At 38.4% G+C, this 144,179-nt stretch overlaps 7 protein-coding genes across 7 annotated transcripts in view; 6 read left to right on the top strand and 1 right to left on the bottom strand.

The window, feature by feature from the left end:
- Positions 1–13,200: 13,200 nt before the first annotated feature.
- Positions 13,201–16,901, bottom strand: tspan13a (tetraspanin 13a). The gene is made up of 6 exons (XM_077207993.1): positions 16,349–16,901; positions 15,922–16,089; positions 15,617–15,697; positions 15,403–15,516; positions 15,186–15,296; positions 13,201–15,014 (listed from the first exon to the last, which is right to left on the bottom strand). Exons 1-6 carry the CDS (start codon positions 16,499–16,501, stop codon positions 14,940–14,942), a joined length of 702 nt encoding a protein of 233 aa, XP_077064108.1. The 5' UTR covers positions 16,502–16,901; the 3' UTR covers positions 13,201–14,939.
- Positions 16,902–17,148: 247 nt separating this feature from the next.
- ankmy2a (ankyrin repeat and MYND domain containing 2a) lies at positions 17,149–25,077 on the top strand. The gene is made up of 11 exons (XM_077207991.1): positions 17,149–17,366; positions 17,877–17,941; positions 18,359–18,497; positions 19,347–19,445; positions 19,870–20,030; positions 20,404–20,469; positions 21,186–21,334; positions 21,728–21,863; positions 21,997–22,125; positions 22,216–22,345; positions 23,754–25,077. Exons 1-11 carry the CDS (start codon positions 17,297–17,299, stop codon positions 23,834–23,836), a joined length of 1,227 nt encoding a protein of 408 aa, XP_077064106.1. The 5' UTR covers positions 17,149–17,296; the 3' UTR covers positions 23,837–25,077.
- A 2,010-nt stretch (positions 25,078–27,087) lies between these two features.
- sostdc1a (sclerostin domain containing 1a) lies at positions 27,088–30,547 on the top strand. Its single transcript, XM_077207994.1, has 2 exons — positions 27,088–27,418; positions 29,251–30,547. The coding sequence occupies exons 1-2, from the start codon at positions 27,223–27,225 to the stop codon at positions 29,643–29,645; spliced, it is 591 nt and encodes a 196-aa protein (XP_077064109.1). The 5' UTR covers positions 27,088–27,222; the 3' UTR covers positions 29,646–30,547.
- A 1,761-nt stretch (positions 30,548–32,308) lies between these two features.
- crppa (CDP-L-ribitol pyrophosphorylase A) lies at positions 32,309–65,933 on the top strand. Its single transcript, XM_077207989.1, is given in 11 exon segments — positions 32,309–32,538; positions 32,541–32,775; positions 33,503–33,776; positions 37,883–38,032; positions 42,016–42,120; positions 42,549–42,594; positions 44,866–44,954; positions 46,793–46,873; positions 47,224–47,316; positions 49,159–49,290; positions 65,502–65,933. Coding segments are annotated over 11 exon segments (1,353 nt in total). The 5' UTR covers positions 32,309–32,495; the 3' UTR covers positions 65,607–65,933.
- A 16,302-nt stretch (positions 65,934–82,235) lies between these two features.
- meox2a (mesenchyme homeobox 2a) lies at positions 82,236–98,198 on the top strand. The gene is made up of 3 exons (XM_077207992.1): positions 82,236–85,689; positions 92,342–92,514; positions 96,777–98,198. Exons 1-3 carry the CDS (start codon positions 85,170–85,172, stop codon positions 96,996–96,998), a joined length of 915 nt encoding a protein of 304 aa, XP_077064107.1. The 5' UTR covers positions 82,236–85,169; the 3' UTR covers positions 96,999–98,198.
- Positions 98,199–105,119: 6,921 nt separating this feature from the next.
- Positions 105,120–128,797, top strand: agmo (alkylglycerol monooxygenase). Its single transcript, XM_077207384.1, has 13 exons — positions 105,120–105,354; positions 107,641–107,771; positions 108,055–108,206; positions 116,746–116,849; positions 116,994–117,089; positions 118,869–118,935; positions 119,169–119,234; positions 119,524–119,603; positions 120,520–120,654; positions 122,395–122,511; positions 124,216–124,298; positions 124,661–124,766; positions 128,295–128,797. The coding sequence occupies exons 1-13, from the start codon at positions 105,232–105,234 to the stop codon at positions 128,373–128,375; spliced, it is 1,341 nt and encodes a 446-aa protein (XP_077063499.1). The 5' UTR covers positions 105,120–105,231; the 3' UTR covers positions 128,376–128,797.
- A 9,965-nt stretch (positions 128,798–138,762) lies between these two features.
- dgkb (diacylglycerol kinase, beta) overlaps positions 138,763–144,179 on the top strand; it is a 67,905-nt gene continuing 62,488 nt past the window's right edge. The window contains 1 exon segment of the mRNA XM_077209052.1: positions 138,763–138,877. Within this exon segment, the coding sequence (XP_077065167.1) occupies positions 138,808–138,877 (70 nt within the window). The 5' untranslated portion in view covers positions 138,763–138,807.

The raw sequence follows: 144,179 nt of genomic DNA on the forward strand, positions 1-144,179 counted from the left end.
GCCAATCAGAGTTCCCTCTTTCACCGACATGTCGAATCGGCCGAAAAAAAGCTGACGAGGACCAATTTCAGCCGACGGTTAAAAAAAGCATTAGAGGTAGATGCTGTGAAATGCTTCAAATTAACAGATTATACATTTGGCGCGAAGAGTAGCAGTTCAACAGGCTCTGATGGCTCTAGCTCCCCCTGACTAGCTGATATGCTGTCTTAATAGTTTTATATTAATAATGTTGTGTGTCTTAATGTTCTTCTGTTTGTTTCCCTTTGGTTTTGCAAATATGACCTAATATATGTTGTGTTACTTAAAATAAATCTTTAAATAGCATTTATTTTTGTATTGTGTTATATTTTTATGCTATAAGTGGTGTTAAGAAATATTCTGCACATTAATGGGCCAATGTGTTATGATTTGGGATGTGGTGGGCTGCTCTTGGCCAGAAAGTCCAGGGCCACTTTTTGGTCCCAGTCCGCCCCTGCTGGACGTTAAATGCGGTGCGTTACCACGGGCGTCTGTTTGGTTTGAAATGTGCTTGGGGACAGAGACGCATTCGGAAGTGCATTTTGAGAAGTGCTGGGCACAAACTTGTCAAACTGCAGCCTCTTTGCTCAACCCGTAAATAAATCCAGCGATCCGCAAATCTGGTTTGAGTTCTTAAATGGTCTAGTAGTAGATATTTTGCCAAGCGTGTCAGAGGTTAAGGGTTCTAATCCGCCCTTGTAGGCCTATAGTTCCCTTTCGAACGGTCACTTCGTATTGCGTAGCTATACGCAGTGGGGGAAACTCCTTTTCCTCGATTTACAGAAGCCTTTATGTAAAGCGCATTTGCAGCTGCACAGCTAGAACATGAGTGTCTGGCTCGCTCATAGGCTGCGCTGCGGCAACTGCACATCCAATGGCGCGGGCGCCTCTGACGTGCGACCAATGAGATCACTCTGCGTCATACACATCAGAGCCCCCCAAGGGGGCGTGACCTCAGTCTATAATAGTCCCCGAATTCGCCATTATAGCAGATTTTACTCCTTCAGCGACAAACTTCACGTCTCTGACCATTTATTGAGCCTTCGCCGTCGAACATGCCTTCAGCCTGAGCAAGCTACAGTTCAGCAGACTACACATCTCAACCGTGTTTCACCTAACGCCGTCTCTCCTGTGGCTATCCGGCGATATCCTTTTCAATATCTGTTTATTATGTGTTTATATCTGTATCAGCGTTGTTCCATATGCCTCGTGTTAAGCGAGGCCTACGAACACGCGAGCTGCATTTCATGCCTGGGACTCTACCACACAGAGAATGCACTCTCTGTCGGCGGATGTGCGGCCTGCGCGTGCATGGCTATCTCCGTGCTGCGAACTCGGCTAACGTTAGCTCTCTCCCGAGACGGCGGCGCCGCGTCACCCACGCTTCCTTCTCCGGCCCTACTTCAGCCGAGGAAGAAGAAGTGCCGCACCCAACGGCAGCCAGAGAGCACGGACGTTTGTGAATGCACGCCGGCCACGTCCCCGCGTGCTTCACTCACTCCAGCTCAGTCATCTCCGGTCCCGTTCGAGGGAGATCAGCGCCTCCCCCCCCCCCCTCCCACGTGGCGGGCCTCGTCTCCTTCGGCGGACCCAGCGAGGCAGGACTAACTCCGACGCTGAAATGCTTCAGATCCTAACACAGGCCGTCGTGGACCTCGAGCTCGAGTGGAACTAACCGTGCTAGCTGGCGCCGACCAGCAAGGCCGGCGAAACAGGCCTCTCAGCCCCGCCCTGCGGCTGATGCAGAACGCTTCCCGCCAAAGCCGTCCTAGCACGCAAAGGAAAGAGAGGGCGCGTGTCCCGCGCTTGCCGGACCACCCTCAAAGAAGCCAGCAAAACTTCCCACAGCCCCCTGTTCAGTTCAGGCGGCTGGGGATTTTATTATTGTAAACAGGCCCGCAGCAGTGAGTGCGTCTTTGCAAACAAACGCCGTTTTCACGGCGACCCGAATAAAGCACACGAGCACAACACATGGGTTCACGGTCCCCCTTCACTAGGCGGCCCCTCCCCTGTTGTAACATTGACTTCCCCACACGCAAATGCTTGTGCAGTTAGTCCAACATTCAATTTGTGTACAAATCACAATATATGGGTTCACGGTCCCCCTTCACTAGGCGGCCCCTCCCCTGTTTTAACACTGACTTCCCCACATGCAAATGCTTGTGCAGTCGGTCCAACATTAAATGTGTGCACAAATCACAATATATGGGTTCATGATCCCCCTTCACTAGGCGGCCCCTCCCCTGTTGTAACACTGACTTCCCCACACGCAAATGCTTGTACAGTCAGTCCAACACTCAATGTGTGCAAAAATCACAATATAAGGGCATCAGGTCCCCCTATGTTAGGCGGCCCGTCCCAATCAGTGTGTCAAGCCCTAGCCACACGGGTTATAGCCTGGCAAGCTATCCCCGATGTGTCGAGTTGGGTCATAAACACTATAAAGCGAGGCTACTCGCTCCAATTTGCTCGCGGACCCCCAAAGTTTCAGGTGGTTCTCGAGACTTCGGTGAGAAGCAACGTGGGTCACATGCTTCGCACCAATGTACAGAATTCATTAGCAAAAGGGGCGATAGAATTAGTCCCCCCTGTGCTAAAGCATACGGGTTTTTACAGCCGCTATTTTCTAATTCCGAAAAATGACGGCGGCCTCAGACCCACTCTATCTGAGACATTTGAACAAAGCTCTCATGAGACGGCCGTTCAAAATGTTAGCTATCAGTTTCACAAGCACAACACATGGGTTCACGGTCCCCCTTCACTAGGCGGCCCCTCCCCTGTTGTAACATTGACTTCCCCACACGCAAATGCTTGTGCAGTCAGTCCAATACTCAAAGTGTGCACAAATCACAATATATGGGTTCACGGTCCCCCTTCACTAGGCGGCCCCTCCCCTGTTGTAACACTGACTTCCCCACACGCAAATGCTTGTGCAGTCAGTCCAACATTCAATGTGTGCACAAATCACAATATATGGGTTCACGGTCCCCCTTCACTAGGCGGCCCCTCCCCTTTTGTAACACTGACTTCCCCACACGCTAATGCTTGTACAGTCAGTCCAATACTCAATGTGTGCACAAATCACAATATAAGGGTATCAGGTCCCCCTTCGTTAGGCGAACAGCCCCAATCACTGTGTCAAGCCCTAGCCACATGGGTTCTAGCCTGGCAAGCTATCCCCGATGTGTCGAGTTGGTTCATAAACACTATAAAGCGAGGTTACTCGCTCCAATTCGCTCGCAGACCCCCGAAATTTTCAGGCGGTTCTCGAGACTTCGGTGAGAAGCAGCGTGGGTCACGTGCTTCGCACTGAAGTACAAAATCTATTAGCAAAGGGGCGATAGAATTCGTCCCCCCCGCGCTAAAAAATATGGGTTTTTACAGCCGCTATTTTCTGATTCCGAAAAAAGACGGCGGTTTCAGACCCGTTCTAGATTTGAGACATTTGAACAAAGCTCTCATGAGACCGTTCAAATTGTTAACTATAAAACATATCCTCGCGCAAGTGCGCCCGGGGGATTGGTTTGTCACAATGGATCTGAAAGATGCTTACTTTCACATCCAAATAAATCCTCGTCACAGGCCATTCTTGAGATTCGCCTTCGAGGGCCGGGCTTATCAATACACCGTTCTGCCGTTCGGTCTATCGTTGGCACCCCGTACATTCACGAAGTGTGTGGATGCAGCGCTTTCTCCTCTGAGATTTCAGGGAGTGCGCGTGTTAAATTATCTCGACGACTGGCTGGTGCGGGCACAGTCGAGAATCGAGCTATCAGCTCACAGGGATTTGATTCTCGGCCATCTAAAATGCCTGGGTTTCACAATCAATGTTTCAAAAAGCAAACTAACCCCCAGCCAGAGCATGATCTTTCTGGGCACAGTTTTAGACTCGAGCTATGACAGCGCGACTCACACAGAGCGCGCGCTCTTGGTGCGAGCGCTTGCAGGCACTTTCAGATTGCGCTCCCCAACCCAGGTGGTGACATTATCAGCCCTCCCTCCTTCTGCAGAGGATGGAGAGGTTAATCTTCTCTGCCCTGTCTGAGTGCTGAGAATCTATCGGGAGCGTTCTGCGTCTTTTAGACAATCAGAACAGCTTTTTGTCTGCTTTGGTGGTAGATCCAAGGGGGATCCAGTCACTAAGCAAAGACTGTCTAGATGGATAGTGGATGCTATTTCTATGGCTTACACCGCAGCCGGTCAAGTTTGCCCTATAGGTATCAAGGCCCATACGACCAGAGGTATGCCTCGTCATGGGCTTGGTCATCTGGCATTCACATTAGTGATATTTGTGATGCGGCCGGCTGGTCCTCGCCTTCCACATTTATGAGTTTCTATAATAGGGAAGTGCCTTCCCTGCAGGCGAAGGTGCTTTCGGTATGATTAAGACCCGTCGGTGGCTGGTCTTGTCATATATTACTGTGCACTATCACATTCACATATATATATAAAACCCGCTGCTGGCCGGTTGTATTCATGCATAAACCCGCTGTTGCCGGTTATATTACATATATATAAAACCAGCTTTTGCCCGGTTATATGACATATATAAAACCCGCTTTTGCCGGTTATATTCCATACATATATAAAACCCGCTTTGGCCGGTTATAATTTCATATATAAACCCACTTGACTGGCTATATGTTCATATACTAATAACCCCGACAGTGTCTGGGTTCATTGGTGTAGTATGTTGGGTTATTTCTAACTGATGTGTACTATTTTAGACCTGACGGTGTCTGGTCTATTTATACATAATTATGCGGTTATGGCTTGTTCTGTATGCTCAGGGGCCTGAGTTGCAGTGGCAGCCAGTTACTCAGTGCGGCGTTTTTCATGGCGTCCCCACTGCGTATAGCTACGCAATACGAAGTGACCGTTCGAAAGGGAACTACTCGGTTACTCACGTAACCTCAGTTCCCTGAGTTAGGAAACGAGTATTGCGTAGCCAGCCGCACTATAGTAACATGGCAAGTTGTCGCTTCAGTCGTTAAACCTGCTATAATTCGGGGACTATTATAGACTGAGGTCACGCCCCCTTGGCGGGCTCTGATGTGTATGACGCAGAGTGATCTTATTGGTCGCACGTCAGAGGCGCCCGCGCCATTGGATGTGCAGTTGCCGCAGCGCAGCCTATGAGCGAGCCAGACGCTCATGTTCTAGCTGTGCAGCTGCAAATGCGCTTTACATAAAGGCTTCAGTAAATCGAGGAAAAGGAGTTTCCCCCACTGCGTATAGCTACGCAATACTCGTTCCCTAACTCAGGGAACTGAGGTTACGCGAGTAACCGAGTAGTTTTTTCTCTCTCATCAAAACTCAATATGTTCATCAGTGGTTACAGTCTATATAGCAAACAGGGACACGTTTATGTGCATTTTATTTTGTGATTTCACCGAATGAGTCTCCACAACGGCGATAGATTGAAGCACGCGTCCGAGTGAAGACTGCGAGCCACAAGAGAACCCTGTATCAAAGCCCGTATAGACCTTATGCGCCAGAGGGCGCCGCCATCTTTGGAATATTGTCTTTGAATTTCCGTTTTTGCGTTCGCTCTGTATATTTCTATGGCATCGCTGTCCAGGAGTAATTAGCTGGTGAAGTTGATTTACTTATTGTAGAGTTAACGAAAGTTATCATGAGCATTGTAATGTTTATCATAAGCATTGTAAAGCATATGTCTTAACAAATGAACCTTGGAAATTTTTTAAACGAGCCGTTCATTCATAACTACGCGAGATCGCTGTGAAAATACGGAAGTCAAAAGACAACGAGCTCAGCGCTGAAAAGGGGCGTGGCTACATAAGGTCTATACGGAAAGCCTGTTCACTCCCTATTAAGCCCAATTGTACCGAATTTTGGTTGTAGTTCCACCAGAGTTCCACTGGGGGGCGATTGCCCTGAGTGCAAATTAAATGGGAGTCTATGCAGCTAGACGGCTAAATTTGTCTCTTTCACCCGACTGCCATTGAGAAATCTCAGATTTGATTGTAGATTTTGCAAGTTCAACATGGGTTATAGGTCGAAAGTTGAATGAACGAGTACTTATGTCCTTTCGATTTCTTACAGGTTGAGTTGTTGTTGCCCATTACACGCTAGCATTCTGCTAATGAACGTTGATTGGTCAGTGAAGGACTGATTTCCTTCATAGCTCCATTGACCTCCATTCATTCTGCACTAGTCCTGTGAGCGCCCTCATATGGAACCAGAGTGGATCTGCAACCATTTCAGAATCCGGAAGATTACTGAGTGAATGTTCTCCCCATATTAGACATTCTCTGACTGTATCCATGACACTGACTACGTTTACATGCAGCCAATTTTCGGGTTGTGGTCGGGTTAAGGTCACTATTCGGGTTTCTGAAACATTAGGAATAACCCGTTTACATGCGTGTGCAGAGAGAGTTACTCCTGTATACATGGAATTGCAATATCCCGATGTAAACGGCGACGCACGGACAACCTTAAGACGCAATATGCGTCATTTCCGATTCTACTTCCTGTATCCAAAGACAACAACAACAGCAGCAGCACGCAGATAATGAATAGGTCGGGGCAGATAGCGATCGCATTTGTTTGCGCTTTGGTGCTGGTACTGACCTCGCTCCAATAGTATGCTGTGCTGCGTTTCGCAATGTTTACTTACGGTAGACTGCACGCGGGTTTTTGTATGCGCCGAGAAGTTCCTCTACTCAAAAGACCAAGATTCCTTGCGATTATGGAGGTGACATTATTGTCACGTTCCACTATTGTATATCTATTTTGGTGAAAGTAACTCAAAACCCAGATAGCAAACACAGTAGATCCGATGCCGGCTGAAAGTTGGCACTGTCGGCTGAGGTCCGTGTTGGCTGAAAAACTTTGTCTCTTGAATTGGCCGACTCCGACATAAGTACTCAGTATTGGCGCTTTTCCACTACACAGTACCAGCTCGGCTCGACTCGACTCGCCTTTGTTTGGTTTTCCACTGTGTAAAAGTTGTACCTGTCTGCTTTCGGGTACTTTTTTTCGTACCACCTCCGGCGAGGTTCTAAGCGAGCTAAGGCAATACTAAAATGTGACGTGAAAACAATGCCGACTGCTGATTGGTCAGAGAGAATCGTCACTATTCACTGCGTCATCATTGCACGCGCCAGATGGAGTATCCAGAATAACCCCGCCTTTTTTAAATAGTTTAGCCAGAGATAGTTACTAAACGTACTACTATTATTATGGCAACTCGGAAGAATACGCCGTGGTCAAACGAGGAGGTGCAGACATTCCTTTGTTTGGTTGCCGAAGAGAGGATCCAGCGAGAGCTTGATGGGGCAACGAGGAACGAAAGTCGTCGCTATGACGACCGGGTACTATTTGTGGCGATACTTTCTGCAATGGAAAACGGAACGAAAAGCGAGCCAAGGCGAGTCGAGTCGAGCTGGTACTGGTAATGGAAAAGCGCCATATGAGTACATTGCATTTTAATTGGCCCGATTACGGTCAAATGTGTCACTGCCCAAAAGAGTTGTAATGTGGCAGACGGATGTAATATAGTGTCTGGCCTGATACTAATGCAACTGACATAAATCTTCTCATCTATTCGCTGGGGTCAAAATAGACAAACGGTACATGACACAGGGGCTCTTCACAGAGATGCTGCATGGCTGGGAACCGGGAGACAATTTTTCATGCGAGTATATTCTTTTGCTTTCTGACTGATGTTTGTGTGTCTGTGTACTGTGATGAATTTCATAGAACACTGTATTCTCATACAGCACCTCAGACCTTCAGGTGGACTCCCCAGCAGTCATCAGAACCAGGTTAGTGATTTCCACTCAACCATTTTTTCCATAGACTAAGACTATGGGCAGATCCTGTGACAATATTAAACATAGTGTTGTGTGTGTGTGTGGATGTACAGTATGTATTCCATTTTTAGATAATAACTTGTTTTTTGTAGCATTGCTCAGGGAGGTCCTTACTAGATGGTGCTCGACCAGCAGAACAACATTCTGCAACTGCTGCAACATCAGCAAACATCGCTGCCAGCAGTTGACATTGAGGAAGGCCTGCTGCCCCTTCAAGACCTTCCTCATCTCCTCAACATGGAGCAGAGGTTGCAGCAGACGGCAGATTTTAAAATTCAAATGGTGAGCATTTTTCTGTTTTTTTTTTTAAAGAAATTAATTGCACTCAATTACTGATCATGCTTCTGAAAGTGATGGTGTTTTTTATTTTCACAAAACTATGTACACAAATCTGAAACACAACATGCAATTTGCAGGTCCCCATGGCAAACACTTTGACTGCAAAAGAAAAGAGCTACGCTCATTGACATGGTAGTGCATGCTCACATTAATGCTGCTTTCTTTTGAGTTTTCTCCTTTACTCTGTTTCAGGTAAACTACTTGGGGATAATTGGTGGGACTGACGTACGTGACTGTACATAGCGGGTCCTTCGGCGGCTATTTGCCAACAATTTGGCAAAGCAGCTCAACTGGAGGGGGGTCAATGGCAAAATGTCGTTGGCCTCCCTTCAGTTGAAGAGATGTTGTCATCTAGCCTGGCAAGCCAGACCTACATCAAGATGTTAGGTCTGGGAACTCACAATTGGCATACCTCAATCCGAGGGGCGGGATAAACTGTTGTCTTTCAAATTCCCTCTGCACGCAATAGGACAGCGCTACAACCAACCAGAGCAACGAACGGCTGTGGCTGAGTGAGTCCCATGCTGCATTTTCCCACCATCGGAGCAAGTTGATGTATTAAACTTTTGCCGTATCCGGTCGTCAAAACTCCGAACACATCTTCATTTTTTAAGAATGACTTAAGTGACGTTCCCTTAACTCCAAGTCATCCAGAGTCGCGGCCAAAGCCAATTCGAAAGACCGCTGTTCGCCAGCAGCATCTTCTTTGTTTTTCAGGTAGCGGGGAAATCACCTATGGAAATCACACGCAACGCTGCCGTCATTATGTTAAGCCCCCCCACCAACTCTATACACGATGTGATTGGCCCGACCAGAGTTTGGTTTTTCCAGTTCGAATGCCAACGGAGAGTTGCTAGACCACACTTTGCTGCAAAATAATTGTTGCTGCCGCTAGGGTGCGTCTAGATTTCTAGGCTAGTTGTCATCGGTAAGAAGATTCTTTTGGATATAATGTATCTCTCAGATTACATGTTTAAATTATGCTTGAGACATCAGATTGACATTATAATATATTAATTTACAATTAAGCTGCTGTTCGGAGAAACCCCTTAACCTCCCATGCTGCTGAAAAAGAGGTAGAAGGGACAATGAAGAGGTGGCTTGTCACAATAATAGTCATACTATAGTGTGTGGACCAGATCTGGGCCAAAAGTCACAATAATAGTCATATTACAGTGTATGGGCCAGATCTGGGCCAGAGCAAATTATTTGTATCAGTTTTCAGTGAGTGGGCCAGTTTTGGGCCGGGGGCCCTGCCAGCAGCGGGCCAGATTTGAAGCAAGGGTATGGCCCAGAGGTGGGCCGCACAAATATTGCTATCTGGGAAGTAGCCTAATACAGGATAATGTAGCTACGCATTGCAATTCTGAGACAGTAATATTGTAAGGAATTACTTTTAAATAACAGTATGCTAACAAGTAATGTATAGGCCTAATGTATTACAGTTTGGAAGTAACTTGCACAACACTGACTACTTTTAAAAAATGCGGGTCGGGTACAATATTTTCTTCTTTTTTTTGCGTTCCGAGTTGCGGGCGGTTAGTTGAAAACGTAAGTCGGGTGCGGGTTGTTTATACATTGGCCCGCGCATCACTGGTAACTATAACTAATTACTTTTTTAAAGTGACGTTCCCAACACTGCATTCTGCTAATGAACGCTGATTGGTCAGTGAAGGACTGATTGTGACCATAGATACCGCTTGATGGCATCATGGCATCCGAAGCAGGACCAGAATGTGTCTGTGTATTTTCGGCGTGGTCTTTTAAAACAACAAAACAAAAACTCTTCTCGCACTTGTACCTGTGTCAGCTGTGTTGTCGATGCCTCGAGAGAAAAGAAAGTGCAGAGTGCGAAAGCACCAAAGTGACTGAAGGATTGCCGTAGAATCTCTGTTGGTACGATGTGTATGACGTCATTGACATTTTAAAATACTTTTTAAAGCAAATAAGTGACTCTAAAAAATCTAACACCCAGCAATGAGTACTTTCTTTACATCTCCTTTCGAATAAAACATTCAAATTACTAGAACAAAAATTTTATCCTGAGAAAAGTGGATTTTGAGGGGTATAGCCAGCCCGTCTAACGGAGAGCCTTGGCACTTCCTATTAGCCCCATCGTATCATCCTGGTTGCAGTTCCATTAGAATTCCACTGGAGGTGATCGCGGGCGAGTGCAGAATGAATGGGAGGCTATGGAGCTAGACGGCTAAATGTATCCCTTTCTCCTGCTTGTCGTTGAACCAACGTAGAATTTATTTTTTGGTTCCGCAAGGTCAATATAGATTATAGTCCAAAAGTCGAATGAACGAGTACTTATGTCCTTTCGATTTCTTACAGGTTAGGTCGTTGTTGCCCGGAACACGCTATTAGTGACGTCATCACATTTTGAACGGATTTTTAGACCAGATAAGTGAACTTAAAAATGCATTTTTCAGCTGAGTGTATTATCTTAGCCCCCCCTTTTGAATTCAACTTTCAAATTACTTGACAAAACTTAAGTCCTGAGAAAAGTGGATTTCTGGGAGTGAAACCACATAGACTCCCATTCATTCTGCACTCGCCTGCGAGCGCCCCCGCATGGACAGAGACGTGTTACTGCAGCCAGTCCAGAAACCGGAAGTAACCAGACAGTGCCAAACTGCCAATTCTCTTCTATTAGAAATTCTCTAATATGATGAACGCTTTACCAGAGCCCGTATACGGAGAGCCTGTTCACTCCCTATTAAGCCCATGATTTAGCCCTATTGTACCGAATTTTGTTTGTAGTTCCACCAGAGTTCCACTGGGGGGTGATCGCCCTGAGTGCAAAACGGTTCAAAATGAATGAGAGTGTATGGAGCTAGAAGGCAAAAATGTCTCTCTTTCACCCGATTGTCATTGAGAAATCTCAGATTTGATTGTAGGTTTTGCGAGTTCAACATGGGTTATAGGTCAGAAGTTGAATGAGCGAGTACTTATGTCCTTTCGATTTCTTACAGGTTGAGTTGTTGTTGCCCATTACACGCTAGCATTCTGTCTGTGTTAGGTTACAACATTATTTTTTTCAGTAATGTGCTAATCTAATTAATTACTTTTCCCGTCGTTACAACGCCGTTAACCTTACTGGACGTTAAATGCGGTGCGTTACCACGTGTGTTTGGTTTGAAATGTGCTTGGGGACAGAGACGCATTCGCATGACAAAAAATTACATCCTGAGAAAAGTGGATTTCTGGGGGTGAAACCCCATAGACTCCCATTCATTCTGCACTCGCCTGCGAGCGCCCCCGCATGGACAGAGACGTGTTACTGCAGCCAGTCCAGAAACCGGAAGTAACCAACAGTGCCAATTCTCTGTATAGCTCCATAGACATCCATTCATTCTGCACTCGTCCTGTGAGCGCCCTCATATGGAACCAGAGTGAAACTGCAACCAGTTCAGAAGCCGGAAGTTTACTGCGAGTGAAAGTTCTCCCCTTATTAGACTAAGGCTGCGTTCCAGTCCAAAATTGACATGCCCTTAACTCGCTAACTTCCCTCCGTCTCGTTCACTCGGATGTGCGTCATTGCTTACGTTGCACGAGTGTCCCCTTCCGGCGGAAACTGCAACGGGCTAAACTGGAACGGCCCAAGCCCTTGATCACTTGGTATCAGCTATGGAGTGATTTATTATTTACAAATTTTTTCCCTTTAAGAATTTGTTCAATGCAGCATCCAAATATATATAGGTGTGTTTGGGTTGTTTTATATAAAAAAAATCTAATTAATATATCATAGAGTGGTGGTGGTGGTGGTGATTAGACGAGATCGGCGGTGACGTCACAATCGTGTTGCATTGTGGTATATGGAACTGCCTGAAGTATACATATGAAGTTGACTCGCTCCCTCGGTCAAAATCGAGGGAACGAGTGTCTGTCCATATAAACTACCCTCGTCCACTTCACGAAGTTGAACGCACTTCAAAATGGCGGCAGGGATTCCCCCGAGGGGAAGTTCTTAGGGAAGTTAGCAAGTGCATGTCTAAAAGTGGACTGGAACGCAGCAATTCTCTGACTTTACTATCTCATGAGGCCACGGCAGAGGATTTATGAATGGCAGTGAAGCAACGTAACTGACGGTAGTAGGTCACATGATCATGACAACGTGGCGAATGCATGGGCGAATGTAGCCTAGTACATCCGGATTACATTCATATAGGCTAAAACACTTTTTTTTAATGGGCACAAAGTAAGTTCTTCTTCAAAATAAGTAGGCTACCTACTCAAAGAGAATATGCGATTTCGGACGCCGATGATTTCAAGTAGGCTTTTATACTTGTGGCAGACACTCACTTTACTCCCATTGGATGGCATTATGCCTATAAATTGAGATTTTTGGTAATTAGTAGCCTACTACATGTAGGCAATATATATACACTGACATGTATATGTAGTGTGTTGTTACAGGAATGTTGTTTAAAAAAAATCTAGCCCTGGTTTCACAGACAGGGTTTAGATTAAGCCAGGATTAGGCTTTAGTTAAATTAGGACATTTAAGTAGCTTTTATAAACGTGCCTTAGAAAGAAACATTATTGGTGTCCATCTTGAGACAAAACAATGAAAGTGACATATTTTAAGATGTATCAGTGCAAATTGCTTTCAGTTAAAACATCTCAAGCATGCATTTTAGTCTGGGACTAGGCTTAAACCTTGTCTGTGAAACCGAGTGCTAATATGCTAATATTTGAGGATTAGTATGGTCAACTAGCATTTCATGTAAGTGCTGTTCCTGTTTTTTCAATTATTTTTTAAAATGTTGTTAAACTTGTTAGTAAAGGGAAATCACGTCATGTTCGTTGTGGTTTCACTATTCAAATGTTAACTAAGAGCCTAAATAATCTTAATGACTAATGTCATCTTTATGGCATTCAGATATGCAGGAGAATGACAGGTGATTGTCAACTCACAGCACAATGCAGCAGCAGAATGTTAAGTGTGTTGTCTTAGAAAATCCATTGTAAACAAGTTAAATGTAAAACTGAATTAAGTGAAATTAAATTAATATTTATGTTTGAAATTCATATGTACCCTTAATTTAAAATAAAACATCTGTTTATACACAATCATAGCAATCATGATGGCTATCATTAGCCACAATATACACAATCATTGGCTATATACATTTCTAATAAACTGAATAGCATGTCATGCATTTTGTCTGTCCTTTCCTCCGTGTTGTCCCAACTAACATCACTGCTCCTCCACCCTATTTTTAGGTCACATACTGGTTAAATGCCATCTAACCTAAGGTATTTAATGGTGCTTTAGTCTAGAATAAAGCAGTGTTGTGTGAATGATAAAAGAATTGATGTAATACACCTGCAAAAAGAGCCACTAAATGTAAATGAATACAAACGAATCAGAAGTCTTATTGATTTCCCCTCTTAGACCTCAAGCTGTTCTACGACAGGCAGTAGTTTGACAATCAAAGTAATTAACTCAGTCAAGCCTAGATTTGTTGTGCAGAGACTTTTGGTCACTCGATTCCCAACGCCTCACCTTTTGGGATCGATTCCTTGCTCTAATGAAAAATATTTGGCATTCTTTGTTCTTTATAAATATTTATATACATGTATAGCCTATATAATTTTTTATTAGTAGCCTATATATACGTAGCTATACAAATATAAGTATTTTATTTTATTCATACATTACAAATGGATTTACTTGTACTAATTAGATAAAAATACAAATTATTTATAAACAGCCTAATTAAAAAAATCCTATTAGGTGTTAGCATGTCTATTTATTCATCAAATGTGTAAATTATAGCTGAAGACAACATTTACACCATACATTTAAAATAAGAAGTTGGTGCAAACATGTTGCTTGTTTGTTTTCCATTTAATAAATTCTATTTTACATGCTTAAAAATTACCTCAAGAACATGCTAAAATGGAATTAAGAAGGTACATTATAGTGTGTAGTATTAGACAATATCTCTATAGATACACAAATAAAATACAAAAATCATAGTCTTTCAGTTAAATAAAAATACAAAGAATTGAATCGCATGTTAATCCTGAGGCAGGTGGTTTAATGTGATCCAAACTGCTGTAAATGTGAATGTGTGGTATTTTTCCCTGCAGCCAGCAGAGGGCAGCACTAGCACATCTCGATCTCAATCAATACATCTGTTCAAAACCGGCTGGACAACCTATGAAAGTGCCACGCCATTGGCTAATATGTGGAATACAAACAGATGATGTACAAGTTCCTGGTCATATCCTGATCAGAATGATGTGGAAGTTGGTTGGGTGTAGTTTGAGTTTTAATGTGCAAGCTTATAACTGAGCGTCTAGAGAGCAAATGAGCTTAGTGCAATGGCATTACTGTTTGATGTATAAAGCAGGAAATGTTTGTTCTTTGATTTATAATCTGAAATGAAATATGCATTTTCATGTCTTTCATTTTTCATTCCAGTCCAACTCTTTATCTTTGTAAGAGTTGTTCAATTGGGATCAAAGTTCAAGCCCATTTAACTTGCATCATCAGTGATAATAAATATTTTTAAATGACGCAAAATCATAATGGCTGTTTCACAAATAAATATTTTAAGAGCGAACATTTAATTTGTTATTATATCCCAAAAATAAAGTAATTGGGTTTGTAAATCAAGACAACAACACATCATAAATGAAAAAGGTTGTTAAGATTCATAAAAGACAAAAAGTCCATTCAAGAACTAACATTCAAAGTCTTGTATATTTGTGTCCAACTGTGCTCTATATGAAAGCACTGGGATTTTGCCGGTGATCTTTCAGGTTCCTGTATCTATATGCAAGCCAGACGCCCAGAATCTGAAACCGTAACAACAAAAAAAACATAAACTTAACAAAAATAATGTATTCAATTTCTCAACCAGACCGAAAAATAAGAAACAAGCACCAAAATTTAAATACACGGACTTAATATTTCCATGTTTCATCTTCCGTGTTTTCAGAACCAAAGGATGTCCAATGTTTGCTCACCTCTGTAAAACTAAAGAACAGGCTGATTCCTCCAACAAAATGCAGAGCGTCGTCAGCATAGGCCTGGATTATATCTGAACACGGAGTACATTTTTGTTCCTTGAAACAGGCCTGAAGTCACAGAGAAGACAGAAGTAGACCATACAATAATCTTTACAACTACAATAAAAACTGTGCATTAGTTAAGCCTCGGATAGAAAAGCAGAATAGTTCTTACAGCATCACATGATTCATTGTAGTTAACTTGAAGGAAGTCACAGCAATCCAATGATCTTTCCAAATCCTTCTGCATTGATTCAGACTTATTCCATCCTATCTCCAGGAGAAGGTTCTGCAGGAGGAAAACAAAAAAATTTATTTGAAACCAACTTGCTTTAGGAATGAGGAAACTGGTATCACCATGTCAAAGTATTAATACAGACTATAATTACCTGCTGTTCTTTACTAATAGCTAAGCAGGCACATGATACTGAAAACTGCAAGATGAATACCAGAAAGAGAACAAGCATGTACTAAAGAACAGTTAAGGTTGTTTCTCCATCATTTAGGGCACATTTAAAAAGCGGCTGACTACAAAGGAAATCATTACAAACAGGTAAGTCAGCAAAACTGGTAAATGTGAGTTTAAGGCCCAAACTACAACACTAACTGAGACTGTTGTGTTGAACAGAGGCAAACCTCATTTAGACAGACACATCATGGGAGAATTTCTTGAATCAGTATATTTGAAGGATACAAAGAACAAGAGGACTTGATGATGCTTCACAGCCCCACACAATCCCACAATGGCCACGATGAAGAGAAAAAATCCAACTGCGATGACAGCAGCCATAACACTGAAACTAGACACTAGTCCAAACCATTTGCCCCATGCTGCAACACCGATCATTAGAAGACTGACCATCTGAAAACAGAAAACAAGACAGGAATTGTTTAGAAAAGGCAGTGCAATACTAAATCATGAATATCAGCTAAAAATTCACATGAACACTAACTTTACAGTTTACAGACAAATTGAATGTACATGTAGGCTATCATGTATGTACAATGCATCATAGTAAAGGATAAAAGGAATATTACCTATGTAAAACGGACTTTTAAATAGAGACCAAAGTGAGTGTTAATATGTATAAGAAAAAGTCTTAGGCTACTGCTTGACTTACCACATAAATAAGGTTCAAGATACAAAGAGAAGTTTTTGAGCAAACAAAACCACCACAAGCCATGATGAAATATCTAGCGTACACCTGTCCCGCAAATGTGACTCTCTGCTCCAACTTGAGGCAAGTTGACTGTAGCTTGAGGTTGTCCAGCATTTGCTCAGATATACACGTTTAACGCCATTGGTCCGTTCTTTATCTTTATGCAAATAAGCAAAGTCCCACTTGCACTGTTAACCCAATGCGAAGCAATTATAAGCTTATATCCGAGTCGTTTTAAAGTGTAGTCACACGAAATGGATATGTCTGCAAACAAAGAGACTGTTTAATATTAAGAGGCAGTTGTAAACCCGAGAACCGGTCGAACCGACTCAGTCCAAAGAATGAACAATTCATCCTTTTTAATCACTTTAAACTAAAGGGTCACACAGGTGGGATTTTCTTTAAATCTATATCTTCAATCAATATTATTTTAATGTATTGCACCCGTAGTTCTAGTAAAAAGCATATGTATGAGAAATATTTTCCATAATATCTCTCTTATTTTGAAAAATAAAATATACCGATGTACAGAATTAAAGTTCCTGGATCGTAACACCACCAATCAGTTTGGGGGGAGGAGGGGTACACACATTGCTTAACATATACAAATGGCATTTCACTACACCTATACCTAGTAAAATCACTAAAATGTGGTATTCTAAAGCGAGTTATACTACTATATATTTTTTTTTTAACTGTCCTAAAAACACAACTGAAGACGACACTTATTAAGCCCCCTGCTTTTTTGATGCAGTTGGTTCAGTCCGTTTGCAGACAGTAACCCGTTAACCCGTCAGTGCCAGTCAGTCTCAGAGTCTGTGGATCAATCACAGTAGAACAAAGCTGTCATATCAGTCACAGTTAACTTATATATTTCTTATCAAGACCAAAAGTGTCACTTTGACTATAATGATGTCTGCACCAAAGAAAGGAGACCTTACTGACACAGAGAAAGAGCTACTTCTGGTTATTGCTGCAGGTAATGATAGCATGACGCTAACAGGCTAACGTTAACTGCAGATTAACACAAATAACGTTACCAGTTCGGAAAATTATAATATCGTTTACAAAAATCTGAAAGCAATGGCTACATACGGAATGATTTCTCTCTGTGCTTTTAAATTACTCTTTGATGTGTTACATTTTATAACTTGTAACTGTTAATTCAGTTAAACTGTATAACGCCGTTAGATTAACAGTTATAATATTCAGAGTACAGTTTACGATAAATACGTATCTGTAACAGTTACCAGTAAAATCACTTTTATTATTTTTTTATTCGAATTATTCAAGCATCATTATTGTATCATTTAGACTTATGTTTTTCTCAATGGAAATATATCATGATGATGATTGAGCATTACATTTACAGTGGCTCTTATGTATAACTGTTGATGTATTGTATATATAGTGATTTATGTATAAATGTGATGTATAAATAATTCTCTAGGCCGGTCACTGTCTGATCACTGTGGTTGACCATTTGTAGGTAATGTGCAAGAAGCCTCCAGACTGCTTGGATCCAAAGATGTCAGGGTAAACTGTCTGGATGAGGTAATGAAGTGTTGTTATACATTATAATAACTATAATAACATTTAAAACATTGTTTTATTCTCTTCTCTATTAGTGGCAGTTCTTTGTCAATACTTTAAACAGTACTTATGACAGTGTAGAGTGACAGATGTTACTGACAATTGTGGGCTTTCAAAGCAGCTGCCCGGAAATGGTTGTTTGGCCCGTCTTTTATTAGCCTATGTGTCCTTCTGTTGGAGCTGGAAACAAACAAACGAGAAAAAAAAGATTATTATGAACCAATTACTTGTTGGATAGCGATTGCACAGGTCAGGACAGGTTAATGTTTTGAATGCTTTTGGAGTTATCAGGGTTTCTCTCTACACACCATAATCAAATATATGTTAACATGCTATATGTGTTTAATGCTGTTTCGATTGTTTGCATTTCTTCTTCAGTATGGCATGACCCCTCTCATGCACGCTGCATATAAGGGCAAGGCAGACATGTGCAAACTGCTGCTACAGCACGGAGCCGACGTCAACTGCAACGAACATGAACATGGATACACCGCACTCATGTTTGCAGGACTCTCAGGTCTGAAACACAATTACTAAATTCTTTTTGTGCTAGTATTGGAAATTTGACCATAAAGGTCCTGATATACGTCAAGCGAAATCGAAGTATGAACTGGTGTGATGTCATTTTGAACAAAATCATGTCAAAACGAAGTTCATTTGGAGTTCGTTATGGGAGTTCGAAACAGCTTGCCAAATAAACTTTCCAGAAAAGTTCAAGTGGTGCTCACTCCAGAGTCAAAGTCCTCTCTGGACGTCTAATGCAGTGGAGGGATAGAGTTATAGGTTGGGTTAGGGTAGTATTAGAGTGTGGTTGGATATTCTAGCTCTACCAATTAGGCCCAAATCACATTCGTTCCCGATGCTGGACATCTAGCGAGGGGGAGCTACAAGTAGGCTCCAACCATTTGCTCCGCAGTGAGCAGCCTAGAAAAAAGTTCACTCCAGCTGGTAAACACCTTCATAGTACCATTGGTCCAAGGTGATTAAGAAATGGGTACTGACAAAAGTGACATGAACACATGAACTACCATTGTAAACACCGACTGGTGCAAACATCAACATAGCTGTTTCCAGATGCTTTCTTAACTGCTGTAATTTTTGTAGTGTTTATTTTGTTATTGAGGAAAAGAGAGCAGCACATATTTACATATTCATTTAAATGTCACTCTCAGCAGTTTGAGTGGTGTCAGATGTTTGCCAACAATATATTGCTGCAAAGGTATTTCAAACCACTTATTACCCCTAAACGAAGAATGAAAAAGAACTTCGCTGTGAGTATATCAGGAACTTATTGTGTCCTGAAATATATTTTATGCCAGTAATAGAGTATGACAATACAGTGTGTCATATCCGTTGTATTGAACAGGAAAGACGGATATCACCTGGATGATGTTGGATGCTGGAGCCGAGACGGATGCAGTGAACTCAGTCGGCAGAACAGCAGCACAAATGGCTGCTTTTGTAGGTATGCCAAAATTATGGCATTATGGGGAAAACAGTGTGCTTCAAATCTTTATGATTATACCAAAGTTGGTAAGATTTTTAAAAATCAAAACTACAGTAATATAGCAATATTGTGAAATATTACAATTTAAAATAACTGTTTTCTATTTTAATATATTTTAAAATGTAATTTTATTCCTGGCAAAAAGCTGTATTTTCAGAATCATTACTCCAGTCTTCAGTGTCACATGATCCTTCAGAAATCATTCTAATATGATGATTTGCTGCTCAAGAAACACTTATCAATGTTGTAATCATTTGTGCTGCCCGCTATCTCCTTGTTCTTAATGGCTCCAATTTTTTTAATGGTAATTTGCCATATTCTGGGAGATTTTTCTTTTTTTCTTCCCAAATATGTAGATTAAATGAGATTACATATTTTTCAGGGCAGCACGACTGTGTGACAGTTATCAATAACTTCTTCTCCCGTGCGAGGTTGGATTACTACACAAAACCACAGGGGCTGGAAAAGGAACCAAAACTCCCTTCTAAACTCGCTGGACCGCTACACAAAATTATCATGAGTACCAACCTCAACCCAGTGAAGGTAGTTTTTTTTGTCTGATTCATATTCTTGTGACATATAGTTCTGCTGCGCCTCAGGTGACCCAAGTTTGAGTCCCAGCTTATGGGCCTTTCCCGGTCTTTTCACCCCCCCCCCCCCCCCCCCCCTCCTCTCCTGTTGTTTTGTCTATTTCTATACTGTCCTATCAAAATAAGGCAGAAAAGCCCAAAAGTCTAACTTGAAAAAATAAATTTTTAAGCTAACATGCTACAATATGGTCATTCTAAACCATGACAATTATGATACCGAAAATAAAAAGCAGTCTCATTTTTTAAAATGATCAAACCAGTGACTATAGCCAAAACATAATTCATCCTGTTAAGACTATATGTTGTTGTGTTTTGTTATGCTGCAGATAGTGATGGTGGTAAAAGAAAACCCTCTGTTGATGGATGTGGAAGCACTTGAGAAGTGTCGCAAGGTCAGTTGCATGTTAATGCATTATGATCAGAGCTGAGTTGAGATTCATTACAATAAACCTGATTGAATTGAAACCTGACCCAACTTCAGCACCATCTTAATATCTTTTCTCACTGCGCTTAACCCCAGGTTATCATTGTTCTTCTAAACCCAAAGGAAACCCAGAGTAAAGGAACGTTTCACACTTGTAATTTAGAAGCAGGGTTAGCACTGCTTTTCACCCTGTGTCAATGAACCCTTTTCCAGAGCAGGGGTTAGTGCCACTTCTGATGCAACAACCAATTGCGTGCCTCATATTCACGTTCTTTCAGTCACGGAAACACCGTGCATTGTATATAAACAGTCGTTTTAACTTTTGAGGGGGAAAAGGTGGAAAAGATATTGTTTAATTTTCACCTTAATAGTCTGAAAAGCAAAAAACTTTACAGTCGACAATGTGTAATATGATTATACGCAATGTTAGAGCTGGTCGTGTGCTGCTTTTGTCCAATCAATGACACTGACACAGAAAATATGCAAATAAGAACGTTAATCCAGGGTTTAGGAATGTACAGTGTGAAACGTCAGTGAAATAGCCAGGATTATTTGTTAACAGCGGGTAAAGTATGAGCAGTGTGAAACTTGAAGCAAGATAACCCAGGATTCTGTTAAACCCGGGGTTTTAATTGACCCAGTGTTAACTATTTCAAGTGTGTAAAGCCCTCTTGTGTCTTCCAGGTTCTAGAGCTGATCTGTGAGAAGTGCATCAAACAGCAGGATATGAACGAAGTGTTGGCCATGAAGATGCACTACCTCAGCTGTGTGCTGCAGAAATGTGGCTCTTTCCTGAAAGATCGTCAGGACAAGCTTGATGGCCTCATCAAGAGGTAGAATATTATATATACATTACTGTTCAAAGGCTTCTGTTAAGTAAGACATTATTACTTTTATTCAGCAAGAATGCGTTAAATTAAACCAACATGACAGTAAAATTATTTCAAATGTTATTTTAAAATTTCTATTCAGAATTCAGATAAAATGTTTTCAACAAAAATATTAGGCAGTATAACTATTTTCAACATTGACAATAAGAAATGTTTCTTGAGCAGCAAATCATCATATTAGAATGATTTCTGAAGGATCATGTGACACTGAAGACTGGAGTAATGATGCTGAAATGTCAACTTCTTGAAAAAACATAAAAAAATCTTAACAACCACAAACTTGTAATTAAAAGGCCCTCTTTTGATCTATAAAGTAACTCCGATATCTCTTCTCAGTCTTGTAAAAGGGCGAGACAGTGACGGCTTCCCGGTATTCCAGGAGAAGTTCCTCCGGGAGTGCATTAGGAAGTTTCCATACTGTGATGCCACATTACTGCAGCAGCTGGTCCGGAGTATCGCTCCAGTGGAAATTGTGAGTTACAGTGACCTCTATTTGCTCATGTCGAAGAAAATGGGATTGAAATAAAATGATGGAAATGTAGCCTCAGCTAGAAAGACTGAGCCATATTCCACTTATGGAAGCCTCACCAGTCCTTTTCCGACAGGGAAGTGACCCCACCGCTCTGTCAGTGCTCACCCAGGCCATCACAGGGCAGGTGGGCTTCATGGACGCAGACTTCTGCACATCCTGTGGTGAGAAAGGGGCAGAGAAAAGATGCTCCATCTGCAAAATGGTAAATATCCGGTTTGACTTATTATTGTTGCACTTTTTTTTGGTTTTTTTTTGTTTTGGTTTGCTTGCTTAAATCTGTGCGTATGTTCAGGTGATCTACTGTGGCCAGGCCTGTCAGAAGCTGCACTGGTTCAGCCATAAGAAGGTCTGTAAGATGTTACAGGGGCAGAGAGAGAAACATGAAGCTGATTCAGCATCACGACTACAGAAACAGGCCAAAGGTATCCACATCAAATTTGTATTGCTCTACTGTGACACTTACGACAAGTACAATGGTATTATTATGTTTTTTGGGCGTCGTACCATGGTAATACCATATTCTTTAGGCATGCAACAATAATTTCCCGCTCTGCCATTATTTAATCTACAGCATTTCAGCATGAAGAAATTAAATTTCAAACAAATTGTGAGCTTGCGGTCTGAATTTAATGTAATGAGATGAAAAGAAATACGAGTCATTCTTTTTAGTAATCAAGCTGTAAGGTTTTGATTCACTAAAAAGAACAAAATTATAAGTCATTCTTTTTAGGAATCAAGCTACACTTTTAACACTCTAAGCCATGGTTTTGATTCACTAAAAGAACTAAATCATAAGAGACATTAGTTTCAAGAATCAAGCTACACTGTTCATGCTGTAAGCTTTTTGATTAACTAAAAAGAACCAAATCATAAGAGTCATTCGTTTCAGGAATCAAGCTACACTTTTAACACTCCCAAGTCAAGGTTTTGATTCACTAAAAAAAAAACAAATCATACAAGTCATTCGTTTCACAAATTAAGCTACACTGTTCACACTGTATGTGTTTGATTCACTAAAAGAATCAAATTAAATTATTTGTTTCGGAAAGCAAGCTGCCCTGTTCACGCTGTATGTTTTTGATTCATTAAAAAGAACTGAAACATAAAAGTCTTTGGCTGTGTCCGAAATCGCCCCCTATACCCTTAAATAGGACACTATTTGAGGGGACATCCATTTGTAGTGGTGTCAGAAACCATAGTGGATGTTATATCGAGTGAACTCATTTAATCCCACAATGCACCTCAATAACGGGTGTACATTCGATATACACTCAGTGGCTAGAGAATGCCCATAATGCACTGTGAGAGTTGCACGCTGAATGAATTCCCGCGTCTTACCAGAAGATGGCGCCCACAACTAAAGCAATTATGATCCATCTATCCATTTTACAAACAGCTAGCTACAGCTTAATATCATGCAGGTATAAATTCCTTTTTAATTGATAATTAAATTGTTTAATTAAGGTTTGTACATTGTGACAGAGTTCAAGATAAATATTTTCATTACTACTGGAGCTGCCAGTTTGCAAATTTCTAAATGATTATGAAACCGCAACAGCTATATTAGTAGTGAATGATCGTATAAGGGGCGATTTTGAACACAGCCTTTGTGTCGTAAATAAAGCTTCACTGTTTGTGCTGTATGTTTTTGAATTACTTTTACATTTTCACTGTTATAAACCATATCAGAGAGCTCTAACGTGGAAACCAGGAGAAACATTGTGCCATGAATGAACAAGTTATAGAAGGCTTTCCAGTTTATTTTTTGTTGTGGTTGAATAATATTGATACAAATGTCAATCAAGCTCTTTTTTTTTTTCTCACGCACAGCTGAGGATGATCAGGCATTGGAGGAGACGACCGGCACTTTGGAGGAGCTCTCCATCAGTCAGAGTGAGACCATCAGCTCTTAAGATAACCAAACCGAGGACATTAACTCTGTGACAGTCTCTGTTACTGCAGACTGAATCACAACGACTCTCCATTTCAACCCAGCAACCATCATTATCATCATTGAAGACCCATCTAAGACAAAAGAGAGCACTTCCGTAACATCAGCCAGAGGTTTCTTCATGGTTCTTGTACAGGATGCTCTTCTGAAGCACATAATGTAGAGTAAAAACCACCAAAAGCTTTGCCACACAAATGCACAGGATGAAAGGTTTACTATTGACTTTTTTTTTTTTAGTAGCCTTTTTACATTTATGTTGGAAAAATATACGTATTTATGTATGTGAAAATCATGCGTGTGTAATGTAGGATTTGCTTTTCGAAAGATTGTAATATATTGTTGCCTATGCCTTAAATTTCTTAGTCTATTGTTATGGAAAAGGATCAAATGATTAGTTGGCAACAGCTCGTGAGAGCCTTCATAAAACTGTAGAATTAAAGTTATTTTTGGAGACATCTGATATTGAAATACCATAATGTTTCACTAAGCAAATAAATATGTTTTCCATCTTTAAGTGATCAACTATTAGCTCACATGTTTTCTGATGAACATATGTCAAATATCAGATGTCACCTACTACATCTGTTTAAGAAACATAACTTAAACGCACACGTTAGTCTTGACAATGTTTAGTGAGATTGAATTGACACCGTGAGAGCTGTTTTTCTTTGATTTAACCCACTTGGGCGTGTCACATGTTTTACCACACGAACAAGAGTGGCGGCAGGGGTCTGGAGATCATCTAAGTTTGACAGTTAGTATGTCAAATATATATATAATATAATATATAATATAATATATATATAATATATAACTATAAAACAATCCTTTTCTTAAAATGCTGGAATTTATTTTCTAGTTATTAGTTCTTTGTTAGATAAGAGCTTTACTTTACGTACTGGGTTTGTGGTTGTCTATCTAATGTTGGAAATGGATGACTAAATATTGTCAGAAATGAAAAAACAATTGTCTCGTCTCAACTAGTGTCCAAATGCATAATGGTGTAATTTGCTTAAAACAGCCATCTATCCATTTTACATAATTTTCAGATATGTTTTGGTGATGTTTTAATATTAGAAGTTTGTTTGTTTATGGATTGCCAACCTTTTCAATCTAAAACTGCACAGATGGTAAATGATTTATTGGTGATATTCAGGATCTGGTGTGAAGGGGTTCAGATAAAAAGCTGAAACATTAATAAAAGATGCATTGTCTGAAAAGTCAATTTTTGCCAGTGCATAGAATCTTCCATCTTCAGCTTATATATTTGTGTTTGGTTGCCATGAAAATAAGGGTTCCAAAAGTTTTTTTTTTTACAATGATGCCAAGAACCATTTTGGGTTTGGCAAAGAAGCTTTCAGTGAACAGTTCTTAAAAGAACCATGGTTTTAATAAGTTATAATAAATAACATTTTAATAATCAAAAAAATGATTTTCCTCTATAGAACAATTTGTGCGGAGACTTCTTCATGGATGATGCCAATAAAGAACCTTTATTTTCAAGAGTCCATGAATGGGATAAGAACTGATCACATGTTTAAAACGTTGATTAGCTCTTACTTTAACATTTAAATATCAAGAAATGTTTATACTGTAATCTTTTTAAGGAAATACAATGGTAGATGCACTTAAGAGAGAGATGGTGGGCTCAGGTTCCCACAGAGAGTGTGGACTGCTCTTGAACATAATCTTATAGTGGATGGGAAATGGAAGAGAAATATAATATGAATAAAATAGCAATTATAATATGTAAACATGTTCGATGTTTTATAAATTATGCTTTTTTTGTCTACATCTCAAGCTATTTATATTTAGGTGGGTAAAATCGGTGTCACGCTTAATCACACATTATGGCAAATGATCTTGATTTTCCCAAAAATCAATTGATGACCAATTATTGCTCAGCAATTCTTCTGAGCGCGCACGCGCAACCCTGACAATATAGGAAACGCGCACGCTGACAGCATCATGGGAACTTTAAAACACAATTTTAGTTGTCTAAGGTGACATTTTCAAATCTTTGGTTGCTGTTCTTGTCTTTGCTTGTCCATGAGGTGGCAGGCCTTTCCTTTAAAACGTTGTTAAGCCTCCATTACTTCCTTTGGGCTGTTATGGCATATAGGCTTTTAGAATAATAGGCTAAGAAAATTCAGGGGCATGTCTTTTCTTAACTCTTAATTATTTAATTATACGGCCAAAAAGTGGAGATAATTTTATTATTATTAGGCCTATTATTATAAAATAGATATATCTATCTATCTATGTATCGTTATCTTTATTAAAGATCAGTGATCAGCTACTACAGTTTTAAATGTTTATCATGAAATAAATGGAAGGCATTTTCTGTCAATTTGAAATAAATCAATTAAATAATAAACATGAAAACTAAAACCATTTCATTATAGAAAACTGTACGCAAAATATGTGACAAAATTGAAAATGAAATTACAGTGACTCATCATCCCTGTCAAATTGAAAAATAAAATGGTTGTTGCTGGACATTTCATTTTCACTAGAGGCAAGACTGCCAGTATTAAAATGAAAAGGCAAACGTGAAAAAGAAACTGCAAACAGTTTTTACAAAGCTTTTTATTAATGCTCACGCAATAATACTGTAGTGGCACAATTCAAATTCAAACGTAAAGTTTAGTTTTCATTTTATTTCACAGTTTTCATTTTCAAAGTCAACCTGTATGCAGATTAAATATCTATGTAAATGTGTGGCCTTAGAAATAGTGTTTACCTAACAACATAGTTCGCATAGCCTTCAGTATTCAATAATTGCTTATCAATCAATCAGTCAAACAATTAATCAGTCAATCAAACGTACCATCTTTGCCACGAAAGTCGTTTTCACATCATTTTCAATAAACAGATCGAATCAACTTGCCAAACAGATTATTGTTGATTAATTGCAGTTTAAATGAGGAAATAATGTTTTCTCAGTCACTTTTCGTAGGCTAATTTCACAGTAGGCCTAACTATTTTGTGGGAAGCTTGCTTGCAACACTCTTTAAAAATCATGCACAGTTCGCTTATATAAAGAGTTGAGTGTTTAACAGCACAAACATCTCTAAGTGAATTAGGGGCTCTCGGGGAGTCCAGTAACCATTCATTTGACTCCAGATGTTGGAGCACCTCACAGGGTTGAGTGTTTGACTGGGTGTGGTTTAGAGGAGAGACGCTTGTTTTATCATTCCGCTCACCTGAGCCTTTGCCAAATCTGGAGGCGGGAGCGTGTATATATAGCCCACTGACTGTATATATAACACAAGACATGATAGTGAGTGAGAATCACTCAGATTCCAGGAGCATCTCTCCACTGGCTGCGGGTTATTTCACATCACCATGTATATCAACGCACCCGAATCGTGCAATTTCATGTTTTTATTTTGCTTCTTCATAAGGAGTGGTCTGACTTTGAAGAACGATGCTACGGAGATTTTCTACTCTCATGTTGTCAGTCCCGTTGAGGATACTCAGAGCAACGCGTCTCTGAACCGCGCGCGCACCGGTGGAAGAGGTTTCACAGCGCACGAGAGAGGTGAGCTCACGCGCCTCGCCACACATCAGGCTACACTTGTTTTTATTAGTGGTTATTCATTTAATGGCAGCTTTTCTTTTTAAGAAATCGCGTTTAAAGAGATTGTTCTGATGTTCCATTTAGAATTAACTTTTACAATAAACCATTTTTAGTGACATTTCTCTATGGAAAGTGACAATTATGGTTGATTTAGAGAAACGCCTTTTAAATCTTCACTTGTTAGCAGCAATATACACTGAAAGAAATTGTAACCTAAAAGCATGTAATTTTTATTCAAAACAAAATTATTGTTTTACGTCATCAACCTAATAGCCTACATTAATTTTAGACCACCACCAAAACTATTTTTTATGCGTTAAATTAGGTAGAAATAGCTCTTCAAGATATACATTTCAGGTTACTATTGCATTTTTGTCCCATTATGAATTTAAACTCAGCTAAACTCAATTTATAAATTTTAAATCCATGTTTCAAACCTTAAAAAAATGGCTATATACAAATATTTAGGCTAACATATATTCAATGTTTTGCACATAGACTGATCTTCTTTTCTGATGTTCCCAGAATTTTTACATTAGCCTACTTTGTCTTTGATCATGTGAACTAAATATTCTCATATCTATTTGCTCATAGTCCTAAAAAATAGAAAGTAAACAGACTTCTTCAGAAGTTTATGACTGAAAGTAAATTTTTGTATAGATGTATACTTTATACCTTGCCCATCTTCCCCCGTTGTCACCCAGGAAAAAAGGATATTTTTGTTAACGCATGCTGACCCAGAGGGGCATGTTGTCACAGCATATTATAGACAACATGTAAACAGTAATGCAATCTATTAATTGTATACAATCTATTGTTTCTATACATTTTAAAGGGGAAAGTTATCCATGCCTTTTAGGGTTATATATGGATTATTACATAGTCTCTTGGCTCACAACCACATGCAGCAGAGATAAAACAATGTGTGCTGAGCGAATCCTGTCAGACTGGGAGAGTGGAGGTGCAGCTCAGTTTTTCAGTTAGTCTCCAGGGGGAACCCTGTTTATTTTGAACGACCGTAACTTGAAGTAGGGAGGAAGAAAATGTCCCTCCGATCCCCATTCATCACGTCTTGTCACGGAGTGAGGGGGGTACATTGTAACCGTGGTGTGTTGCTGCTGTGTGAATGGATTTTGGCTTGGGTTACGCTGACAAGAGGCACTGCTCTGATTTAGCCAGCAGCACCGGCGAAATCTGACAATAAGAGGCTCAGAGTCGTCATTCATCTGTACATTAAGCCATTTCCGCTCAGTTCAGAAATGGGTTGAAATAAAGCAAACAAAGCATTTCATCCATACAACTGTTGTTTATGTCTGCACACAAACCATGAAGGAGCACTTTAGAACAACACCAATCCTACATCCTGAAGTCTTTTTTTATTGATCTTTAAAGATTTAGAGAGTATATTAAATGAAGTCATGAAATCAACTGAAATGTATGAAATTTTATGCAATACTGCAGTATTACAAATGATTTATCATCATTATTTTTTTAAAATTCATGTGCTTTCCTAATCTTTAATCAAAATAACGTCCCCTCCCTATTACAATGACATATTTTCTCTTCTCTGATGACGTGTTTACTGGCGTGAGGGCGGGACAACCTGTCACTCACATGAGATCGACCAATAGCAAACCACAACCATCCAATCAGTTCCCGGTGGACAAAATGAAGTCCCGCCCTACATTTCTTCTTGCTTGAGAAGCTGTTTCACTGGAATATGTCACAATAGGAAAGAAAAGACTTATGTTTCATGCAGAGTTTATGTTCTTTTTTTCCACTTTGTGTTACAGAACGAGTCCCCGTCGGCTGCAGAGAGCTGCGATCCACCAAGTACATCTCAGACGGCCAGTGCACCAGCATTAACCCTGTTAAAGAACTGGTGTGCACAGGACAGTGTCTTCCTGCTCAGATGCTGCCCAACTGGATCGGTGGATACAGTAGGAAGCTCTGGAACCGCCGAAACACTCAGGACTGGCGCTGCGTGAACGACAAGACCCGGACCCAACGGATTCAGCTGCAGTGTCAGGATGGCAGCAGCAGGACCTACAAGATCACAGTGGTGACCTCCTGCAAATGCAAAAGATACACACGGCAGCACAACGAATCGGGAGTCAAGTCTGAGGGATACGTTCATACCCAGTTGAAAAAGCAAAAAAAAAAGGGGGGCACCAGGACGGAAAGTTAAACGAGTCTCTGCTCGGACTGAGCTACTAGATTTTCCCATTTAAATGAACTCAGAACGAGAGAGCTTGTGTCGTCAGCTCACAAGAGCACTGAACTTTCTTTGTGCTGCCTTTGTGAGCAAGTGCAGGGCTCAGAGTTCACTGTGAAACTGTGCAGTCTTTGGAAGCAGGAGAAAAAAAGACTAAATCTCATCACCAACTTAATCACAATTAACATGCAGCCCATGTGACCCAGTGTCGAAAGAGATGGACAATGACAAATGCATATTGCATTACAAAAATTAGAAACATGCCTGTGATTCTAATAGTTTTTGTCATCCCTGACTGATATGTGTGGTAATCACTTGCTGTAGTATACGTAAGGCCTGGTTTCACAGACAGGGTTTAGATTAAGCCAGGATTAGGCCTTAGTTCAAATTAAGTACCTTTTATAAACGTGCCTTAGAAAAAAAAAACATATTCTATGTGCATATTGAGACAAAACAATGGCAGTGACATATATTAAGATATGTCAGAGCAAGTTGCTTTTAGTTAAAACAGTTCAAACATGCATTTTAGTCTGGTACTGGATTTAAGCCTTGTCTGTGAAAACGGGGGTATGTCTTTGTGTTCAGCAACAATAAGAGCATTTCTCAAGCTCGAGAAATGCATAGCTACATGTAAATTAAATGTCTGTACATATACATATGCATTTATTTGTGTAATTAATTGTTTTGCAGGACCTTTTTGTGTTAAAAAATACAATATTGTTACGTACAGCATAAGCTGATGTAATATATTTTGACTCGACTTTGAAACATTTTTAGTTTGTGCAAGCATTATTCAGACAAGATATTGCACTATAGTGACAACACTCATATTGGCTATAATGGTGTAAAAGCATTAAATTGAAAACATCTGAAAATGTCTCAGAATAATAATTTTGATCTCTGGATGAGGTGACACATTATCAACTTCTATTATGCCTATTAACTGAACTATAATAGTCTATTAATTCAATACGTTTGAATTAATGAACCAATGTGCCACCAACATGCTTACTGAGGAAACTGAGGAACAGGTGACAAAAAACATTCAAAAAAGTGAAAATTATAAATAATAGTAATTAAGAATAACATTTCATGTGTCTCTTTCATGTGCAAATAAAGAAAACGCAGGCTGAACAGACTAGCTGCCAATCATTAGCAGTCAATCATCAGACTCTATGACAATTTTTAACCAGCTTTCAAAACAAGTAAGGCTGCGTTCCAGTCCACTTTTAGACACGAACTTGCGAACTTCCCAAAGCACTTCCCCTCAGGGGAATCTCTGCCGCCATTTTGAAGTGCGTTCCACTTCGTGAAGTGGATGAGGGTAGTTTATATGGACAGACCCTCTTTCCCTCTATTTTGGCCGAGGTAGCTCAGGCAGCTCCATATACCACAATGCAACACGATTGTGACGTCTAATTTATTTACCCCACCACAAACAACTCTATGATATATTAATAAAAAAAAAAGTAAACAACTCAAACACACCTATATACATACATATAGAATGCTTAAACAATTTCGTAAGGGTAAAAATTAAATAATAAATCAACCACATAGTGGATTCTTGTACGTGATCAAGGGCTTAGCTTGCAAAGGTTCCCCCAGTAGTGGGCACTCATGCAACGTAAGCAATGGCGTATATCCGAGTTAACGAGATGGAGCGAAGTTAGCGATTGAAGGGCATGACAATTGGACTGGAACGCAGCCTTAGTAGGCCTATCTATTTTTTTTTGTTATGATTGAATTATTAACTCATTTTAGTTAATAGTATTTTGTTACTAGTTATTATTTTTAGTTTAGTTCTTTTTCAATAGTGACCAGAGTAGGCTAGGCTATAAATTCATTAAGTACTACCAGTGTTGGGGGTAACGCATTAACTTCAGAGATGTATAAAGTACTAAGTACTAATTCCATTGATTATGTGGGTTTGGAATGATTCGTAAATTTTTTTTTAATTGTAACAAGTAACCATGCAGCACATCATTTTTTTTTTATCGGAGTAAAAGTATTAAACTCATCGAAAATATGTACTGAACTATAGTGGAAGTAGGAGAAAATAATAATACTAAAAATAAAAAAATAATACGAAGTTCTACTTCGTAACTATACATCTCTGCCTAACTCAAGTTACTTTTTCTAATAAGTAACAAGTTACTTTGTTTTACCATTTATTGAAATTGAAATTTCGTTCAGCCAGAGTCTTTTTCATTTCACATTTGGTGTGAAAGGGCTTTTAAATTTGCCAAAAATAGAACTTTTTAAAATTAAAATACAAACAAGCAAACCCAGCCCAGGTGAGAAAAAGTAATGCAAAAGTAACGTAACGCAGTACTTTCCATAAAAGTAACTGAGTAACGTAATTAGTTGTAACAATATTGTAACGCACTACTTTTTTTAAAAAAAAAAATCCCCCAACACTTAATACCATTTATTCTTTATTTATCTGTAAGTAACTATTCAAATGTAGTTTTCCTAGTATTAATCGAATAGGCACTAGTAAAAAAAAAAAATAGTTACACATTAAGAGTTTTAATTTGAACTAGCCAATATAAAGTCATTCTGACTAACCATAAGATAAAATGTAATTTACACTTTTTGACCAGTTGTGCATGTATTTTGATTCGGAATATAATTTAACAAAGATTGAATGATGTTATACAATGATATCAGTTCACAGCAGTCTCATTATGAGTGAATGAAAGGTTCTCATGTAACGTAGGACCCGCGGGAAAACGGCAACATTACTGCCGCGAAACACTGCTCAAACCCCGGTAACCACCCGCCCATAGAATGCAGAATACCGGTTAACAGGTTCTTTCCATGAACACGGTTGCTGCAAGTGAGGAACTTATTAAAACGCTGGAGAAATGCAGCAGGAGCGCTGTTCTTCCTCCGACAGGCCTATGGATCCCCGCTGTATGCTCACAAGCGACGCCGAGGGGAGCGAGGACCGACTCGGCCGTGCGGCGGTGGATTTTCCGGTAGCCGTAGTTCTGCCCGCCGGAGGCTCCGGAGAGAGAATGGGACTGCCCACACCGAAACAATTCTGCACCATTCTTAACAGACCTCTGATAAGTTACACGATTCAAGCCTTTGAGAGGTGAGACTTACCATTCCGTGAGCACACGAAACTGATTTTAATAACCTACTTGACATGTTTTTTTTGTTATTAGCAGATGAAAACAGCATAACAATAAATCAGTATGCCTGTCACAATTACGTCTATTAGTTTGACAATAGGACTTTTTTCCCTCCCAAGTAAACCGGCAGCAGTCCAAGGACACCTAACGTTACTGCATTGGCCAGAACACAACAGTCTTTTCAATCGTTATTAAAAACATCTGCAGATGCTGCAGAACGGGGAAAGGCTAAAAGCACTTGACATTGACTTGGCATATTTAATAAATTGAACTGTGATGTAAAAGTTAGCTGTGAGTTTCATATTTAAAAAGCTGTCACTTCAATTTTCAAGGACAAAATCAACAACTTATAGCTGCTGTAATTCATTTTTTTGGGGGGAATATTACATCTAAACGTCCAGACTATATGACAGATATCACCTAAATAAGCAGCTTAAGATATTAAATTACAGTTGTCTCTATCTCGCTTTTCTATACCAATACAAAAAAACAGCACGGCAAAAGATTTGCATGTTAGAATGTAGTAGCCTACTAATATATACAAAATACTAAAATAACACTGCTTACAGCAGCATAACATAAAATGTGTTCCCTGTCTTACTCCATTGTCACAGCGATTATGTTGTTTTGTCTTTTTTTAAAACTAGACAAATTAAACCTGTTCTTCTATCTGTATTTTCTTGACAGATTATCATGGATTGGAACTGTTGTCGTTGTGGTTGCTAAGGAGAATCATGACTTGATGCTGAATATTGTCCAGAAATTTAATCACACAAAGGTAAAAGTAGTCCACGGGGGAACCACCAGACACAGGTCTATCTTCAACGGACTTCAGCCCTTCAGTGACACTACTGACTCATTCCCGCCTAAACCAAAAGTGGTCATCATCCATGATGCCGTACGTCCTTTTGTGGAAGAAGATCTTCTGCTGAAAATCACCCTAGCAGCTAAAGAGCAAGGGGTTTGTTTTCTTTTCTTTATCCATATTGTTTTTCAAAACAGGGCATTTTTATGTTCGTTAACATGATGAACAGTGTGGTTGGAGCTTTTTAAAAATTTTTTGGATTATGTCTAACAGTGGTTTGAAAAATGAAAAATAAATAAACCTGTTAATCTTTGCCCAAAATATCATTATGCTTCAATATAAACAACTCCAAAATTGAAGTAAATTATACAAAAGTTAAGATTAAATTCAAATATTATTCTTTTTTTGTGCGTGTCTGCCATATGTAATAATTCATTTTAAAACATTCCCTGAAATGATGAATGGCCCAGTCCCAAATGGCACACTCTGGACTTGTGGACTTCCTCAGAGTCCACACTTTGGTGACGTCATGTAGTGCAGACCTATAACGGTCTTGTTGTTGTTATGGACAGGAGTTGCAAGTTCTGGGAAATATGCTGCCTATTGTTGTTGTTGCTACATATGACTCAGTAAAGCCCTGACATTACAACAACAACAACAACAACAACAACAACCTTTATTTATAAAGCACATTTAACACAATACAAATTGATCCAAAGTGCTGTACATAGTGCATAGCAGAACTACGCTATAAAAACAATTATAAGTTTCCAAAAGCTAAAGAATAAAAATGTGTTTTCAGAGTAGATTTAAAAATATCCAATGAAGGAGCAGACCTCACATGATAAGGAAGATCATTCCAAAGCTTAGGCCCAGCGACAGAAAAAGCCCGATCACCTTTTAATTTGTAGCGACATCGTGACACATTTAAAAGCAAGGGATTTGAACATCTAAGTGCCCTAGCAGGTCAGTATGGCACAATAAGATCACAAATGTACCTTGGTGCACAGCCAGACAACGCCTTATATACAAACATAAGGATCTTAAAATCAACTCTAAACTTAATGGGAAGCCAGTGAAGGGAGGCCAAAACAAGAGAAATATGATCCCTCTTTCTAGACCCAGTCAATAGTCGTGCAGCCGCATTTTGAACAATTTGTAATCGCGATAATGTAGATTGAGGAAGACCACAATAAAGAGAGTTGCAATAGTCTAATCGTGATGTTACAAATGCATGAATTGCAACTTACAAATCTTTGCTTGAAAGAACATTCTTCAACTTTGCAGGTGATCTTAAATGGAAAAAGCTTCCTCTAATAACAGCACTAATTTGTTTGTCGAAAAATAGTGAAGAGTCAAAGATCACTCGAAGGTTTTTGATTTGTTTGCATACTTTTGTTGAAAGAGGACCTAACTGGGCTTTCAGAGCAAGAATGGAATCTGCCGGACAGCCCAGAATTAAAAGAAGCTTCCTCATTTAACTGCAGAAAATTATTTGTCATCCACCTCCCATACAAAAATGTAATATATGGCCATATATGTACTTATATTTTAAATAGCATGACATATATCTATACATATATTTGACTTATCTGAGAACACAATATATGCCTGCAACATATATGAACATTTATGTGTCCAAACATGTGAAGAAAATATTTGAGTTCATCCATATATGATACCATATATCTGCATATATTACAGTATAGTATTGGTTTCTCGCATATATGGACAACATTAAGTATAAATATGTGACATACATATATATGGGAAAATATATGGCACTTACATGAAAACGGCCATTTTTGCTATATTTTGAAATATATGTTTCATATATGTCTGTGTTTTATATATATGAATTTTGCATATATTCTCATATAGGCAGCAGACATACATGGGCACTGACATTATATATGTAATTTAGATATATTGACATATATTACATTTCTGTATGGGCTCTTAATATCAACTACACATCCCAATAACACATCAAATGAAGCAGTGTTGTAAAAGCCTTACTGGAAGGTAAAGCTGAGAATCATCTGCATAGCAGTGATATGAAATGTTATACTTCTGAAAAATGAGGCCCAAGGGGAGCATATAAAGAGAAAACAATAAAGGTCCCAAAATAGATCCCTGGGGACATTTGGTTCTATTTATTTAATGAATCATAATGCGATCGTATTATTCAGCGTGCTATTATTAGCCTATGTTTGAGACATCAACCACTGGTCGATGATCATAATGTTTGTATAAACTTGTATGACCTAGGTAAAAAAAAACGTAATGATACTTAGACTTAAATATTTTCTTCTCAGCCATGTTAACAATTGTCCGTGAGCGAAATCTCCTTGCATCCGTTATCTGATTGGCCTTTCGCAAGGATTCCTGGGTAGTTAAAATGTGTGGAGCCTGCATCCATGCGGGCTTCGCGGAAGACCGCTTCAAGAGTACAATGGGGGCGCTGCTGAGCACTCTTCAGAGCGTTAAAATGATGAATGGGACGGCCTACGGACTCATAGACTCAGCGAGCACACGCAATTTAAGGGGTACTGGGCAGTCCACGAGACTGAAAAGTCCACATGAAGTGCGCCATTTGGGACAGGGCCAATGTCTTCACTATCTGAACACTCCCCTCATAATTTGCTGTACCACGGTCCAAATGCCTGTCAGGCCACAAGTCAGGCCACCTTAAGCTGTTGAAGGAGAATTCCTGATGTGTCTGACTGAGAAGCTGTTATATAATAAATATGAAAAAACTCCATATGCCACAGAACAAGAATCCCCTACCTACAGAATATGTCTCCCTTCCAAGGTAAACATATTAAAACTGGGAACAGAATAACTCGACAGAAGACGGAAATTCTGCTTCCTTTGTGATTTGACTGCATTGCATAAAGCCCTATGAAATCTGTTATTTTTTCCCAAATTTCCTTTTTATTTTTCCATTTAATTTTTTTTTGCACTCATATTTTATGGTTAAATTAAATATTAGTAATCAAAAAGCATGTCTAATTAATTGAAACCGTGAAATGTATATAATTTATTAATTCTTTTTTGTGTTAATTTAAGTTTAACAAAAAAAAAACATTTATCATTTAATAAATTTTTCATCATAAATTGTGGTAAGCAAATGGTGGCATAAAACTACTAAATTATTCAATCTTTTTAAGTGTAATCAAATTAACATTAAACAATTCCTTTCGTTTCTGCTGCACAACAGAGGTTTACTGTTAAAATGTAAACAAATAAAAAAAAAGTTTGATTATTCCTTTAAGTTTTAATAATTGTATTATTATTGTATTATTATTAATATATTACTTTGAGAGGTGCATTCTTTTCAATAGAAATATATTTTTGTCACAATTTCTTCAAAATAAACCAAAGGTTTTTGAGTTTATGTGTGTACAATATATGATGTGATGTGTTAAGTAGCTTTTATAAACGTGCCTTAGAAAGAATCATTGCTTGAGTGTATCTTGAGACAAAGCAATGACAGTGACATATTTTAAGATATGTCAATGTAAGTTACTTTCAGCTAAAACAGCTCAAACATGCATTTTAATCTGGGACTAGGCTTATGCCCTGTCTGTGAAACCAGGGAATTGTGATTTTATTAAGTGTACAGCCTTACAAAAATTGCCAACTTCTATGACGTTTTCTGCATTGCGGAAATCGAAGGGCCCTACATAATATTTCACAATACTACTGCTATATGATAAATATGAAAAATATCCAAAAAGAGTATCTCTTTTAATACCTATAAATCTTAAGATATGTGACAGAACATGAATCCCCTACCCACAGAATATTCCGTCCCTCCAAGGTAAACATATTGAAATCTGTATCAGGAACAGAATAATTCAGCAGAGGACGTGAAATCCTGGTTCATTTGTGGTTTGACTGCATTGCGGGCTGTTCCAATGTCCATAAATCACGTCAGTGTCAAGATAAACATATTGTTGACACCTCTCAGCACTACTCCTTACAGCATGAAACCGGATAAGATGTTTTAGTAATGTTTTTGCTGGCTTTGATACGTGAGGTTCAGGATTTCTGTGATTTTCTTTTAAATCTCCCCTTCCAGGCTATGACAAGGGCTGGAAAGCAAAACCCAGATGTTTATGAAACACTCATAAGAATTTGAGAAGGATAGTGATTCATTGCTGACCCAAATGCACCATTGTTTTGTAACCAATAAACAGATTTTCACAGGGCCTGTTTTTAATTGTCCTATTGTCCACCTTTCTTGCTCTTTTCAGGCCTCGGGCACGATACGTCCTCTGGTGTCCACGGTCATCGCAACAACGTCAGAAGGCTACCTGGACCACTCGCTGGAGAGAGCCAAGTACCGAGCCAGTGAAATGCCTCAAGGATTTCTTTATGACATTATTTTCCAGGCCTACCAGCGGGTATGAGCAACCCAGACACATTTATTGTTTAGCATAAACCTTATTTTCAATGTGCAAAGTACTTTAAGGTTGACTTTCCTCTGATAATAGAAACCTCTGACACCTTGACATCCCCGCAGTGACTTTTATTGTAATATTGGGCATCTCAGTAGTTTGATGTTTTTAAATGCATTTGTAATAAAATATTTTTTTATATATTCATTATTTTTTTATGTATGTACTACTGATGTTTTTCGAGCCCAATTTGTATGAGACTCTTCAATCTTAATATTTGTTTTTACATATTTTTTTTTATAAAATAGATATCTTATAATATCAAATATTTATATAAATAATTATTTTTATTTTATAATTTATTTTAGATTTGTCTACTGCTTGTTGCTTTTTGAATCTCAATATGATATTGTTCCACTTTAATGTTTGTTTATTTATAAATATATATTTATTTAATACATATTTTATAATATAAAATATGTATATTGATATAACTAACTATTTTATATAATTATTATGTTTATTTATATTAGATTTATGGACTGTTCATAAATATCCCATTTTTTAACTTTTTTTTTCTTGGTCATTTTATGTTAATATTCTTGAACATACTTTTTTATTAAATAAATATTTTATTATATACATATATAAATAATTATTTATAATTAATATACATAATAATTGTATTATATTTATGTACTGCTCATTGAGTTTTGATCGCAATATTCTTTGTGACCTTTTTTAATGTAGTATCCAGTGCGTTTGGCGCTTACTACAACAAGTACCTCACTATGACAAAGAAACTCTCAGTGGTCAAATCTTGGAGCAACATGTTAGTTAGTAAGTACTTTATTGTTCAGCCTTAGCCGAAAATTGGTCTTCGGTCTCGCCATACAATCACAAAAACAATTAACAATAGACAACATCCACCGGATACATCTAACAATACACAATATCAAAGATATTCATAAAATATTCACATTTCCTACCTCTTATTCAAAAGACTTATTGCATTTGGTACAAATTTTGTTTATATATTACTTTAATCGCTTTTGGTGTTCTGTACTCACAACGTGATGGTAATAATTCAAAAACATGATTCAAGGGGTGTGTTTGTGTCTCTTGTTATAGTCAAAGCTTTCCTCCGAACAGCAGTTTGATATAATTGAGTGACTGACTTTTGCTTAGATCCTACAATTTTACCTGCTACTCTTGTAATTCTGTCTAATTTCTAATTTTATAAACTTGTCCAAACCCCACATTTATATTATACCCTAAAGCACTCTCAGTTAAACTTATATAAACTCTTTGCAGAACAACCTGACACACAGAAAATTCTCTCAATTTCCTTAGCAAGAATAGCCTTCGATTTCCTTTCTTACAAATAAGATCCACATTATCAGAAAAAATTCAATTTACAGTCAATCATGGTTCCCAAATACTTAAGTCTTCACAAATTCAACAGTTTGATCACATCAAATTATTTCTGTTAGAGGCTCTGAATAATTTAGAATTAACTATTTTGTTTTACTTACATTTAACAATAAAGAACTTGCTTCACACCATTTTTCTAGTTTCAAAACCTGCTCCTCATACTCAAAATGTACAGTCTTTCCATAAAAAGTGCCATATCATCTGCATAATTGTATATTTTATAATTCTATAATATGCCTATATATAATATGCCTCTTTTGTTAATTGTACCTGAGATTTGCATAAATCCACTGTACCTTCTGCTCTAAGGCACTGTGACTTGAGTATTATTATTATTCCCATGGTAGTGTGTTGTGTCAGAAGAATAAATCCTAATGGTTTAGTCTGGCCTAGGTCACGTAGCTGACTGCAGAATTACAGTATTTCCTCTCAAGATCAACTCAAACAATGCTTTAACAGAAATGTTGACTAAAGTTTCTCATGGAAGTGGTGTGTATTTTACCTCGTTTATTGCTGTAGTTCTTTGTAATCTTTGGATTCGATTACGCCTTTGGTCAAACTTTCGATAACAGTAACAGATAGAAGTGTTAAAAAGAAGCAATGAGATTTATGGGGCTGCTGAGAGGACCATTTTTTTGGGTGCCGAATTTTTTGCTCCTGGAAAACTTTGATTTCACAGTCCTGTTGTTTTTGGCTGTGATATCGAACATTGGCATGAGTTTTCTGTGTCAAGTCGCAGCTGTCCGTCCTCAATTAATTCTAAATAAAGATAAAACCATGACATAGAGAAATACAGCGGATGAGGCAATCTGAAGAATGGGTAATATCAAGCCCGCTTGGGTGTCACCTGATACCCCGGCTCTTCTGGGGCTTTTCTTCTCCAACTCCAACACTGAAGGGTCTGCGAAGATTTATATGCTTCTCCTTACTTTTTGAACCCCCTTTTCTATGAGTCTCTGCCACCACGTGACATAAGACAGTCCATACCTCTTTTTTTTTATGTAGTATTCAGCGGGTTTGACGCTTTTTACAATAGAGGTTATTTCAGGTGGGTGTTTTGAGTGAGGGTTTTTTGGATGTAGCCAACGGCCATGTGTCAAAACCCTCTCTGTGGTAGCCTCAAAATGACTGATGCCATTTCAGCATGCCATCTCAGTGAGTCTCAGAGAGCTTGAGCTTCACAAAAGAAGAGACATCCAACCCCGTGAGGGTCTGGCTGTGTGTTGATGAAAAGGGGGAAAAAATGCCAAAGGTTAAATGATTGCAGGACTTTCTCCTTTAATTTGCCTTGAAATCACAGAGCCCTGTAAGCGAAGCTCTCCGCTCCACCCAGGATGAAATATTGCTGTAGATATTGCCCCCCCTAACGTCTCGGGTGGCATGATTTAGGTTGTGTAATCTAACCGCTGTCTTGGAGCGATTCGCTTCAAGGACTCTATTCAGCTTTTTCAATGTGTTACCAGAATTAGGGACATTTATATATATATATATATATATATATATATATATATATATATATATATATACAAAAATCTCACGTGCCTTCATGTATTTCTGTAAGAAACAGTCTTTCCTGAAAAGTTAATTCCTACACACGTGTTTGACTGAAGGTTTGTATTCTTCTGATTTACGTCATTAGTAACTTCACACGGCAAAAATGCTTTTCTTCCCCAGTATTTCTCGTTTTCCAGTTCAAATATCTAAACATTCTCAAATCAAGATACAAATACTTGAGAAGCAACATGACATAAGATAACAATTCTTGTTTTTCAAAAAAATCTATCAAAAATAAATTAATTTCCCTTAAATTGCGTTTATTTTTCTTACCACACTGGCGGAAATGTTTTTCTTTTTTAAGCTTAAAGTCACAAAATCTTTATAAAATTATAGATTGTTGTTAAAACAAGACTTCTCAAGACTAATCTTGCTTCTCAAGTAAATTTATGTTGATTTAAGAATGTTTTGTATCTGTACTGGAAAACAAGACAAAAATCTTTTTATTTTATTATATTAATTTGTTTAATTTTATTTCAAGAAAAATTACCGACCCAATCAAATCAGGTTTTGTTATTATTTTTTATTTTATTTAAAGAAAATTATTGACCTTGCACTGCTTTTTTGTAACAAAATATTTAGTTAAATGCTGCTGTTTGTCAATGTTTTCATCAAACTTCTCAAGTAAATGTAACTTGAGTTAAGAATGTTTAGATATTTGTAATGGGTAACGAGAAAAAAATACTCAGGAAGAAGATCTTTTTCTTTTTTGCAGTGCACCTTTGTTTTGTTTTATTTTATGTTATTTCAAGAATAATTATTCACCTTGCATTGCTTTTTCTTTTTTTAGCAAAATATTTAGTTAAATGCTGCTGTTTGTCAATGTTTTCATCAAGCTTCTCAAGTAAATGTCACTTGCTTTAAGAATGTTTAGATATTTGTAATGGAAAACAAGACAAAAATACTGAGGAAGGAAATAATTTTTGCAGTGCAGCATTTATCAAACTGAATGGCTTCTTGTTTCATTTTGTTCTGTTTTTGTCCTGATTGCTTCTTTGCAGTGCAGTGAATTTGACTTTGAGTTTGGGACGGAGTGCCTACATTTGGCCCTGCAGTACTGCAGCACGAATGCAAAGCTCATAGAGGGACCACCGACTCTGTGGAAAGTAAGGAACAAAAAATTTGACTTTTCCCCTGTCATGCATATAGAATTTATGCCATAAATAGTGGGGTCCAAAAGTATTTTTCCCCCATTTAAACATAGAAAAAAGGTCAGATTCTAGTTTAATAGTCTAATTTATAGTTTAAAAAATTCATTTATATTTTTTGTTTCTACTTGTACTGGTAATCCACTGTAATTAAACAGTTTGTATTCAGTCAGCAAAATGAAAAGTGGAATCATAATCATAGTGTTCTCAGACTTTTCTGACCGCACTGTAAACATATTGGAACAAACCGTAAATCTTTCCTAACAATGTGTATGACCACAAAACTAATATTCAGTCATATTTGGCACATTTCTACCAAGCACAAACAGTTATTTTTGCCCAGTCCTTTAATGTGATGTTTTATAACACTTGTTTATCTTTTGTAGGTAACATACAAGCGAGATCTAGCAGCTGCGGAGGCTATTATTAAAGGTATTGTATTCAAGTTGTGCAATAAAGAAAGAAATATTTCACAGGCCACTGATTTTAGACATTGCTGGGAATACAATATTGCCATTCACTATTGTTATTGCAGAGTTGATCTTGTTTGATTATACATTTGAACTGGGCAAGTCAAAATAGGTTGTTTTCCACAATTAGAGACATCATTGGGCAAAAACAAACTGTTAGTAAATTGTATGTAAATATACAAAAAGAGACTGTGAACCACAGAAGCAAACTGCCATTTCTAGATGTCTACATGCTGTCTTTTTTATATACAAACAATATTTTTAAGAGGAATTGCAAAAGTGACCTATTATGACCTGTAAGATACGAGTTGACCAAGCAGGGGGCAGTTCTCTGGTTTGGACAGAAATCAAAGCATTCTATTTTTCCATTAAATACAGTATGTGGGGGTTCAATTGTATTGGTGGTTCAAACGTTTCCATGCACTCAGGTAATACGATTATGACCCTGTCTATTCAGTCAGTGCATTAAGCTGCTGTTGGCTTGTAACCCATTTCCATAATGTCAACATAAGTGGAATAAAACAACAAATTGCCTAAAAATGTTTCAAACTTGGCTGAGTATTGGGCCACTTTCCGCTTTCTGATGCCTGTCTTTACAATAAAGTATCCCTTTGGCTGTATTTAAAGTTTCCTTTTGCCTAGTCCACTATATCCCTGTTTTTACCTTTGGAGAAAGGTCGGGAAAAAGCCATTTATCTTTGAGTTTGAATGCCAGGATTGTTGCTAAGGCCTCTGATTAACTTCGATAGCTTTCAGTATGATAGAAGCTTATGTATTTGAGTCATGTGCTCTTGAGCTAAAACATTTATTGCACATTGTATTTAATTTTTTTCCCATTACATTAAATAAATCCTGTTCCTTAAGGAATTTACTCACAAAAAAGAACACACAGCATTTGTGACCCAGTCAATTTTTTTTTTTTAATACATTTTTTTTATTCTTTTATTTCAAGAAAATTATTGAACCAAAAAAATGAGTCCAGCCCTTTTACACAGTTTTGTTAGCCTGACAAGCCAGACCCACATCAAGATGTTGGGTCTGGGAACACACCATTGGCAGGGCTCATTCCAAGGGGCGGGATAAACGGTTGCCTTTCAAATTCCCTCTGCACGCAATAGCAGAGTGCTACAACCAACCAGAGCAACGAAGAAGGCAGAGCGACGGACTTCAGTGCAGTTCTTTGTTATTTTCTCAAAGAAAAGCTTAACTCTAAGTCTTCCAGAGTCGCGGCCAAAGCCGATTCGAAAGGCCGCTGTTCGCCAGCAGCAGCTCCAGCATCTTCTTTGTTTTCAAGTAGCAGGGAATTCATGCGGAACCGTCACATCTCTGCCATCATTATGTTAAGTCCGCCCACCGACTCTATACACGATGTGATTGGCCTGACTAGAGTTTGGTTTTTCATGCTCGCAAGCCAATGGAGAGTTGCTAGACGACCCTGGCTGCAAATTACATTTGCTGCCGCTAGGGTGCGTCTAGATTTCTAGGCTACAGTTTTGTAGCAAATTATTGAAATGTCTCTGTTTGTCACTATGTTTTGATCCAGTTATATTTAATTATGATTTTTTTTCTAGTTTTGTTAATTGTCTTTGATTGAAATTTGTTCAAGATTAATGCGGTTGCCTAGAACCTCATTGTTTTTGTTCCAGATAAATACTACTTAAATTGTAAAAGTAAACAATATTATTTTATAGTTGTATTTAAGATATTTAAAAGATAAGACCCCTGTAGACCCATGTAAACTCTCTTTTTAGGGTTTGACTCAAGCTGACCTCTTAAATAGCATCAATATTTTGAACTTGTAGTTTTGCTGACCAACACTCTTACCCCTGGTTTCACAGAAAAGGCTTAAACTAGTCCCAGACTAAAATGCATGTTTAAACTGTTTTAACTGCAAGCAACTTGCACGGATACATCTTAAAATATGTCACTGCCATTGTTTTGTCTTAAGATGGATGCCAGTAATGTTTTTTTCTATGGCACATTTATAAAAGCTACTTAAATTTCATAATTGACCTAAGGACTAATCCTGTCTTAATCTAAATCTTAATCTAAATCCTTGGCTTAAATCTGTCTGTGAAACCCTGTGAAGCCTCAGAGTAGCATTTCCAACACTGGGTTACAAACAAGGTTAACTTACAGTGACTAAGATTAAATCAAATATACTCATTTTGGCAATGCTCTTGTACTTTCTTATCTGTTTAGTCTTGAAACATTATTTTCTTTTTCCCTTAAGAGACTCTTTCGATGTCAGCGTGTATCATCGCAGGAGCTGAAGCAGAAGCCGTCGAGTTGACCAAAACGCTTAAGAAAAATCTGAACATGGTATGTTGAAGATGACATCCCTCTTATTACGGTTTAGTTAACATTTGCTTAGGAATGCATTGAGTATTAAGATGTTTAGATATATCTATCTCCATCCCGACTCCTTTTACCCCAATTTCCTACAAACCAAGCATGAGGAGTCACAGATGGCTTGAGCAATAATCTAGCCGTCCCGTTAGATGTAATTGCTTAAATGGATAAGGTGTCTTTTACAAGTGTGACCACCCTCCCACTTATTCCACTTTGATTTTTGGAGCCGGTCCAGCTTGAGACATGTCCTCACATTGTAGCTCTCGCGGTTGGAGATCCATCTTCCAGTGCACTGACAAAAAGGAAATATGATGTGTTTCATTCGGGCTCCATGCAATGCAAGACCATCCTCCTTTGTAGCCGTTCCAAGTTCTTCATCAAGCACATGTCCTCCTCTTGATAATGTTGCGAACATGAGAGCACCCAGCATCAAGTACGGCTTGATTGGTTCCAGACGTTGCCGCTCCCCCAGGTGCCGGCCGGGGTCAGTTCTCCCGAGCTGTTCCTACGACTCGAGGGAGATGAAAGAAAAGCAGGAGATTTGAATTTGTCCCAGTGCCATTTGGTAAATATAATCCCCATTACAGTGTCTCCATTACAGTGATGTGGAACTCGAGTTGAGCCCGTTCCAGGCATATGCAGGTGGTATGATTGGCCCTGGCTGCGTGTTTTGCTTATAAAGGACAACAGAGAGTGATAAGATGATCCTTTTAGCGAGATGTAATAATTACACCCGTGTATGCTGCAGATAAGAACTGGAACGGGTTGCCGTCTACTTTCATCAAAGGCTCATGTTCACTAGGGGCGAACACTTTTTGCTTGGAAATGGAGGATTAAAGTCTGAATCCGTGTGCCATAAGGTGCAGATCTCGAACGTGACATTTCATATGTGACTGGGAGTGATATTCACATTCCTCAGCTGTGGTAATTCAAGATAATTTAGAGCTGAGAGCATGCAGGTAGTGTATATATCATCTTAAGCCACATAAGTAAATCTCACACGAAAATTTCCACTTTAAATCCATCGGAGACTATAAAATTCCATTGACTAAATGTAATCCTGGCATTTCAGTGATACTGCATAACTCTTGGCTGTAATGTATTCCTACGTCAACCTCGGATTAAAGCACAACATGAGCCAACATGATTCCCAACACGTAACTGCGGTTAAAATTGAACTCCTTGCCCGGTAAAAACACATTTCTCTTTTTGAATAGTTTACAAATCCCTAAGAATGATCAGAAATGTCAATTGATTGGAAATGTTTGGAAATTAAAGCATTACCAGAATTTTTTGCGTGACCTATAACGCCTAATGAGGTGTGTGGCTTGTTGAAACTGATTTTTGGGGTTTTTGGTCATTATGAAGCGCTTATTCTTGGTCTGCCACCATTCAAATAACCTGTGAACAGGATTCGTGTGGGCTCAATGGTTCAGATGTCGTAATGATCTCGTAAATACATAGCTCGGAGCGAACTGGTTTTCGTCTAAAGCCGCGGTTGGTTATCTTTCAAGAGCGAATAATCCCTGCATGTGTTTCCAATAGCCATTTCATATTTCCAAATTTCTCTTCAAGGTCAAGTCCGTGCCAAATCCTTCTGTTTATTTCTGTTCATTTCATCTCTGTACAAGATATTCAACAAGGCCAGGGACAGGAAATGATTTGATATGAGGACTATGGTAGGATTTCATATGTAGAGCATTTGTGGTTGCATTAGATATTAATAAATATTATTTTTTCCCCTCTGTCTACCCTGATTGTGATATTGCTTGTTTTATTGAATTTGGGCTCTTTTCTCTTTTTCACAGATTGAGACAGACATCATATCATGTGCAAAAGAGAGTAACACGGAGTACCTGTCTAAAACCCCAAACTTCATTTACATATCTGTACGTCAACGGTAGACACATGTATTTTCACATTAAACTCAGCATAAATCAAAATTGAATTTCTTATTGCATGTAACTGGATCTTTTGAACAGTAATGTATGTATTATTATGATTCCGTCAATTCCTGATGGATACATTATATTTATTGTTTAATTGTATATAAATAAAATAAATGTTTGGTGTATAACGTTAACCATTCTAATCAAAACTCATAAGAGCTTCTGTTTAATTTGAGTAAGTCTATTATACATGTTCACAGAAGTATTTAAAGACATCATTTAGAAAATATAGCCCTTGAATTTAGTTTAATGTGACTAACATGATTTGTCTTCTTTCTTTTTTTTTTTAGATGAGTGGATCAAACTTCTCAGGGGTCCTAGAAATGGTGAAACGTTTTAAGGACCTTAGCCACGCTCGTTTATACCCAGTAGTTATTGTTTGGGTAAGTTTCCATACACCCCATTAATCTAAACAGCCAAGGGGCCAAGCGCTCGTTGTGTTGGGATTAAATAATTTTTTATGTGTTCCTGTTTTATTTTAACCGTAAGTTAAGGTATTTGTATATGATTAGGCCAAAACATGATCTTGTCCGGGTCACATGCTTTAGGGTAAATTACTTTTAAAAAGTAAAAATCAACAAGAGCATCTGATTTTTTTTTCTTTTCTTTTTTTTCTGAAGCACATTTGCTTGATGGCAGTATTGAGAGTTGGAAAAACCGTTAATGTTTGGGTTCCTGGTTCTTATCCAGCATGTGTACCTCAAAACATCACTCTCACCCTGAATAATTTCTTAAATGTGTTTCGAAAACACAAAATCTCTGCTCCTGCAGTTTTGACGTCTGAATCCAGGGATCCACACCCCACTGTGGGAATCCATATGTGCTTCCTTTACCATTCCCTCTGAATGCCTGTTAGATAACCTCTACTCTCTATCATTATGTTTTCCCTTGTTTTTAGTATTTCACAGATGCTTTGCTCTTATCACCACCACAGATGTGATGATAAGATAACACTTGTGGCAGTGAGAGCGTGTGATTGCGAGTAAAATCTCAAGCCTTGCTTCAAGATTTTTTTATAAAGAGCTGTTCAGAGGTTTGCTTGATTTCTTTACATTTACATTACATTTGTATCCTCTTAACATGCTATTACATTTCCTGTTTGGCTGTCACAGTTACTTTTTTTGTGCTTTTGGAGTTTCATGATAGAGTAAACAGCATTTCCCCCATTTCTCCAGGCTATGACCTAAAATTTTTCTTTAAGCAATTTGCAATATGAGCACATTCTGTTTTATTTGGTGCGTATACACACAAGCCACATCTTCCTGAAATGGTGATGTAAGCGAACGGAAAAATAAACTGTATTAATTTAACGGATCGGTGAATGCTCGGTCAGTTGCAATGGAAACTTTTCGCTCAGAGCTGGTTCTCGCTGTTTCACATGGGAGCCTAACCTGTCTAAATACACAGAGAACTTGTGAGTGTTTTTTTTTTTAAGAGTACTATGGGGTACTTTTAAAATGAATGTGCCTCTTCCACATATATCAAAAGTGTTTTTGAAGAATAGGGAATATTTTATTTAGATAAGTGGCAGGTTAGTATGGGATGATCAATTCCTCAATATGTCTATAGTCAGTAAAGAAAGTTTTTTTTTTAAAATGTATTTCTTAATTCTTGTAGATTACAGATTCCCAAACCTTTTTGTCAGCCAAACTCCTTTGACTTAAAATATTTACTTGAAATATTTTAAGTTAATATTTCAATAATTTAACAACACATTCTGTGTGTTCACATTTCTCTGATGTCAGTTAATGTTTACATGACATGCAGGTAAACATCCTAAATATTTCATCTTTTAAATGTTTTATTTTTTATTTATTCAATTTTAGATTTTAAGTTAATATTGATGCCAGTTAATAGTTATATGACATGTAGGTAAACTACTGTAGGTAAAAAAAATGTTCATCTGTTTTAGTAAATGTTTTATTTTTGTATTTATGTAATTTTAGATTTTAAGTTTGTATTTCAATAACTTGACAACACATTCTCATGTTCACATTTCTTTGTATATATTTGTATATAAAAGTAAATGTTTTAGTTTTATTTATTTACTATCATTTAGTTATTTTAGATTTTAGGAATCTTAGATTTTAGATTTAATTTTACATTTGTATGATTTAATTAATTTCATTTAATTAATTTTCATCAACTCAAGAACCCCCTGCCCCCCCTGTTTGGGAAGCCCTGCTATAAATGAATGGATATGTCTTTTCTTCTTTTTTTGACAGGTACAGCTGAACATGACAAAGCGGTCTGTCGATAGCCAGAAGACAGACGAGTTAACAGCCTTCATGGGTCTGGCCTCCGAAGTCTTACAGGGAAATGTTCTGCTCTATGGAATTGAGATCGATCACTCCAAGGTAATTTTCTGTTAAAGATATAGTTCACCCAAAATGTGAAATTGTTGCTCTGTTTACAAGCTTTATCTGAGCCTGATCTGGCATGAATAAAAGGTCTTCGAGCATCCAGGAGGAACCTTGTTTCAATGCTTGGTCAGGAGGTCTAAAACTTGTCCTTTTGAGAATAATTAAAAATCATTGTCATTGTTAATAGTCATTTTGGGTCCGGAGAAAGAATCTTGCACAGATGTGTCTCACTAGACTCTTTGTAGTGTCAGCACAAGTCTGTGTCATGAAGATCGATGTGTGAATTTGCCCTGTCTGTCTGCGGCCCCCATTAAAAATGCTCAGACAGCAGAGGGAGTGGCTGTAATATGTGTTCGTCATGATAAAGTGCTTATTTTTGTGAGATAGTGGAAGTGCAGATAAAGACCAAGCATAAATCACGTTCATAGGTCCCGTAATAATGAGGATAATTCCTCCCAGATGCGCTTATTCATGCTTCACAAAATAGCTGCCAAGACTCGCTTTGTGAGTTCTGACCCTTCCAACTACCTTCATACATGACATAAGGTTTTTTCAATTAGAGGTCGTGCCTCTTAATTCTGTATTTTATCCAGATTGTTTTTGAGATGCAGTGCATGTCGGTGAAACCGTCAAACGTTTTCTGCTTCTAGTCACGCCTGAGGGTTTTTGGATGAGCCAACGGTTAAGTATATAGACTTTCCATTGCCTAATACTACACTGAATTTATTCCACTGGCATCAGTCATACAGTCAAAATCAAGTTTTGATGATCACCGTTGGGAAAATGTAAAAGGGTTGTATCACAAGCAATTACATTTTTCTTGATCTTTTAAGATGAAATTGATTGATGCTTTATTAAAACATACTATAAATACTGATTTATGCATAAAATGGTCATAAATCTGATCTGAACTTTAACTAAGGCACAACAATAGACAAATGCAGTCTGCTTAAACATGTTTACCAATAATCTCGTTTCACTTATAAAGTTGTGTTTCTTAAAGGCACGGTAAGAAATAATGGACCGGTCTGTTTTTGTACAAAAATTGTAAGGGTTGAAGCGTGTCCGTTATGGTGAGCAGCAGTAGATAATCCAAGAGAGTCGTGTGACAATCAAACTAACTTTTAATGACTACCAAAAATAGGGCTGTGCCGGTAAACTTGACAACTGCATCACCGGCAGTGGTCCGCCAAAACACATTTGTTTGTATGTGAATGCTGTTTTACATGAATAGTATGACAGGAGTGAAGCACAAAGCTTTGTTTACAAAATAAATATTAGGATAGCAATTAAATGTTATATCGCAACCAAATGTTTGGATTCATGACGAATGAGAGAGTTGTGCGTGAGCCCATAAATGTAAGCTTTGTCGGCTTAGTATTCTGTTTTGCGATCTGGTCACCTGATTATCAGCAAATTTAACACTATACCATTAGTTATTCCACTGAAAATGGAATCTCCTGTTTCTTTTCCCAAATCTTCACTCATGTATCCCATTTTCGCGTGGATCGCTTTAAAATAGGTTTATTATATTCGCATTCTTTACTGTGGTAAAGTAGAAAAACGCTGTAGGAAAGATAGCCTACCTTTTTACTTGCACGTCAAATTCTTTTTAACACAGTTTGTGCTTGTCATTAGACTTGGTAAGGCGAGTCAAGTTTATTTGTGCGGGTGATTTTAGTTTCGCTTTCTCTGTCAGCGCAAAATCAAACATAGCCAAAATGTCTTGACACTGAGGAAGATAAAATTAGCTCTTCAGACTTTTTACAACAAGTAGAAAACATGAAGATATACAAAAAAAAGAGCTGGTCTTTCTGATTGTGTCTCACATCCCTGATCCCTCTCAAAGCGCAGAGCGGCAGGCTAGGCTATATCCCTTTGTGTGTATATATATATTGGGGGGTGTTTTTTATATATAACCCCCCCCCCCACCAACCAAAATCTGGTAAAAATCTCCCAAAGTCACAGCCCTAACCAGAAACAACAAAATACTACAGGCTTAAACGTAAAGGTTGCGCCCGAAAGCTTAGGCAGCTGACTCTTTCCCTCGCTGCCCTATCAGGAAATGACTTTGCAGGCAGTGTTTGCGCATGAAGGCACCTCACGAAACTGATTTCGGACAGACCTCTGAGGCAGCGTAACGGTTTAATGATCTACAGCAAAATAGAGAGAGCTTTAGTGAAAACTAAGCAAATATTTAATTACTACAATAGTAATTTTTTGGTAGAAATGACATTAGAATTGGAAAACATTGGTCAGAAACATATATTTACATACAAACTGACCACCAACCACAACCTTCAGATGCCATCTTTATTTTTAGCTCAACTGTCACAAAATGAAAAGCACAGGATTGTGTGATATTAAAGGCAGTGAAGGTACAGATGAAGGCATCTCAGAGACAGGAAGCGAAGCTAACATTGGATTCGGATCTACCTTGGAATGCATTCTCAGAAGGCAGCATTTTTCAGCTTTTGGATGCAGCCAATTTTAACACTCGACAAGGAACTAAGGGAAACTCAGGGCTTAAAGGCATAATATGTAATTTTCGCCGCTAGAGGCTGCTTATTCAAAACAAAGGCATAGCTTGATGACGCCGTGAATGAACATTGAATCATGGGAGTTGTCATTTTCACCTGGTAAAAACATGTTACTTGCAGTAAATGAAGAAAACGAGATTCAAACAAAAAGACTAATCGTGTTGAGCTATATAACAATGATTAGTTTTCTGTTAAAAAATCTATCCTAACAGTTGCTCACCTGTCTAATAAAACACATATTATATATTAAATTGCTTTGGTGTTTCCATGGTTTCTATGAAAATATGATCATTGACAAGTGATGAAATGAACTGACACGGTCTGTGTCCTGATTAAAATGGCTGATTTCTCTGGATTTAAACATTGTTTGAAACGTTTGGGATAATGTAAGTACCAGTACACACATACCATGTACTTGAGTTAAAGTAAAGATACTCAAGGTAAAATATTACTCAAGTAAAAGTAGAAGTGCTGCCTTTAAACATTCACTCGAGTAAAAGTACAAAAGTATTTGCCTTCAAATGTACTTAAGTATCCAAGTACTATGATTTTTTTATGGCTGTAATGTCCTATTATAATTTGTCACAAGACTCTTGCTTAACTCAGTCTACGTGAAGACTAATGTCACTCTTGGCACACCAATCTATTAACAAAATGACATTAATTAGTCAGATATATATATATATTTGAATTGAATAAACTTTTTGTGTGTTTAATTTTGGAGGGAAGGGGACTGTTCCCATAAGGTATAATATATTTAGTCTTTACTTCTATGCGTCTATGGTCATAATTATTAACATCCTAAAGTTATGATACATTCACATAAACCTGCAGAACGCCATTAAATATATATATATATATATTAGTGCTGTCAAACGATTACAATATTTAATCGCGAATAATCGCATTAATGCCATAGTTAACTCGCAATTAATCGCACATTTTTATGAATTCTAAATGTCCCTTGATTTCTATTTTTCCCATTATTTTTTCTTATTTTAATGCTCTTATCAACATGGAAAAGTGGATCGGCAGTAAGTTTGTTCTTAGCTGTGGTATCCATGTGCTTCTGTCTGAAGTCATCCATTGTAGAGCTTAGATTGGGGGCCAAATAATCAAGCCCGACCCTACCCGAGCCCGTGCACATTGTGTCCGAGCCCGGCCCGGCCTGACACATTAACTGTAATTATGAGCCCGAGCCCGATTTAAACCCGACCATTTTTTTAATAAGTGGGTCTAACTGACGTTCTCAACTACTTTCTATGTTACTTTCTCCCGCCCGCAACATTTATGTTTTGTCCCGCTCCCGCCCGCAAATAGACTTTTTTTTGTAGGCTACTTCCAAATACTTTCGCCTACGTGTCGCCACCCCATCAGAATAAATGCTCCTAATAAATTATTTGTTATTAAAGCATTAACACACAAACCACTGCTTACATAAAGCAAGCGGGCTACTGCGTGCATGGTTTGGCATGACTGAATGCGCGCAAAGTGCGCTCCCTTAAAATCTAAAGCTGACATCAGTTCATCGCGATCTCACACATCTCTGTTATTATCAATGAAGCTGACTGCACAATGAATCTTTCATAATATATACACTTTGTTTGTTATAATTAGAGGATTTGTCAGCATGCTGAATTCAGCACTGAACAAAAAGTCAGTTTTGAGCGGTGAGGGAGTCTGTCTAAAATGCTTCTGATTGGCCATTGCGTTCAAGAAATCAACACGTCTGTGTTGGCTACATCGCTCAACGCTGCAAACATCTTATAGGGATCTCCCAGTCACGTGACCCCTAGCCGCGTGTCAGCCATTTTGACGGAATACATCCGTCAGCTACTCAGTGGAAATGGATCTATTATTAGGGGTGGGCCACCCATAATAAAAGATCCATTGCCGTGGGTAATATATATTATTAGTATATTATTATACTAATAATATAATTACATAAAAACGTTTTGACATTGGGCTACAGTGTATTAGGTAAATGCATTTACCAGTAACTACTGACTCTGAAGCTAACTGAGCAGTTTCACGGCTCTCTTCTCTACTCTTTACTACTAGTTTAATACTGTTTCTAGCTAATGTTGGTAGTTTTTTTTTCACTGCTACAAAAAAAACGTCGCAAAATGTGGTCAACCCATACACCGTTAGAACGGTGAAAAAATGCACAATAGTTCTATCATAAAGGGCGACAGCTAAACGTTTGTTTAACAAATGATTTTCTGTTTAAAGCAAAACAAAAAAAATAATATATATCTCGTAAAATTGGGAGCCTGATGTGTCCAGCTATGACAATATTATGTTATGCTGAATGGTAGTGCACACACACATTGCGGATTTCTATGGCAACAGTGGATTTATAACATTTGATCCCAAACTCCGAGAAACCATTCATTAGCCTCCGAGGGGACAACTTACCTGATCCAAAATGAAGACTGCAAAGCTGTGTTGAGTTGGACTGTGTTGAGTTGGAAGCCAAACAGTAACACCGCCATCAGCGTTTTGCCTGTTTATTGCCGCCAACCACTTGTTTCTCCGTTTTGTTTCTTTTGGGATACGGTATAAAGATATTCCTTTTGTATGATCACGTATCTGAATGTTACATATTCGCTTACTGGTAAATTGCCGGAACCAATTTACCGGTATATTTGAAAAGGTCCTGTTCACTCATGATCTGTTACCAGTAATTTTCCAGTAAAGACTGTATGTGTGAAAGGGGCTGATGACTGTATTATTTTTATAAGTAAAAATGAATGCATTTAGAATATAATGTTTTAAAAATGTACTTGTATGCTTGTTGTTTCTTTTGTCTGCACTAAACAAGATCTTTGTTAAGGGTAGTTTAAGATGACATTTGGGGGAGTTTGTCGCTGTAGTCTTTCAGGATTGTTTGATTGGAATCTTTGGGTTTGTTTTTCCTTTGCCAGATGTTTGTGCATGTGGAGCACTTAACTTGTTTGGTGAATTTATTGTTTTGAGAACATTGGAATTTGATAAGGATCAGTAAACCTCTTCTCATAAATACACATTCAGTCTTCATTAAAAACATTTAGTCTTTTTTGCCTTTTCTTTCTTAACATGTCTTACTTGTGTCCAGTTTGGTCAGTGATAGATTACTTTTAGGACAGGATTTGATTTCAGTCTTTCGACACTTTTCTGTGAAGCTAAGACAGAAACCTCCATGAAATGGACCTCCAAGTTGCTTAACTATTTCAAGCTAATCACCCTCCACATAGACAACGGAGAGATGTTTGCGTGATTCATTGTGTGTAAACAATGACAGGCCTCATTAAACAAATAATTTCTTTCAGTCTTTCCACAGTATGTTTGTAATATGCAAAGTTTTCTACATTTATTCCAGGCTGAGGGAAGTGTGACGCTAGCAGCCACACAGCAGCTTTGTGAGAGAGGAGTAAACTAGATAGATGGATAGATAAACAGATAGAGAGATAGATTGACAGATAGAGAGATAGATAGACAGACAGACAGAGATAGACAGACAGACAGACAGACAGACAGACAGAGAGATAGATAGACAGACAGACAGACAGACAGACAGACAGACAGACAGACAGACAGAGAGATAGATAGACAGACAGACAGACAGACAGAGAGATAGACAGACAGACAGAGGGATAGACAGACAGACAGAAAGACAGACGGATAGATAGGTAGACAGACAAACAGAGAGATACACAGAGAGATAGATTGACAGAGAGATAGATAGTTAGACAGACAGATATACTGATAGACAGACAGACAGACAGATAGATAGATAGACAGACAGATATATATATATACAGACAGACAGACAGTACAGACAGAGAGATGGATAGACAGACAGACAGACAGAGAGATAGACAGAGAGATAGATAGACATACAGTACAGACAGAGCGATAGATAGATAGACAGACAGACAGCCAGATAGATAGATAGATAGACAGACAGACAGACAGACAGACAGACAGACAGACAGACAGACAGACAGACAGATAGATAGATAGATAGATAGACAGACGGACAGAGAGATAGACAGACAGAAAGACAGACGGATAGATAGATAGATAGACAGACAGACAGACAGACAGATAGACAGACAGAGAGAGAGATAGATAGATAGACAGACAGATCGATATATAGATAGACATACAGTACAGACAGAGACATAGACAGACAGATAGATAGATAGATAGATAGATAGATAGATAGATAGATAGATAGATAGATAGATAGATAGATAGATAGATAGATAGATAGATATATAGATAGATAGATAGATAGATAGGTAGATAGATAGATATACAGACAGAAAGACAGACGGATAGATAGATAGATAGACAGACAGACAGACAGACAGATAGACAGACAGAGAGAGAGATAGATAGATAGACAGACAGATCGATATATAGATAGACATACAGTACAGACAGAGACATAGACAGACAGATAGATAGATAGATAGATAGATAGATAGATAGATAGATAGATAGATAGATAGATAGATAGATAGATAGATAGATAGATAGATTGATCATTCTCATATGCTGATTTGGTGCAAAAGAAATGTCATATATTTACAACAGTTTTTCTGCTTAGTATTCTTGTGAAAACCCTGATACATTTTTTTCCAGCATACTTTGATAAATAGCAAGTTCAAAAGAACATTATGAGTATTTGAAATAACAGTATTTGACTATAACTGTCTTTATCAATTTAATGCATCATTTCTGAATATAATTTTTCTTTCTTTCAAATAACAAACTGACCAGATAGATGTATAGATAGTCTTTATAACAATTCTTTAACATGTGCCTTAGTGTCAGTAAGGTGATCTAACGGTGTGATAAAGGTCATTTCAAGCCCTATCAGTGCCTGGCCAATGAGTGACAGGAGGTGTCACAGGATCTCCTTCACACACGGGGCCTTGTGGCCTGTCATGCGCTGAAAAGGCTTGTCACAATGATATATGGCTGCTCTAATCCCTCCTGTGAGAGCCCAGCAGTTTACCCACCCCTCACTTCCTACTCCTCAAAGCATCCAGCTGAGGATTCTAAACCTGAGAGGAGATTAGCTGCTCCTTAGAAAAGAGAAAAAAGAGACTCTCTCACCTGCCCATATCCACCCGTTTTTGAAACTGGATGCCTGGTTTAGCCCAAATTTGGACCATCTTGAGTTTTACAATATAGTCTTACGGGCACTGGTGCCTTTTTAGATGCTGTTTTTAGCTCAATCGCCAAATAATCAGTCACATTTTCTGAGAATTAATGATGTTTTGGGTATGTGCAGGTTTCTATAGGAGTCAATACACTACTATGATGAATGCAGGACCACAAAAAGGTATCAGATCCTTTAATCGCTCTAAAATCACCCCTTCTAAAATGATGTCAGGGTGCAGTATACCTCAATGTTTCTTTTTATACTCGTCTGCCTTTGACAGCATAAATGTATTTGGCCATAACCTTCGCTTAGTGTCGGATTTACGTTCCAGTAGTCATTTCTCATTCTCAAAATATTACCCCTTTCTCCATGTCTAATTGTTTTTACGTTTTCCTCATCATTATGGCTGGCACAAATGCACTGTGGGAGGAAAAGTAAAAAAAAGTCTATTTTTCTTGTCTGGGCTTGAAAGATCCCTGCTGACAACTCCAAGCCAGCGCACTTCTCCTTTGATATTGTACCACAGTGTTAAAATAAAAGATCTGTACCGTGGCAGCGTGCGTTGGGTATTCTTGATACTTCGCACTAATGCACCAAAATTTATTGGTCAAACCCCCCCAAAAAACAAACGGAAAATGCAGAAAATCAGCCTTTTTTGCTTACAATAACTACAGTGTCAGTCCTTTTAATGCAATCAAAATGTTTCAATTATATTATAAATTATTACACTAGCATCCTTCAATTGGTGCAACCAAACCCCCCAACCCCACCCACGACCCTCAAAAACAAAAACAAAATTTTTTGATTGATTCAATTTTTTTTGTGGAGTTTAATTGTGCATGTGCCAGTAGCTACAATATGTTTCCAACCAAAGTTGCAAATTTAACGCAAGCGTAAAATTGGAATATCACAGTTTCCATCCCGTGTGTTCAAGATAACAAAATGGTCACTTCCTGGGGAATTGGCACAACATATTTGTAATAAAAATGGAAGTTTCTGCAATCTGGGAAGCAACTGTGGCTCTTTTTTTGGACATCATAAGTTGTGCCTCAGAGCGTGCAGACAAAATGCAATAAACGCTGTCATGTTATCTTGATGAGGGCGGGTGCCTGGTGTTTGGCAACGCAATCGTGTGAGGCAGTTCTGGGAGGTAATTATACCCAAACAGTTTGATGACAGTCTTTGGCTCAGGGATTTCAGAATGACCAAAACAGCATTTGAGATGCTGTGCAATGAAATTAGTCCACTAGTTAGTCCAGTTATCCAATCACATCCTCTGTTGAGGCAAAGTCATGTGAGTTTGTTGTTGCACATTGAGAGATTTATTCAGTGAATGTGTTTCCATCATAGTTTATGAGCATGTCTTCTTATTGGATCAAATCAATTGAGCGCGATCCATCCAGCATTTTTAATGCAATATCCCAAAATTTTTATAAAAATGAAAACACAGCTAGTATTGATTGATGTGATATTGGCTTTAAACAATCTCAATTTCACACAGAGATCTTACATTTTTCACACATATTGTTGTGATAAGCAGAAAACAGAGCACAGTGGCACAACAATAACAGGTTTTTGGATAACACAAGCAGATCTGTACCCATAATGTTGTGGTTTCCAATATAATCATTTTACATCAAATTTTCTGTGCATCATTATATAATGCCTTGAGTGCTCCAGATGCATGCTGGCATGTGTGATCGTACACCGTTACCCACTGAATGGGTTTATTTAGTGTTGATTTGGCAGATTACATGAGCCATTGATACCTTCTGCCCCGCTCAAGATCATGCACACCCTCATAGTGAGACAACTTTCCAACCAAAAACATTCATAAACAAATTAGATCCGAAATTTGAGGCTGATGCTTATACCAGGGGCGGACCAAATGGGTTTGTAAACATTCAATCAGTAAAAGGCCATGGAGGCGTGTTCTGCCCCATGCAGCCTGTCCACGGAAGAACACTTGTTTTAGATTTGAGACGACCACCCACTGTCAGATATTGAATGTCCACTGTGCAGTAATCTTGTTTTGAGCTTGGAGTTTTTTAGGATTTAGCATGAGCTTTGCTGGGTTGAGTAGTTTGAAGTGGTTCACCTCTGACTTGAATCTTTGTAAAAGTCCTGGTTCTTTTCTTGGTGGTAATTCAGGTCGGGCCATAGATGAACGCTAACTTTTGAACAAGCTATATCCTGCACTGGAAACCTTTAACCACACCTTAAATATTAAATATACAGAGTCCAGAAGTTTTAGACCACATAGATCATGTGAGATTTAAACCTGGAATTCAAATCATACCAGATAACTTGTAGAGGTTGTATGAACGGATGTCATTAAAGCAAAACCTAATGTTTCTATTGCATGTGTCACTCAAAAATAAAATAAAAAAATACTGCCCATATACTAATAAAAGAATAACACATGTTGTGCTCTTATCCCAGCATGGATTACTCCTAAATGGCCAGATAATGTATTTCAGTCAAGCAATTAAATGGGGTTTTATCTGGCCATTTAGGAGTAATCCATGTTGGGAAAAAGGCAAAGCATGTTATTTTTTATCAGTATATGGGCAGAGGGGTATTTATGTTTTATCTGTATAAACAGTCCAGGACACCTCCATTGCAGGGTGGATTGTTTTCCTCTATGCTATTTCTCCAATTTCGCAGTCTCACACTCTCACCTTTGCTCATCCGAAAATGACGACTGTTTAGTCTATGTTAATTATTGTTTGGACAGCTCGGTAAAAAATGCCAACAGCCTTTTGTTTGAGGGAGAGGCGGAATATTTACCTGAAAAGGCTTGTTCGTAATGAATCAAGACGAAGTGCGGGCACTTGGCGATGGGTGAGCGTAGAAAAGGAAAATAAGGATGTAGAATCTGAAATGCAGTTTTGTCGCTGAAGGAAATAACATACATGACCCAGGTTGATCTCTTGCTAGACCTTTCTGTGCATGTCACAAGTCTAATGAGGGGAACTCAAGAGGTTTTGTTGTTAACAACGGATGTTTGGGTTCTGCATGTGGGCCTTGGAATATCATGACATATTTCACCATTTTCAACAGATCTGTCAGTGTAGGAAAGCATTGTGGTCTATCATTGTTTAGGAAACATATCTGTCACCAGGTCAAGTACAAACACAGAAATCGCTCCCTCTGACTTGTTGAAATAGAGCAGTATTCACAGGTATGGAAACAAAAGCTTCCTGTATTTTCTTCGCCCCATTCCTGTGAATGTGGTAGGTTACACCCGAGGCTCTTGTACAAAAAAAAAGCAAGAGAGAGATTCAGAAACACAGTTCACTGAGGAAAACCTGTTTAAGACACGAGAAACTATAGATGCCATTCTCCTTGTAACCGCACGACGGAAACCTTCATTATTACTTTCTTTCAGTGTTCCTTGACTTGTTTATCTGAGCAGTTCCTGAATCAATATTGGGTAATGCAGTGCTTCAGTTCAAGAGAAGAGATAATGACGCTCAGATCCTTTTCATACGAGGTGAGACTGAATGAGAATGATGGGGTCATGTCGAGGACGCGTTTTGACGGCACAATCCCACAAATCTGTCCTTTTTAAGTATTTGTTCTGGTGGTACGTTTTGAAAAATCCGTGGGGCGAATCATCTTTCTTAAACTGGCAATGGAAGTTCCTAAAACTATAAACCAATGTAGATTTTCAATCAAAACCATTTTTAATTTCGTCATTAAACTGAGTTCCCACGGGACTTCAGCGCGAGACTACAGCTAGCCATCTAAAACACTATTTAGGTGAATTTAAACAATGGTTGTTGCTAAACGCATATTGTTCACATGTAAGGGCCCTGTTCATGTTGGACAGACATTTTAATTGCATTATGTGTCTGTTCAGAGGCACAAAGACAATCTTTATGTATATGCACCCAATAACTGCCGTTTTAGCTGAGGAGGAGCTCTGGTCATTTGCGGGAACTGCTCCGTGTTGCAATCACCAATCCGGTTCGTTTTTTTTTTTCTATAGACAGTACTCACAAAGGTATAACGATCAAGATTAACTTAAAACTTGCCCGGAGTTCTCCTTTAATGTGCAGGAAATGGCAGAGTTAGTCAATCGCTGGCTTTCTTCTGATGATGTTAATGGCACTTCCCATGAATATGGTGCACTTCGCCATCATTATCTGAACGTTAGGCACCTCTTTTCACTGACTATTTGTTGAAGACTACCTGGCTTTGCTTTGTGCCTTATTTATGGTAAGTACTAGAATTTAAGATGTATAATGCCCCTTTTTTTCTGCTCTAGAATAATCTAAAATTGAATTGATCCATTTATTGAGCCATACATTAGCATGGTTGCTGCTGCTGCTGTCCTATCCAAAAACCGGCCTATCCAGTTCAATTAAAACCTCACAGAGTCCCTCTTGACCTGCGGTTATTCGCTAAGCTGGTCTACTATTAAAAAATGTCCCTTTGGATACAGTTACAGTTGAGGAAGGTGAACCTCAGAGTTCAGCTCCATATCACATCTCTGAAGTTGACAGTAACTTGGGCTCGATGTCTATGTCTAGCTCTTTGCCTCTGGCTACTGTCTATGATTGGCAGTCCGGAGGGACATTCAGGAACTGGTGCTATTATAATTTCTCAAAAGGAATGTACGGTCAGAGTAAGAAATGTAATACCATGTTTTCAGAGGGACCCAGAGTCTGCATGGGTTCTGGTGGCAGAATAAGACTTTTCCTTTAAGATGCATTTTAATGTGTAGTGTTTAATTTGCGCCCCCTCCAGGCCCCCAATCAGCGTTTAGTCAGAACCTTTCACTTTCTGCTTCCCCCTTGTGGCGGACTCACAGATTAACGTGATTTTCTTAATTTCAAAAAACAATTTACTGCCTGAAAACGTTCTTGAAATTCACTTTGGCTAAAAGTGTCGCTAGTAAAACTCCAGCACTTGTCGTATTGATCTGACTTCAGCAGTGTGATTAAGTATTCTTTCCAGTTCAGCTGGCATTAAAGGGTTTTGAAACCTTCACGAAGGTCATTATAGGGAGACGCTGGCAGGCCTGTAGTGGAATAAGACTCACTTGCTGCCTGGAAAGAAAAAGACTGAAGGGTGCAAATTGTCATTGTTAAATTCCTAATTGCTGAGGTCCCGTCTTCAAAGGGCCCGTCTGTGTGAGGCGGGCCATTACGTGCTGCTGGAAAGGCTGTCTGAATCTGCTGAATTTTCAAGGACAGTTAGTGAACCACTCATTGTGTGGTCCGCTGCTGTATAACCTGTCATCTTAGTACTTTACGAGTCAGTTTTCTTTTGAATTGAGAAAAAAGTGTAAGAAATTTGCTTTTGTATATTTGTAGTAACGTGTAATAGACATTGGCACTGTTTTTAAATGCATTGTTCTTGTATATTGGCATTTTCCATGTAATATATAACAAATGATTTCACAAACATCCCAAGGTGTATTAAAGGACATCCAAAAGCCCCAGTCAAGTACCTCTCTCGAGGGAACCCTAGGCCAAGAAGAGAAAATTTCATTAGTTCTGCCAATTTCAGGTTAAAATGAGTTTGAATGGCCTTTTTACATCATTGGAAGTTTTCCACTAATGGGACCATCATTAGAGCCAACGAATGAAAGAAAAGAAGAGGGACTTTACAATGGAAAGAAAGCAACCACACGTCTGGTGTCCATGATTCTGATTTGATCTGTCTGTTCAAAGATTTTCTTCTTTTCTATTAAATTACCGTTGTAGGATTACAACCATTGGGCCTTTTTTCCTCCATTGTTGTTTTTGTACTTTTCTTCTTTCTTAAGGAACAGAGCTTTCTTGGATGTTGTTGTATTGTATTCATTATCATCCGGCACGCATCAGTATTACGATTAGTCCATTTTATACGATACAAATGTTTTTTTTGTTTATTAAAAGAGCTTTGATCTGTTGGCTTGGGAAGAAAGATTCATTTTTTTTTGTAGTGCACAGTTTGTAGTGCAGTAAACAGCATCTAGAACTCATCAACTTCCTTCAAGAGAGGTGAATTGGGCTGGCCTGTACAGGGGCCCCTGTAAATGTTTTATCCATCCCATAAAAGCCTGGAAAAAGATACTGGAACTCTTGGAAAATCCCTACAGGCACAAAAGACGAGACTTCAAGAAATTTAAATTCCAAGTGTCGAATTTCCTGTTCCATGTGTACTTTTAAGTGCTGGCCATGATACAGAGACAGAATAGAGCTCATTAGTAAGCCTTCTGCTGTCAGGAATGGAAAAGTGATGTAATATTCTGACAAATTATAGCGATTAAACATCAGCAAGCTTCAGTTTTCTTCAGATTTAATCACTGAATGTATCTATAGTTAGCATTGTGACTGCAAACATTGTGACAGCTTTTTTTCACAAGTGAATTATAATTAAAAAAAAATGTATTGGCCAACCAACTTCCTAGGACTAGGATATGTAATCATCAAAAGATACATGGCAGATACAGCACATTTTCAAGCATATTTTCAACCACTGTGCCTTTGAATCAGTCACTTAACCCAAGATTACTCCAATGTGACGTCCCCTAGGCTAATCCACTATTTCACCCACAATTATTATTTTTTTTTTATTGATTGAGCTTAGCATTTTTATTCTTTTTTGATGGATTTCTTTTATTTTTATGGACCACACTTCAGAGTAGGATAAATGTTCAATTAGTGTGTTGACTCTAACACAACAGTATTATTATCTTATTTTCCCCCGCATATGTCACTCTGATTTTTCAATATGTCGTGGCGGCTCGAATACAACCTAGCCAAGAAATAAGTTGATCCGCTGTCATATTTTGCTACTCATTGGAAACATGAGACTTATGCAAACTTAAACCTTTGATCCTCGTTGGTGATCTTCTTTTGAGAAAAGAAAAATGCCCATTTATTATTTTCCCAGTAGGACTGTCACGTCAAACCAAAAACAAAACACATGAGAAATGTTGACATTAGCTGTGGACAAGTAGGCAAGCTTTTCTCTCTGCGTTTGTAAATATTCCACAGGCATTGCGCTATTTTCCGTGAACTCGAGTTTTACATGTGGGTGGCAATCAGGTTAAGGCCATTTGTTCTTCATTTCCTGACTAAACAAATACACTGAGGTCATTCTTCATTGGTTTAGACCTTATTACAGAGTGTTATCTGATGATACACTGATATAGGAATTTGTGGCAGAATCTTTCTTGCTATATTTGAATTGTGTGTGAAATCTGTATGTGAAGGAGCTGTCATTAGTTGAAGGGTTGCAGGATTTCAGTTGACCGCTTGCAGATGTTTTGGCTCCTTACTCAGTGTTTTGTACCCATAATTAAGTGAGGGAACAGTGACTGTATTACACAAGGAAAAACAGGGTGCCGCCTCTTAATTTCAGTTCTTTTTTTTTCGTTCTTTTCCTTTTCCAAATTGACTCCAAATGAAGATTAAAAAGCATTGCACATTGTAAGGCTGCTGAAGTTCAGGAGCTGCTGCTGTATTGCCATTAATCATTTTATTTGTATTAATCATTTATCATTTTTCCACAAATTGATTTTTTTAGTCACTAGATTTCAGTTTATTTCATCCTTCTGCTTACAAATTGGAATCCTATGGAGTTAACTGTGGAAAATGCGTGTCATGAGTTTAAGAACCTCTTATCCATGGATTTGAAAACTTGGAAGTGAGAGTGGTAGAAAACAGCTCCTGTGGAAAGTAAGAAAAAATGAACGCATTAAAAAAATGAAAAATGTTTTTTCCTAATCAGCCATGTGTTATTTTCTGTCCACGTTAAGCTAGCAGAGGAGAAAATATAAAATACAAAGATAGCCCCGCCAATTTATTAAAATATTTAATATTTTCTAAATTAATATAATATATCATATTTAAATGAATCTGAAATACTTGAACAGAAGTTGTTAAAGAAAAGCAAGATTTTGGTCCCAGTCCAACCTCGGCTGAAAAGTGCAGGTTTTCTTTGTCTAATGCTACAATGTAGATCTGAACACAGTTCAAACAGATGAGAAGACCAGGAGAGTTGTTCAGCAATTAATCACTGATGTAAACGCATAAAAAGATGCAGAAGCATAAGGACATTAAGAGAAGAGACCCCAAGACATGAAAACAAAACCTGAAACCCTGTGAGCACAATGGGAGGCCTGACATTTTTTTCTTAGGCTGCCAAATATCACGGCCGGTAAGTCGTCAAGGATGTTTTGAGCACATCTGCTTGTCTATTCAAGTGTGTTTAAATATGTGTGTGTGTGTTGTTCAGATAAACCCTACGTTATGGGGACAAAAACATCCCCACAAAGATGGCAATATCCAAAATCCTTCTCCTTGTGGGGACATTTTTGGTCCCCATGAGGAAAACAGATTATAAATCACACTAAGTAAGTGATGTATTTTGAAAATGTAAAAATGCTGAAAGTTTTGTGTGATGGGTAGGGTTAGTGTAAGGGGATATACTATACAGTTTGTACAGTATTAAAAACATTGTCTATGGAAAGTCCCCATAAAACACATGCGTGTGTGTTTCTTCAGGTGTCAGAGCAGTGGGAGAGATCTGTGGAGAGACTCACTCAAATCACTGTCTCCCTCATCAGAGAGCGCAATGCTGCTCTCACTGGACAGATGCTCCATGCCTGAAACTGAGGACGGAGAAGAGGCATTACAGCAGACAACCAGGACTCGCAGAGACAGCAGCACGGAACCTCAAAGGTCAAAGAACGTTTGCAAATGAAGGCATTTCAATTTAAAATAAATTACAGATAGCGAGTGAGTGACAGCCTGGTCAGACAGTCAATGTTTGGATCAGTTGATTCATTTTTCAAGGTAGATTTTAAGATAATTCAAATTCAAATGCAAAATTGGCCTGGTTTGCCTAGGCTGATGTACATCAACACACAAGCACAATTAAAAGAACTTACATATTTTTGTATGTAAAAAAATTAATAAAAAAACGTTGTTGTTGCAGATGACAGTTCACTGTTCTTTTTTAAACTCGTAAACTCCTTTCCATATTTATTCAATTTTATATATACCGTTTAAACAATAAGATATCATTGCTATTTTCAAACTGTTTATCCATAATAAATTAATATATAGTAAATTTAGAGGTACAAAATCGTATGCCTTTCTCACGTGATTGAAAGCACGTTCTGACATTGAGGCCCGCTCTGTATTTAATCCAATGCTGCCATCTTGTGGAGGGGAATGAAAATCAGCTGTTGTGCATCACTGTTGGTAACTATATTGGATTTGACATCATAAACTTAAAATTTTCTGATAATTTACTCACCTCCACATCATCCAAGATATTCATGTCTTTGTTTCTTCAGTCGAAAAGGTTTTTGAGGAAAACGTTCCTGGATTTTTCTCCATATAGTGAACTTCAACGGTTATCAACGGTTTGAAGGTCCAAATTGCAGTTTCAATGCAGCTTTAAAGGGCTCTACACGATCCCAGCCGAGGAATAAGGGTCTTATCTAGCCAAACCATCGGTCATTTTCGAAAAAATCTAAATACTTTTCAACCACAAATGCTTGTCTTTCACACCCAAGACTTCACACATTATGTAATCACATTGGAAAGGTCAGGCGGTCACCTGACGTGGGCGGAAAATGTAGGATAGGGTGAAAAACTCATATCAATTTCTCCTCCAAATTGAATATTGTCCGACATCGTTGTTTTACCTTTTATTTATTAATTGTTTTTGTAAAGGATGTTTGACTTAGTCTTTGCACATTTGTTTTGTAAACACTAGGTACTTCCGCCTACGTCACGTGTGACCTTTCAACGTGATTACGTAATGCGTGGCACATCGTAGTGCTAGTGTAAGACGAGCATTTGTGGTTAGAAAGTATATATATTTTTTAGATTTTTTGTGGTTCCTCGGCTGGGATGGTGTAAAACTCTGCAAAGCCTTGATGACGTGTGATGTCTGCGCGAGCAGGTGCATGGATGTATGAAAATACATGTTGAATGCAATGATAGGATGAACATCATTGGTCTTCCACAGACGATATATGTCCATGTTTTAATATTTATCACTTCTATTATTGATTGCCATCAAGATGTGAAGAGAGTTTCAACCAGTATATATATATATTAAAAAAAAGTGTTTATGAAGCAAATTGCCTACTTCACCTTTAATCAGCACAACTGTTTTCAACATTGATCATAATAATACATGTTTCTTGAGCACAGAATCAGCATATTAGAAAGATTTCTGAAGGATCATGTGACACTGAAGACTGAAGTTTTACAGTATATTTTACTTTTGATCAAATAAATGCAGCCTGGGTGAGTAAAAGAGTAAAACATGACTGAAAAATGTTACTGATCCCAAACTTTTGAATGGTAGTGTAGATTTGACGATTTTTGAAAACAAATCGACACAACCTTTTTTTTCTAAATAATTTGCACCTATTTTCTATATATTTATCTCTTCCTACAAATACCTAACACACTGTTATCATAAACGCACCTTTCTCAGATGCTGTTAAACTTGTGGTTCCTCTATTTACCAGACCCTCTGTTGGCCGGCCTTACACCCGCTCAACTGGAAAAGCCCTGGTGACCACATTTCATAAATGTAGCTGTTTTTATAGCTTGACCCCTGTCTGACAAAAACAGGATCCCGGACTATCCCCCAAATGTGCGTGTACATGTGCTGACCTCGCCAGACTCGTTCTCCTGTGCTCACCGCAGATTGATAATTGATTATGGCCTTGTGCTTCCAGTCCAATGAGCATGCGATAATTGCGGCGGGTTGTTAAAGTCACTTCCTGCGTCGTTTCTGTCTGAGTGTTGGCTCAAAGTGAAGGCCTGCTACAGGCAAACCAATCAGGAGCTTGTTCTTGGCATGGCATGAATGGCCAACACAATTCTTCTTTTTTTTTTTTACTTGATGCTGTTTACTTGATCTTAGCTTGTCTTGATTTTTCTACAATTTTAGTTCTAGCGAAAATATACAACTGCTTTAGTACATCATTCATTCAAACAAACAAAGTTTCTGTCACCTTCTCTTGCATAACTTTTCTGCCTTATCCAAACTCTCGATTTTTTCGCTGTTTAATTTGTTCCACATTTGTGTTATAGGGGCATGTACACGTCTGAAGGTGAGTGCGTTGGGTTTCGGCTGTCAGCGGGACACTGAGAGCATTTCTCTGTGTGAAGTCTGAGGTTTTGACTGAGATGGATTAACCTTTCAGATGTTCTTCAGTAACATGTCATGGGCATTTCTGGAAAGACTTAAGATAGAATAGAGTATTGTAAACCTGATCCTCTCACTCTTGCTCCATTGATTATGATCATACTATATGACTATGATGGACAGGGGGAATTGACCATATCATTATTTATGAACAATGTCCATAGAAAGGCCAATTACAGAAACACATAAACTACCATTCAATATTTAGGGAACAGGATTGTTTGCTTTTGAAAGAAGTCTTTAATGTTCACCAAAGCTGCATTTATTTAATCAAAATACAGTAAGAACAGTAATATTCTGAAATATTATTACAATTTAAAATAACTTTTCTATTTGAATATATTTTAAAATGTAATTTATTTCTGTGATGGTAAAGCTGTATTTTCAGCATCATTACTCCAGTCTTCAGTGTCACATGATCCTACTACATGCACTTTTGTAACATTTTGAATGTATTTGCTTTCATTTTTGACCAATTTTAATGCACCCTTCCTAAGTAAGAAGTATTCATTTATTTTATAAAAGTGATCCCACTAACGTGCACATTTAATAATTTATCAAATGCCTTTATCAAGAGTAATCTTAAAGCAATCAAAAGTGGAAAATATTCCCTATCTTCACTTCTGGTTAGTAATCTCATGCTTACAATATAGACAGGGCATTATTGTAGCCAATATTTTAAAGCTTGTAACTACTGTGGAAGTCTATGAGGGATGTGTCATATAGAAATCATTGCCAAATATAATATTGATTGATTTTATCCCCCTGGATTTTTCTGTGTTTAATTTATCTAGTTTACTCGCACTACACACCAGCATCCTCTGAGGCTGGAGTACAATGGCACGTCTGGATTAGTTTTAGACAATATGATTCATGTTCATTTGCTTGTACAGCTCTGAGAGTTCGTGTGAAACGTTCTGAGAAAACCGCTAACCAGGAACAGCTGTGAAACGGTCAAGTAAGCACTCACCATATTTATGTATGAGAGAGGTTTCACTCATTTTCCTCTGGCGGAGCGGCACAAAATGCATGTGCTGCTGGTGTAGATAAAACTTACGACAGGGCTTTTGCTCCACTCTTGACTCTGCTTCATCAGCTTCTTATGGTTTGCTTGCAGCTTTTCTGGTGAATTCTTCTGGCTTGTCTCATCGAGCTGGACATTGAGGAGTGACAGACCAAGAAGACAAAATGTTCCCTCGTGTTTTGAGGAACGGTTTACTATAACATCTACTATATATATATAATTTATTTATTTAATTATTTCTTTTTTTACACATTCATTTTTTATGGCAAATTATATTATTTAACTGAATTTAAATAGAAAAAATATTGTATTACTATTTTATGTATTATTAGTTTTATTATTTACTGTGTCCCCATTTGGTTTTTTTTATAATAATAATAATTATGTAATAATGCATGTAATAATAGCATGCATTTGAGCATTTACGGGGTCCAGATGGATGTATTTTTTTTATTTTTTTTTATTTGGATAAAGGATAGTTTAAATACACATACTAATGTTCATAGGTTTTGGGAGAATAAAAAAAAGAGAAATGTATACTTTTATTCAGCAAGGATTCATTTAGCTGATCAAAAGTGACAGTAAATACATTAATAATATTTCTATTTCAAATAAATGCTGTACTTTTGAACTTTATATTCATCAAAAAAATCCATATTCAACATTGATAATAACAAGAAATTTTTCTTAATAAGCTCCAGATCATCATATTAGAATGATTTCTGAAGGATCATGTGACACTAAAGACTGGAGTAATGATGCTGAAAACACAGCTTAGCCATCACATGAATAAATATTAAAATATATTTCAAAATATTACTGATTTACTGTATATTTTATAATTAAATGCAGCCTCGGTGAGCATAAGAGACTTGTTTTATAAACATTAAAAACTCAGACATGAAGCAGGCCAGACTTGAACCTGCAGCCCAATTCAACTGTTTACTATTTTTATATTTTACACGATAAAAACATAATGATGACAAGTTTTGGTACACATGCATAAATGACCTAGCCTGGCTCCGCCCTCCTACGCACTTCCGCTCAATTTCATTTTCCTTCAGTACTACGTCTGGGATTGCGCTGTAGACTTTGGTTTTCTCCGATCAATTTTTTACCGGGCCAATCAGCGAACAGAGGGAGTGGCTGAGAACGATGACGTTGATGTCGACTCGTGCGTTATTTTGAGTTGTAGTTCAAAATAAGAAAGATGCGAGCGAAGCCATTCGGTCCGCTGTGGCAACGCTGCCGAATATCAAGAAGTTAAAGCCGGAACAAGAACAATCTTTGCTTAGTTTTGTGTTTATGGCCATCCTCCCACGGGGTTCGGGAAAAGACATATGTCACGACCAAACGTCAGCGATTGGTTATGGCAGATAGAGTGACTCTGGGCAGATCCAATAGTTTTAGACTTCAATAGAATACCCGCCTACAAGGAAGTTAACGCTTGTCAATGGAGCGGTGCCAGACTCTCTGTACAAATGAAATGTACGAGAGTCTGGTAGAACCAGGCTATAAATGACCTTCTTTTGCTTGATGTATCTGAATGAAGTATCAAAGTGAGATGAGGAGAGGTGAACCTTGCGAAGAACCTTGCCTGTGGTCTTTTGCATTGCCTCCTACTGTTCTGCAAAGATGATTAATGACTGAACATCACTCAAATTCAGCACTTCTTCGCTGTGAAATCGGAGAGACCCGTGCTCAGTTCTCTTGAGAACCATCTTGCATGCCCAACACATGTACATTTGTGATTGTGTGAAGCCACAAGCTTGTGTGTGTGTGTTTTGGCCATGTATGATATTTCCCTCTGATTTGTTGTTTCTCAGGCCAAGTTTAAATCTATGAAGAAGGCATCAACATTAATAGTGTATTTCCTCAAATTTTCATCAAAGGTATAGGCTACACTATGTAACCTTTTCTGTTCAAAATAAAAATTAAAAAATGAGTCAATTTATCATCAATACTTTATCCTAATCGTTTCTGTCTTACTCTGATTGATTTACTCGAGAAAGCGTGTTATAGGTGTTTATATTTTAGTCTGTGCGTGCCATATCCGTAAATAGAGAAAAGTTGCTCCGGCTGCTTTGTATGGTGTGTGTGTGTGTGTGTGTGTGTGTGTGTGTGTGTGTGTGTGTGTGTCAGAGGTTGTTAAAAAGAGTGAGAAAGATTGACATGGAGCCGCTAAATCTCAAACCTCCAGGGAATCACCCGCTTTAAACAAACACAGAACAGAGGAGAGTCTGCTGGCAAAAAGAGAACGCGACAGAGCTTCTAATAACTAATCAACATCGGCTTGGCTTTTTGGAGATGGCCAGAACTAGGGATTTGAAATGTTGTAAAATCGATGCGGAGATGGCGTATTTATTTACTCAGATGAATAAGGTATTTTATTGAACAGATAAATTCCCACATGTATCTCTCTAACAGAGCTGATTGTGAAGCATCATCTATTGTGAAGGGTCATTTCATTATGGATGTTGTGAGTTTATTTTTAAAGGGTTAGTTCACCCAAAAATGTAAATGATGTCATTAATGACTCACCCTCATGTCGCTCCAAGCCCGTAAGACCTCCGTTCATCTTCAGAACACAGTTTAAGATATTTTAGATTTAGTCCGAGAGCTTTCTGTACCTCCATTGAAAATGTATTAACGGTATACTGTCTTTGTCCAGAAAGGAAGGGGATCCGCGTTCACGAGTCCGCAGTGAGGCTGCTGACGTAAGACGCTGCTGACGTGTATCTGGTGCGTCCGTGTATTCGGGTTCAAATAAATATGGCTGGGCAAAAAAATGCAAGTCTTCCTCTGTGTGGAAATCCTTAGACATGTTTGTGAAGATTGTTTTGTTTCCAGCGTGCGTCTCCCTCAGACTGTAAACGAAGCTCGGACGCACCAGACACACGTCAGCAGCGTCTTACGTCAGCAGCGTCACTGAACGCGGATCCACAACAGAACCGGAAGACAATACAATGCTGAATAAAGTCGTAGTTTTGGTTATTTTTGGACCAAAATGTATTTCCGATGCTTCAAAACATTCTAACTAACCCACTGAGGTCACATGGACTACTTTGATGATGTCTTTATTTCCTTTCTGGACAAAGACAGTATACCGTTCATACATTTTCAATGGAGGGACAGAAAGCTCTCGGACTAAATCTAAAATATCTTAAACTGTGTTCTGAAGATGAACGGAGGTCTTACGGGCTTGGAGCGACATGAGGGTGAGTCATTAATGACATCATTTTCATTTTTGGGTGAACTAACCCTTTAAGGAAGTATCATTTCTATTAATGGGTAAATTTGCAGTAACATCTTCAGCTAATCAGCTTGACATTCTCTTCATCTAAACTGGTTATATCTCTTATGAGCAGCAGGATAACCATATTTCATCACGCAGAGGCAAAGCACAACCAAAACAATGTTTTTCTGCAAAATGCATGCATTTTTTTTTAACAAAGTGTACCTTTAAATAAACTTTAAAACTGTATTATTTTACCTAAAATGAAAATTCTGTCATCATTTACTCATCCTTATGTCATTCTCGATTCACACAATGAAAGTCAATCGGGTCCAAAATGGCTTATTATATGGACCAAAAAAGAAAGGCATTTATTCATTCTTTGTTTTCAAAACCCTGCCAATGACCTCTCTCCATACTGTTTAGTCCCAGTGTGGCATGAAGCGTCATTTCAGCAAACGTTTTTCACTGGGTTGTAAATCCTAACAAGGGCCTGCGACTTCACAGATGTGATTTTGTCAGCACACGATCTGGTGTAACAAAATCCTGTCTGACAGCCATTTAGGTCATTTCCTCTCTTTAAGACCCCGTATTACAGCTCTCTAAAGGTAAGGACTGCCCAGAGTACAGTCCGACGAGATTGGGAATGTTGGTTAATCTAATTAGAGGGCAGGACGGGGGCCCATGGGGCCACAGACTGTGGTAAAGCAGGGAAACACTCGCCCTAAAACTGCACACCGCAGGCTCGCTGTGGTAATGTCTGAGAGGTTAATTCTTCCTCATGAGGAAAAACAGGACCTTTCCTGGATGGGACAGCCACATCCCTGCTCCGGTGACATAGATGGAGAATGAACTAACCTTTGCGGAGTGAGTCAGTGTATTCTAGATAAGGGATGTCACTTTTTCACTTGTGCACTAAATAACTTTTAATGGGTTAACTCTACCTCACCATTCAGTGAATGGGATGGGATGACTACAAGAATTATGGTTTGGGAAGTATAAAGAATGAATTATAATTAATGGTTAAACTGTATTCATTAAAATGATATTCAAGAACATTTTCTTTTAGAGTACCATTTTGTTAAAATATTTTTTTTGTGAGTAAAAACACAACTTGGCATACAATTTACAATGAAAAGACAGTACTGTTTTTTTTTCAAATATATGTTTCTTTTATGCATGAATACTTATCTTTGTAATTGTGTGGTTGATTTTTATTGCATTTTGTATATTTTGCTCATAGAAAGCCAGTTATGATGACTTTAAATCATTATGTCGTTGTTTTATTTTATGGCTGTTATATAAATACATTTAATGTACAAAGCAGAATTAATTAATTCCTTAATTGAATGTATTCCTATATAAAAAATACATTAAAAAATGTATTCCTGTTTGAAAATACTGTTTTTGTCACCAGATTTTTAATGTCATTTTAACAGGATTTATTTATTTGCAGTGGACATATGCCTATGCTGATAAAAATGTATTATAAAAAAAAAACATCTATTCAACGAGACAGTAAATGTAAATATAATAAAGTGTTGGCGAACAATACAGGTTAGCATATAATTTAAAACTTTTTTTTATTCAAATATAAGTTTCTTCTTCTTTTGATATATACTATGGTATTTTAAGATGTTTTTGACATTATTAGTTTATTATTATGGTTCCATATATAAAGCCATGATGAATTTATGTGTTCTTTTATTTTACCACGTATTATAGCAGTTATATACGTACATTTTAATGTACAAAACAGATTTAAGTAGATACATTAATTCATGCTTAGTTTTTTGTCACTATATTTCTACTGTAATTTTAACAGGATTTTTTTTTTTTACAGTGGACATATACTGGGACAAAAAGAGGATAGGATAGTATAAAAGAAAAGAAAGTGAGCGAGAAATGGAGCACAAATGCAGCGAGAGAGGGTAAGACAGGAGTGATTTATGTCCTGCTATTGAGAAACTAAAATAAATCCAAACTCTGTGAGAGAAACATACAGTACGGACTGTAAAACACAAGACATGCTCGGCCGCTTTCCCTGCCTCAACCTCAGAAGCTTACGTTCCCTCTCCGCAATGTCAAAGCCAATCATTTAGGTTTTTGTCTTTAAGGATATTATCTGAGTTGGAAAGAACCATGTTTTTTTCAGCCCAAGTTTGTTGAGGGAATTGTGTGTTTGATTTGTATAGGTCTGTTTTAAATGATCCGATCAGTAGTCATTATTCTCAGTGTTGTGAGTCTCTTTTCTGTTTTTCTTTTCAGTTGTTCAAAATGTGGAAGCCATGACCTAGTGGTGCACATTCTTCAGCCTTGTGCACTGTACAAAAAAGTTGTTGCCTTAAATTTTAAGTACAATCAACTTGGATGTTTAAGTCGTTTCAACTTAAATGACATTAAACTGACTTGAAATTGAAATTGCTTAACTTATTTTGATGAGTCAAAGCAATGTAAAAACATATGTTGTCATAACTTATTGATCATGTCATTTTTGGTGCTCATTTGGGAGATACGGGTTTGCATCTGGTCGGGTGTTCATCTGCGATGATAAATACTAAACTTTCGCTCAATCTGTGATAAGCACGTTTTATTTTGACAAATCAAAGGGCTTGATAAATGCGATACACTTCATTTAGAGAGAAAAATAGCACAGTGTGGGGCGTTTGATCAACATTATTTACACAATACGCCACAACTGTGGCAAGAGTTTGTGTCTTGGCGGACTTCGATACGCGCGCACACTCAGAGACGCATTCATTATCTGCTTCCGCCCGTCTTTTTAAACTGTTTATTTATGAAGGTGGAAGGATAATGATGTCTTGATTACACAGCAACAGGATTTGCCTTTGTGCGCTCTGTGACTGATGTGAAAGTGTGAGAGTGCTGTAAATAATTCATCCGCTTGATTTGTGACACTGTCAGCACAGTTTGTTGCTCTCTCCGGAACAGAACGCCAGATTGAGATGGGAGAATTCACCAAATTCAGGGCTGGCATTCTGAGAGAAAGAAAAGGAAAGGAGAAAAGAAGGTTGTTTTTTCCCCCCTGTAATGATCATTTGTCACTCTTTTTTTGACTTTTTATATCCAAAATACAATAAATGTGATCAGAATACAGTAAAAACAGTAATATTGTGAAATATTATTACAATTTTAAACTTGTTTTCTATTAGAATATATTTTGAAATGTGATTCTACTGTGTCCCCCAGAAATCATTCTAATATGCTGATTTCAATTTCAAAGTGTATCAATTTACACTGTAAAAATTACAGTGAAACTTTTTGAAAAACGTTTTTACAAGATTTAGTCAGTTTAGTGTAATTTAAGTTGAAATGACTTAAACATTCAAGTTGATTGTACTTCAAAATTTAAGGCAGCAAGTGTTTTACACTGTAGAAAACTGTTGTGCTGCATAATATCTTTTCCTGGAAACCATGATTTTATTTTCAGGATTCTTTGATGAATAGAAAGTACAAAAGAACAGCATTTATTCGAAATTTAAATCCTTTTTGTAATGTTCTTTACTGTCACTTTTGATCATTTTAATGCATCTTTGCTGAATAGAAGTATTCGTTTTAGATGTTATCATGTCTGTGTCTCAACAAATTACACCGACCTGTCCTTGAGGGCTCAAATTCACACCCAATGCTTTCCAGGCATCTCTTTATAGTGTTTTTACACACGCTTTGTGATCCCTAGCATTTCCGCTACATCCACGTGCGGTTGACTTTATTTCCTGAGAAAATGGATTTTTCGTGCTTTGTTCTGCTGTGGAAAGTGGACTAACACATGCTTGGCAAATGTCTGTTTGAATTTCCAAATTCCACAGCAAGTGGGGAATCTTGTTTCATTGTTTCATAATGCAATTCTAATGAAGCGCACTCACATCCCTTCGAGATCGTCCTACGCTTTGCTTTCCGGTGAGAAGTTATTCTACGCCCCCGTCTGTCTGACAAAACTCCCCATTGTTCCTTAAATCGTGAATTGTGTTCAAACTCGGCCAGACAACCTGACAATGAGCGATGTCTCCGTGAAGTGAAGTTCCACTGAATTCTCTGTATGCTACGGTCACCCACATCTGCGATATGCAGGGAAATGACCTATAAAAAGACAGTTACATAAAGACTTTCTCTTTGTCCCCTTAAAAATCCCCCGTCCAGCCAGGCAGATGTTGGGTCAGACAGGAAGTTTCTTCCCCTTGCTCTCTGTCCTTAATGAATCTCTGGAGAGGGTCTGGATAGGGGCTGGACCTGGATCTGTCTCTTCCGTTTAAACCTTACGCTCCATTCTCCCGCCCAGTTTATGTAACCCTCATACGCTCAGTAAAACTCATCTGAGATTCATCAACTCAGGGCCAGACCAAGCGATGGTGTGATCATACTCATACTAATATGAAGCAAAGGGTGCTGAAAAAACACTGAATTTTTAGAAGTTGTGACACACACAAAATCCTCAATGTCATGTTTTTTTTGTATTACAGCTACTTGTAATTGGCATTTTGCACACATTGAGATTCATCTGTATCATTCTGAATATTATGGGGTGCTTAATTTGAATGATAACTCAATGGTATTTACTGATATTTCTCATCGCAGAGATCATGGATGAACGCATCTTATGCTGATCTATGCGAATCTATATGCTAATATGTAAGTCTATAAAATTTCAAAATGGGGATCAGGATAAAATTTGAATTTTTTTTTTTATATATACACACATTAAAGATAAACAATTTAAGGTCCGTCATTTTTAAATGTTTTTTAAATAAATATTTTATGCTCTCCTAGGCTGTATTTATTTTAATAAATATAGAGTAAAACAGTACTATTGTAACATATTATTACAATTTAAAATAACCTTTTTCTGTTTGTATATATTTTAAATTGTCATTTATTCCTGTGACGGTAAAGCTGAATTACTCCAGTTTAAGTGTCACATGATCCTTCAGAAATCATTCTAATATGCTGATTTGATAACCAAGAAACAATTATAATATCAATATTGCCAACACATTTGAAATGTCTTTAATGTAATCAATTTAATGCATCCTTGCTGAAGCAAAGTATTAATTTCTTTCAAAAAACATTTATATAACGTTTAATTTAGCCTTCTAATTGTCTTTCTTGCTTTGAAATTTTAATTGTGGGAAATGCTACAGTATTATTCCAATTCAGTTGAAAATGTGTCTTTCCATCCTAAAACATAACATTATTTATTCATATTTCTCACGCTGTATAAATGGGCCTTTATTCTGTATATGAAAATATGAAGCAGCCTTTATGGGGAGTAATATAATCATATTTAAGGATCTTTGACATCGAAAGGTTTGGAAACCCCTGTATAAGAAGATTCCATACAATGTCTGTGAAGTGAATTAATATTTATGGTAATTTTAAATTTTATAGTTACATTTTAGTTTTTTCTTTTTGTAGCTTTTTTTAAGTGAAACATTTTTTAATTTGTGTTCCAGAAAAAAAATAACAACAGCATACAGGTTTGGAGTAAAAATGACAGTATTCTCATTTTTAAGCAAGCACACATTACGACACACTTTGCAGAACGCAGTCTGAGGCGACACAAGCACTGAGTGATCTGGCAGGAGCTATCGGGACTTTCAAGTGGATGCCGAAGTGTTTTAATATCCTTCTATTGTCCCGAGCCTGCGTCACAACCCTTGTGCATGGATGGAGCTGGCTATTAAACCACAGGCTTGATTAGAGGATGATGGGATTGTCCTGCAGCAAAATGGGGAAATGCTCAAGAGCTCATGCACTTCCCACTATAGGCAAGAACAGCCAAAGAGTAATGCCTCCCTTGAGATCTCCTGTGTGTGTGTGTGTTTGTGTGTTTGTGTGTGTGTGTGACCCCAGTGAGGACAAAATATTCAGGGGTCAGAGAGTTCTGCTGGGCTGGATCACAATCTGACTGACAGCGTAGAGCGGTAAACTTGCTATTTTAGCTTGGCTCTCTCCTGACGGGTGATGCACGTCTGTTTAATGGAAATTATGTTTGCCATACCAAAGAGGCGTTTAGTGGTACCATATCCGCCTCTGTGGACAAACATAATTATGCTGTCAATATATATCATAGTATTTGATTTTTTTGATATTTTGCATATTTTATGGTGCTTAAAAATAAAACAGTTGCTAACAACAGAAGAAATTTACAAAACAGTTATAGTACACAAACGTTTATAATTTATAGTGTTATTAAATCAAAGAAACATCAAATTATTCAACAGAGATTTATTTTTATAAATATTTAAATGGAATATTTATTACACTTCATATACCCACATTTATTTATTTTTTTACTTTTTTATATATATATAATTTAACTATAAACAAGAAAATATATCAATTTTGCACACTACTCAAACTGGATTGAAGGGGGGGGGGGACATGAGTACTTTCTGAGAAGTAAATGTGTATATATATTCATTTAAATTGTACTTTTATCCTATGCACCTACAAATAATTCGGGTGTGAAGCACTATGGTTATTAATTTAATCATAATAAAATATAATTCAATATTTTATATTAATTCAATACATTATATTAAATTCAATTATACTTGTATACTTAAAATCATTTAAATGTGGGTTTATTATTTTAATGCCTTAATTATCATTAAATTATATTAAAAAAAATTGGCTTTATGATATAATTATGTTGAGTTATTTCTTAATATTTTGCACATTGGGGTCTAAAGTCTGAAGCCACTAGTAAAAGTTATTTTGCATCATTTTAAAAATACTTTTTCACAAAACCCCACATAACAGTTTGGGAATAAAGAATTACATAAAATTAGCTAATTATTTAGTTCGTCACTTTATCGACAGCAGCATATTTGCTTCGCGGCCTTTGATTTTATATCATATTTTTTTCTTCATTTTAAATGTCTCAGAATCTCAAAACGTTGTTATTTCCAGGTTAAAATAAAATTCATTGCATTCAGTGTAACCTGGTGAGTTCACACCTCTAACACACACACCAGTAGAGGTCAGCAAGTCCATTTACACGATAAACACAGTCTCCATCACTCCTGAATAATTAATACTAATTGATGAGGAACTAATTGAAGAGCAAAAGCTATTAATTAATATCTATCACACTTCAACCTTGGAATAGCACATAAAGAGAGAACCCAGCCACACGTGGGTTTGTCCTGATGAAGTTCTACCCTCACATTGAGAATCCATTAGTCTGCTATAGGAAGAAATCTCCCAAGCCCACTATTAAGGACAGGGAGTCTCCGGCACTCTGAGATTTGGCCTTCGTCACAGGCACCGACAGCGAGAAGGAAGCCATTAAATCATAAAATGTTGACTTCACTTTTTGAAATGAAAGGATTTATTAAAACAGTATGCTGGACTGGGGGGTACAAAAGACTTTTAGTGATGCATTTGGCTTTTACAGTATTTGAAAGCGTTTGTGGCTGGAGAAGCCGGTGGGCGAGACTAAACTAATTGGACCATGTGACAAACAGCAGACAAAGTCAGGTCTTTACAGTCAAATACTTTTATGATTTATAAGACACAAATTGTACCACCAACACAAAGAATCGCCTGGAGTGTTTTTACTGCAGTCAGCAGTGAATCAGGACAGAGGTGTGTAAAGCACACGTCCAAGATCATCTCTGAGGACACATTCATAACGCTGCAGAATCTGTGCCTTTTGTAAACCACGTCAGTGTGCGTCTGAATAATGCATCAATGGATCTATATTAGACACGCTTCTGCTGCTATTTATTAAGCTCATATGAATTCATTTTTGTTGTGTTAAATTTATATAAAATTAACATTAAAAATGATTAAAATGGGGGGGGGGGGGGTGGGGGGGTGGGGGGGCTGGGGTGGTCGATATTATTCATTCATGTGCCCTGATAATCTTTAATCAAAATAACTTCTCCTGCAATGACTTCTCTTCTCTGATGATGCGTTTACTGGCGTGAGGGCGGGACAACCTGTCACTCACATGAGATCGACCAATAGCAAACCACAACCATCCAATCAGTTCCCGTTGGACAAAATCAAGTCCCATCCAACATTTTTTCTTGTTCGAGAAGCTGTTGCACTCAGATAAACATCACAATAGGGAAGAAAAGACTATCGCAACTTAGGTTTCATGCCGACTAGATAAGCTAGAGGTACAAATGTACCATATTATTATTTTTTCCTTCTGAGCTTTTGTTGAGGACATTTTGAAGAGGCCCAGAATATAATTGAGCATTACATTTATAAATATATGCATGTATTAAATGAATTTAGTTAAAATGAGTTTTATGTTGAATTTTATACCAAGAGAGAACAAATGATTTAAACTGGACAACAACCTACCAAACACTTCACAAATCACTTTGTGATACTTTGAGACAGAATGATTCTTAATGTATTTTATGAAAATCCTGTCAGACTTGCAGTTTGGCAAAACTGCCCAACAGATGTTTTTTTTTATTGTTGAGATTTTCACATCACATCGAATATTGCAGAGCTCAATAGCACTGTGTATCCATAATCAATCCCGCTGGGACGATCGAAGCTATTTGCTTTGTACCGTTATTGAGCTTATTCAGTGGAATTTACAATTGACGACTGTTTGTTAAATATTAATGTTATTATGCTGTTGTTTGCACTGCAGCTTAAGATACACTTGACACGAATCAGTAGTTTAACATTGTATATCAACAGCAAAAGTAACGCTCTTACGGGAGCCAGCTGTTTTTAAACCATTATTTTCAGATTGCACATAAAAGCAGAAACAGAGTATGTTCGAAGCATGCAACAGTACAAGGATTTTGTTAAGAGTTCAAGATTATTTCAAAGTATATGACAATTTATGTACAGAAGTCATGGGTGCAAAAGGAGGTATTTGTGTACGTGAGAAATTTCTGTAGTCTATAAAGTCCATAGTTCAAGCAGACCCGGACTTTGACACCACACAAATGTAGTGCATATGCAATCACACCTATATCCCATATTTAAGGTTAATACATTTTACAACAGAAATAACTCGCAAGCAATAATAAATAATAATCCTTATGAAAAGCCATGGAGTTTAAAACCTAACAAAAATACATACGGATTCTACATTGCAGGGTAAATGATGAAAATACTGAACAATATCTGCATGAAACACTCTAAATAAAATGTATGAATATATGCTCCGTAGTGTCTGGTATTGTTGCAGTGGATCTTTTTGTTGAAAGGGCAAACTTGTGTATTTCAGGGCTGAAATCTATTTCATATCATTCACGCTTAAAAACTGAATGACTGTTTTTCATCTAATACATATACACACACACACACACACACATATATATATATATATATATATATATACATATACATAGGGCCATTTAGTGTCACATGAACTAGTGAATGCAAAAAGTTGATTAAATAGGCGATGAAGATACACTTTCATTCATTCATTTAAATGTAAACCTTTTGAAGATATTAAAATTATGCAGGTCAATTTAATTATTTCTTTATTGCAAATTTAGTTTAAGTTTGGTATTTCCCATGCACTTTGATGCAGAAATATTGAATCTGCGTTTAACTTCATATTGGCTTCTGGGATTTGAAAACTATTTAGCATTGCATTTGTAGTTTTACAATATAACATAATATACAATTTTGTTGTTGAAATTCTAATTTAGGTCAAACGTTTTAAGTTGAATTTTACAAGACAAGAATTTAAAAAGTCTTTAAACTATTTTTTATGAACATTTTGAAATAATAATTATGTATTTGAATCTGTTGTCAGCTCTAATACTTGTAATTTTTGCTTTATAGGTTTAACAAAGCAAAAAAGATCCTGCTGAAGAACTGTATTTTCTCTCAACGTTTGAGCTCAAGATTTAACATGTTGGTAATGTATCGTGCTCGTGCTCCCTCTTTTTTTGTAGTCACCTGATAAGTGAAACCCTCACACATCACTTCTTTTCGAGCTGCTTCATGTGAGATCTGATCAGGGCTCGGTAAATCATGCCACGGGCAAGAGTGCATGACAGATATCGAAAGAGAGAAACCACATTTGAAAACAAACTTTGTATAAACAGCATCCAGTCGTCTCAAAAACTCTCCTGATAATTCGACTAAGCATGACAAACAGAGAACTGGCAGTACTCACCCGAGACTGTGTGACATGGTGCTGTGAGAGATGAGAATGACCGTCTCTCGTCTTCTCCGCTCTCTCTAAATAAGGCCCTGACTCCACACTCTTTTCCCCATCTGCTAAAGCTATTTCCCCCGAAAGGCATCTGATTTCCTCTCCGTCTTTTACCCGTGAGCAGAGAAAGGCCCAGCTCTGTAACTGTCTGTATGGGTGAAACCTTTGGGACGTCTTGAATGGCGACGCTGTTAGTTCTGCTCGAGTAGTGTATGCCGCGATGAGCACTGTTACTCGGATTAAAACAGTGATACACTACCATGACTGTAAAACACAACTATAAAATAATTCCAGAAAGAATCTTTTATTCATTTTAGTGGGCTGGGAAGTTGTTGAAATTATATGGGATATATTGTCAGATAAATGCATTTTTGTATGTGTTTGTGTGTGTGCGTCTGAAAAGGTTACAACATGACTTTCAAAATAGCAAATCAGTAATGAGTTTATTGTTTATACTGTATAACAAAACGTTCTTGGTTTTAACCGTATTTCCTTAAACTAATCAAAAATAAATACACTAACCAAAAAGCAATAAATGCAATATATTTACCAAACCTATTTACAAAGCCAAGTGAGCAAATTGAGAGGGCCGAAATCAGTGTCAGAACACAGGCAAAAGGTAAAATACAACAAACACAAATACAAAACATTTCCAACTCACACAGTCCCTAATACACTTTTAACACATACAAACTCTCTTATTACACACTAAACATATATACGAATACCCTAATACAACTCTCTTAAAACTCTGCACTATACAATCCAACTCTTGCTCAGGACACATAGATGTTGTGATGACATGCCTTTTAAAGTACGGTGCACCAATCCGGACATAGCATCAATCACCCTCCAGGAACCAATCAGAGGACATTCCTCACACACACACTCCCAAAACAACCAAGGTACAACAAAACACATAACCCATATAGGGTCCTAACTATTTATATATATACATCACCTTAATATTTAGTTGGAAACAGTTGGAACCTGCGATTCCTTTTTCAGGATTCATTGATGATAAAAAGTTAAAAAGAACAGCATTTATTCAAAATATATATGTTTTTGCAAAATATAAATCTTTACGATCACTTTTTTTATCAAGTTAACACATCCTTGCTGAATAGCGTTTGTGGTATTAATTTCTTTAGAAAAAAATTGTAGTGTATATTGTTACAAGATTTATATATACTACCTTTAAAAAAAAGATTAATACTTTTTTATTTAACTTCAAAAAGTGTGCATTTAACTAAAAAAGACATTTGAAGAGTTCTGCATTTAACTAAAAAAGACATTTGAAGAGTTCTGCATTTAACTAAAAAAGACATTTGAAGAGTTCTGCATTTAACTAAAAAAGACATTTGAAGAGTTCTGCATTTAACTAAAAAAGACATTTGAAGAGTTCAGATGCAAAAGCCTCTAAGTGCCATCTGAAATTTTCTTCTAAAATGATCATTTTTCTCAAGCTTGTATATTTAAGTTCAGTAATTTCACTTAAATGGCAGTGAAATTACCTATTAGTTGTCATTTAAGTGAAATTACTGAACTTAAATATACAAGCTTGAGAAAAATTATCATTCTAGAAGAAAATTTCAGATGGCACTCAGAGGCTTTTGCATCTGAACTCTTCATTTATAAATTAAATGTATCATGTTTTCCACAAATGAATATGAAGCAGCACAATGGTTTTCAACATTGATAATAATATGTTTCTTGAGCATCAAATCAGCATATTAGAATGATTTCTGAAGGATCGTGTGATCATGTTGAAAAGTTTCAGGTTTGTCGATAGACTACTGAAAAAGAAAAGACTCGATTGTTTGCGCAGTCACTCCACCAATAGAAGAAGATCTACAGCTTGGGGACTTCTAGCACTGAGCCCCTGTCCTCTAAATCATCCTCACAACAGAGGACAACGTGCACAAGATCAACAACCCATTAACACTCTTAACCCCTCTCAGCTGCTTCTACCTCCTCAACAAATCTGCCTTTCGGGGCCGAAGAAAAAGTAACAATTAAAACGGCAAACCATGAAAAAGATTTAAAAGGGCCGAAATGAAAATCTATTTCTGACATGTTTTAGATGTATCGAGCTGTAGGGCTTGGACTGGCTCGATTCAGTGGACAGTTGTGGCGGGGTTCTGTGACCCAGCCTCCCTCTCATGTTACATGTCCCTATTTATAACATCTCCCACCCCTCCTTCAGTCCCAGCCCATTGCCCAAAATCCCGGCCACTGTTAGGAAGCACCTTTCCCTCTCAGCTGGGCGGCAGTCTGCGCTGGACTGTCAACTGAGATTCATCTCTCATCATCATAATCGTCAGCTTTTGCTGCCTGGCAACTTTCGTTTGCGACGTGCATGGGATTATCACACACACACACACACACACATACACTCATGTGTACTGACGCACTTTTTTCCTTTTCCACTTTTTTTTACAAGGAGAGATTGCTTAAAGTGAGAAGCAAAGGAGCGTTTTGTGTTTCTGCTGCTTTTAATTAATCTTTTGGAAGTTTTGCTGTTGTGGCTTGTGTTTTCGTGAGCGACCGGTTTGGTGCATGCGATGGATCACACGCTGTTCGGCTGTTTGCGCAGCCCTCACGCACCTCCACAGGCCCTGCACCCCGCCTTCGCCCTTCACGGGCGCTCTGAGCACCTCTCCACGTACCCTGACCTCTCCACCTCCTCTCCTTCTTCCTGCATCGTGAGCGGTTACCCAGGTGAGGATGGGGGACTGTTTGGGGGGCACGGGCACCAGCGAGGGCCACCCATGTCCCAGCAGCAGCATCATCATCATCACCATCATCATCACCTACCCCAACCGCAGCAGACCGGATGGCACATACCGCAGACGGCCAGCGCCTCGCCGGCCAGCGCCCGTCTGGGACTGGGTATCTCAGCCCCTGATTCGGGCTCTTCAGACATGGGTCCCGGGGGCCCCAGCCTCTGCGCAAGCACCCCGAGCCTCGGCGGAGGGGTGCCCTCAGGGGCCTCTTGTGTTCCCGGAGGAGATTTTGGACGTCACACGATGTCGCCAGCTGAGGCAGAGAAAAGGAATAGCAAACGAAGAAGTGACAGCTCTGGTAAGAAAAAGGCTCATTTTTATTTTAAACCCATCTATACTTAAGTAAAAAGCTAAAGGGTCCGATCTGATCAAGTCATTTTTTGTTTTATATGTAGCCTTCATTTATTTGATCAAAATACAGGAAAACACAGTAATATTGTGAAATATTATTAATAATGGTTTTCTATTTTCATTTACTTTAAAATATAATCCTCAGCCATTACTCTAGTGTTCAGTGTCACAACAAATATATATATATATATATATATATATATACATACACACACAGTCTAATTATTTATTTAATTTCAGTATTTAATATTAGGCTTATTATTTGCAAAATATTCTTATTTTTTAAATCATATATAAAAATAATATATCAAAATTTACCATGTATTATTTATTTGCTATCTGTAAATAATATTAATATTTGTTAAATACAAAATTAATTTACAAATATTATATATTAATTGTTTTACATATTTTTAAATATATTTGTATATTCATATATTATATTTATGAATATATATATATATATATATATATATATGTATGTGTGTGTGTGTGTGGTGTATGTATTGAAAAACTGTAATTTTCTCCTATGCATAATACAAGAGCATATTGCATCGTGTAAATAAATTCTTTGTAATGTATCCAGAATAACATTTTTCTCTATCAATTATACTTTTGTTATTTTAGTCCCCATTAAACACTGTTAAAACATCCAAGTTTGTTTTATTGTAACTGAAAATGTTTTTTTCTTTTTTTTACAAGTTATGGTGCATTTTAACAGCCTTAACAATCAGACTGAGTGCAGTGCTAGTGTTTTTGGAAACGTGGAGTCGTGATTTTGCCTGAGAGAGTTTTGTACTGTAGGTGTTGGCTTACACGCACAGAAGCAATTATTTTGGCTAGCAGAGGGGATATTGCAACTCATGTGTGGGCATTTAACTGCACGCATGATTCACGTTTAGTCTCATCTGTTTCATCTCCTCACTTTTTTGGCAAGCACAAATAAGGCATGTGGTAAAGTCACTAATGCCATGGTCTGAGAAGGAGAACAGGGACGCCTGTGTTGGCATTTAACACAAAAAGCCAAACGTTAGATGACAGGAGTGCTTTCTCTTTGAAGATAATTTGTTTGTACATTGGAATCAGAACGGGAATATACGGTTACTTTATTTTTGGTTTTGCTGATGGGTAAAACGGGCAGGGAGATGAAGTAAACTGAAAGGGTTTCGGTTCACTGCAAAAGTTGTTGTTTAATCTGATGGGCATCTCCAGTTTGTTTTGTCGGGAATAGTTGCCACTCGTGTTAAAAAAAAAATCAATTTAACACTGCATAAAATGAATCATAAAATGTACTTTAACGATCTTGTTACTTCAAAGGGAATTGTAACTACTTTCTGCTCTTTAAAACAAAGTTCAGGTCCACACAAAAGGTACAGCCCTGCAGATGTGGATTTATTCTCATTTGTGCCAACCCGAAATTAACATAACATAAATACACTTGTTCCACGGCTGAAAAGGTCTTAACAGAATTGGAGGACTCAGCACTAGTTCATACATTTTAAACTTTAACAATTTATGGTAGCACTTCATTTTACAGTGTTCTTGTTGCATATGTTGCATGTACTCACTGTAGTGACAACATAACATTTTGCATAAATCACATGCAACTAACCCTGAACCAAACCCTAAACCTAACCCTATAGTAAGTACATGCAGTAAATTATTATTACTCATTACTTAAATTTATAATTACACTGTTACAAGGAAACCTTAAAATAAAGTGTAACAAATGTGTATTTTTATATATATATATATATATATATATATATATATACACATTTTATACAGACAGATATCTTACAAATCTTTGTCGCAATTCATATAAAATATTTTTAAAAACAGGCAGACGTGATTAGAAGTTATTTGCACTGCTAAATATAATCATTATGAATTTACTATACATTTACTATTATATTATATTTGTATTAATATTAATCAATTTTTTATATTATTCTCAATTTTCTGCCTGCAAGTGGGATTTACAATAAACAAAATGATTACCATGTTTTGGTGTGTAATATTGTAAAATTTATTGAATAATATAAAATGTAATTCTCACGGATGTGTTCAGGGACAGTGTTGACCTATTTTAAGCATTATAGATTTTAAAAGGTATTTAAATTATTAAAATGTTTTAATATACTTTCTATTCATTTTCAGAGCAAAGTTTGGCATAACAAAACATTTAATTATAGAAGGCATTTATAATGAGCACCAATCAATGCAACAAGGGCTGATTTAACAGTCAAAATGTCAACATATTTTCTCAATTTATTTTAAGATATATTGTTTGATTTATTCAAAGCATGTGTGGATGTTCTAATAAAACAGCACATGTCTGGTTTGGATAGGAGACAGCAGCCTAGCGTGTATTTTGTCATGTGGGTTTTCATGATATTCATTTTGGTTTCTTGTTTTTTTCACCAATAAAGCTCAGTGTGTAAGTAAAATATTAAAGTAGATGTCTAAATTTTCATTGTAGCTGTATTTTTTAAATCATCTTTGAAAGCTTAAGCTGTCCTGTTTCTTTACTTTCCTTTTTTTAAAGAAGAGATAAAAGTTAAAACGCAGGCCTAATTGCTGTGGTGTAACCGCCGTGTCACCAAGCCGGGAAAAGTTGCCTTAACTTAGACCAACTCTGTTCACAAAACGCTACTCGTGTTGCTTTTCTCACTCTACAGTGGCTGCTTTTGGCCCGCAATAAATGTGCCTTTTTGCTCGTTTTAATCAGACCCACATTCAGCCAACTCTTTAAAATACATCTGGTAAAATTGTTGCTAAAACTGGGTGTAATCAGTTTCATTTTGATGCACTGTCTTTAGAAATGACCTGGGGCCTGATTTATAAACGTTGCATACGCACAAAAGAAGGCGTACGCCGCTCTCTACGCAATAAATGGTATTTATAAAAAGCAAACTTGACGGTAAAATGTGCGGTCCTTCACCCTACAAAAACGGGTGAAATGGCGACACCGTCGGCAGATGGAAGAAACACGTGAAAGTGTGTGAAACTGTAGAACGTTGTGTAAAATAAATGGCAATACTGCCTCCTATAAATAACACGAAGACTTCACAAAGCAAATCTTACAATTAACAGCCTACACGAACACCCGTTTGATCGATCTGCAACAGAAATGCAAATTAACACATTTGCAAAAAGAAAAGTGAAATATGTTCTGCAATAATATTGGCATGTTATACAATTCATCCTCATAAATAAGATGGTAAACAGAACGAAATAATGTACAAAACTGATATTCTCGCCAATGTGACAGACAGACAGACAGACAGACAGACAGACAGACAGACAGACAGACAGACAGATAGATAGACAGATAGATAGATGGATGTATTATTTGTCCACTCGGGAAAGTTGTTTTCATAGTAAAAATGTCTTCATCAGCTACGGAATCATGTTATTCATGCATATGCCTTTAGTTTGTTTTATTTTAGATAAAATAACATATGACGTATGTCTCAACCATTCAGAAAGCTGCTAGAAATTACATTTGCGCTGAACTATTTCCCATTTCCAAGTAGATTATAACCGACATCTTTAGCTTGTCAGATGCAATTAAATGGATGGAAATAAAATTCCCCATCACAATGCGTAATGACGCACAATGGCTGATCTTGCGCTCTTAGAAGATGTGGAAAATGGAAGGATTCGGAGTGAACGCATCTTCAGACAGCAAGAAGACTTGCTGGCAAATGAGGCAAATGTCCGACCATTTCTTTTTTATTTCGGCCACAGTCCGAGGTTGTGAGGCTACAGCATTTATGGCGTCTGCAACCTTTTGCCAATCAAGTGCCTTTTGGGCCTTAGTAGCCTAATGCCCACACTGTGCCCTCCAAACAACATTTTTCTCCTCTTTTCCACCTCGCCAACGATAACTTCTACTTCACATTGAGTGAAGTTACGTTTTTTTGATTTCCTCTCTGTGTTTGCCATGATTTCGCAATCGATGAATATTAACTTGTGGGCGTTTCAGTGACTATTTATGGGCAACTATGGGCGTGATATGAAGCCGCAAAAGCTGCGCTACATTTAGAATTGATTGTGATTTATTAAGGGAAAAATGCGTAGGATGTGCGTGCGCACGGTTTTATAAATCCGAATATTTCTGTGCGTACGCACGTCCTATGTTTCATCCGTACAACACTTCTGACGCAAATCCTAAGCAAAGTTTTATAAATGAGGCCCCAGATGATTATTTGTTCAAAGTCTCTTCATTAGCATGAGTCACCATAGACTGCAACTTCTATACTAAACTACAATATCATCATTACACGAACAATCCTGAGTCTCTGTCCTTGTCAGCTTCTGCAAATCTCAACCTGCAAATTATACTGTTAAATAACACGTTTGGCATTTGTTTATAGCCATCGCGATGTAGCTGACAGCGGCGATTTCACACCTCATCTGAACATCCACCTACAGTGAGACCTTCAAGGCAAACTAAAATAATACTTTGCCATATATTTCAGTGTATCTAAGATACGCTAGACCCGTTTTAAAAACAGTTTGTTTGAGAATCCGACCAGCCTGACACAGCAACAGTGGCTCGACCAATAGCATGAGTTTGGGGGCGGGGACAATCTGACTAAGGGCAGTTGAGGGAAAATATGTTTGAAAACAGTTAAAAATTACAAATCTGATCATTTACATTCTTCTATGTGTTCCTGAAGAGCATGAGCATTTAAAGTGACAGACCAGCACACACTGACGGTGCTTTCACACAGTTTAGTTTAGGTTCACAAGAAAAAGCACTAATGTGAACGCTGTCATGCGGACCCGGGTGCGCACTGGGGTAACGTTACCGAAACCGAGACTTGCACTCGAACCGTGCCGCGGTCCAAGTGAATGTGAAAGCAACACTGACTCGGGTGCTGATTATGATGTATTTAGTTAAATAAAACACATGTAAGGGATGATAGTGTTGATGATTTACCTTGGATACGAGCGAGAGTGAGTCTGCAGTGTATTCGCGCATATCGCATGGAATCAGGGCAACAAATTAATGGAAATCAGCTGTCTCCTCAAAAGAGTCCGTTTGCAAGCAGCAGAAGGCCACCTTATGCGACACACACACACACACAAACGCAGTAAACCTGTGTTGTTCACTCAGCTGTGCATAATAGCACAAAATTAATAAAAAACAATATATTGACCTGCGTTTTGTTTTCTGTAATGCGCTGTGCACGTTTGCGATGATAATGAAGATGCACCAGGGTTCGATAGAATCAAGTTGAGTGTGAAACCAGACCAACGCCGCGGGGGCGCCGGGAACAATCGTGCTCGGGCTCGGACCGCAGCAAACGAGACCAGTGTGAAAGGAGCCTAAAGGTGATGATACACAGGGACACTTTTTCTCATCTGGTTGGCCCGTTGACGGCAACATTGCCCAGCAACATTGCTCAAAAAGTTGCCCATCACCTAATATAGTTATCTTTTAATAGTTATCGTTTTGGGTGTGAACGGACCTTAAATTTTGGATCATTATGAGAGTGAGTAAAATTTCATTTAAGGGTGAACTTTCCCTTAAGATGGGATAGTAGTAGTACACAGCATTTTATCATTGAAAAAACATGAACAATTATGTATTTGAAATATCATGCTGACTTGTGCTGAAATGGCACAGCAGGTCTCGCCACTTGTGGATGGGGTCTCATTAAATGAGACTCTATTTACAGCTGGGTTTTGGATTGCTAGTTGGATTAGCGCTCACTCCACACCCATAGATAAATTAAACTAAAGGCTTTGCAAGTGAGTCAAAGCAACATGAAGCCATGATAAAGGCGCACGTCTTGTGAAAAAAAGGAAGCATAAAATTTCCTTCCTCATGTGTCAAAACAACAGAAGTGCATGTGTCTTCGGTAGGATGGATAGCTAGGCTAATCTGACATTTCCTCAATGACCTTTTGCGTTTCCCATTCAAGAATAGACTAGATGTAATTTTGAGCTCTGGCAATAACCACATGTAATTGTATATATGAGCTTTTATGCGTTCATGTTCTGTCACTCCAAAAAACATCTGAAACTAGGGAAAGCAATTCGCCGTAATTGACAGCGCAAGAGCGAGGGAGGGAATAAGAAACACTCCACTGAAAATTGTTGTGAGCTGGCAGCTCTTGGGCCATGAGTGGAAGACGCCCGTAAAATTTTGAGGTAAATAAACTAAGGAAATATATTTCTACACATCCTCCAGTACTGTTTTGTTCCATATTAAAACTACAAGGATAGCAGATTCCATTAACAGTAAGTCAAATGAAGTCTTTGGAAAGTGTTTTGCTGAGCGCCAACTCATTGTGAGAATCTATAAAGCGGTTAATGAAAACTCACGGCTGGAGCTGACTTTTACAAACAGCTGGCATGCACAATTGCAGCGTCGTAAAATATGACTGGCAGTATTCCTTACTCTCCTCTGCTTTTCTTTATGACATTTCTGGGATTTCAACCCTGCAGTGATTGTATTTAATTGGAACGATTGAATTGAAACGAACTGATTGTGTTTCAAAGCCCATTTTGTTGTGGAACAGCTGATACTGCTTTTCAAAAAGTTTGTGACCATTTCTTTCATTCTTGTTTTTTCTTTTAAGAGTCCCAAGATGGGAATTACAAATCGGATGTGAGCAGCAAGCCAAGGAAGGAGCGGACAGCGTTCACCAAAGAGCAGATTCGAGAACTGGAGGCAGAATTCGCCCATCACAACTATTTGACCAGACTGAGGCGGTACGAAATCGCTGTAAACCTGGATCTCACAGAAAGGCAGGTGAGATGACCGAGTGCGACCTGGTCCCTGTTCATCAATCATTCTGTCAGAAGCTACTGTCGTTTTATTTTTTTCCTGGGTTCAGTGCTTTTCTATCCAGCCATGGAGTGGGACTATTGTATTCCAGATGTTTTTGCAAGCTCTCTTTTTGGCTGTAGTCAAGTAACGGGAGAGGCGAAGGAAGTTCTGTCCGCTAAGGCACTTCCGCCTTTCTGCTCCGTCTTACAAATTGGTCTCTGCGTGGGAAGGCGCTTCCTACAGCCATATGTGAAATAAATAGCACATGACGCTTTATTTGGAGCCAAAGATATATTGGTTGTTGTAACTATTTGATGTTTTAACCAAACAACTATGTAATCTTATTAAACCATTGAAGTTTATTGACTCCTACAGACATAAAGAGATGACATAATGCTTGCTGTTTTTGAAATGACATCATTGGCAGGTCATTCTGGCCTAATTCAAAACACCATTCATAACATTTTTAACTGCTCAATGAACCATGCAAGTACTTTAAATTATAATATGTCCAGAACATCGCAGTATTTTAGATTACACATTTTTCTAGACCTATTGGTTTGTTAAGATTTTTGCAGTTTGCCATGGATCCCACAAGGAAGTGACATCTGTGGCCTTAAATTATGCTACATTCTCTGGGGATACATTCCCAAGGCTTAGAATTAAAAACCTTGCCACACGACAAGTAAGCAAATCCGTCTCCTGCAATGTGATCCCTGTGTGAACCTGCTGGAGTTCTGGACGATAGTGGCAGGAGAAGGACTATGACTGGGGCACACGTAAAATGGTTACTAATCATAATGATATTGCACAGGCTAATTAAAACAAATACCTGTAATTAAATTTATTACAGCACCTGCAAGACAGCACTGTATTGGTCTCCCTTAATGTTTTAGGGGTTTAGAATTAAACTCCTCCAGTTAATTCAGTCTGAACTGATTAACATACAAACTCTGTTTGAACTTTGTCTATTTATTTATTTAGAAACTTTTTTTAACTTTATAATTTGAGAAATTTAAAATTAAAGTGAATCAAAAAATTCGTTTTTTTTCCTCATTTCCCATTTACTTTTTTTGAACAAAAGACTATGTCATGCACATAGTGAATTCTTATTGGCTTTTGCATATTTGTCCATATGGGTGTCTTGTCCTGCAAAGAGGCCCTGATTTCATTTACACAGATCCAGTCCAAAACTTTAAATTTATTTCAATGCTGCCATGCAAGTGCTGGTATTTTTAAGAAATGAGAGAATTGTCTAATGTCATGCACTAACCTGTAACCAGTGAACTTACTGGGACATTTTCAGGCTGAGAGAAGAATTGCAAACGTTGCAGATATATTTTAAGGGTGGCAGTCTAACAGTGCTGACAGTAATGAACGTGGGTGGCCTTAAAATCCAAAGACTATTCCTTGCGGATGCTTGAAACGTAAGCTGAAGGAATGATTGTGTTGAGCATAAAATTAATTTGAATGTAAAATGCGCCTTTGAACATAATCAAGTTTGATAGCCATTTGGGGGAAAAAATACTTCAAATTACATAATTTTGCTGATTTGGGCCTGGTATTCGTCAAGTCTGATTGTGTATGAAGAATTCTGGTCTATTCCATGTGACTATCTAACATCATAACTGAAATAAAAATAATACATTTAAGCATAAGATGGCCCGGTCCCCCAGCAAGCCTTACTTGCACTGCAGTGACCCTTTAAGGAACAGCAAAATCATCATTCTGGGAAACGTAAATAAGGCTCTGAATTAAAGTTACAATATGTAATTTTTTTTCGCCGCAAGGGGTCGCTAACCTCTTACTATAACAAAGGCGTAGGTTGATGACGCAGTGATAAGCTGAATGATGGGACTTGCTGTCAAGCTGATGGATCTAATAATGTTTATGGATGAGTAAAAACATTCATGTTTTTTAACATTACAGTGGTATGAAGCAGGTCGCGATCAGAGGTGGAAACTCCAGGGGGCAGAAAGTAAAAGTCCTGCCATAAGTTTATTCCACCCATGAACTCAGCCAGCTGATCTCACTAATTAGTTCTACCTACTGGCTGAAAAACTGCTAATTAGCAAATCCAGGTGATTGGAACAAACTACTGAGGAGGACTTTTACTTTCTGAAACTGGACTTTCCACCTCTGGTCGCGATTGCTAATAAGAGACAGATATCACACGCGAGTCCCGCGGATATAAAGGAATAAGGACATTTAATTCTACCGAACTACCCGCAAGTGCTGGATTACTAACGTACTCATAGGTCAGTTAATTAGACGAATTAAACTTGTGAGGTAACGCAGCGCTGTTTCACTTGATCTAACGTTACACTATCACACTAAACAGCATTTAAATGTGCGTTGAAAGATATAATGTTATTCTATGTGTTAGTTTGTTTGCTATATGAAACTATCAGTAAGCTAGATCAACATTAGAATAACATACTGATCATATTCTAACATTTCATCATGTTGAGCTATATAACATCGATTTGTTTTATGTAGGCTACATTTGCTCACCTGTCTAATAAAGTATGTGCAAGAGCGGTGTCGCTGTCAAGTCCAAATTAGTCGCGGACGTGGAGCTCTCGGCATCTCGAAAACGCCACGCACATACTGATCCTCATTTTAGTTCTCCTTTTTGTCCCAAAGTCTGCTTGCCATAGTCTATAATGTTTGAACGAAAAAAGAACAGCGTGTCCCGCTAAACGTTACGCACTACGCAGTTGTCCACGTCTGTCGCCATGGTCACGTCATGGCTATGGAAGTACGAGCGGAAACCGAGGATAGCGCGGATATTGCGTCATTGACAGGCGACATTTTTTTCCGGGCCGGCCACTTATTTAAAATTGGAATTTCTGAAATAAAAAATCTTTGGAGACTTATATTATAAGTGCACAACTTCAGGAAATATATCAAACTGTGCAAGTGATTTTTGGGATATTTTATAACAAAATTCTTACATATTGTAGCCTACCTTTAATGCGCAAGAAAAAGACAAAAATGTCTGATGCCCCAGAATAGATCGGCTGAGAATAGCTGCCAAATATGTGCATTGAAGCCATGGTATTTTTCAAGCGTCATCAGAAAAACATAATTCCAAACTTTGTTCCATGCATTAGAATAGCAAGGCAGTCATCTGATCACATGGCACAGTTGCTCCCTATCGAGGGATATTAGCTTACTGGAGTTTGGTGAGTCATGGCCTGATACCTTTCCAGTCGCTCCGCCAACAACCACAGTAAGCAGATCATCTACACCATCGGGTGAACATACAGACTGATGTTTTTTTTGCTGAAGACAAAAAACACTCTCAAAAATAAAGATTCCAAATATTTTGTTGTTGTTGTAGTTTTCACAGCGCTGCCATTAAAGAGTCATTTTTGGTTCCCCATGCAAGGAACCTTACATGGAACACTTTTTAAAGAACCAATTTTTTCGTAGAGTGAAAGACTTTTTAATAATCTAAACAACTATAAAGATTTCCACTATAAAGATCCTTTTGTGCAATGGAAAGTTTCCTTGGATGTTAAAGGTTCTTCATGGAACAAACCTTTATTTTTACGGCTACGCCTACATTAGTCTGGATACATTTGAAAACGCATCTTTTTCTCTATTTTTGCCCATCTGTCCACACTGAGATGGCATTTTTGTCCTGAGAAAACAGATTTTTGAAGATACTGCAAATTCTTTACAGTTTTGCAGTTTGGACTGTGAAATGAAGTATTTAAAAATGGCGGTGTATATCATGGTATAAATATCATGGTTATAATCGCATGTCCTACTTGCATACCGTTGCTAACGATAAAGGTTTTGTACAATCTTCATATTACATTTCTGAAAAGATGACAGAAAATGTACTCACAATTGCTGTTGTGCGTCAAAACATGAGGGCAATTGTGCTTTAGACCATACATGGAATGGCGTTTTTCTATTTTTGAGTGCGATTGGATGCACCAGTAAGTGTTGGGATATTTAGATGAAATGAAATGTTTGTGCCAGAAGAAGTGTGAGTACTTTATTATGTCTGCTCTCTCTGTATCATCTCACTGAGCTTTTATTGTGCATGCGCAGTAAGAGGATTTAAGCATTTTTCGTAGTTTTAGTGTGGACGAGAAACTTTTGGAAAAGCTTGAAAACGCTAATATGGTTGAAGAGCGTTTTGAAACGAACTTAATGTCATGGGCTTAATATAGACGTAGCCTAAGAGTGTAGGATCTGATAACTCATGTGTCTTTCTTTCCCCCTAGGTAAAAGTGTGGTTTCAGAACAGACGGATGAAGTGGAAGCGAGTTAAAGGAGGCCAACAGGGGGCGGTAGCGAGAGAAAAAGAGCTTGTGAATGTCAAAAAGGGAACGTTGCTCCCCTCTGAGTTTTCGGGAATTCCTGGACTCCAACATACACCGGACTCACTTATCAACAATGAGGACAGCCACGACAGCGACCAGAGCTCTGAGCACGCTCACTTATGATGCTTATCCGGGGTCATGTTCAGTTAGGGATTATGTAAAGTACAGACTGAAAGTACACAAAGACTGCATGAAACGTGCCATTGAGGAGCAACCGCACGACGCCTCCCAGGACAGTTCCTGTGACGCCTCAAAGTAGTGACAGTGCTTGCTCAATATGAAAAATGTACACAGGACTGATATATTGTTCTGCATTTGGATGATACAGAATATTTGTGATTCTTTGGCATCAATATTCACAAAGAAAAGGTGCCTTGCTAGTTTGACGGAAATGTTTACACATTTGAAAATGCTCTTAAATGCATTAAAGGTGCTGTAAGCCACTTCAAAATCCTCCCTGTCAGCAAAGCCAAAGTGTTTTACAGAGCCTTGGATATTGATATGTCCTGCATGCTATTCCAAAAAATAATTTCTTACAGTACCTTTAAAGTACCCTTCTACTGCTGTTTTACTTGAAAGATAGAATAGCAGTGTTAAAACTGACTGGTCGAATCTGGCCCAACAACATTCCATTCTGATCTTGCATTGAAAAGGTGTATGTTTAAGTTTGCACTGTCAATTTCTGTGCCTTAATTGATTTCTACTGTATGTTTTTGTACAATTTCAATGTGATCGAAATAATATTCAATCAAGTGTGCAGGAGAGTCAAAAACATTTCAGATAATATTTTGTCATGTAAATATAGTATTCCTATCTTCCAAAAATCTGACAGCTGTATCATGTGCAGACAATGCTTCAACAATAAACTTTTCGTATGTTGCTTGGAATGATTTTCTCATGAATGATTTTTTCTGGGAGGTTAGTTAATAAAAAACAGTGCTTAAATAATTTGAGAAAACTGGCTTTTGACTATAGAACTGACTGCCAGGGCTCAATATGTGAGTGGGGCCAGTTAATAAGAAACTGCCACCCTATTGGGCCTCTGCTATATCCTACCTTTTTTTTATGGATGCATATTTATGTCTTTAAATTTTTTGCTTGTGAAATACTATTTTACATTTTTGTGATAGTAGTATCAGTAAGAACGGGTTGAAAATAATGTCATTTTTGCTATGTAACCAACTGTATGACATCATTTTCTAGCAAATGTGTTTGTGAAAATATTTTTGTCCTGGAGTTTCCTGTATGATTATATTGACTATAATGTCTAAGCAAAAATTTTCTTTGCAAATTATAATATTAAAGGGGGGGGTGAAACACTCAGTTTCAGTCAGTCAATCTCATGTTAATCTTGAGTACCTATAGAGTAGTATTGCATTCTTCATATCTCCAAAAAGTCTTTAGTTTTATTATATTTATAAAAGAAAGATAGGCTGTACCGAGTCTTTCCGGAAAAAAACGAGCGGGTGTGGGCGGAGCTAAATAATCACAAGCGTGTGAAGCTTTTGCGTTGAGAGCGTAGACTGAGAAGCTGTGACTGACATCCCAAAACAAACCATGGCTAACAATCAGATTCAGCCATACATTTTTGATCCCGAATCAGATCCGTGAGATGGGCAGTGAAATGGGGGAAAAATACAAGGTCTCGAGGGTTTTTAAAAGTAGAAATGATTTGAACTTGAGCGTGTGTTTTTAGAACACCATGTCATGCGCGAGTTCTCTTACGAGAGGTTCTTTCGTATTGCGTAAGTTTAGCTTACGCTACGGGAAAGATTCATCTTCTCGAGATATTGAAGCCAAAAAATTATCCTTAATTTTGTATTCATTGTCAACGCAGTGCAGCAGCTAGCAGACCTAGAGCAGGCCATCTTGCGTGCTCATTGGCTGCCCTGCGGGCAACTGCTGCAGCCTACCAGTGAGCCCGGCGTGACGACACGCCCAATGAAGGGCGCCCGCGCCTTCATAGCGTCACAGCCCGCCAGAATGGGCGTGGCTTAGCGTATAAAAGTAGGGGCTTTAGGCTGACTACTAAAAATCAAAGATACAATATATACCACTTGGCCCTCTAGCGGTTAAAAAACAAAAGTGCATGCATTTTGCGTTAGAACATTGGTTTCAATTCGTCTCTACGTGACTGTGCTGATGAATATGATATCTATGTATGGTACAACTCATAAAACACACACTACTAGGCTTGACATGGAAAGGATCTCAAGCTGACTAACTGAAGACCTTACAGCAGATTAACTCATTAATAGACACGGTACTTCCTTGAAAATAAATTCCAGCACAGCGCTACAACAACCATAATAAAATGACCCTTAACAAAGTATAATGCTTTACAATAAACAATATGTAATTGATCTGTTAAATAAAATACCTTACTCAGTCACCCGTCGAGTCATAAAAACGACATCTCCGCTTCGGTCTCAAACGCTTCAGTTCTCGCCATCTCCGAAAAGCCAAGCCGTTGATTTTGTTTTGATTTACGAGCATTGTCTCTGTTCAGTGTTTTTTTTTTACCCAGGAGATTTAGCTACTCCATTAATGTTTCATACAATGTAACATACCCACTCCCAAGGCTCAAAGTAGAAGATCATTTTTTCTCTATTTACGGATAAGACGAGACATGCACGGGCGAGTGAGGCAAATATACATTTTTTTTCTTCTAAAATATATATATTTTTTTAATAGGTTTACCATAGTGAATAAGGGTAAGACAAAAGCACGTTTTAGAAGAGGGATTAATGATGTAGGCCTATTGACTTATTTAAATGTAGTTAATTTTGAACAAAAAAAATAGGCTAGCTACAAAGTATTCCTTTAAATAATGTAAAACTTACAAAAATTAGAAACTCAATGTAAATTAAAATTAATAATTTAAATATTTTAAAAGAGTAGAAATATTATCTACTGGCCCAACTGAGCAAGCAAAAAAAAAAAAAACAGGCTACATCCATTGATTATCTGCTTGTCTCTTATTACTGAAATCATATATGTTCCCTCTATAGCTGCTTATTCCAACACAGTTTTCTCAAACAGGTGCACTTTAAAGGTAGGGTAGGACATTTTCGAGAGGCTATAGCAATGGCGAGCTCGCTCTGAAAGCACAAGATCCCAGCATGCCTCCTTTAAAACACATGAAAGTACACAGCAGAGTCTACAAAGTGTCACGATGGCGTAAAACTACCTCATGTCTTAAAGCACATAACATTACAATAATAATGAACATAAACAACTTTAAGAGCACTGGCTTGTACCACCTCAATGCTGCATTTTCATTACAACATTGATGGTTTTGCCATCGAAACGCATAATTTCGAGTCTCGAACCGCACCGAGTATAACGTCACGGTTATCTCTTCCAGATTAAGGTATAGTTATGGTGTGAACGCAGCATAAGCTCGTTGTTTTGGTTCAGGAGGAACTGTAAAAGGTGGCTGCTGGGTGCTCAATGATGTCTGGCTAACTCATAGCATGAAACGCGCTGCTGATGTGTGATGTCTGCGTGAGCAGGTGTGCAGATGTATGAAAATACATTACGTTGACAGGCATTTAGAACACCGTACCATTGCATTCGGACCGAATTCAATGATTGGACGAACATTTTATGGTCCTACGCATTCCACAGACGACATATATAAGAATAATTACATTTAGAGCACTTAACTTAGTGATTGCTTTTAGGATGTGAAGAGACTTTCAACCAGCATAACAAAAAATGCTTCTGGAACAAATCACCTACCTCGCCTTTACGTGATTATCTTAATTTAATGTGAAGACATCTACTGCCACTAGTAGTGAGTAATAACGAAAGATTTGTTTTAGTTTGAATTAGTTGCATGACTTGGGTCACTTTACTGAGCCATAGGGACCTCCTTACAGAAGCTGAAATTACAGGGCCTTAATTGCAAGCAGTTGGACTGGAGAATATGCACTGATACACAACCATTGTTGTGTGTTCAGCTGCGAGTCTATTTCGTCAAGTACATTTTCTAACCCTCAGCCACTTCAAATGCCTTAAGCTGAATGTTCCTATAGAAATCCATCCAGTGAGGGTCTGCGACTCATCACCATGATTATGAAGCGAATATGCTATAAGGCTGAGCGAGGAGCCTACATGAATAAGTTATTGAGGAAGGGGCAGGGGAATATGCTAAATTCAGTTTTTCCTCCAGGCAGGGTCAGGACTTCTGCCTTAAGTCTGAGAGGTGGGTGAGCAAACGGATCATATTCCATTACAAAATCAGGTCTGAAATATTGTTATGGCCCATTCATGCTGTCGCCACTGAGTGAGCCTGCATTCTAATTTGTAATGAAAGCCAGGAGAATCAAGACCCATTTGCCCACCAGGACCAATGATTCTGAGGGTCCTGCCAATAGAATCTGTTGTAGCTTCAACTGCTTTTGACAGAAGAAACCACAAAAAGATATTTTGTTTAAATGTTTTTGTATCACCAAGGAGATTTCTGGAACTTCCTCCACAATGGAATAGAGAGGTCACACACAAAGTCATGTTACTCTCTGTTTCACATCTAAGTCTTTTATTGCACTTTGACTTCTTAGGTTCTTTTCTGGAGAGGAAAAGCTACATTGTTTTAAATATAGTACAAGCCAAAAACAGCAGTAGACTACAAGCTTTTCCAAAATATTTTTAAATTTACATTTTGTGCACATTGCTGTGACCTTTTCCCTCTACCAATACACCTAAAGGGATTCATATTTTCTTTCTATTTTTATCAGTATAATATAATTTATTTTGCTATCTGCAAATGTCTGACATTATATTGTTTTACCATTATTCAACAATAATTTTACAACTTGAAACTATAATGTAAATATGTGATAACATGTAATTTATTAAGTATTTACTGTGTAAGAAATAATTTCTAAACATGTAAATTATGATTGTCAATCAGTTGAGACATTATTTTAACCAAACCCAGAAATGTTGAACCTAATGAAGGTTAAATTCCATATCCATTAACGTAAATTCTGTTTAAAAATATGCTTTTTAGTAAAAAAAAAAGAAAAAAAAGTAGTAATAAATCATAATAAATCAATCTTGTCCTCCTAAAATAAAAATAAACATTAATTAATTAATATAAATTATTATATTAATAATTCCCATGGCAAATTTATTTATTTTACTTTGTGAAAAAAAGTTTAAACATTGTTATAATATAATATATATTGTAATCGTTGCTGAACCGACCAACCAATCAATCAATCAATCTGTCAATCAATCAATCAATACAACCGCTGGCATATGTGTAAAATGAGTGTTGGTTATGTAGTCACTAAGAAGACATTAGTGAAAAGCATACTTGAGATGAGATATGTGATGATGTGTGAAGAATATTAAAATATTTTTATTGAATATTCTGCATCATTTCAAGTCATGAAGTAATTTTGTTACATTTTTAAAACACTTTTAATAAAAAATTATTGTCACAGTCACCAGCTCAGTCACCAACTCTGTAACCTGTCTGCACTTCACTTCCCAGCATCCCTTCTGGTCCCCACCTGCACTCAGTCAGCCATTACCACACCTGCTGCTCATCATCACCAGATACTGATTGCCTGCAGCTGCACTCCCTCATCAACAGATTCTGGCAGCTGGATTGCATGCCATCGGATTCTATTCACCCCATGTTTCTTACACAATGAGGTTCTAATATTTACAAAACTGATGCAGGCTAGGTGGTGCCGATAGCCTCGTGGGCAGCGCGCTATCATAGAGCACTTTTATGTTTCGGGTGACCTGAGGTCAAGTCTCGGCTCGTGGACTTTTCATGATCCCGTCACCCTATCTCTGTCTCTCTCACTTTGGTTCCTGTCTACATACTGTCCTAACATGATAAAAGCCAAACATGTCAAAAAATAAATCTTTAAACTGATACTGGTTAAGCTCCATCCAAACACAGAATAGAATCAGCATCTTTTGAGTCCCTACATCAAGGCTGGATCCCAAATGGTACACTCCGGCCTTGTGGACCTCCATCGAGTTCACACTTGGTGACGTCAGAAAGTGCAGACCTAAGGGGTGCTGGCCAGAATGAGGTTCTAATATTTACAAAACTGTCACTGGCTTGTTAGGACAGATAGCCTTTGTGGGCAGTGCATTGACATATAGCGTTCTGGTGCTTCTGGCAATCCGAGTACATTTCTACGGCCCCAGGTACGGGGCATCCCGAGGGTCATACTACACTTGGCCTCAAAACACTTCCGGCCCACAGGGAAGAGTGTCGACTCTACCGATTGTCACTCCGCCCCTGATTACTATGCTGCGCTGCAGGGGAGAAGAGAAGAGAAGCCAGGTTACCCCGGTATATTTTTTCTGTTGATATGAAAAATCGGGTAGATTTAGCAATATAGCTGGTGTATAATGTATATTACGATGTTATGATCAACTATACCTTTCTCAACTGACTTTCTGAGTTGTTGATTATTTTTAGAATGCAGCTGCCTGACTCTGAGATGGCGAATGGGAACATGGTTTTTGTAACAACACATTATTAGCTGTTTGATAACATAGTCTGGGCAAAATAAGGCTATTGATATTAATTACAGTTATGTGTCCGATGTTGTAAAGAGCGATTACATTGTGCTGCTTTACCTCAGTAAGTTGGCTGAGGAAATCTGGGTGTGGCCAATTAGCATATTCACGAGTCCGCGTAAATAAAGCAAGGGTGAGGCATTCAAGCTATTTTTTTTAACACAATTTTTTTTTTTTTTTTTGTAATTTTAGTGATCAAAGATGAGTTTTAAGGCATACAATTATTGACAACAGGGGGACTTTAAAGGGACATTGTGTAGGAATTTCTCCCATCTAGCGGTGAAATTGTACTTTGCATTCAGACGAATTGTGCTCTCCAGCGCCTTGCTTTTTCAAATGCGTGTTGCATCTAGCTGTTATGTACCAAAAAGCTATGACAGGATGTCTTCTAATAGCCCTTCATCGAGTTTTATTGTGAAATAAAGTACACAACCAAGCAATGAAAAAAGCATGTAATTAAGACTGTAATTGACTAACTCCTGTCGAGGAGAAAGCAGGCAACTCAGCGTCTCTTTTGAAATCTTTCTCCTGCATTAGCTCTGTCCACCTGGAAAAAGCTATCCCGACATTGACTCTTGTTTTTTGTAATCTCCGGTCACGTTTCCTTTTACGTACAATTTTTTACTTTTTGGTGACGAGGATTTCTTCTCCTGTGGCTCGCATATGTATCAGCCATTAAAAATAACAGTGCAATGCAGCCTTTTAACTTGCTGGGTCAGTGACAAGCGCCTCTCACTGCTCTGCTCCTCCGTTTCTGCTGCTTCCTGGCTCTGAACGAAAACGCATTGTGGAAACGTTGGCCTAGTACTTTTTGACCCTCTCTGCTATTATAGTTTTTCAAGATGGCGGAACTACATGGAAACCTCCGTGGACCTAGGCCTACCCGTCACATGTATAAAGATAATAAATTCTTCAAGAGGATAAGTCAGATAATTGGCAGAGGTATTTGTAGACCATTGAGGACATATTTATGAATAAAAATATTGATTTGATAATAAAATACCTAAAAAACTACACATTGTCCCTTTAAGGGATACAATTATTGACTTTAAAGAAAATCCAGAGCTTCCCACTCCTATACGACGATCTTTACGACATGAATTGAATGCACCATTAGCAATGGACACTATCCACAAATTCAACCCGGTTCAGAAGTGTGCCAAATATGCGTTTAAGGCATCAGTTAAGAAAAAAATGCTATTTAAACTTAATCAAGCTGACGACAAATTCATATTATGCCATACATTTAGATCAATCCTAATTAAACATAGCCTAATTGATGTTAATGTGATGCAATTTGACTAGGCTACATGACATTGATTTGATGTCAATTGAACGTCAACATCGCATTAAATCACTGGAATAAATTGCTTTCCAAAATGAATTTAAAATGATGTTTTACAGAATCTTGATTAAGTCTTGACTAATATTTGACATCAAATTGATATCAAGGTGCCAGGATATATGCTGCCTTCACGTGCCATCGGAAATTTCCTAACACTTGAATAAGTAGTACGAGCTCATCCCATTCAAATTTTGGCTTAAGAATCCGTTCATGACCAATTTTTTAACTAGGAAACAAGTACGATAATTCCGATAGCACGTGAAGGCAGCAACATTGCTTCCTTGTTTTGTGTCATGATTAACTGTTACATAATCTCTTTTCATGACTGCGTTTTCGTGAAGTTCAAAGGTCGCCTGGGTGCTTAAAAACGTTCAACAGTCAACATCTGTGTTTAATCCGTCAGAGGAGCCGCTGATTTATACTATAGTTTCATTTTTACCACTTACAAACACAATGGCGCACGGGGAAGTAAACAATGTGACTGTTTCTCAGGGAGTTCGTATGCTGTTCAGTCTAATGATGCCTAATGAATCATCATTCGCCACTGTACAAGAGGTGCCGACATATGTTAATCAGGTAAATCTGACGTCATTATTTAAAAATTGTGAAAACAAATACGATATTATATAGCCTACTGTATGCTACTAATTATTAGAGCTACACGATGCTTAATAACAACAATAACAACAACACACACTCATTGAGAGAGTTCGACAGAGCAACAGTGCTCAGTGTTGGGAGTTTTAGCTACTTGCTCTGATTTTTTAATCATGCCAAATCAGTATAGTATTGTACAAAACATCTGCCTAATGGTTTCTTCAGTATTGATGATAATGCTTTACCAAACACGTTCAGACACTCTGACATGATGCTCTTTTTGACTTTAATGGAGACTTCACCCATGTTTTCTAACAACAAATCTAAAACTAAGGGTTTAAATTATGCCTTAATTCCACATTGTGTGGTTTCTTGATTTTCATCAATGTGCAAAAACAGTGAGCACCATGCCTGCAACAATTGGAAAATAAGTCTGCCACCTGTTCGGGTTTTTAAGCCCTGCAGCAGGGTGCTCGCTTCTCACATTTTAACAGACCCATATGTGTGTTTTTTGGTTTGGCTGTACTCAAATCAACACATGTTTGTTATTTGAGGTAAAACACTCACATTTTTACAGGCCTCCATAAACACATGAATAGAGAAATTGCAATTAACCACACTGCAGGAATCCTAATTGTTGTAATTCTGTCACAAACACACACTTGTTAAATTGCCTCGCTCGCTATTCCTGCAGAACTTTATTTGAAGTTTCTGTCTCTTGAAGTGTGTGGGTGAGAGAATAGAAAATCTCTGTTTTCTTGTCTCGGTCAATACACGAATTTGTGCTTTTAACATTTTAGGTATTTTCTCCGATCAGTTTGATTAAAAAATGTCATTGCATGTTAGACAATAAATGTGTAGTTGAAACAATAAAATCTCAATAAAAATGTTGTATTAGAAATGTGTATAAAGGCAGTTTAGTTGACATTGCATTCCTTAAAAACAGTTTTGTGATTTGACTGTTTTTGCATTTTTCTGTGTAAAGTCCAGAATATGACCATGAAAGTTAAAGAAAAAACCTAAAATACTAACATCTGCTTCACAAATGTATTTGTTTCCCCTGGTGAGATCTTCCACAATCACAGCTTTATATACAACTATTAACAATTTTTGCAAGCTTAAAAAATGTTACTGCTGGGCTAAATAGCTGTTTTCATTTAGTTTTTTTTAATGCATAGTTAAAAACATGCTAATGACCGTTTTCTAATTACATGTAGGTTGAATTTCATATAGGTTTCATAATAGGTTTGTAGTTTTTGGGAGCTTCATATTCATCGCTAGCAGCTCGAGATTCGCTGCAGTCGGCAGCCAGATGTGTCCAGGTTTGCGTGTGAGAGGGGTTCCCAAGTCGTCTATCCTGCCTCAGTTCACATGTACACACACACACACACACACACACACACACACACACACACACACACACACACACACACACACACACACACACACACACACACACACACACACACACACACACACACACACACACACACACACACACACACACACGTCGAGTTCCACCTGTAGATCTACTCTATACTGTTGAGAATGCCCCCCCCCCTCCCCCACTCAGTTCAGTGTGCGTTTGTTTTCATGTGAGAAAGTGAGTCTAGGGTTACACACTGCGAAGAGTTACCCAGAGTTCTGCCAGCACCACATCTGTTAAGTTTTTAATTAGTCTTTTGTGATTTGCCCTTGGTTTTGATGGGTAATCCAAGTTCAAGAAATCCTGAACCTCAGAACCAAATATTTAAAGTTAAACCTTGCTGGCAAATTATAATTTTGAATAATGTGTCTGGTGTTCAGAAGATGGACATGATGATGGACTTACATTTCCTTATACTCCAATCCAACACACTTTGCATTGAAATTTACATTTACTTGCATTGAATTCAAGGTATACATTTTTAGGAATGCACAATACAGTTTATTATGTCATATTGGTAATTTCACTTGTCGCATTTAATGAATGATTTTTTTAATGTTTTTTTATTTGTATATTTTAGATAAAATAGTTTAGTATATTTATAATACAGTACTTCATATATTACACACACACACACACACACACACACACACACACACACACACACACACACACACACACACACACACACACACACACACACACACACACACACACACACACACAAATAAATACATATTCTTTTCTTTTATCCCATGTTCAATCATCAGTATATAATTATAATGATTGTTATGCTGCCGTTTATTCACTGCTGCATTTATGATTTTTGTGTGTTGTAGGCCACACCGTATTTCATTGGTTTGATAGTATTGGAGATTGTGTTGGGATGGTTAAAGACAGATGGCCCTCGCATCAAGATCAACGATTTCATCACGTCTTTGTCCGCAGGGATGATGTCTCGTCTGCCTCAGTGAGTTGACAAGAACTTCCCAAGTGTCAGATTTACCTCACAGAAATGGCTGTAGTTATGAATCATAGGAAAGTATTGACATGCCTTAGATTTCAAAACTCAATTTTGTTGACAGTCATACTGTTTATCGAATATCACTTGACCATACAACGCGATTGTGCAGTGTTTTGAGCACTGAATGAAAACTAATGTTAATTCTTGTTTCTCTCGTGCAGTAATAGACTATATTACATGTTTATCAGCTGATATGAATAAATACAGCTCTCTGTGTGTCTTTCTCAAGGCTCGTGGTGAGAAGTTTGGAGCTGTCAGCTTATATTTATGTCTGGAACAACTTCCGTTTATTGGAGCTTCCCTGGGATTCAGCTTGGACGTGGTGGCTTGCGTTTTTTGGTGTGGACATGGGATACTACTGGTTCCATCGATTCGCCCATGGTATGTGGATATCCTGCCAAATGCACTGCTATTTTATATCCATCTATCTGCTTTAAAGGAGTTCGCTGAATGTAAAAATGGAAGGTCTTAACATTCCAAAATTTACAGGGTGTGCTGCTTTCTTCTTGTGAATTTTAAAATGATTTAATTATTTAATCTAGCTCTTATAGCGTTTTTACACATTTCAGTTCCAACTGGAACATGAGCCATTACAATAGTCATTTTTAAAATCCTTTCATTCAGTTTATAGTGATATAATGACATAAAAACAAAGAGTGCCATTAAATTGGTCCATATGATTTCTGAAGCCGTATGGTAAGGTTTTGTGAAACCATAATTCACTGAAAATCCTACCAGAATTAAAAACATTAACTGAGTTTTTCATTGCGACGAAACGCTTTTGAACATGTTTAAACTAAAGTACTGTAGGAAGCATTATTTGTTTCTGAAGTCATATGGATGTTAGTTTTATGTTCTTGCCATAATGCCTGGTTTAGTTCCATGATAATGTTGTTTTGACCCCTGTGTCTTCAAGGATTGTATGTCTAGCTACATTTGCAAGTTCATAACTTGGAAAAGCAACTGTTTTTGATTTACCTCAGACTCTATAGGAGTTTTATTTCCATATTTCAGTAAACACATTTATATACAGTATAATCTGTCTTCTATCCAGATGTGGAAAATGCATCTTAGATTAAATGCTTTTCTTTTTTTTTTTGGCCTTGCATATGAAATATCAATCTGTCAAGAAGTCGGCGATTGCAAAAGACACTTATGTTTGCGTAGCATGAGAGTTCAGGCAGAGAGCCGTGAGATGTGCGTCCAAACAGAGGATAACGTTGTCACAGCTGTAATCTTTGAGTGCTGTGGTGTTTTTCTTCTTTCTTCAATAGCAGCCATCACAGAATAGCATTGTCAGTAAATATACTTTGTTACCATACTGTAGGTTGTAAATCTGCAGTAATAGCAGTAACTCTCCAGTAGATCCTAATCCTACTTTTGGTTTACCAAAATACAATGTTATCAGGCTCTTTTTTTCTTTTTCTGAAATGCACATTGCTCAATAATTTGCCCCATGTCCTCTTCTATTCCACAAGTAAACATCCAGTGTGTCAGAGCAGAGGCCAGTGCATTGACATTGACAGTTTCTTCCAAATAAAAAAGGTAAAAGCAGGCCACTGCCCTTCACCTCTGAAGAATGCTTACCATATGCTACACCAATTCCATCCAATTGGGATTTAATGTTGATATGATGGCAGGATGTTTTTTTTTTAATTACATCCCTCCAGACTTCACTTGGACCCCTAAATAAAGTGATGAGGTGCTTGTGGCTGTCATGTTATGTTTTCCATTGTCCCGAGTTCTTGCTCCGAGTCGGAAATGTCATTTATGTCAGAGGCCCAATTTGTTCTTTTTGAAGTCAGAGGAAAGTATTTGTCTAGTTTTCTATTCCATTGCTGTCCAAGATGACTTCTTTTGGATATGGTATGATTATAATTCATAAAAGACCCAGACATAATGGCTTTTCTTTTAAGGATCGTAGTTAGTTTAGCTGCTATACCTTTTCAACCAGAAAATATTACTTCGAGAAGAATCGGAAAAGTGATCGTAGTAGCAATGGGAATCGCAAGGGATTCTGTTTCCAGGGAGTCTTTTGACCACTTCATTATAAAGAACTGACTCAAAAGAGTAATTTGCTGATTAATTTGACTACTCTGGTCATTTTTGTTGAGTGAGGGCAACTCGATAGAACTTTCTTGTTCATGGTTGTTCATGGTAAGGTTTTCATTTCATATAATTTTAATATTATTTTATTGGTGTTAGTTGTAATTATCACATTAAGATGAAATGCAACTATATAGAAAATATATAAGACCAGATATATATAAAGACCAGAAACCTGTGAGCAGCAGCTCTCGGACTAAACCACATGTCCACCTTTGCTCTTTCATATTTCACTTCTGACCACTAACTTGAGAGGTTTACAGCTTGTCTTAAGGTTTAGCTAATGATCTCTGAATATTTTTCATACTCAATTTTGGTTCAGTTGGCACACAAAAGCTTTTATTTAAAGCTCTATTCTTTTGGGACTTGTAAGCTATAAATCTTTATTCTATCGCATGAAAAAACAATTTTATGGGCATAACAGCAGAAATATGACCGCTATAAAACTATACCGACCCTAATTAGTGCCATTGTAAAATGGGACATTTTTTTTTGATCATTTTTATGAAATTCATTTTTCCCTACACCGGTCACAGGTCCTTTTTTGATACTATGAGCATGCTAAGATCTGTTAAAAATGCTGTAATATCTGTAATACCGGTATAATATCTGTATCTTTCAAAGTTCGTATTGTACAGTAGGAACCCAATTTTTGCATAATTTATCACTACTGCCCTGAATGACATTTAAAACTAAATTCAAGCTTACATTTAAGACCGATTTGTAAAGTAGTTGTTTTTCCTTGTCTGAAGTAGCCATTTAATATAGTTAGAAATTCATATCCTCATAAATCAAAGGCTGCGTTTGGCTTTGGTGACTTTTGATGTTGTCCAGGCGTCTGCTTCTGCGTGAGCTATTTGCATGCGTCCATTCTGCTCTCTTCTGTCATTCTCTGTCACATTTTTTCCACATGTTGCCTTATTTTCCAGTTGCCGGCAAACCTTTATTGCGACTCTTAGTGGTGTTGGCCTTTCCTTGTCTTCCTCTATAGCGATGCCACACTTCACTGTAGCGGGGCTGGCTTTCCGACCGCATGGTCGGTTTTGGCAACGTAGGCCAGACGAGGTTTATGGTTTAGCCCGGACTAGGTTAATGGTCTTCTAGATCCTTTTCACGCATAAAGATTTAAAAAAAATCTGTAGACAGAGAAGTGTATTTTAAAATAGCTGTGGTCCCCAATGTGCAATATAGGTAATGCGGTTGTTTGCACTGTCTACATGTGCTTTTGTTTTAAAACAAAATTATATTTGTTGCAATTTGGATCATTGATATTTCATATAGAACTTATAGTTGTATTTACACCATTTACCCAGTGTGTTTTACTAGTGTGTGTTTTACCATCGGTAAACAACATAATCATAGGCACCACACTCATTGGCGTCAGTAGGAGAGAGATTTCATTTGGCCGGCTCGTTGACAGCAGTAGTAGCTCCTCCGCTCTCATACCAACTGTGATTCAGGTCCCCATATGCTACTATTTCCAAAGAGCTCCACCAAAACCTCAGCTTAACCCTCCATTCAGGAACCCTGAAGCAGCCCATGGGCTTTTGACATGAAGGACATGGTGGCTGCTGCTGCATTAGGGCTCTATCAAGTTAGACTTTCTTTTCTCAGTTTCATGAGTCATGAGCAATGACAGATGTATGGTGGGCTCCAGAAGTCTGAGACCAGATTTGGGTTTTACTACTTTCAACTACTATCTACTGTAGTTTAAATATGGAAATACATTTTTTGTACTTTGAAAAACCTAAAACAAAGAAAAGCTGTGAGGTCAAATTAATGAGAACTATGAATAAGATTCTGCACTTTTTCTTGGGTTACTAATCAAGCAAAATACTCTTGCTTCCATTTAAAGCACCAGATACACTTTGTATCCTTCTTAAATTTCATGCTGGAGAACACAATCATCAGGTTTTACAACGAAATGTGTTTGTGCAAAAGGGACAAACCAAATATGACATTCTGAAATTCATGTAAATTGAACTTTTCACATTTTAAATAGTTGAAATCATAACATTTTTACAAGTGGTTTCTAGTGGACCCTGTTGTATATCCTTTTTCAGATTGAACTTTTTTTTTTTTTCAGTAAATATTTCATTGCATCCTCAATTTTGAGAAGATTGATTTTCCTACAGTAATGCTGTCAGGTTGGATTGCTTTTAATGGCAGACTCGCTTAAATAACCTTAGTTTTGGTGATTAGTTTGGCCTAAGGTTGCATTCTGTGTTTCTTACAGTAGATGTGTAGCATGACGTCTTTAGATTAATTACAAGTCCTGCAGGTCTTTGGATCTGGAGTCCTACTTGTAAGCCCAACTTTTGTAAAGCAACATGCATTTCAATTCCCTAATTCCCTCTCCTTTTCATTCACTAAAGTCACATAAAGACATTTGAATAATGATAGTTTAGAAAAACATTTGGTTCGTCCAAGGAGGACATTGTGTGGGTTTCTAAGACATGTTTTTTATCTGGTGTGCAGTCTAGCAGAAGTGTCATATTCATGTCTTTTTACTTTATTTTGAGGTTGAGGCTAGATGCTGTAGGTTTATACAGAGGGTCATAAAGCTGGATAGAAACTATAAACAAATTATGGAAGGCATTACGTAATGTTACATTCTTTATCACCTAACACCGTTCAATGTTTTTCAGTGGGAAAGGTGTTTATTGCACTTGAGCCACTGGGTTTTCCAAAAGTACGCTTTGATCATATTAGAAATGGTATTTTGTGGCTGTCATCGTTGGAAATGTATGGAAGGTTTGACTTTATTTGCACATTTTTTCATTTGTAACTGGAATCAGAAAAGCAACAAAGCAAGCAAAATGTTGCAGTAGCACATATGTTTACATATGCAACCTCCCAATATCATGTTAGGGATACAGTAGTGGCACACGTTTAGCGTTTACGCAGACGCCAACAGTTGTCAAGACAAACAGGTCACGTCAGTGCCGCCACGGGCCGTCCCAAAGGAGGCCGGGACTGGATGTTATTGTTTTCAAAAGGAATCCTCTTGGTGGAAAGCGGCGGGGTTTAACCCCAGGCCACGGGGGCTTCATAAATCTTCTCTTGCCTCTGGAAGTCCCCGGCCGTGCAGGTTGGAGGGCGTACAAAAGAATCGAACCGGCCAGGATGTGGAGCCAGGGCTCAAAACCAGCACCCCTGGGACACTGCAATAATATCAACAATGTCCAGCAAATCAGCCACTTGTGTTTGTAGGCAAGTGTGTGCATATGTAAGTTTTGGACGAAGCCAGACCAAGCCAGTCTGAGGGATGTCTCTTGCTGTGTCAGGGATTTTGTCCTTCAGGACAGGAGTCTTCCTCCACCATATGCCATGAGTAAAGTAGGACTAGGAAAAAATACAGATTTTCCAATTAATTGCTATGTTCTTTTGAACTTGATTTTGACTATTATTCTTAAAGGTAAATCGTGTAGCTTCTGCGACACTAGTGACACTTTGCGGAATTACAAAAATAAAGCAACTGTGCAAATGTGCCTTCTCGCGTTACGCCTCCCCCAACTCAAACATCCCAAAAACAGCTCTTAAGGGTGCAAGGTGTTTCTCAACAGGTAAACGTAGGCTACCTTCAATAAAAGGTCCAAAATGTTAGGAATACTTTTATCTGTGTTGCTAGGTGTCATGATTAAGAAACTAATTAGGCTAATAACACTCTGGACTGGACAGATTTTTTGATGCACTACAACTGTTTGATGTTGTCTTTCTGGACAAGTCAAAGTAAACATTATAAACGGGTACTTTTGTCTTTCTGAATGGGTGCATGATGATGCTGTATTGAAGCGTCCATTGTAGCGCGTTGCATCACAATGCCCATTCGCATGTGACCTGTTAAATCCTGCAGTCCATAATGAATGCATAAAAAATGCAGAGTATTGCAATATTACAGCAAAGACAAAAAACGAACTTCTATTGCGTTATCCCTACAGGCAGAAAGCAATAACATAGTGCAACCAGTGTAGTCTGATTCAAGAACAAATTAATTATTCAAAACCTATTCTTTTAGTGAATCAAAAACATTCAGCACAGCTGTGTGAATCACAAACAAATGACAATATTGTACCTAAAATGTACAGTAAGTTTACTCTGTATTAACATATTGTTTAATTAAAGCATTTTATAAGAGCAAAATCGCTCCTGCATTTGCACAGTTTTTCTTATAAACATCTTATAATTGATGATTCATGTGCCTAATTCAAAATATAACACTGTTTTTTACAAATGTCTTAAGCAGCAGTTTTGACTGTGAGCAAAGACATTGTGAAGTATTGTGGTGACAGACATGGGTTTGTGACTGTTTATGTTGGCGTGTTTTGTTCGCTGACAGCTTGTCCACTCTGCCCAGATGTTCACAGTTCATTGATAACCTGAGTGACGTGGCATGCAGTCTCTCGCCACGCTGAGGTTCAGTGAGGCCCGTGGCATCATGTGGGGCCACGGCACTAGAGCTGAGGAGGTATTCACATGTTAGATGAAAAGTGGAAACTCAATATTTAATGCATGTGAGGAAAAGAACTTGACTGCCAAGTGTTCTTGGTCTCTTATAGTTTTTATTAAAAGGTTGTTTAAATGTGCACATGTGTTGCACATTTAAAAATACATGAACATATTTACATATTTAAATATTTTCCTTTCAAAATGTTTCGGCAGTACATTTTAAAGTGTGCACTGTAATGCACAATGGTATAATCAGTGTATTTTCTTGTTAGTTTAACCCTTCATTTTATGGGGCTTGTTTTAAGGCCTCTCACCCTTATATCTCCTATTACAGCACAGGTATGTACTGTGATGGAAATTGTACACGACTCTGTATGTTTCTGTTCCTGTACTTTGCATCCATACCAGAGTTTATAGATAAGACCCTGTTTAAGTGCAATAGACCCTGAACCTTAAGGTGATGATTTTGTTTTCCATAAAAATGTACATTAATGTCTCAATTTCATTCATTCTTTCTTAGAATTTTATGACATGGTTTGGATATTAATTTGCATAGAGACACTAGTTTGCTTCGGGCAAGTAAGCAGATTTACATTTACATTTAATAATTTAGCAGGCACTTTTATCCAAAGCGACTTACAAATGAGGAGAGTAATAGAAGCAGTTGAACTAACGAAAGGACAACAATATGCAAGTGCTATGAACCTTCCCAGTTTAGTCTAACGCAGTTTTTTTTTAAAAATAGATAGAACAAATTCCCCAGCAAGCACCAAGAGCATCCAAGTAACCCTAGCTGATATCTCTCATTGAATTTGAGAGCAAACTAATGCTTTTCTTTATCCATTTATAGTACATAGCTGCTTTCTGTGCAAATAAATGTTGTTTATCCCTGTATTCTTGAGAAAAGAACAGAATCTCTGTGTCTGAGCGGACCATGGTCTTCAGGCATGATGGGAAAGTCTTTTCTGTGGCATAGGTTCTCATCATTAAAGCTCTTCCCCTCTGAATACTGCCTGCCAAACTATGCGGCTTCCAGCCGAGGCCTGCGCACGAGGACACGGATTGCAATGAGGCCTAGCTGAACATACTTCCTACCGGTGACACCCCACATCAATCTTACACTGCTCTGCCCTAGGAGGTGAAAGCATGGGCTCACACACTCTCAAACACTGACTGGAGCTCTGCGGTTGTGTTTTGAGAAAAAACTCTGATTTCATCTCTTGATTCGAAGCAGAAAGCTCAAAAGAGTGTTTTTTATAACAAAGTTGCAAATTAGCAAATTAGCTCTTGCAACACTTCATTTGAAGTTTGGAATTTAAATCTAATTCTATACTAGCTTGAAGTGCAATGACAAATATAAATAAACTATTGGAAATTTTTTTTGTTGGTTTGAGAATCCTGACATGGCAATAACTGATGTCTGTTTGTTCAATCAATAGCAGAAAGGGGAAATGTTTGGGGGAACCTGTCTGAAAAACAGTTTTCATTTTCATACACACTGAAAGCATCTCTTCGTGGTCCTGTTATCTGGATTAAGTGGACTGGTTGAAGTTGTTATCTCAATGGAGAGCTTTGACTGCTCACTTTGCCACTGGCCTGGTGATTCTAACATCTCAGCAGAGCCCCACTGGCAGGGAGGAAGGTTTTGTTCTTATGCTCTCACCATGATGTGTTTTTTCAGCTGGATCACAGCATTTCACCGAGAACTTCACCAGCACTTAGATTTGATGGACCTCACACTTACACAAGGCCTTCGAAAATCTCTGAGAAAAATCCTAAAGAGATTTGACAGTGTTGGTCATCTCATTAGTGCTGCTAAGTACGGCGGTCCTGTAGACTTCATTGAAGGAGGAAGCCAAGCTGTATCAAAGGACCAGAATATCAAGGAGACTTGAGAGAGGACTTTTTCTTTCTTTCTTTTTTCGTTTTCATTAGAAAATGTAAAAACAAATAAGAAAAGAAATTTCTATTCCAGACTCCACAGAAGCCTACAGTTGCTGTTTGTACAATTTATTTTATTTTATTACATTTTTATTTTAAATTTTATTTAAATCGTATTCATTTACATTATTTGTTTTATTTTAAGAAATGTTAAAGAATATTTCCACAAGGAGTCTCATAGCAATTAGGTTACTTGTTCTTACTCCTGGTGCATATTCAGAAGCATGCAGGGAAATCTTTCTGCCAAAAAAAAATGGCTTTTTTGTAGTTTGCAAACTATTCTTATATCAACAATTTCAAACCATGTCTAAAGCCAAAACATAGAAATTAGTTAAATTCATTGCTGCTTATCATCGATTGAGATTCTGCACATTATTTCAATAATGTCACTCAGCTGTGTCTTTCTCCTTTTTTGTCATTTCAGAGTTAAACTTCCTGTGGGCTGCTCATCAGGTTCACCACAGTTCTGAATACTACAATCTGTCGACAGCACTACGCCAATCTGTCACTCAGCAGTTTTCCTCATGGGTATGAAGTACCTGCATCTCCCTAATTAACCTATGATCATTTTGGCATGATGCATGTGAGATCACATAACAGTTATTAGTTAATGAGCTCTAGCCGTGTAGCTAATGACCTATTATGAAGTGATAATATTTTATGTTTTATCAGCTGTTTTACCTTCCGTTGGCGCTGTTGGTCCCTCCGTCAGTGTTTGCAGTGCACATACAGTTTAACCTGCTGTATCAGTTCTGGATTCATACTGAGGTACTGTGGATTTGTCATTACTAATGGTTAAGCACATTTAAAATTAAATCCTTTACTGGCACATTATAAGATAAAATTAAGCCATTTCTTTGCTCTTAACTGTTTCATGTTACTTTCATATCATGGTAGACTTAGTTTAGCCATTTTCAAAACTCTAATCTTTTGTAGGTTTGCCCGTTCTGTGGTTATGAATACCACACCCAATCATAAGTAATGAGATTTCGAGATTTTATGAAATATTCCAAACAGAAGCTTTACATTTGCCATTTAAATGGGCTTCAGTATCGGCTTTACATTCGGGGATGGTTTGGGAAATGGATTTGGAATCACTTCCATCTTGTAGAGCTCTATTAGTGAAAACAGTCTTCACGTCTCCAATTTTCTGAGGGGTATAATTTATGCTCCCTTTATAGGCTTTTTTTTGATGTCATGTAATTTATTGGCGTCGAATTCCCAGCCCTCATCCAACATTAGAACACGAGTTAAGTCGTGAGCGAGCTCTTTTCTTTTAAGATAAAATTCAGCTGTTGCCAGATCTCTCATTACATGGAAATAATGGCCCACTGAAATACGGTGCTCACTTATGCTGAGCTGTTCCCATTTTGCAGACGTCAAAAAATCAAATTCTTAAGTAAAAAACCTGATGGTCAGCCCTAACACCTGCGGTATATTCTCCATCAAGTTGAAATGGATGTTTATAACCTGGTAAAATAAGGCTTTGAATGTTTATGTGTGCTTTTAACTCACCATAAAGCTTGCACATAGGCACGCACACGTGTATTTATGAGTGTGTGTTAGTAGACTTAATGGCTTCTTTGTTCTTCTTCTAATCCAATGTAATGTTTGTTTTACATCCGATCTATAAATATTGTTCTTTCCATCTGGAAATTTGGCCACCTTTTTCTTTCCGTAGTTAGCAGAGTTTCGACCGAGCTCATCAGATAAGAAAACACTATGTATTAATGATGTCTCCAAGTACATTCGTGAACATCTGAACCAGTCAAGGTTACACAATCCCTGAAGAGCACATTTCTTCAGCATGTAATGCCAAGATAAAGACAAGGCCCTCAATAGGGAAAATTAATCACATGTTGTATGTAAGACTAATATTACGATTCTGTCTGCCTGTCCGTATGAAAAATGTCAAAGGAGGACAATGGACTAACCCATGATCATTTGTCTTTGGGTGTTTTGTCTGTGGTTTACATACTAAATATAGGATCGACCTGTTGCTGTTGCCCTTTTGTGCATTAAAGGAAATAGTTCTTAATGAGGTTAAAGAGAGCGTTCACCAAAAAACGAAAATTCTGTCATCATGTACTTGCCCTAATATCATTCCAAAGCTGTGTGACTTTATTTCTTCTCTGGAACACAAAAAAAGTCATTTTGAATATTGTACTAGTCATTTTTGTCTAAGTAGGTTTTCAAATAATAATAAAAAAAATGACACAAAAGCACCGTAAAAGTGAACCCAAATTAAAGTCCTTATGAATCGATAATCTTCCCCTTCGGTAAGCCGTGAACCATTGAGAATGGGTCTTTGACCAGTGGGTTGAACTTGGGTACCAGATCGGTCAGATTTGTGAACAAATCAATTAAATTGTTTTTTGTGAACCAGATCAACTGATGTCAAGATTGTCAGTTGAATAACATTCAAATGCTATCATATGACTTTGAATGTAGCAAGTCACATATTTTATGGTGCTTTGCTTCATTTTTGAAGCTTGGAAGTCTGTAAGAATATTATCTGTGACCTTGTGCAACTTTTTCTATCACTAGCTGGTCAAAGATCTTGGACCTCTGGAGTGGATCCTAAATACTCCCAGCCACCATAGAGTTCATCATGGTAAGTGTTATTAACTTTGACAGTAGAATTGCATTGCACTGTTCCGATAATGCATTGCTGTTAGTTTATCACTGTGGGTCAAAAGCGAAGCCTATTTTGTCGGATCTTATCATGTGACATAAGTAACACTGTGTTAATACTTCATATGCTTTATTTGAGAAAAAATGGTGATGCTGTAACGACTAGTCATTATCTGTTTAGTGAATCATTAACATTTGTGCATGCATTCGCAGGGCGAAATCCATATTGCATAGATAAGAATTATGCAGGAATTCTGATCATATGGGACAGGATGTTTGGTAAGTTCTGTCTGTAAATGCTTTCAAAATGTCGAGCAATAGGTTGTTGTCTGATTAATGAAAAAAGGCCTGATCTGTGCCCTAGTGGCACATGCATCCATGCATTACATTCATGTAATCTTTCTACTGTCTTTGGGAATAAAAATGGCACAAAGTACAAATTAGAAGGGTAAATTATAACTTAAAAACACAAATGATGATCTGTCACTTTTTGTGAATTGTACTCTAATATTGTGATTTAGGAATGCACATGTAGAAAATGTGATGTTCTCTGCTCTTTTCCATGTAGGTACGTTTACTCCTGAAAGTGATAAAGTTGTCTATGGTCTCACACACCCAATTAACACATTTGAAGTCTGGTCTGTCGAGGTTGGTACACCACAGCTGTGAAAATACTAATGATAAAGATTTATTTAAAGATTATTTAAAATAATATTTTTTCACTTTTTATTTTACAAATGTATTTAAATATTAATAATAGCAATACTAATATTACAGTAATGTTTTAAAATGATTATTTTTTTGTAATACTGATCTCTTTTGCAATATCTAAGATTTAAAGAGTTAATCTTTGCATTATGTCTGTTTTGGGGTTAGTTTCTTTTCTATGGTATCATTGCAACATACATGGTCTTAGTGATCATATTATGTAAGCAAAGTTTACATCATTATAAACAAAATGTTTAGATTAATTTACCCCCTCATTCTATCAAGACCTTTGACTGGTGAAAATATCAACACTGGAGATGAATTGGGTTTCACATAATGGGCTCTAGTGTATCAGACCAATCTAATTTTAGAGATGTAAATATCTGAGCAGAGTCAATGGGAGCCGGCTTCTGCTCACATTACCGGGCTAGTGGAAAAGCCATGCTGTAACCATAACATTATTACTTCACTTTAAACATATGGCTCAGGAGAGGTGAAAGAGTCCTGCAAAACCAAATGGAGGTTGTGTTTGATTATTTTTTCTCCGCTCTCCTGTGGCGGTCCGGAGTAAGAACGGTTTAATGTATGTGACAAAAAGCATTTAGACACGAGGACTAGATGATGATGAATAAAATGAATAAGAAAAATGTTTATCTTTTGGTGAAATATAAACTGTGCACAAAAAAAAACTGATGTGATGAAAAGTCTAAAATACAAATCAAAAGGGTAATATTTCACGTCATAGTTGAGTGAAAAGTTTTTGGGTAATGAAGCATTAAAGAGATTGCTTAGTATAACGGCTGCATGTGCCATGTATGGTTTAAACACTCATTCTTCTTTTCTTTCCCCTCTCCAGTTCCTTTGTTACCCGTACCTGTGGCAGAGGTTCTGGGAGGCTGAAGGAATTTTAAATAAGCTGTCCGTCATTTTTAAAGGGCCAGGCTGGACTCCTGGAAAGCCAAGACTGGGAGACATTGCTGATATACCCCAGGTGGGAAACTTTTAATTTTTTTTAACTCCACTACATCTTACTGTATTCTGATAAAATGGTAGACTTGAATGAATTGAGAATGTACTTTAAATTCTAACCAAATTCCTACATTTCTAGGAAATTTAAAATTGAATGAAATAAATGGTTGTAGTTTAAGGACTCATAGACATTGTTTTTTTTTTTAAAAATTGTATTTAATTCATACACTACCATTCAAAGGTTTGGGGTCAGTTTTTTTTTTAATGAATACTTCTATTCAGCAGTCATGCATGAAAAGACTTTTACATTGTTTCAAACTTTCCACAAAAAATATTAAGCAGCACAAATGTTTTCAACGTTGATGATAATAAATGTTTCTTGAGCAATGATTTCTGAAATATCATGTGACACTGAAGACTGGAGAAATGATGCTGAAAATTCAACTTGAAATTAAAAAGTTCAAAATCATAGGAATAAATGACATTTTAAAATATCTTAAAATAGAAAATAGTTATTTAAAAAAAATATAATGTGCTCAACCAATAGTATGGGTTAGGGACAGGACTATCTGTTTGTCCGACCAATTGAGTTAATACTCAGGAAAACGGTTTGGAAATAATTGTTCGCTGTTCCATTTCTGCTAATGGTGCAGAAAATTTCAGCTTTATCTTTAAATTGGAAACTCTTTTGTTCCTTGCCTTACTTGTCATTTACTACCTGCTATTTCTGTAAAAAGAAAAGAGGTCTCCCAAATGACTCCCTGAGTTCTCACATAAAAACAAACTCACGTTTCAAACAGGCTTTACAAGTGTGCGCTGTTGCCAAATGAATCTTAACCGCCTTTGTGAGCCGAAGCATAATAGGCTCATTTTCACTCGTCTTTAAAAAGCGGGGCTTTTTTGGGCCTGATCAAACAGCAGGCCTGAGACAAGGTTTTAAAGTCTTCTCATCAGGAGAGCGGCGGTTTGCTTTGAAACGCGTCTAACTGCGCCACATACTCATAGATGCAGTTTCACACTCTGAGAAAGCCTCTCTCTCTCTCTCGCTCTCTTTCTTTTTCTGTCGCTCTCACCATCTTACAATTAAAGCCACCTCAAAGTAGGTCCTGGTGATCCTAAACATGTGGGAGAGAAGGAATTTGACAGAAATATCTTGAAAGGCCCTCGGTGATGCAGACCGGGGTGTGCCTGTTGTTTCTCCTGTGGAGTGGAGGAGAGAAGGAGCGAGGGAGACCGGCTCGGATGTGTTGATTTCTGAGGGAAAGCAGAACACCGGGGTTCTGGTGTGAGGGAAACCCGCGCGTGTCTGCAGCTGAGACGGCCTCAGGAATTCTTAGGAAAATCAAATTCTCAGTGATTCATGCCTATACAACTGATGTATGTAGCAGGGTTATTTTAGGTTGGGATCCAAACAGTGATGTAATTTGAGTTAGGTAGTCAATCTGGTTTTTCGAGCATGGTAGTTGGTTTGTTTCTGGTCCAAGGTAGTCTACTAGTGCTAACCAAGTTGACCTTGGTCCTACCAGCTCTAATTTAACCAATTGATGGCTCTAATTAACCAACTTGGAACGGCTAGAAACCATGTAAAACTCTCTACAGTCTAAAAAGCATCTGAAAAATACCAAAGAAAATAAATAAAAATAATAGTTAATAGAATTATCTCACAGATAATGCTATCATTCTGCTGTGGTAGCCAAAAAATTGGAAAATTGTTGTTTATAAACATTATATTTTGGGGTTTCATTGGTTTTTCTCTATTCAGATTACAGGAGAGGAAAAGCCTTACGATCCAGCATGGTCCTCTTCGATGCAAGCCTATGTGTTCATACAGTTCATACTTCTATTGGATGTATATAACAATTTGTTAATGGATCAAACGGTAGGTACCTTTTTTTGCTTTTTGAACCCTTTCACCCTTGACATTGACATCAGATTTTCCCAGAAGTCTACCCGACTGAAATATCAAAGCTATCATCTGTGTGCCATCTTTCATTGTCATCTACAAGATCTTTTAAAGGCTTTTAATTTGCTGTGTGGTTAATGCAACCTCGCAAGGTCTGTTATCAACCTCAGTCTCTCTCTCATTATCCTAAAAATCCTTTAATAATAAGGCATTTTACTAGGCCTTAGTACAGACAGAATACTTTGAAGTAATCTTTGTCTATTATTTTTCGACCCCCCCGTTTAAAAACAGAGATGTTCAGTTGCCCTTGTCCGTTATCCTTGGAAGTCCATGTTCCCCAGGCATATTTTTGGTAAGCCAGAATATGTGACCCCTCCCTGCCTCCCCACTGAAATGAAACGGCCTGTTTTCCTGTGATTCCTACCTCTGCGGTGCTCCTTTAGTTGTTGTTCTCGGTGAAGTATCCCCTGGATCCCTCTCTGGCTCCACCAGCAAATAAAACAGCTGGTCAGCGGTCCAGCAACCAATACAAATCCTCTGACAAATTTCCCAGCCCCCTGGGAACCTTCCTTTTGCATCAATCACCTTTTCCATGGAAAATAGCAAACTGAGGCCTTCTGGCTTAGCAATAAATATTGTGTAACTGTGTATTTGTATCTCTTTGTCCATTTGCATTCACTTCGATTGACAAGTGGGTGGTTTTTGGGGTTATTGACAAGTGGGGGACATTTTTGGGTGGTGGTGATGGCGCAGTGGATAAGACACATGCCTTTGGTGTGAGAGACCCGGATTCGAATCCACTGTGAGACACCAATGTGTCCCTGAGCAAGACACTTAACCCCTAGTTGCTCCAGAGGCGTGCGACCTCTGACATATATAGCAATTGTAAGTCGCTTTGGATAAAAGCTTCAGCTAAATGAATAAATGTAAATGTAAGTGATGCTACAGCTCTGTTTAGTGCCTCTTTAAAAATATGGAAAACATTATTTTTCTTTCTGCAATCTTTCGATTGCATCATCCATGCAGGGCTATCAATCTTGCTGGATGTTTGACTAACTGATCATTATGGAAGGTCTGTGCACTGACCTCTGTTGAAATGCAAATTTTGGAAGATGCCCCTCCCCCTTCCCCCCTCTGCCCTCTTGCTCTGTTATTTTTGAAACTGGATATGGAAAGGTTTTAAAAATTAACTAATCAAAATAGATTTTCCCCCCCCTTTTTGTTAATTGTTGAAAAATGAGCCAGCGCTTCAGGGCTGAGGTCTGGGATCTGGATTCTGTCGTGAGTCACACAGGAAAAAGTCAGTAATTGTTTGCTGGTGTCATATCAAATATGTTATGAGGTCACCCACCTGACTTAACCGCTGCTGAGTAAGGTGGGTTAGCAAGGTCAAGAAAACCCTCATTATCATTGTTACTTGTATTAACAGCAAATTATCACCAGATTATGATTTCAGAGAAAATCCATCTATAGAGGTGTGCCAGGTAATCTGATTTAGATGATACTTCCCTAATGGTTGGCCTTGAGTTCTTGGAGCGTCCTAGTGGTATAACTCAACTGTCCTGACACCTGACCTGTGTTGCATGATGAAATCTTTCTATATTTTGACTGAATTGAGGGAGACATAAGGATATTTTTAACCAAATCATGACCTAATTTATTGTTCCCTCTTACCTAAAGCTGCTTTCTGAGATGACTGTACTTCTCATGACTGCCTACGTATTACTTTCTCTAACCTGTCTGGGATTCCTGATAGATCAGAGGTACGGCTCCTAATTTTATTTAATTTTATTTAATTTTATTTTATTTTATTTTATTTTATTTTATTTTATTTTATTTTACATTTTATTTAATGTATTATCTATTATTAATTTAATTTATTATCTTTTATTTATTTCATTTATTATTTATTTTATTTTATCTTATTTTATTTATATTTTTTTGTGGACTGGACATGATGGCACATGATTTTTCCTATTGGACCGGATTTTGAAAATTAATGTACTGTATATGCAAAGTAAAGTATGGACGCTATATTACTACTACTATATTTACTAAACAGTACAGTAAAAATGTATCAAAAATACATAAGAAAAAATAACAGTTTCTTGTACCTTTCTTTCAGGGCTAATGCAGTTGAATTGGAGATGATGAGATGCGTTTTGATAATGGTGCTTCATTGGTTTGGTTACATTAAACCTCCGGTGCCTGTTTTGGCTTTTCCAACTGAGGTAAGTTTGACTGACACATGCATGGCATTATCACAATCGCTATTACAGATTTCCATCTTCCACAAGATGCTCTTTGGATTATTTTCAAAACATGCTGGATAACATGATCAAGTTTTTTTTTTTTCATGCAGCTTGAGTGCCGCAAAAGAGGGGCAATTCAAATACTGTTGTAGTATTCTGATTTCTCAAACATTTTACTCAAAATGTTATGCTGAAGCAATAGAAATAGATGGTTTCTTACTAGTGGTATCAGACTTGTGTATACGTGTTAACTTCATCCTAAATGAATGTGTGTTCGAGTGCATGTTTTCCGGATCTGGCACTGTGTCTTGCTGCACGGCTCGGTGATGTATGACTCCAGATGCATGGCCCAATTGACCATAAAATTGCTGTGTGTGTGTTTCTGGCACTTGCAGCGTGGGCCGTGCATCTCAGCTGACCTTTCATTAGTGCGCCACCTCTCTCTTCACAGCCCTCCCTCCATCCCTTCTCTTCTCGCCATCCAAGCTTTATGCAAAGGCAGTGTTTCTGGAATCAATTAACCATGTCTGCGGCTCGCCGTGGAAGACTGATTAGATTTACACAAGAGCTGAATTGCTCATTTTACTGTGAGAGCGTGCATCTGTAAGCTCAGGTGCTGAAATTCCCCCCGAACAGTTTTACGCAAAAGTAGCGTCATGTTGGATTTTTGTGTCCACGTGAACTGTATCCATAGACTCAACCTGATGTTTCGGTAATAGACCGCATACCAGGATAAGGGTTTCCTTTACATGAGTCATCATTAATGCCATCATAAGCCTTCAGAAACATTATCAGTTCCTAAAAATTGCACTGTCAGTTCCACACTCATTCAAGAATCTGTTTATTTCAGGTAGGGGATGATATTCTTCCATTCTAGCCTGTTTTTTTTTTTTTTTTCATTCCGTGTTTTTCCACCCATCAAAGCTAATATTTGTCCTCCTCATTTCTCAAGGGTGAAACAAAAATTACACCACTGCAAAGACCCACCCCACTTTTTTGAAGGAAAAGGTTAAGATAATATTATGAAGATCAGCTTCACACAAAAGCTGCAGTCAGCTTATCTTTCCACAGCACCTGACGCCCCAGCACACTGCAGGAGAGGAGCTCTGGAGCTTGAGCCGGCATTAGACTGATAAGAAGAGAGTTAGCAGATATTTCAGGTGATTGGGAACAGTTGTTTCCACTGGTAGTTCTCACCAGTGTTGTCACCAGTGAATTGTTGGTTTGTGGATTGTTTGGGATATCTTGGAAAAGATAGCATTACAGCAGTGCGTAAAGGGAAAGAAAATAATTTTTACAAATATTTTTTTTTATATCTTTTTAGGTGATAGACGTAAAAGTGGATAGAGAGGAAAAGTGACAGGAAATTGTTGGGAGAGAGTGGGAATATTATATTTCAGACTTGAACCTACATTAAAATTAGCCAATTTTTTGTTTGTAAATGTATTTAGCAATTTGACGACTTTTGTAATGTTTAGTATATGTTAATATAGCATCCATATTTACTTTGTACAGTACCATTAATGCTCACTAAGCCTGCACTTACATAATCAAAAATATGTAAAAACAGTATTATTGTGAAATATTATTACAATCTAAAATAATTGTTTTCCATTTGAATATATTTTAAAATGTAATTTATTTCTGTGATGTTAAGCTAAATTATCATTACTCCAGTCTTTAGTGTCACATGATCCTTCTGAAATAATTCTAATACGCTGGTTTGCTGCTTATTGTTTTAAATTATTATTATTATCAATGTTGAAAATAGTTATGCTGCCTAATAGTTTTTTAATTAAATTTTTTTTTTCTGGATTCTTTGAATAGAAGTACAAAAGTCTTTACTGTCACTTTTGATCTATTAAAAGTATTAATTTCTTTAAAACAACAACAACAACAAAAATCATACTGACCTTAGTAAATTTTTTTAACATTTTTTAAATATCCAACCCACTGGAAAATATCACGGTTCTATTATTTTGATATTATTTTAGTATTTTGATTAAAGGCATTCCTGATATATAAATATTATATATTAACCAATTTATTAGATTTAGTCTTGACGTCTGTATTAACAATGACTGGTATAATCAGTAGCGGTATTTCGATCTCCTCTCTTGATTGAAGAAGGCTAATGCTAATATAGAGTATTCTAGATCTTTCTGTGGCTTCAGGTTGCTAAGCAAGCTGCCATGGTGAACAGAACGTTCCTTACAAGCCTCAGGAGACACATCAATCTTGGACCTTGTCTCAGAATCCCATTGAACTGATTTACAGAAAGTCCAGTGAGAGTGACACGAGGCTGCCATGACGCCCTTCACCCCGGCATCAAAGCGTTTGGAGCCGGACTGAACCAGGCTTCGGTCTCTCGGCTTCATTTCAGAGAATCAGCGCTTATTTGACTGCCAAACGCAGGAGGGGGTTTCAGTAATAGGTCAGCACTGCCACCCCAGACGAGAACTGGGACTGTTTGACAGCCTTTTTTTTTCTATGGCTTTGTGTGTGTGTGGAAAGCCAATGCATCCTATAACAGTATCTATTCCAGTAATTTAATTGTAGGTTTCTCTTAGTTCCTAACTTGGAAGCAGTGTTCATTACTGGCATGTGGAGTGTACAGGTTGAACCCCCCCCCACCCCCCTCACTAGTCATACATCACAAAGGTGACAGCAGAGATTTAGTCCTGCACCTATTTGGCCCAAAAGTGCAGATGCCCTGAAAACTTTTTTTTCCCCCAATGAATAAGGGTAAACAACATGCATTGTAAAAATGGCATTGCAATTAGATGTGTGGAATCAGGTAGCAGGAGGTCAGGAAGCACAGAGGAATGCCTTTCCCTTCGTCTCGCTCTCTCTCTCTCTCTCTCTCTCTCTCTCTCTCTCTCTCTCTCTCTCTCTCTCTCTCTTCTCTCAGAGGGAAACAGCTGTGCTGCTCTTGAGGAAACTATCGTTATTTATTTCCCATCGGAGAGGTAGTTCTGATAGACAGAATATGATTTTGGACTCTGTTTAGAGCTCGGATGCAGTTTATGATCTTGAACGCAAGGAAGGAGGGGCAGTTAAGGTTACAGCTTTTTGGAAGAATGTCACTTTTGGCCTTTTTCCACAGTGGCTTCTGTGAACCTCAACTCCAGATGCATCATGGGAGATTCTTTGGCCACATGCTTGACCTTTTGGCGTTAATTCTTTTTTTTAATGTAGTATATTCTCCTGGTATGTGACATTTTAGGGCTCTCACATTCAATTGCAAATAAGATGTTGACCTATGTAATTGATACTCATTGAAGTCCACTGTAAAATTGTATATAATAATGCATTATTGTAATGAATGTCATTTTTAATACATTAATGTATAACTCTTCAAACACATAATTATATTAAAAACTTTGCTAAATTAAATTTGAAATATGTAACCGTTTACAGAAAACTACAACTTTCATAAACTAGAGTTTGCCTATTAATATTAACCTTTTTTCAATTTGAATTGAAATATCTGTTTGTATTCTGCAGGCCTTTGTCTTATTCTCTGCAGTCTACTGGAGTCTACAGTGTGTGAACCAGCTAACTAACAGGATGAAGAAGCAAAACTAGATAAGACACCAACTGACATCACATTGACACATTGCACAACTTTATGAATCTGTCTTCTTACAAACTTGAGACTGGTTTTGGTTTGGCATTGACAAGATGCTATTAAAATGGTCTGAATGAAGATATTAACACACTAAAGAGATGTATTGTAAAGACAATAGGGTTCTAACCAGCTTAAAATTAACTTTTAAACCGTAACCACATATAATGGTTGCAGTTAATTAAACACAGAAGGTACCAACTTATAATAACTGTAGCTTTATCTGGATGCATACCATATTTGAAATGTATTCAAGTTTTTTGTTTTTTGAAGAACTGTGTAAAATTATAAATTTTAGATCAGTTTTATCATACAGAATCTACCTGAACTCTTACTGACAACATGAAATACCTACATGCATTTGTTTTTAGATTTTAACATGTAACATATATATATATATATATATATATATGTTTTATTTGAGGAAAAATCTTATGATTTTTCTTTGTACTACGCAGTCTGATTAAACCAATGGAGGCTGGTAATAAGCTGTGGAGTGATCTCATGTAATTCTACAAATTACCTGCAGGTGGTACTAGCAGGGCCACTAGAATTGTGTCCCCATTTCATTCAGGAGCCTACTTATGTTTATTGATCATTTCATTGCTTTTTGACTGGGACAGTTCCAGTGGAGAACAATTCCTGTAGGACAAGAATAACAGAGCGTGCCTTAGAGCCACTGTCCCTTATGATTAGTTGAAAGAAAGCATTTGTTTTTAATTAATATTATTATTATTAATGATGAAAATAAATGAATAAAATAAGAATACCTTATGGTGTTGTTTTTTTAAACGGAACCACTTCTTGAGTATAATTGGGTATAATAAATAGCCTACATATATTACAGTACATTCTATATAATTTATCACATCAGCGTACAGTCAGCCAGACAAATAATGCAACAAATTAACAAGCTCCCGGCACAATAACAATATTAACTTTAGTAAATGTAGATGGAGAAAAATAGAAAAATGTTTTCTTCGCCAAACATTTGAGCTTGTTTTACATTTGATTTACACATATGCATTGATAGCAGCTTTCTTACAGAATGTGGCTGTCACTATTTCTGCTGTTCAATATCCAGTTTCATAACATCTGGATTTCACACCTGGATTGAAGTGAGGTGGTGTGCTTAAGCAGTGTAAATAATTAATGACAAATTTGTTTGATGTCTGGCTAACAGATTCCCAGAGGAGTGTCTGAATTGAATGCTACTTAAATGTTACTGCTCACTAAAGCAGCGGTAGTTGATGTTAGCAGTGTAGAATATTAACACATTTAGTATTTTCAGTGGCAACATGAAACATCACTAACTGCTTTATATTGCTTTTAAGGAATTATGTAACAGATTTGCATAGAATATATATATATATATATATATATATATATATATATATATATATATATATATGCTTGTATACCTGCTTTGCTTATTTATGGGCAAATGATATTCAACACTATATGTGTGTTGAATAGGAGCTGTAAATAACAATTCCTTAGGGAAGATGGTCCCCATTGACAAACATTTAAAAATATTATTCAAATGGGATCGGTTATTCTGTTCAAAGGGTTTGGAGTCTAAACTACACATGTGTGTTCTGTTATGCTATTGTTTATACAAACTACTTATGTACAGGTATATTCACATGACAGCTTGGCTTGACACTAATCTCTTTTCTGCCATCACCGACTGTTAGTTGCATGCCTGCACATTGAGTTTGAGCTGAAAGCTCACTGATGTGAGGATAACACACATTAGCAATGACCTGAACCTCCTTTGTGCTGATATTTTGTCAGGTTATTACACTATTAAGTGCGGACTGCAAGATCCGCATTACAAGAACAATACAATCAACTGGAAACAATTTTCAGAGACATGATTAGGTAAAACGTATAATGCAGTGAAAATAACAGGCCTGTCCTCCACGAAATGGCAGATGGGTCCTTTTAACCTCACAAATGTGATGTTCTGCTGCCAGAAAAGACCCAAATGACTCATGTTCAGATTATAGCATTACACTGCTTTCATCAACTGGCAGAACTAGAAAGAAACAGGCCGGTCCTTTCTGTCTCCTAGCCTAGAATGAAGCTTTTCCACGGGATGTTGACCACAGTAAAATATACAGCATTATAGGATTTGTGGCCTCATTTAGCCTTGTAACAAGTCTAAATGAGAGATTGTACAAGATTGTTTATAAAATATGTGCCGTTCACATTGCGTTTTCCAACTAGACAATTGGCAGTAATTTGCCTTTGTTAATTGCTTCCAAACAGATATTTATTGAAAAGTTATGTGCTCTGTGCATTCACACATATTATTGGTTAAATTAAAAGGATAGTTCACTGAAACATTTAAATTTACTCATATTGTTCCAAACCTGTCTGACTTTATTTTTCTGTAATGCACAAAAGAAGATATTTTGAAGAATGTTTGAGCAGTTTTGGATACCATTGACTTTCATTGTATCAACAATAAACACTGAGGCATTTTTCGAAATATATTCACAGTAATGATTACAGAATATAATGATTGTAGGATTTGAGTTATATGACAAATGTGGTTGGAGATATTCAGGTAAATAGAGGGAATTCATGCAAAACATCCAGGAGGTTTAGCCATACACAAAGTACACATAATGTGTATTAGTACCTAACATTCAGCCTTTACTGGTAGATAAGCAACAAAGGTGTAGCGTTGAGGATACTGCCCCATTGACAGGCTGTTACGCTGCAAAGTACTTATCTGACATTGTAGATATCAATGCTTTTAATCTGTATGTTTATAGTTTAGGCATACAATTGGACAAATTGGAGTTTCTGAATTCAGTAAAGATTATATATATGCTGATATATATATGCTGGTTTGATTTCTGATTATCAATGTTGAAAACAGTTGTGCTATATACAGTATAGCACAACTGTTTTCAACATTGATAATAATGAGAAATCAAATCAGCATATCAGAATAATTTCCGAACGATCATCAGACTGGAGTGAGGATGAAAATTTGTATTTCTAAAAAAATATTCTGTATATAATTTTTAATTTTATAATGTTATATTTAATATTTATTTTATAATTTTAATATTTAATATGCTGTACATCATTTTATAAATTGTAATAATTTGTGCTACAGATATTTTTGTCAAAACATATTTGAGAAATTTTCAAAAATATATATTTTAAAATATTCTTTATGTTTCTAAGTATGGATAATTTATTTTTGATTTTAGAAATATATCTTTGAAAAATATATATTTTTATAAATACTAATTACAACTAATTTTAGTACTAATTACTAACTAATTATCTGCATATTTGTAAATGTGTTTGAGGTGTTCTTTTTTTGAGGTGAGATTTTATCCCCCCATAAAAAAAATCTAATCTTTGAAAAATATTCAGAAATATTTTAAACATTTCCATAAATATTCTGCATATTTGTAAATGTGGTTAATTTGTTTTACCATTTTTTAGTCCAAAAAGATATAATCTTTTAAAATATTAAACAAATATTAAAAAAAGGTTTTACATATTTCAAAATTTGATTCATTAGTTCCACAGATTTGTATAAAAATATACAGTATATACACTTACCTAAAGGATTATTAGGAACAATGTGTTTGACCCCCTTTCGCCTTCAGAACTTCCTTAATTCTACCTGGCATTGATTCAACAAGGTGCTGAAAGCATTCTTTAGAAATGTTGGCCCATATTGATAGGATAGCATCTTGCAGTTGATGGAGATTTGTGGGATGCACATCCAGGGCACGAAGCTCCCGTTCCACCACATCCCAAAGATGCTCTATTGGGTTGAGATCTGGTGACTGTGGGGGCCATTTCATGTTCAAGAAACCAATTTGAAATGATTCGAGCTTTGTGACATGGTGCATTATCCTTCTGAAAGTAGCCATCAGAGGATGGGTACATGGTGGCCATAAAGGGATGGACATGGTCAGAAACAATGCTCAGGTAGGCCGTGGCATTTAAACGATGCCCAATTGGCACTAAGGGGCCTAAAGTGTGCCAAGAAAACATCACCCACACCATTACACCACCACCACCAGCCTGCAAAGTGGTAACAAGGCATGATGGATCCATGTTCTCATTCTGTTTACGCTAAATTCTGACTCTACCATCTGAAGGTCTCAACAGAAATCGACATTCGTCAGACCAGGCAACATTTTTCCAGTCTTCAACTGTCCAATTTTGGTGAGCTCTTACAAATTGTAGCCTCTTTTTCCTATTTGTAGTGGAGATGAGTGGTACCCGGTGGGGTCTTCTGCTGTTGTAGCCCATCCGCCTCAAGATTGTGCGTGTTGTGGCTTCACAAATGCTTTGCTGCATACCTCGGTTGTAACGAGTGGTTATTTCAGTCAAAGTTGCTCTTCTATCAGCTTGAATCATTCGGCCCATTCTCCTCTGACCTCTAGCATCAACAAGGCATTTTCGTCCACAGGACTGCCGCATACTGGATGTTTTTCCCTTCTCACACCATTCTTTGTAAACCCTAGAAATGTTTGTGCGTGAAAATCCCAGTAACTGAGCAGATTGTGAAATACTCAGACCGGCCCGTCTGGCACCACCAACCATGCCACGCTCAAAATTGCTTAAATCACCTTTCTTTCCCATTCTGACATTCAGTTTAGAGTTCAGGAGATTGTCTTGACCAGGACCACACCCCTAAATGCATTGAAGCAACTGCCATGTGATTGGTTGATTAGATAATTGCATTAATGAGAAATTGAACAGGTGTTCCTAATAATCCTTTAGGTGAGTGTATATTTGGTTAATTAGATTGCTTCTCCCTGTTAGACAACACAGTAGCACAGCAAACCCAAAACATGACCCTAACTATGTTAATACTTTAACTGGAACAGGTCAACACTAGTGTAATTTAATGTTTGTTGATGTTAATTGAAGTTGAGGTTAATATACAATATTATACAACATTTTCATATAGGGAGTCCCCTGGATGAGAGTCTGGCGGGTCTCAACAGTATCATCAGTAAAGGTACACATACTCACCCTCATAAGGCTGCATATTAATGTGCAGCATCCTTCCAATATCGCATCCGAGATCCACTGCCTGCTAAATGGCAAGATGGAGAGATCAAGGGGAAAAAGAGGAGGGGAGGGGGAGTGTGTGATGCGAACAGAGGCACAAGAACTGATTGTTGCAGATGAGTAGATCGCTCTCTCCAGCGCTCCTCTCTCATGCTCAGTGATTCTCGCAGATATAACATTCCTGCTGGATCACTGCTGTTGACTCGGAGATGCATCAGGTGAGTGGAACTCCGCATTGAGCACTTGTGTTTGTGGGAAAGAGGGAATCGTGTTCCATCTGTTATCAGTGACATCATGATGGAGCTCTTGACTGTATTTTCATTGCTTCATTCCAGGGTTGTTGATATGACTAATGGTGCAGGGTTGGATATGCATTATTGTATATAATGTTTTGTATACTTGTGATCTATTAATGCTATTGTAATTTGTCACTTTTGTGAGCCTAGCTTGTGGATATAATGTATTTCAACCATTAAGGTCAAGACGAGGCCAAGATTATCCATTTTTCGTACCCCGAGGTAACGCTGAGAAGAGTTTGTTTTGGTTTCTTGACACGACAGACACTTTTATTCATGAATAAAGACTATCTTTCAGAAAAGACACTTGCTCCAGGCACTTCCTGCTCTTGTCGCAGTAGGTTCGAAGGCATGACAGGATATGGAATTGAGTTGCAGAGTTTTCCTTCAGTTTGAGGAATGCTTCAGGAATGGATGAGTGCATGATCTCATTTTATTTAAACTTCTTTTTCTTGTGACAATAGTCATCTCTTATGAACGTATAAATGTTCTTGCACAGTAGGGCTAAATACTTAAATGTGTTCTCTTGTTGCAAAACGATTATAATAGCAGGTAATACTGGTTATGTCAGGGCACATGAGGTTTCTAAAACTATAATATTTGTTTTGATCAATACTGTTTTGTTTATCATTTATTTGGAGAAAATAATATCGAATTTTTCTTTTGAACATTCTATTCATTCTATAACCCTAAAAGAAAATACATCACAATTTCCAAAAAAATATTAAGCAGCACCACTATTTTCAACATTGATAATAATAAGAAGAATAAATGTTTCTTGATCATCAAATCGTCAAATTTGAATGATTTCTGAAGGATCATGTGACACTGAGGTGTAATGATGCTGAAAATTCAGCTTTGATATATTATATATTGAGGGTGACACATTATGCCCCTTTTTTTACAAGATGTAATATAAATCTTTGGTGTCCCCAGAATGTGTCTGTGACATTTCAGCTTAAAATACCCCCCAGATAATTTATTATAACTTGTCAAAGTTGCCCCTTTTTGTGTGTGAGCAAAAACGCTCCGTTTTTGTGTGTGTCCCTTTAAATGCAAATAAGCTGCTGCTCCCCGCCTCCAGAAGAAGGCTTCGGATACTCCGTCAATGACAAAACAAGTGAATTTCAGTCAAATTTCAAACATAAGTAGAGGAGTGCAGCCTTACGGAGAGACTCGGGAAGTGGTTGCAACTTTTAGACTGAACCTGGACGTTTCAGAATGGTTTGTGGATACATTTATTTATTTGTTGTGGAGTTAAATTGATTCATCTCATCGACTTGCACGTGCCGTCATGTTTAACTTTTTGGTCAAATAGTGTCCTGTGCTCCGTTTGCAGCCAACGACAGAACAGTTTGCATGCTTTGCTCGAACTTTCGCCATTGCTTTAGAACTATCGCTTGCGTAAAACCAAATGGCAGTACCGTGGGTGGAAACGTGCAGATTAAGGGGCGCTAATATTATAATAAGATCCCCTTCCTAAATCAGAAGGGAAAACAGTTATTTTAAATTGTAATAACATTTAACAATATTATTGTTTTTAGTGTGTCTTTGATCAAATCAATGCAGCCTTGTTGAGGATTAAAAGCAGTGCTTCACTCCAATCAGTGCCAGTCACTGAGGTCCAGTGAGTCCAGCTTTGACTTCAGTATTTACTGGCATGATGTTACATAGCTATTTGATTATTTGTTGTTGGCACGTGTGACACATAACCAATTGTTGTTGTTCTGTGATGACGGTAGCCTATGTGCTTTAGCAGGGCTCAAGAGCTCTGTAAATCTGGGGGCCCTAAGCAGGATAATTTTGGGGCCCTGCCTTGCAGTGAATAATGGAGTAGCCTATTGCCAACGCAAACCAGCAACTGTATACAATCTAACAAACCTTCAATAAAGTTGTTGCATATAGGCCTACTACAGATGTTGCTGGAGTCTCGATCTTTGAACTTTTCCCTTTTCCACACTTTAAAAAGAGGGAGAAGTTGGACCAGAATTTCTTTGCTTCCTTCTAAAGTGATTTAAACATATTTTTCTTTTTCCTTTTTTCTGCACCCGATGGATAGACTCGTTTCATTTTTGCGGTCAAATTTCCAAGTCCAGGGACGATCTGACACGGTTGGTTGACTGCAGTGGTTCTAAACTTTTTCGGTCATTCCCAACTTTGGACAAGAGCGAGTTCCGAAAAAAAAGTTCCTGAAAGCGCGAGTTCCGCCCAGGGCATGGACCGCTGGTCGGTTTCGCCTCCGGGTCGATCTGAAATGCGTTTCAGCTTTGGAACCTTGGAAGATAACCGACTGGTATCAGTCAGGTGTGAGTCTGGGGACTCCCTTGAGTGTCAAGGTGGTGTCCACGGACGCCTCCACCTCGGGATGGGGAGCGCTGCTCGAGGGCAGACCGTTCTTTGGCCAGTGGTCAGAACGGGAAAAGCTCCTACACATAAACTGTCTGGAAATGATGGCAGTCGACAACGTGCTACGGCGCTTCTGTCCCACAATAGAGGTTCACCACGTCTTGGTCCGGTCGGACAACATGTCAGTGTTGGCATACATAAATCGCCAGGGCGGCATCAAGTCCCGAAACCTTTACAGGCTAACGGAACGCCTCCTGGTCTGGGCTCAGCACAACCTGCTTTCACTGAGAGCGGCGCATGTGCCTGGTCACCTGAATCTGGGACCAGACAGACTGTCCAGAAACAATGTCCCAGCAGGGGAATGGTCGCTGCACCCGCAGACGATTCAACTGCTTTGAGAGACATTCGGCAGAGCGCAGGTGGACCTGTTCGCGTCCCACGAGAACGCTCACTGTCCGAAATATTTCTCAAGGACGCGCTGGCCCACGTCTGGCCCCGCTGTCCCCTCTATGCTTTTCCCCCCGTCTCGCTCCTGCCTCAAGTGCTGGAACGAATCAGGGAAAACGGATGCCCAGTGCTGCTTGTGGCTCTGCTCTGGACAAACCAGATTTGGTTCCCAGTCCTGATGCGGCTGACCAGCACTGCCCCGGGGCAAATACCGTTGAGGAAAGACCTCCTCTCCCAGGCTAAGGGCTCGATTTGGCATCCTCGCCCGCAACTATGGTCCCTACATGCATGGGCCATCAACGGGTACCCGCTAACCTCCCGGAGGGAGTGTTAAACACGATCACGCAGGCGAGGGACCCGTTTACTAGACGGCTCTATTCCTTGAAATGGTCTGTGTTCTCTGCCTGGTGTCAAGCTCAGGGCTTTTCACCCGTAGACTAAAGGGTCACGGAAGTACTCTCCTTCCTTCAAGAGCTGCTGGATAAGGGCAGGACCCCATCCACGCTCAAAGTGTACGTGGCGGCCATAGCAACGTTTACAAAGCCTGTGTCTGGCCTGTCACTGGGGAAAAACGACCTAGTCGTGCGATTCCTCAAGGGAGCTCGGAGGCTGAAACCTCCCAGACCTCCTTCAGTCCCGGTGTGGGACCTTTCTACGGTTTTGGAAACCATGAACGGTACCCCGTTCGAGCCTATCCATTTGTCAGACATGAAGCATCTGTCTTTCAAGACAGTGTTTCTTTTGGCTCTCGCTTCAGTGAAGTGCATTGGGGACTTACAAGCGCTTTCAGTAAGTGCGTCATGTATGGAGTTTGGGCCTAATGACTCAAAAGTCATACTCAAACCAAGGCACGGGTACGTGACCAAATCCCTCAACACACCGTTAAGGGCCCAGGTTATTTCCCTGTGCGCACTCTCGGTTCATGATGAGGAGGAGGATGCGAGTCTCCTTTGCCCTGTCAGGGCACTGAGAGCTTATGTGTCCCGCTCGTCTGTCTTCAGATGGACAGAGCAGCTCTTCGCTTTGTTTGGCGGACGCTCCAAGGGACTGGCCGCATCAAAACAGAGCCAATCCAGATGGATAGTCGACGCCATAGCACTGGCTTACACTTCTAAGGGCCTGCAGTGTCCTTTGGGTGTCAGAGCGCACTCCACGAGAGGCATGGCCTCGTCGTGGGCGTGGTATAGTGGGGCTACCCTGCAAGATATCTGTACGGCCGCGGGCTGGGCCTCGCCGTCTACATTTATAAGGTTTTATAACCTAGAGGTTCCCGCCTTACAAGCCAAGCTTCTGTCGGTATAGAATTCAGTGCTATCAACCCCGCTGCGCCGGCCCAGATGCTGAGTTTTGCTTGTGCATCGCTCACTGAGCGATAAAACAGCTCCATGGGTGTTGAATAACCCCTACTATTACCCAGTTCAGGCTGAACACGTTCACCCTGTCTGTGTGAAGCACTGTTAACATAACTAGCTCCTGTAGGATGCTATTTCATGGGGAATGATGCTTGCAGCCTCTCTTCTCCGACTCTCTGTGAGTCTATGGTGATTAGGCACTGTATGATATACTGCATAACCCCGGGCTACTGCCCTTGGGACTTTGGTGTCGGATCCCAGTACGCACGGCGTTTTGCATTGTGTTCCCCATAGTGAAAGATATTACGCAGTACGAGAGATACTCTCATAAGAGAACGTACTCGGTTACTAACGTAACCTCGGTTCTCTCTAGAGAGGGAACGAGTACTGCGTATCTTGCCGTGCATACACAGCTCTGGTTCGCTTCGGCGATGAAAACCAGTTGTACCAGCCTAATCGAGCTATATTTATAGGGCGAAACCACGCCCTTTCTGGCGGGAAGTGACGAAATGTGCGCGAAATGCCCCCATTGGATATGTGTCACGCAGGGCCACTCTCGATAGGCTGCTGCTGTTGCCGCAGGGCAGCCAAATAGGCGCGCAAGCCGTCTTGCCTATGTCTGCATGCTGCTGCACAGCGTTTTACATTAAATCAAAATTAAGGATAATTTTTGCTTCAATATCTCGTGGAAAAGAGGTTTTCCCCATAGCGTAAGATATTACGCAGTACTCGTTCCCTCTCTAGAGAGAACCGAGGTTACGTTAGTAACCGAGTACGTTTTGTAACATTTAGGATGACTGACAGTTTTCTCATTCTCTCCTCAGAGGCTGGGGGAGTGGTGGATCTTGTTCTGGAATGTAAACCGAGGCAGAGAAACACTAGGCAGCATGTCTAATGAAGAAAAGTTTGTCACTTTGAGCCTTAATGAATTCTCTCTTCTTCAAGACTATGCACAATGTAAGGCCTTTGTTTTGCTATTCTTCAGTTGGTTGATTTAGACCAAATTTGTCCAATATGTGTTTATCAATGCGTCATTTATAGTTCAATTCAGTTATGTATACTGAAGAACATTTTTGAGATGGGCGAGTCAAATCATACATTTTAAAAAAATTCTTTAATCAAGATGTTTACTTGAGAAGCAATTTACTCAAGATAATAAGTCTTGTATAATGAAAAATGTATTCTAATTAAGGGAGTTTATATTTCAAACAAGAAATAATATCTGGCAATAGGGTCTGAAAAATAATTTTTGTTTTCTCTTGACAATTGTTTGTTTTTCTGACTCTTAATTTCAGATATTTTTTCTTGTTTTAAGCATGAACTCACTTAATTCTGATTTTTTTTCTTCCTGGAAATAAGACTTAATATCTTAAGTCATTTTTCTTCTCAAGTAAATGTATCTTGGTTTAAGAATGTTTAGATATTTGCACCGGAAAACAAGACAAAAAATATTTTTTGCAGCGTACAGTTTAAATTCGATTCATAATTCACGGTTTATTCTTCAGTATCTCCGAAAAGACATCATCTACATATCCTTGCAGAGACACTGACAGGCTGCCAGTTCACAGGAATAAAAATCGAACCATTTAACACCATTTGTGCATGTGTCACTTAAGGAAATGTCATTTCCTGTCTGGAGCTTAAGGTTAAGTCTTCAGACTAATCTAATCGGTACCAGACTATGATGGGAGAGACGATTCTGACTGACAGTTATTAATTCCACTAAATACATAATCCATCTATGATGAACATAGATTCCTTTGAGTGCTAATGCTGTGGTGGGAGTCAGTCTGACCGAAGTGTCATCTATAATCTTTTCTTGGAGGAAACTCTTAGTTTTTGTTTTGTTTTTTGTTAATGTTTTTTTCCATCCATTATGTATTATATTTACCATTAAGATAAAGACATAAAACTATTATTAGACGGTTGTAATTGCAAGAATCTGCGTGACATAAAAATAATAAAGGATCTATTGCACACCAATTCAAAACCGACCACATAAAGATCAAGATACAGATGTGGGCCATTTAATTACCCCAAAACCTGCATTCATACATAACAAATCCACTGTAAAAGAGAAGATATTTCATTACGTATGCAGAGAATAGAGGTCTTCTGCATTTAATTGAGTAATCTGAATAATTGATGCCCCCAGAGCCCGCTGTTTCCTGTGCCAGGCCTGGGCTTCTCTCATTTGGATTGGGTAGCATGCAGTATTACAATATGGGCCATTAGTGAAGAGGAAGGAGGGATACATCTCTCTGCAGCTGAATAAATGTCTACTAGGTTTGATAGTTGTGAGCTCTACCATCATCAGACTCAATGATAGAGATGATCTGATCTCTTCAAAGTTATGCTTTTTTACAATTTCAGATTTATTTATTGTGTAATGTTGCTGTTTAAACATAAAAAGGTCTGAAAAGTTACAAAACACAAGGTCCACTACATAGGGAATTTTTCTTTATATCAGTAAACACTGTTCCCTTTCAGTCGATAACGTCGGACGTAGTCGACGCGACTGAAATGGGATCAAGCTAGGGAGCCTATCATCTTCGATTACTATTGAACGAGCCAATGGAATTTGGCGTGCGTGATTTGCATCACACACTCCGCCCCCGCGGCGCGGGTATAAATACGGAAGTGGATGCACGCACTAGTTGCCTTTCGCTTCGGAGCCGTTCGTCTTTGATGTCTCTGAAGAGTGCTGTTGTGTTCAACGAGCGAGTGTGTCGGTGTTCTTGCGGGAAGACCTCTCCAGTGTTGGTGTTCTACAGCGTGGTGCAGCGGTGATCGCGAGCTTCTCAGCTCTCAACTGCTGTTTTAACAGCATCAAATTTCTACTGTTTGTTTGTGTGTTGACGGTTGGTTAGAGGGCGAGAAGTGAGTGCTTCACTGTTAGTTGAAAGACTATTCAGTGTTTGCCGCGGTCATTCCCTGTGTGCTCCGGCACTGGTGACGGTCCCATTTCCTAAAAGAGCAACACGGGTGTGAGTGCGTCTTTTTCAAGATGCCATTCCATCCGTGCGTTTCTGGGTGCGGTCTGGCACTATCCCCTTCTGACGGTCACGAAAGTTGTGTCGCATGTTTGGGCTTACAGCATGCTGAGGCAGCTTTCGTGGATGAGGCATGTTCTCACTGCGGGAACATGTCCATCTCGGTGTTGAGATCTAGACTCGCCTTCGTTAAAAGCGTTGGTGCAGTCCCCACCTCTGGGCCCCGCCCCTGTTCTTCCTCTGGGTTACCTTCCCAGAGGAGGACTGGGGTGCCGTCCAAGCTGGGTGATCTGAGGATCACAGTGAGGGGTAATCCGCCCGGCCACGCCCCGTGGGTCCCTCACTCCTCTTTCACACCGCAACCGGTGGAGCTCCCCATTGATCCCGCTGGTCCCTCTGTAATGGACGGGCCAGCCGTGTCATTTGGGGCCCCTCCAGGGGATACGTTGTCAATCGCAGCATCGGAGGGGGAGCTGAACTCTGGAGATGATGACTCGGCTGCACTGCCTCCCTCCGGGAGACCAGTGTTGCCCGAGCCAGATCCAGAGATGTCAGCTATGCTGAAAAAGGCCGCCGAGGCGGTAGGGCTCGTGTGGAACCCTCCACCGTGTCCCGAGCCGTCTCGGTTGGATGATTGGTATATCGGGGCGGGCCGTACTGGTTCTCAGTCCGCCGCACCGGTTCCTTTCTTTCCTGAAGTGCATGAGGAGCTTACGAGGGCATGGATGGCACCTTTCTCTGCCAGAAACCGCCTGAGTAGCTCCTCCCCCCTCACTACCCTTGATGGGGGAGCGGTGAAGGGTTACGAGGCTATCCCTCCGGTGGAGCGGGCCGTTGCGATGCAGTTATGCCCAACGGCGGCCGCTTCCTGGAGAGGTGATCCTCGTCACCCCTCTAAAGCCTGTAAGTTCTCGTCCGCTCTTACGGGCAAGGCTTACAAAGCTTGTGGGCAAGCCGCTTCCTCCTTGCATGCCATGGCGTTGCTCCAGGTCCACCAGGCCCAGGCACTCATGAACATGCACGAGGGTAGTTCGGACCCTGAGCTCATGGGTGAGCTCCGCACTGCAACTGACCTCGCCCTCCGGGCGGCGAAGGTTGCAGCTCGCGCGGTGGGTTCGGCGATGTCCACACTTGTGGTCCAGGAGCGCCATCTCTGGCTCAACCTGGCCGATATGAGAGATGCGGACAAGGTTCGGTTCCTGGACTCTCCCATTTCCCAGGTTGGGTTATTCGGCGACGCTGTGGAGAACTTTTCCCAACAGTTCTCTACAGCTCAGAAGCAGACGGAGGCCATCCGGCACATCCTGCCTCGGAGGGACGCTGCTGCCTTCACCCGCCCCCCGAGGTCAGATCCTCCGCCTGCTCGTCGCCGAGGGCGTCCGCCTGCAGCCGCCTCAGCTCCCGCCGGACCACCGCAGCAGCCTTCACCCAGGTTCCGGCGCGGAGCCGGCCGCGGAAGGGGCGCCCAGCCCGCTCCAGGCGCTGCCAAGCCAGGTGGTAAGCTCCAGCGCAAAAGAAAACGCTGAACCTGGACGGGCTCTCAGGGATGGAAGAGTTGCTTGTGGAGTGGTCGCCGATCCACTCCCTCTGGCTGGTTGGAGGGCCGGCTGGAGTTTTTTGTTATGTGTGTGTCTGTTCCGCCGCTGGCCCCTATAAAAACGGGGTCAGCGGTACCCACATATTCAGAAAAAGAGCAATTTTTCTATTCCTGAGTCCCAAGTGGGCCAGTATGGCGGATGTGACCCTGTATAATAGCCTTACATCCCCCAGCTTCCCTTGGTCGCCAACAGGCAGCTTGGGGCGTTCGAGGACCCGGTCATCCGCCTTCTCACGTCCCCTGCCGCTAGTGGAGACAGGTAAGTGTTGCACTGCACACTAACACCACTATCTCTACTTTGCTGCCCCACCTCAGGCTCGGCTACCCCGCTCAAGTCAGTGATAGTAACATCACATTAGGTGTTGAGCAGACGTGCTCCTGAAAATTCAGTGATATTCTTCACACCAAGTGTTGAGCAGTGCTCCTGACTTTTGCGTGCTTATCTTATCCTGCTGGCGAAGGATTTGATATAGCCGCTCCTCCAGCCGGTACGAAGGCCAGTTGTAAACTCGTTCTTCGTGCTACTAGGTGGTGGGTCGTGACCATCTTGGCCCAAGATTGGTCTGCAGCTTTGACCTGAAGGACACGTGGTGTCCTTCCCCTCGAGTGCTCCAGAGCCCGTTGGGTCTTCAGGTCAACTGGAAGAGAATAATCTCGCCCACGGGCTGAGTATCTCTTTTTCAGTTTTGGAGAGGTACTCGGTCCAACACGTCTCTCCAGTGAGAATGTGTTCAGCTGGTATTGAAGTGAGAAAGGGTCCCACTGAAAAGATTCAGAGGCTCCTGGGGTATACGATAGCGCAGCCTAAGTTGGCTTCCTCCGTATGTGACCGCTTCAGCGCTAGCTTTACGATCGAGTCCCGAGGTGACCGTGGCAGAGCAGCTCACCCTGTGTGACTATAGTTCATCCCGGTCTGCTGCCAAACCCTCCTCAGCAGAGGGGCCATGTACAAAGGGCGTGTTTTAACGGGGGCCTGGGCGACCCCCGACTACACGGGCATTCGTGCCTCGAGTTGTTAGACATTGCGGGTGTCACAAACTCTCCCGTCACCTCCTCCTTGGAGTCAGACGCTTCTGAGGGCGCCTTGTTCCACCCCTCCCGCTTACTCAATCGTGCCGCCATCGAGCCTCACGACAGTTATAGCCAGGGCAAGTGGAGACTCCATCCCCTGGGTCCGCTGGGTCTTGACCATTCCGGGGCCGCTCAATTGCCCCCCCGGTTTTATTTTTCCGCCAGTGTTTGGGTAAACCGAGCGGACTACCCTTGGTCAAACACTGGGTCCCAGCTGTCCCAGGGGCCCGCAGAATACGTTTAACCCCAGTGAGCCTTCTAAGAAGTGACGGCGACTCAGGGTCGCCTTGCGCTGCTCAAGTCAGTGAGATCATCACACTTCATGTTGAGCAGAGTTGCTCCTGAAACTCAGTGAAGTTCATCGCACTCAGGTGTTGAGCAGCAATGCTCCTGTAGCTCAGTGAGTCCATCACAGGTAGCGCAGTGAATTCATCACACGCAGTGCTGAGCAGAAATGCTCCTGGTGCTCAGTGAAGTTCCTCGCACTCAAGTGTTGAGCAGTAATGCTCCTGAAGCTCAGTGAGTTTATCACACTCAGGTGTTGAGCAGTAATGCTCCTGAAGCTCAGTGAACTTGTCACACTCAAGTGCTGAGCAGA

This window comes from Siphateles boraxobius, unplaced genomic scaffold, assembly GCF_051911475.1.
Source record: "Siphateles boraxobius isolate OS27281-9 unplaced genomic scaffold, OSU_SipBor_1 6, whole genome shotgun sequence".
NCBI lineage: Eukaryota > Metazoa > Chordata > Actinopteri > Cypriniformes > Leuciscidae > Siphateles > Siphateles boraxobius.

Bases quoted from the DNA above. Each gene is read 5' to 3' on its own strand.
- ankmy2a (XM_077207991.1), top strand. From the start codon at position 17,297: ATGATGTCTGCACCAAAGAAAGGAGACCTTACTGACACAGAGAAAGAG. The intron at 17,942-18,358 runs GTAATGAAGTGT...TTTCTTCTTCAG, and splicing joins GGGTAAACTGTCTGGATGAG to TATGGCATGACCCCTCTCAT. The intron at 20,470-21,185 runs GTCAGTTGCATG...TGTGTCTTCCAG, and splicing joins CACTTGAGAAGTGTCGCAAG to GTTCTAGAGCTGATCTGTGA.
- sostdc1a (XM_077207994.1), top strand. From the start codon at position 27,223: ATGTATATCAACGCACCCGAATCGTGCAATTTCATGTTTTTATTTTGC. The intron at 27,419-29,250 runs GTGAGCTCACGC...TTTGTGTTACAG, and splicing joins TTTCACAGCGCACGAGAGAG to AACGAGTCCCCGTCGGCTGC.
- agmo (XM_077207384.1), top strand. From the start codon at position 105,232: ATGGCGCACGGGGAAGTAAACAATGTGACTGTTTCTCAGGGAGTTCGT. The intron at 105,355-107,640 runs GTAAATCTGACG...TGTGTGTTGTAG, and splicing joins TGCCGACATATGTTAATCAG to GCCACACCGTATTTCATTGG. The intron at 118,936-119,168 runs GTAAGTGTTATT...ATGCATTCGCAG, and splicing joins CCACCATAGAGTTCATCATG to GGCGAAATCCATATTGCATA.
- meox2a (XM_077207992.1), top strand. From the start codon at position 85,170: ATGGATCACACGCTGTTCGGCTGTTTGCGCAGCCCTCACGCACCTCCA. The intron at 85,690-92,341 runs GTAAGAAAAAGG...TTTTCTTTTAAG, and splicing joins ACGAAGAAGTGACAGCTCTG to AGTCCCAAGATGGGAATTAC. The intron at 92,515-96,776 runs GTGAGATGACCG...CTTTCCCCCTAG, and splicing joins TGGATCTCACAGAAAGGCAG to GTAAAAGTGTGGTTTCAGAA.
- tspan13a (XM_077207993.1), bottom strand. From the start codon at position 16,501: ATGCTGGACAACCTCAAGCTACAGTCAACTTGCCTCAAGTTGGAGCAG. The intron at 16,090-16,348 runs GTAAGTCAAGCA...TTCTGTTTTCAG, and splicing joins TCTTGAACCTTATTTATGTG to ATGGTCAGTCTTCTAATGAT. The intron at 15,297-15,402 runs GTAAGAACTATT...CTGTGACTTCAG, and splicing joins ACAATGAATCATGTGATGCT to GCCTGTTTCAAGGAACAAAA.